Here is a 144,179-nt window from a genome sequence, read left to right as displayed (position 1 = left end):
TCACTTGAAGATAACACTTGGGTTACTTTTGTCTGTGTCATGGTAATAATATGCTAACATTTTGGAACATTTGCATCACTAGTAAGAAATTACGTAATAGAAAAGAGGGAGTTGGAGTGGTTGGGCAGCAAGATAAAGAGATCCAGAAAATGAAGGTGATGAAGTTGAAGGATATGAAGGGGGAACTGGGAGTAAACCTACCATTTGCAATAAGAGTTGGAGGTGTTGGACAGCAAGGCTGAAGATAATACGAATGAAGCTAGGGGCCAAAGGGATGCTACAAAGACCCACTGGTAATGCCATCAGTGCACCACAAGAAGTGCACTGATGGCACTACCCCCCCATCCTGTCGGGGCAAGAAATTAAAAGAAAAAATCTACTAACAAAACTGATGTAATGAAAGTACAGAGAAAGCTGTCAGAAGTTCATCCAACAATCAGTTATGTAAAAAAAAAATTAAGGTTGGTTAAGATATACCAGTGACATATGCTCGACAAATAAGATTTTCCGTAACTAAAACCTGTATCTTGCAGTCCCTGATGAAAAGACATGACCGCTGTAGTATATTGTTAATACAGGATCAAGTGTAAATACCTAGTACCAAAATATCTAATTGTTACATATATAGGTTCTTTCTTTCACTTTTTAAAATTCATGGATCCTTTCTTGAAAAATTAAAAATGAAAACCAATACTATAATTGCCTCCTGTGATGTGATTTTCTTGAATTACCCAAATGTCTTACATTTATAAATTATTAGTTTATCACATACCAATCCAGTATTCGGAGGATGCATTCCCGAAACCATTCTTGTAACCATCCCAAGGCTGACTAAAATTAACTGGGTTGCTGGAGTACCTTCGGTTTAGAATGACTGTCCAGCCTCCACCGTCTGTCTCCATGTCACACCATACCTTGACAGGCTCACTGCATCGGCACCTGCAATTTCACATTCAGGGATAGCAATTACAAAGTCTGTTTCAGTTTCATGAGCTTATATTTTGGCTTTAACCATGGTACTGCAAAAAAAAAAAAAATGGTTTTGTCGTTAAAGGAAGATTTTCAAGAAACATTGCGATCACTAATCATGACAGTAACGATACTCTGAAATGCACTTTGTGATACTGTTTAATGAAAACTAATTTGGTAGAGAGTATCTGCAATTGTGCGGATACCATCAATTCCATAATATTATGAAAATGGATGTCCATCGTCAAAACTTTTCCTAAACAGCCGTAATGGTACTAACTGCAGCCACCCATGAAAGTACCAACACAGATCATCTGCGGGCATTATTATTTCATCCTTAAGATTTATTTCAGAAAGAAAATCATTGACAACCAAAACAAAGATGTTGAATATCAAGATAAGGATTTCCATTTACAGTATTTTCTAAGCTGTCTGCAGTATATTTTATTATTTTCATTTCCAAAACAAAAAACCAATTTTGTCCCGTAGGGAGGTAAAACAAAAAGCTAATTTTGCCCCGTAAGGAGGTAGTGTCATCTGTGCACCTCACGCGGTGCACTGTAGGCATTACTTGAGGTTCTTTGCAGCGTCCCCTCGGTCCCTAGTGACAACGCCTTTCACTCCCTTTACTGTATCTCTGTTCATATTCTTTCCCTTCCATATTACTTTACATCCTCTCCTAACAAATGTTTCATAGTGCAACCGCGAGGTTTTCCTCCTGCTACACCTTAAAAACCTTCTTACTTTCAATTTCCTTTTCAGCATTGAATGACCTCATAGGTTCCCAGCGCTTGGCTGTTAGCCTAAATTCTATATATATTCCAAAAAACAAATTGCACAAATTACAGGTCAGTGTCCATTCTTTTAGTGCTTTAAAGTTGTTGAAAATTTTATCATAAGTCTCATATATAGTTATCTTGAATTTCCATATATTCCTTAAAAGAGTATGCTAGCAAGATACAGTTAGGTACGTGTAATGCCCTTTTGAATCTAATTAGTTATATCAATGAAAAAATTGACAGGGTAACGAAAGCGGACTATGTTATTCCCAACATTTCTAACTTTGGTGTTGGAACCTGTGGACTTTATTTTTTCTTTTTTCATCTTTTAAGTGACCAACCACAGAGCTATAATTGACAATGTTCTTCATGTGCTCTGATTTACATGACTATTGCCATACTGTGTAGTATTTTGGACTATCACTCGTGGCTTAGAAATAAAATAGTACCAAATGCAAATGAAACTTTACAAGCATTTGTTCACCCTCTCCAAATATGAAATAAAAGTGGCTGCTAGTCTTAGTGGAGATCTGGAATTCACTGGGGTATAATAAGTTGTGTAGCCACTGGTAAAATGAAGCTTAATGCAAGAACACAAAGTTTTTTTTAGGCAACCTCATATCATACTTCCCGAGGTTGTTACAAAGCTTAGAATTTTCATGATACGGTCAAAGCATAATCTGAGATTATAATTTTTTGTATAGTTCCCCCTAGCACCAGTTTTTGTAGTAGTGTCATACAGAAGATAAAACTTATAATGAATTTTATTTATGTTCTAGATTATGGTCCCAAGTATGTGTTAGTTTCGTACACAAGTTTAGTTTGAAGAAATGTTCAGCCAGATGTAAGTGAAATGTCACTGCTTTGTTAATGCGTACAAGCACATTAATTTGATTTTATTAGAGGTTTTATGTAATCTCTTTTATTTTCAAGATGTTCTCCAGACTGCCCATGACTTTCTGTTAGTGGTATCACGGAAAGTAGGCTCAAATGTTCGAATGAGTGGTGAGGGTAACAGTGAATATAGTACCTGAGGGACCCATACACATAATGACCATGGACATTGATTTTGATTTAATTCACATAGGACTGAACCTGAAGTCAACCTCACACTATTTCAGTGATTTAGTCCAATCATCTAATGATCTTAGTCACATAAAAAATTTCATTCACTGCACACACAGCATTATCTTTTGAAGAAAGAACAACATTAGCACTGGGAGGGCCTGCTACAGCTCATCTTGTAGACAAACTTTGCAAACCGAAGAGAAAAGGAGGAGGTGCTTTAAAAGATGGTTAACAAAAAGAAATGAGCTACCTCCTGATGCACTGTGCAGTGAACCATGATTACAGTTGGTGACGATGTCAGCTGGTCTGTCACTGAAATATCTTCAATAAACATTTTGTAAAGGCAACAGTGCTGATGATACTGACCGCTGATCAGCTTAATTCCATCTTATTCAAATGTACTCTAATAGACTTTGAATTCCTACCAAAGCACTTGTGTATACATATATATATTATATATGTATACTGTATATATATAATATATAATTTATATATATATATAAGACAAAAAAGATAAAACTAACTTTAATAATAAATAACCCTGTATGAGGGTAGTGCCATCAGTGCACCTTCAACCCCTAGCTGCAACCTCTTTCAATTCTTTTACTGTAACTCCATTCATATTATCTTCATCTTACTTTCCACCCTCTCTTAATATTAATGCAACTGTGAGGTTTTCCTCCTGTTAAACTTTTAAAACCTATTTACTATAAAATTCCCTTTCAACATTGAATGACCTCATGGCCCTCAGCTCTTGGCCTTTGGCCTAAATTTTATATTTTCAATAATAAATGAGCCCTTTTGAGGTACTACAGATATACCAGGGCTATAATGATATAAAAACTAAGTACCAGTAAGAAATACAGGTGACCATATATGAACAACCAGAGAAGAAGGCAGGCCACGGAAAATGATCTAGCTTGACACTCGTATTCACAGCTTCAGCTGAAACTGAACTGCTACTGTTTTTATCCAAGTGGGGCAGTCTGCAATTATCCAATGTAAAATTCATCTTCCCAATGTTCCATCTTACATTATTGTGACAGTAAGGTCTTACCTAGCTCAGAAATTATATTATTAAAATAATCAATTAGAATTTATGGGTTATCTGCAACAGCGGCAGATAACCCATGTGGTCCCAAGTGGCCACATTCTGAGTGGTATCCGGACTTACTATCTGTGTTGTCCGAGGTCCTGAAAGAGATTCCCCCCTGGCACAACCTTCTGTGTCAGCTGCACACACAGGGGTATCACCAAGCCATGGAGTTCCTGGCTTTTCATACCTGGAACTATCCAGCATTTCCTCCAAGCGAGAGGCTTTTCTTTGCACAGTGAGAGATGTCTGGATACTTACAAAAGATCCTCAGTGGCTGTCTAACATGAGAAATGGGCTGTCTTCTGTGGCTGGTGTCACAGACAAGGTACCTCTCCAGCCAGAACCACTATTCAGCAGGTAGTGGATTTTCTTGTCTTCCTTGACCAGAAGCTTCTCTCAGTCTCAGCTGTGAAAGGCTACAGGTCTCCCCTGAGCCAGGTATTGAGACTGAAGGATGTGTATCTCTGCCTCTTGGGAGATCTCCATGCTCTTGAAGAGCTTTGAACAGTCATGGTTTCCCAGGGAACTCATATCCTTGCATGGGACATAACTCATACTCACGAGTCTGACTTGTGGTCCATACGAACCTGAGAGAGTCATAAGACTGGGATCTGACTCTAAAGACTGTCTTTTTGTTATCCCAGGTATCAGCAAAGAAAGAATGCAAGTTACATGGCCTACTTGAGGGGATGGGGATCTATCTCACTGGGTTTTTTCATGGAATTTATAGCAAAGATTCAGATCCCATCAGTCCCTGATACCAGGTTTGAGTTCTTCTGAATACCATCCCTAGAGGCATTAAATAGTACTAATCACACAAGATGTTACTGTGTCCTGCAAAGGTACTGCAGTAGTCTGAAGAGAGCTCGGCATCCCCTGCCTGGGTGCCAACACCTGTGTTAGTACTGGCAGGATCAAGAAAGAAGTGTCCAAAAACACAATTTCTTTCCAGCTCCATGAGATGATTTGACTTGCCTAGCAAGGAGGGCAAGGGTACAGTCTGGGGAAAACTCAAGGTCAGGGGCACTGGTCCATCGTTAGCATTCCAAAAGAACCTGTCAATTCAGCAGGTACTATGTGCGAGGGTGTGGTCTCAACAAAACACGCTCACTTCTGTTTACCTGCAGGATGTTGCCCACAAATCCTTGAACATTTACTCCTTGGATCCTGTACTGGCTGTTCAACAAGGTGTGTAGCTTACCCAGCTCCTCTGTCCTCTTCTAAGGTATTCGATTAGTGAGAGAGAGGTGTGTGTAAGTGACTGGTTCTCCTTTTTCTCTTCCTTTCTCTCTTAGGGTAAGAGAGTTAAGGTGCCAGGCCATGTACAAGTTGGATGGATAGTACAAGCTGAACAGACAAACATGCAGGTAATCTATGAGACTGAGCACCAGGCATCGATTTACATATTCCTGTTTTTACAGTCTTCCATGGCACACAATGTGAGGTTCTTTAAGTCTCATTATGCAATTGCAATAAAGTTCCATTACTTAAAAGTCCAGAAGTCTATCAACTGCAACATCCCATATGTCCAGCACGCTAGAGGTGTGGAGTCATTCTTCCTCTGTTCCTGCACAGATCAGGAAGCTGACATTCCCAGGTTGAGCGAACCTACCGTTCTGTTCAGAGAGTACCTAGGCTACCTCTTATGTAAAGAATATAGGTTTGTAGTTGTGCGGGAACAAATATACAAACCTGAAGTTCTTTACATACTTGACCCAAGGTGAAGTGCAGACTGACAGGTGGGTGGGGATTTTTCCCCAACCTGTTAGTGGTTAAATACCTTGTAAATAAGTCTGGATGGCTGTTCCAGCTTGCACTTGAAGCATCAAATGTAAAGAACTTTAGTTTTGTATGTTAAGAAAAATTCAAATTATAATATTACTTTTAAAATTTTATATATTTTACTTATATGATATATGCACTTACATTTTCCTACACAACTTTTTTCTTCTCTCAAATACTGATTATTTTGTGGATTTTTTACTTGTTCCATAGGAATTTGTTCTTTTTAAAAATAAATATGGAGGAAGTGCAAAGTAATCCAATATTACTGTGCTAACAAAGTCTTAACATGAAAATATGACAGCTGTAAAGAGTTTTGCAATGTTAATGGCTTTTTTGGAGAGTGGAGGGCATGCTTCATAAGTTTCAAATTTGAGGAAAATATAACAGAGAACAGAAATTAGCTCCAGATAATGTCGAAATTGATCATTACTCTTTCACCTGCTAATTTTGCCCTAGAAGTACATGGATACAAAGACTGAATAATTGTAGATTCATGATAAATGTTCTGTCAAATTTCACAAGTAAATACTTACTTGAAAGGGTAGATATCATATATGCCACTCTTATGAGCTCCTACAATTAGATAGTCTGCGCAGTCCACAGGCCTGAAAGAAAGCTGTGCAAATAAAAGTACTGCATTTCAACTATATGGTCTTTATATATGCAGATAATTACCATAATATTATCAGTTACAAAATAGCACACGATAACATCAACACGAAAAATGAGAATCTATAAGAAACTGGAAAAAGCATATTTATAATAATCAGTTAAGGCATTAAGGGATTATGGACAGTGAAGATTGACAACTTCCCAGTTAGTTAGCATAATATTTTCCTGTGTAGAAACTCGCCCTATTTACCTAGTGCTGTGTACAAAATCCGGCCAAGGGTAGTGGATGTTGTTGTTTACGTTTACTTGCACACTAACCTCAACATTGATGCGAAATTGGAATTTAACATGTATTTCCGTGTATAAGATGACTTTTGGATAAGACAAGGTAAAAGACTATGGCAAATTTTCATGAATTTATCTCATATGTATTATAAGACGACTGCCAAATTCCAAAACCATCTGTGTATAGGCTAGCTTTTATAACAACAGGAATTGTATGAAATGTTCATTATGTAAAATAATGTTACTAAAAGTGCTGTTTTACTTACTGGATCCTTAGATCTACCATTCAAAATAAGGAAAATTAAACCGATTCTATTTCAATTTTTTCCTACACGTAGCCTAAAAGAGAAAAATTGTTTTGTTTTACGTCTCATTGCGAATAAAAAACCTTTAACAATATGAAAATGTACGATAATTAACGTACATAATTATCATTCATATGACTGATTGTTCTAAACAGTTATTTACCACCAAGATGATAATGAATTTTTAATGAATAATTACATTATCCTAAATGTTGTTACTACAGTAATTACGCTACCATTAAAATTTTTGAAAGATTACCGGAAGATAAAGGTTGCCATGAGCGCAACCAAAACTCGATGTTTACATTTCGTCAGCTGGCCTCGCATAGAGAAAAGCTGATTTCATTGATATGGAATTATTCCTTGAATAGGCTATTAATTATGAAGATATGCCAATAATACTGTATATAAGGTAAAAATGGGTTAATTACCTTTATACACAGTTTATTTCATAATGTGAATATTTTCAAGTACTGATGTCGGTGGTTATCACTCCTAAGCTGAGGCTAGCCTACGATAAACATCAGTTAAGACATGAAAAAAAACAATGCTTCACTTTAAGGAACAATCGGCTTTAACGGCCAACCGTCGCCCCTCGAGTCCATTAAAGCAAGGTTTCACTGTACATATACTGTATATAGAGTAGCTCACCAAGACAATGGCTAGAAGCATCTGAGCCTACACCGGTATAAATGAGACTCCCATAAATCGTTGTATCTATACGTGAATGCGTGTTTTTGCTATGCAGTATATTTATACAGTGTAACCCTTAAACTAAAATGCTTATAGCCGACTGTTTTAACAGTTCACTGCCTAATTTAATAGTTCAAACAAATATATATCTTAAATTATCATACTAAAACAATTTAATATTCCATACAAAAACACACCAAACCATTATCCCAAAACACCCAAGTTATCTTATATTACTCTCCTACAACTGTTACTCATGTATATACACCCCTTAAATGCTTATAACAACGATTTGCTAATTTTAAAATATTATTATTAATGTAAACACAGCAAAATATCTATAAGTATAATACAAATTAAATATATATCTTACAGAAGTTTGACAACTAATCAAGTTACCCCTGTATACTAAAGCACAATCGTTTTCTCTCATAGTATTGAAGTTGTTCCTTTTTCCTTTTGCTATAAAGGGTATATTTATATAAACAAACAGCTGAAAGCAACGTAAATAATAAAGAAACAGTAACAACACAAGGAATGCTGTTAAGCGAGTGGCGTACCCACTCAGATCGCCTGATTTGAAAAAACAGCTCGGTGCTCGATCTGGAGGTGAAAACCCTCAAATTGATATTTCCATTTCGCATCAATATATCCGTAAGAAACAATATGCCATGGTCCGTTATCTCGGTGCACTACCATGTGCGTGTGTGTGATAATGCTGATGATTCTTCTTTGTCAAAAATGTATTTTTGAATGTTGCTGAATGATGAATTATGTAAGAATGAAAGGGGTTAGTGTGTTTAAGAGAATGCTTGTGAAAGTGACTTTATATATATATATATATATATATATATATATATATATATATATATATATATATATATATATATATATATATATATATATATATATATATATATATATATATATATATATATATATATATATATATATATATATATATATATATATATATATATATATATATATATATATATATATATACATACATACATACATACATACATACATATACACATATACATAAATATACATATATACATTATATATATATATATTATATATGTATATATGTATATGTATATATATGTATGTATGTATGTATGTATGTATGTATGTATGTATGTATGTATATATATATATATATATATATATATATATATATATATATATATATATATATATATATATATATATATATTTAAAATTCATCATTCAGCAACATTCAAAAATATACTTTTGACAAGTGATGGTACTGAGAGGGATAGAGTGATTGCATATGTAAGCAAGACATTTAATAAAGCGCAGCAGCAGTATTCAATGACAGAGAAAGACTTTGCTGCTTCGAGATTTTGCTTGAAAGTGTTGTGGTCATTGTTGTATGGAGTGAAGTTTTGCATGAAGACTGATCACCAGCTGCTTTTGCAATTACTTCTTTTGAAGACTCTTGATTTTGTAATTGAATATGTACTTGGTAGAAGGAATGTGATAGCTGAGATGATGTCAAGGATATCTGTAAAAGAGCAAGATAAAATAAATGAGGAAATTAATCTGGAATATTTACCAAAGGGCTTGGATGTGGTGAAAGAGAGTAAGGGATGGTGATTCAATGTTAGCAAGTGTTTTGAATGGTTTGAGAGATTTGGCAAAGGATGGTTCGAAGATAAAAGTTCCTACACATGTAAATGACTTGAGAACAGAAGTGATGACTGAGGTATGTAAAAAAAAAACAGAAAGAATTGTTATGAGAAAAGTTTAACGATCTATGAAAGCATGGATGGCTAAAGCATGGATGGCTATGTGTGAACCTGATATATTCCCAGCACAGGAGGTATTGCTGATAGTGAGTCATCTGTCTGGGGGTAAGTGTGTATGTTCATTATGGAGTAAAAAACCTGTGGTGTATTGGGCTGAGAGTGTGAAAGGAGACTATGTACATATTGCATCTGCAGCATCTGAGTAGAGCACATTACAATTGGGTTATGGAAACAAAAGGGTATGAACATGTAGATGACTCTGAAGAAGAAAAGCTTGGCGAGTGAAAACACTGATAAGGGATAAGGGAAGAAGCAGGAGAACTAAAGTCCAGGCTGCAATAGCATCCGTGTGTGCATGGAAGGAATTGTGGTATACTGGTATTGGTCAACCTAAATGGAAACAAATATTGTGGATTAATGGATACCAGAGCACAGGTTTTGTTAGTGAGTGCAAACCTGATGAAAGAAATAGAGAAACATGTACATGGAATACTGAATATAGGTGTTTAAGTATGATTCTACATGGATTAGGTAATGGTTGCATTATAGCATGGGAAGAAGTGGCTTTAGCTGTTAGTATAGGTGAGTTGAAAAAGGTTAAACATGTGTTTGTAGTTGTGACTGAAGAATAGATGCCTTTGTTTCCTTATAGTAGATTTTTTGAGAATAAATGATATCTCAGTTGATATAGGAAGCAAGCTGTTACAGAAAGATGGGCAAATAATTTCACATATGCAAAATGAACGAGTGTATATGGTGTGTTTTGCAGTGATAATAGGTATGAGAATTAGTGGGACTGAATGGATGCTGCTTGGAAGACACTGAGGACATGCAACTGGTTTGCCCAGTAGTATGAGAGCTGCATGAGTGTGTGCAATTTAGAATTCCTGTGAGTAGGTGGACTGTAATGTTACACAAATTTCAGAGGTTTGTTCAAAGGTTTGTGTGGTGTCAGGGGATAATTTATTTTGTTAGAATATAAATGGATATGAGCAGTTTTTATAACAACTGGTACAGGTATTTATAAGATTATATACGACAGGTATGGACTATGGAGAAATATAAGTATGGAATGTATGAAAAAGTGCTTATTTACTTAATATTTGCTGCATTTTTGTACTAACGTGACAGCTACACACGACAAGTTTCAGGGAGAGCATTGTTCACAGGTAAGAGAGAGAGAGAATTTCAAAGCTAAATATTTTTTATTTATTTTATATACAGTATACTGTATAGTCTGTTTTTTATTTTGTGTAAAGTATTATAACACATACAGTATATATATATATATATATATATATATATATATATATCTCTGTATATATCATAATATATATATATATATTCTGTATTATCAAAGAGAAAGTGACAAAATAGGGTAAAAGTTATGAAACTGATGTTTTACATCTGTAGAAGATTTTTATTACCACATCTGCAAACTGCCAATAGCTGCAAGGGCCCTTGACTTACTAATGCAAATAACTGAGGTAATATTGTACTTATGAACATGAACAGATTTACAATACAGTATACCTTTCTTTGTGGTTATGTGGATACCATTACCTTGCTCTGATAATCCAGCTGCAGATTTAATTCTTGGCCAGGAATCAGAATTTCTTCATTTGGACCTAGGCTTTGTAGTGACAAGAATATCAGAAATGTAAAGAAGTCAAGAAGCTAAGAAGACAATGTCATTTCGCCAATTACTGTACAAAGATAGTGATGTTTTGATGGTTTTTTTGCACAATGTTTCATCCTTGATTCAGGCATTGAAGAATGCTGCATTTCTTATATTAAATTTGCTTTCAGTTTAACATCACTCAAAATTTAGTGATAGTATAGGTAACTTATTTTTTTTAATAATGAGGACTTCAGATATTAACTAAAACAAATTCTCTTTGCTTCCCTTGCAGACACACACACACACACACACACAGATAATGTGCATGAAAATATATTTTTCATAGACTTGATACAGTATTCCTTAGATGAAACTGCTATGTTTAATGGCTGTTATTTGCTTAGAATCTGAGAGCAATAAAAATGTATGTATATACATATTAATATAACAACATACCTCAAGAGTTTAGCAGTTGGTTGATAGCCATTCCCTTCAGGAGATGTATCTGACTGAACAGTGAGGCTGTAGAACACACACACACACACACATAATAATAATAATAATAATAATAATAATAATAATAATAATAATAATAATAATAATAATAATAATAATAACAACAAAACAATTCCACAGTTGTGTATATGCACATATATCCAAAGATAAAACTGTACAGATAGCTTTAGGAAATCTGTACAATTTTATCTTTAAATATATGTACTGTATATATACATGACTGTGGATTTGTTTCTCAAGACTCATTGCTACTATGAGTGTTTTTTAATAATAATAATAATAATATTAATAATAATGTAATTGATGTTATCTGTGTTTTTATTTCTATTATAGAGATACAAGGAGCACTTCAATAATTAATGAGGAAAATACTATTTAAGAAAAACATATGAGTACAGGTACCTTTTGAAAATTCTTGGATATTTCCTATGAGTGGCAAGCATCTCCATCTCCAGCGCCTGCACTTTGTTCTGAAGTTGTCTGTTATTCCCTTCCAAATAAGCTATCTTGGTTCCTTGGTCCATTTCTCTGAGTCGCAACCCTGAGAAAATGGATGAAAATTGCTATGAATTTCATATTTTTCAGCCTGTAGTGGAATAGATGAATGTGATATTTAGGAAGAATCGTTCAGCTGATGATACAAACATTAAATTTGTTATGAATGCTGTCTCTAGGTCATTTTCAAGAAAAAAATGTGCTAACCATGAGAAAAGGTAATATAGAGGCTATTGTTTCAAGATGGCCACCAGTGCATGGTTAAACAATATTGCTGGTTTTTTTACATCTTAGTGCTGATTTATTGATTTATATTTGTCTTACTTAGCTTATTCTTTAGTGCACTGCTGCTAGGATGAAAATCAGGGTTGTAATGGATTGGTAAGAGTTTTAGGAGATATTTACAAAGGTATAGCCTATACAGTATTCAAATGATGCCTCTGCTGAAGCCAGGGTAGTGAGGAGTATGACTTCTTTTTGCCAATGATACCCTAAGGGTTTACAAACCTCAAAACCTCTGGCAGGGGTGATTGTGCGGATAGCCTACTACTGTAGTGATGAAAAAGGGTCTCAGGTGACTGAAAACCAGAAGCTCTGGGTACTGAAAGCACATTAGCCAAACAAAGGCAATTCATCTCACGGCAAACTCCAATAACAAACCTGGGCAGATTAACTGATGTCAGTCATGGTCCGGAGGCACACAATAAGAGTGCATTTTACTCATTACCAGCCACACTAGTAACAGACTGTTGTGCAACTGGGTATGTATGAGATTTAATATAAGACCTGTGCCAGGTTTAGAATCTCAAAAGATATCTCAAAAGCCACTGAGTTATTAGATAGCCACTCCTGAACTGAAAGGTTGTGCTAGTGCGGGAGAGCTAAACTAAAGATTATAGTAGTTTTCATTGATATTCTGATGAGAGTACTGTAGAGATCTAATGGGATTTAGGACAAGAGTAAGAACATAACTGTATCCTGTACATCATCAATATGAGTATAAAGTGTTAAAGGATATACCTTCAGCCTATGTCGTTCTAAAGTTTCACACCTATGCATGCAGAATAAAGCAGCAAACAAGCTTATTTAAAATGCTGCCTTTGTCAGGAGGATAAAAACCAGTAAAATGCTACTATCATCACATATGATAGCCAGATCCAAGTATTTGCCAAACCTCAGACTTGAATATGAATGGGAAGAAAAACTTCATAGTATCACAAATATACATGATTCATCCAACACAACATGATCAGCCCATCACGCAAACCAGCACAGGACTAAAGATACCAGTATCCCATCTCTGCTGCCTATTCTGTGAAATCAAGCTACCATTAGGCATACCATGAATAAAGTAAGGGAAGGTGTGGCATGCCTAAACCCAGGGCAAACCCTGGTTCCTACTACAGTACTGATCAGTCACTTTATGCACTGGTAAAATAAATCCAGTGGCACTGGACAGATGAATATGGAGAGGGCAAGTTTGTGATCATATCTGGCAAACTACACATCAAGACATCAATACTGAAATGTATTTGGTCAATATTAGAAGACAGCAGACGGATAAGAGCTCTTGATGAAGCTGGTGTAGCCGCTTCTGGTATAAGAGATTCATTTCTGTCAGCTACAAATGCAACTTGAACTTGTCAACACACTAGATCACTCCATGCTGTTTTATCTCAGCTCACCAAAACTTCACCTACTGAACTGATTTGCTGCCCCCCCCCCCCACAACTATTGCTTTACTCTCAAGTCTTGGGCCTAGATGTACTAACAGCAGCAGCAACATCACTGAATGTATTAGAAGTCAATATTCTCACTCTATTAATGATTTCACTCATTGCCATTCCCTGTACAGTATTCCTGGTAGCTGCTGCAATGATGCACTGACTTGACTAAGCATACCAATCACAAATGATAACCTTACTATGTGTTCCACCTCATCCCCCTTAAACCCAGCTAACCCTGCCAACCTTCTTAATTCATTTGCAAAAACATCGGTATTATTTTATAAGTTGCCAATACACCATGTGAAATGTAACCAACAGTTTTGAAAACAGCTCTTCATTCTCGTTATTTTGAACCCCATACACACTAGGCCTTTGTGCAAATGATAAATAAAAAATTAATCAAATTGGACATATAAGGCAAGACGATACCGGGGCCCCCTCCATAGCTAATACGGCAAAACTGTAAAAAGTAAACACCCCTAGGTTATGTTAGATTGGTATTTTTAATTCTTTTTGTGCCCTAGTCCATCATTTCCTAACCATTTTTACATGAAAAACCATTTTGGGTCTTTCATGCAAAAATGGCTGGCTGGAGTCTTACTGGCAACTTATGAAATTCTACCAAAACATCTACCTGCTCCCCCGCCCACCTTGAATTTGCTATCCTAATTTCCTAAATGCTACAAAAGCTCCATCTGAAAAGGATTATTTCGATCATTCTCCAATCTTGTCACTATCACTTTGGTCCTCTTCCATTTCCAAATACAAAGCCAATGCATCACTTTCCAAAAACCAGTAAATAAATGCAACATCATTCACTTTCTGAAGCCTAGTGAACAATTTTACCTTTTATAACCTAGCAATTGCATCTCCGTTGCCCCTGAAGGACTTAATCATATCATTCTAGATTTCAGTCGTCAACTTCTGAACCAAAACTGGCTTGACCTAGTTTGTACTTCAAAATAACAGGAAAAAAAACATAACCAAACACTCACCTTAACTTAATAGACTTCAGTACAGGGCACTAACTCCAATACAAACTTACTATCTAAGAGAACAACCTATGAAACGACAAGCTGGGACGTCCCAAGAAACGCAAAGTATTTCTTCCAAAATCGACATGGACTCTAATCCCGACCACGAACAATTCACCCATACAAACCCCTTCTCATCAATACCTTTAAAAAACCCACCCAATCACCTAAACCACATTAATATTGGTAAATCTAAGTAGTAGCTCCGCGGCGGTGATTTCCTTCTAACTTCACTTTTTCTACAGTTTTTTATTACACTTATGGATTTACATTTCAATTTTTGTCGCATCGAATGTAATTAACCGCTGAAGTCCATCTAACAATGGCTCCATACGCGATCTTCAAGAGAGCATGGGTTACATGTGTTTGAAACGGTTCTATATCCTGTCCGGCAAGTGCAATAACTTTAACGTGGGATACTCTAATTCCCGGCCAGTACTAAACACGTATGAAGGGACATGCCATTTCCAATAATGGATACAAAACTCACCGCCAGTATCAGAAGCCCTAAAAGTGGTAGAAAACCAGTTTCCCAAGGTAAAAACAGGCGCGGAGCTAATACTTAGAATTACCTTTAATATTAATAGTATCATAAGACAGTAACTTATAAAGCACAAATTTTTTCCATAAATAATTTGACAGTTACAAAAATACAGAATTATACTTTGGTTTTCCTCCTCCGTTTCAGCTATATAGTCCTGGACGAGTCTAACAGACGAATTTTGTCTGATGATGTCAACGTTTTCTGCTGTTGACGACTCTGTGAAGAGAGATGAGAAATCACACATTAAATTCTTTTTCAACAAATTGGTGAGTCTAAAAGTTTTCTCATGTACCTGTGAAAGCCCTACAAACGTTGACAAAAAATGGAAATCATTTCTAGGAATGTTTTAAGGGAATATTTTTCGGTTTACGAACAAAATATTCCAGTGAGGGACCTAAGTGATCGCAAAAAATAGTAAGTGGATAAGTATCATTCTTATCCCCACGTCCCCTTTATGTTCAGACTACTGTAGTAGCCAACTCTCAAGCAGCAGGAAGAGGCTAGCAAGGTAAGAGTTTAGCTTTTGAGAATCTCGATAATTTTAAGTGTAATAACACTTTCAGAAAAGCTATTTGGAATGCTTGCATTCGTAATACTTAATAAAATAATTAACTTCTGGCTAATTTGATATTATTTTATAATAGGTTTTTCTGGGTTTGGCTGTAGCTGAGGAATTACGTATAAGTTGTTTATTTAGTAACTATATTTTCAAGGTAAGTGACGGCAAAGGACGTGGTATAAGAGAGTTGTAGTTAGTGTTTTAACAGCGGCAGTAAAAAGAGAAAACGGTTATGCACTCAAATCAGGACACGCGTCCGATTATCGGCTCATGGTTAGCCTCGTCGAAATGATAAATATTCAATACGTAACTTCCTGAATGGGATTCATTCCTCGCTAGTTTGCTGTGTAAGTGTATATAGGTCACCCAGCAAGAATTTTAATTATAATAATGATAAACTTAGAAAGTTATTACATATTTATTCTACATATTGTTTTCCCACTATTTTATTTTTAAGATACTATCCACGTAAAAAAATTATCCCGCTTTCATTGATCACTTTTAAAATTGCAGGGTCAACGAAATATAAATATGCTAAGTTCCTGTGTTCCATTTGATATTTATTTCGCTGTTGTTCTTAGTGTTATATCCGAAATAATAAAAAAAAGTAGCCTTACAGCATTTTTATCTCGTGCTGAAATGGGACTTACTTCTCTGAAGAGTTTCCTTCAGTTCCAAACAGTTTGGTAGGTTAGGTCTTTTATCGCATATCAGAGATGCCAGTAGGGAGACGGCACTGTCCTGTAGAAAAGATTGAAAAAGATGCTCGTGTAGTCTAATTATATATATATATATATATATATATATATATATATATATATATATATATATATATATATATATATATATATATATATATATATATATATATATCACCAAATAGACACACAACTTCACTATGTAGCCTATGTACACTCATATTATTGTATTAGGCTTCAATAAGACAGGATGGTTTAGATTCCTGATTCTTTAATTTATCAAGTACAGACTTTCGAAGATTTGCTGTCTTCTTCTTCAGGTACCGACTGTATGTCTTTTAGAGCTTGTACTTGGTAATTTAAAGAATCCGGAATCTAAACCATCCTGTCTTATTGAACCCCAACACGAGTAATACTCAAATTACTCATGTATGTATATATATATGTATATGTGTATATATATATATATATATATATATATATATATATATATATATATATATATATATATATATATATATATATATAGTTTAGGTGGAAAACAACCAATAACAAAATATTGATGGAGGTGTAAAATTTCTCGATGGAAGCTATTCCAGTCAGATGTTAAGGCAAAGTCCCTGTGGAAGAGGGTAGATAAAAAGTTTCATTTAAAATAAAATAAAGATTATAAAAATTAGAATACAGACCAGTGAAAGTATTTTCCTTAAAACCATGGTATTAAAATGATCAGCGTGTCTAGAAACTAATATATCTATAAACGGCAGTTTCACGTTCATACTGAATCGTAAATTTTGTGTTTAGATGCATTTTACTTATATATATTTAAGAAATTCATTGGTATGATCTTTGTCTCTATTCATTTTATTGCATTTTTTGGGACAGATAGTAACAGACTGTATATAAACGGAACGGTAATTTATCCAAGTTTATCACTGTACAAAAATATGTAATATATCTATATTTTTCCAGTTTGTGATTTTTCTAGTAAAAAAAAACACATACACACACGAATTTTTCGCTATGCCTAACTCTTACCCGTGAAATTAATACTTTACTTTTGTGTTTCTACTTTTTTTTTTTAGCTATTCAACTTTAAACTAACACCAAGCCCATTATCACATTAGGCACTAAGCGATCAAAGAAAAATATCAATACGTATGATGACTTGCAAGAGGCTGAATCCTCATAGGGTTAGATGAATTAATCTTATCAATAAAATTTAATATGGAAATGGAAAATGATGGCAGTCTACCCATTTTTGATTATGTACTACATAGGGGTAATGTGTTTGAATACAGTTTGTACAGAAAGCCTGCCAGTATTTCTGCCAATGTACATATTTTTTCTGGTTAAAGCAATAAGGTAAAGAAATCATGAACACATTGATGGTGAAACAGATATATAGTAATCCTTCAATTATCCAGATTAACAGAGTGAAGGGTCCGTCGAATAATGTCGAGTAAAAAATCTAGGGGTACTCAAGGGCAACTCCATACTCTTCCTCGCCTAACCTTGTCAATACCACATTAGTCAACACTCAGCATGCTTATAAACAAAAAACATCACACTTTAAACTGAAAACTTTATGCAAAAGGCAATTCTCTACCTTTTCCTCGATATTTGTAACAAAATATGGTGCATAAATACACTTTAAAAAAAAATGCAACCCTTTCTTTTTCTCTCTCATAAATTGCAGTTTAGTAGGCAGGTATAGCGTACCTGTGTTTACGCACAGCCTACCATGATTTTAAGACCATTAATGTATTTTTATATATCAACTTTCTTATCAGTTGTTACCATATTGTATTACCATACACAAGACACAAAATATGCATATGTGGACTATTTTTAAAAGTCAAGCCATCATAAGTAGTTTCAGCAGCTCACACAAGTAATTGAGAGAGAAATTTTTTTATCTTTAAGTTTTATATTTTTTTATGTCTGTAGGCAAAACAGAAAAAACCTTTGTTATATGGTTGTATACTGTACATACAATACACCTACCGTACTGTGTGTTGGATAAGAAAGAGAGAGGTAGATGAGGTTTGCTTGTGTATAGTGTATTTTGAAATGTTGTTTATTGTGTTTTGGCAAAATGCAAACAATGAAGCGATACCCATGTTATATAGTAGTGTACTATACATACAGCACATCTACCGTATTGTGTGTTGCGTATGAGAGAAAAAAAGAAGTTTGCTTTTCTATGTACAATGCATTTTGACATGTTACTGTTTACTGTGTTTTGGCAAAATAGAAAAAAGTGATAGCCGTGTTTACAGATCACCTATCGTATTGTGTTGTGTACGAGAGAAAAAGGACTTTGCTTTTTTTGTCATGTGTATTTTCACAATTTATTTTTTGTTACATTTATGGGAAAATAAGGTAGGAAACTGGATTTTGCATCAAGGTTTTAGTTCAAAGTATGATGGTTGTTGTTCATAAGCATATTTAGTGGATACGGTTATTCCGTACTGACAGGGCTAGAAGTTGACGTTTTACATCCGTCGAGTGTTTTTTTTTTTACCACGTCGACAAATTTCCATTGTTCATCATGGCCAGATGCAGGAGTGTGTGTATATATATATATATATATATATATATATATATATATATATATATATATATATATATATATACATATACACACGTATATATACATTTAGGGCATAGTTTTCTCTTATGCGCGCGCGCGCGCGTGTGTAGTCACTTAGACGCAGGAGACCTATATTTACAAATATTAAGCCACAAACATCGGTTAACAACGAATTCATCATGCCTTGGGGATGATTCACACCTAAAGGGAATAACTGATAAGTGATTCTGTCATCTCTAAACCAGGCCACTGCTCGAATCCTGATTCTTGAGACCTTGGTCGCAAGACCATTTACCGGTTGTACTTCCCTTCAAACGTAACTAATTCCCTGCCAGAATTCAATATTAAACGATATTTACGGCTAAATATTTGGTACCAGTTATAATATCCCTTAGTTGTAAGTTATTCCAATGATATAGTGAATTCGATAACACATGACAAATGTGGTCCAGTTCAAGAAGTTAACTTTTAAAAAGAAACCAAATTAATGATACTCTGATGCTTGAAAAGCAAAACAGAGAATGGCAGATATGGAAAAACTTTTCATTAATATCCATACTTTACTGACTGTCACATCAAATCCTGTACCTATTTATATAAGAGATCGTACTATATAGGCTAAGTGAAATCCTTCACCTATTTAGAAGTAATATCATAATATAATTTGTTATATGTATACACTAAAATTAAATATTACTTTAGGAATAAATAAAAAAAAGACATTGTTAGTCAATACATACACGAGAAAATATTTGGTAATAGTCAGTCATGCAAGTCAACAGTAACGATGCACCAGAACAACGCATGAAAATCTAAGCGCAATTTGATAAGGAATAAAAAAAATTTAAGCACGAATTCCCCAGAGTTCTTCAGCTGCACCACATGAATACAAAATCCAGCACTTAAATTTGTTTTAAAAAAATTTCTTGCTGAAATATTTCCGTGAATCAAGGAAAACCTTAGTACAGTACAACCTACTGATACTGGTCTGTTCCGAGCTGGTCATCTGTGAGATCCCTCAAAAATACATTTATTAAGAGCTTTGTTTCTGCTTGCTTAAGAGTAGAGACACTTATGGAAATGAAAATAAAGAGTAATTTGCAGAGAAGTAAAGAAACAGGCAAATTTTTGGAATGACTTACCGATGAAGTTTCATAGGACACCGTTGACGTTAGTGGCTCTGACAAACATCCAGCGATAAAGAATAGGGATTGGAATATTCGGTAGATATTCCCCATTTTATGAGTTACGAAGAAAGTTCCCCACTCTGACCCGACCTGAGAAGCAATGCTCAATATTAGTTCACCAGAAGAACAATAACATTAAATCGTGTGGATATGGATAAAAAACCTTAAACGTGAATTTTTTTATTATAAGCCAGGGTACAGGTCCCTCCTCAATTGTGATGTATATGTATATATATATATATATATATATATATATATATATATATATATATATATATATATATATATATATATATATATATACACACACACACACACACATATATATGTATATATATATATATATATATATATATATATGTATATATATACATATATATATATATATATATATATATATATATATATATATATATATATATAAATGTGTAATGTGTTTTATTACTTTGTAAAACCATACTTTCTTTGTCAAATCAAGTCTCAGCTATTCATGTCTAGTGACTAGGCAGTCTCTGCTAGCAACTTTCACAAGTGTTCACAAGCTAAAATAACATCGTTCCTTGGTCTTCAGGGGTATTTCAATTTCTTGTCGTCCAGCTGATTTGGCCTTCTCGTGTGGTTGAGACTCGCTTCGCCAAAGTATGGAGGCAGTAGCGTCCAACGTGTTTATGTATGACACCCTGTAATACATTCATTTAACGTTTTATGTATTTCAAAATTCCATATACGGTGGTATAATGCACAAATGCAACATGAATCGTTTGGACTAAAATAAATAAATTAATAACCACTTGCCAACGAACAGAAATTTTCCTTGAAAGGTATTCAAAAACTAAAAATACTCGCATATAGCTATAATTTCTTAAGAAATGGTTTAAATAAGATTTTATTTCCTCGAGAAATAAAAGGGACCAATGATTCATGTCTATCACAGAGCGCCGCACTGTGAAAAGTTTAAGAGACGAATGCTTTTTCCAATGGAATACCATATTTAGAGCGACTGGCGTTTTTGTTTCAGATCTGCCTCCAGCTGACAATATTTTGGAATGAGTTTTATCATTCGCTCATATATTTAAGACTGTTTTGATCGGAGTTGCACTGCTGCTCGGTTGGTCTCTGTCATACTATTGACAAAGAAATTGCTTGCTTTGTTATTTGGTTCCCCAAATTGGAAGAGTTCCATGAACGATGCAAATATTTAATCTTTGAAGTGTTTCGGCGAGCTTTGAGTTACATTATTCACATCAGCTTTAATTCGAAAATTCACCGCTTTTATTTTTCTAGACAATTCTTTTTCAGTTCTCTCACTATTCATATTCATTTTTACAGACTGAGAACAGTCTTCCAAATACTTTCAGCTGGTTTTGAAAAATTCTTGTTAAAACCAAGCTGGTTTTGAAAAATTCTTGTTAAAACCAAGTACTTTGATTTGACATCATGGATCATTTCGTTCTTCCTACTTTTACAAGTGCAGTAGGGTCGTCTTAGTTGTTGCAACAGCCTAATGAAACTACACCAGTATAGAGAAATATTTCATTTTCCACCCCTTAATAGGTATTAAACTTGAAAAAGAGACCACTTCCTTTTCATTTAGTAAACCTTGACAATTTTGTAACCATGGAAATACGTTAAGCAAAGGCACTGAACTAACTCTTCAAGAAGCGTTACAAAAAATAAATGACAAAACATCGTTGAATATAAAGTTGGAGTCCTACTCACCAGAAACTTGTCTTCAAACACTCTGTGAAGGAATGAATTTGAGTTCTTTTGTTTGATGAAGCGCGATCTGCAAACAATCGTGGCCTTCCCGCTAGCATAACTGTCAAGTACGCGCCAGAGAGAGAAGGACCTTTTCGGTACAACGGCCCTCAAGCTCCACCCACTGTTTTCTTTTTATCTCCCTACCTAAATCGATCAAAACAGTTTCTTTCTTTTCGTTTTTTTTAGAAGTCACTTATGATAAAAAAAATTGCAGAATGGTGCGTTTCTTCACATTATTTTACACATTTTGTTTTACTGTCTAAATCACAGTCGTCCAATACAACAGCTCCAAGCTGTCGTGCGTTGTCTTTGACCACCAAGCTCATATAATCAGAAGTTAATGCTGATCTATTTGTGGAAGGCTTTCGACTTCGTGTCAGTGTAACAAAGGATATTTAAAAAAAACGAAAATAAAACGAACAAAAGTTTTACGCCAATGTAAAATTATTTTTCCTTGCCTGTTCGTCAGTAACAGAAATTACATTCCATTTGAGGAGAACTCGGGGCACTTATATACATAGAAATCCTTTGCTTTAATGTTTAGGTATTTATCTCATCACTCTCACAAATTTTCTGATTTTTTCTGTCAAAAGTAGGATTTTTTTTAATCTAATCAGCCAGTGCCACATTCCAGATTAGCATATGACAAACGACTTATGGCTATTGATGACTAGGCCTATGTTGTTCAGCTTGGTGGAAAAAAGTAATATTATTAAAATGCATATCAGTCACAAGGGGAAAACGGCATTTTTTATTATTCATTTCTCCCTGAAATTAAATCTTATCGTATTAAAATGAATGACGTCTACAGATCGGAGCCACAAATTTATTGCTTTACCCTCAGTGACATCTTAATGTCTCCAGTTCTATATATATATATATATATATATATATATATATATATATATATATATATATATATATATATATATATATATATTTATATATATATATATATATATATATATATATATATATATATATATATATATTTTATATATATATATATATATATATATATATATATATATATATATATATATATATATATATATATATAATCATGAAGCTACAAATGTCGTTTAATATCAAATTCACGCTACCTCGAGAGTATCTCCGATGGAGAATTATCACCGAGAAGGGAATTTATATAAGTGATAAATGAACAGGTACCACTGGGACGCGAACCCTTGACATGGACCCATTCAACGACTCCAGTGGACGTTACCACCGCACCATCAAGAGAGGTATATAAATCACGGTGTGATAAAAATTTCATATATATATATATATATATATATATATATATATATATATATATATATATATATATATATAACTGCTCAAATTGTTACACGATTTTTTGACGTAAAGTAAAATTTACTTTCTTTTACATGAGCCTCAATAAACTGGTTTTGGACTTTTTTTTTGGCTTCCCTTGTAAGGGTTTATTATATTAGTGTGTATTTTTTTAGTATTTATATTTACTCGCTTGTTTTTCTCCTTTCCATATCGGCCGGGCGGAGCTTTGGTCTCCGGTGTTTTCCTTGTTCGCCTGTTCACCATTTGAGGCCGGTGAAGGGTGCGATAATTATTCATTGGACTCTCCGCCCTTTATTATGGCTACCATTACTCCACAGTTATTATGCGCCATCTCGTCGCCACTTTTACCCAGTGTTGTGTAAATTCGAGGAAAGACAATGTTCCACCTTACTCAAGAAAAAGGCTCCTAATGCGCGTACTGTTCACTGGGCTTTACACAGACACCATCTTGTATAGCCAAGAAACTCAGTGGTGAACTGCATGATGCCTTAAAAGTTTGTATTAGGCCAATCAATAAAATTAAAGCGCATCCTCTCAAATTGCGATTGTTTGCAATGTTACGTAAAAAAATGATGAGACTTTGAACCGATAAGATAAGGTGGTTGTTAAGAGGTAACGGCTTGCAAAGACTTGTTAACTTTTATGACTCAGTTGTAGGCGATACTATGTGATAACTTGAAAATGTGTAAGAACCATCTGTTCTATTTGACAGACCTATAATTCAAAATTCAGTGACATACAGAAATGTCTGCAAGGTAAAGATATTCATTTGTATATAGCTTTTTATGATTAACACAATACCTAAATGACAAAACCACGTTGTTTACTGTTACTGTTTATTCCCTCTTTTTTATTTTTTTTTTCCTTAGAGCTCCACTCCGCCGAAGGTGCTTCGTGAGACCTGCAATCTCAACTCGTCATAAGCATGATACTAATGCAGACATTCTGAGATTTTTGTGTGGCATATGCCATATTTATTGTCAAATCCACACTGTCATAGCACTCAGAAAAAAGGAAAGTGTATTTTCAGTCCTAATCTCAAGTGGGACTGAGTGTACAGTCTGCAGCAGCAAATTTAAAGGTTCTAAATCCCATATTATAATTGCATCTTGTCTCAAATAACTTGAGACCACCAGTAACTAATACTGTGTTGACTTCATCCATTGGCCGCATTATACACAGCAAGTCATCTAAATATTTTGGACAACCAGCCCTGTTAGCTTAACTGGTGAGTCATTACCCATATTTTATACATTATTCTGGTTTTGACAGGGAACCATTGCTACTCAAACAATACAGGTGTAATCCTGTAGCACGGTACAATAAACATTTTTAATCTTGCCTCTCTATTTAGTACATTTATGATAGAGTACCAGTATTCCATTCTGTTTACGACACAATTAGTCACAAGCTTCTTTTTATAGACCACTCATCAAGGTATTTGAAGAATAGTAGCCTATTATTTCTAATATAATGGTCAGTAACCACTACAACATTTTATTTTGAGCACTATGAAACTAATTACAGTCCAATATTCACGTACGCTGTCAGCAGTCGAAACTACGTTACTATTTATATTTAGCAGAAAACTACCAAAGTTTCTTAAATCGTTTTTTCAGCATAAATTCGGTTTTATTTTTATTTAATTTCACCTGATTAGATACCATCCATTCCTTAACAATGACAAGAACGTTTTTTGAGCGTCTCATTTTATCTTTAATGTCGCTTGTGTTCAAGTGAAGTCCGGTGCCATCAGCAGATACGTTGAATTATACTCCACGTTTATTGTAGCATTCTTGACAGTCCAGCCATAGAAATACAAAATAAGATTGGGCTTAACACTTCCTTGTGGTGCTCCTCTTCTAATTTTTCATAAGATGGGTATGAGTTCCCAATCTGTACACAATATTTTCTGTCATATAGGTACGTTTAAATCCTCAAAAACTTCTTCAGTAATACCAGTTGACAGTAAATCATTGAGAAGTAGTTTATGAACAACTGTATCAAAAGCAGCGCTGAGATCAATATGACCAAAATATCACATCATCCGTCATTTCTATCAGATAACTTACAAAAGAGCACATAACAGTTTCTGTACAATATAATTGTCTTTGAGACGAGTGGCTATCTGGTATAGTATTTACCCTTTCCAGATGACCAATTAGTTGTTCAAGAATAAGATATTCAAGTATTTTGGACATAAAAGATAAATTTGAAACAGGTCTGTGTGAACTTAAATTTTGATGATCAAGTGCACCTTTCAAGACTGGTTTAACTAAGCCACTTTCTCAGATGTGGGGAATTTGCACTCAGAGATACTGGCATTCAAAAGGTTCGCTATTATATCGGTAAAGCATGATTATTTTCCACTCCAACATATTCAGAGACTGGCATCGGATCAGTTGCAAAGTTTTTCTTTGACGTTTTAATAACCCTAAAATCATTATTGTTATTTTCACCATTAAATTTCGTTAGTCTTTCATTTGTTGCTGGTGTAGTATTTGGCTGATTCAGCGTTCAACAAAAGCTCCCGAAAACTGGGTGAATTTTCTTCAGAGTAAATATCCGTAAAAGATTAAGGTGGAGTTCGAAGTTTTATCGTTTGTCTTCAACCGCTCTTGTTATCTATGCATTACTTCAAGGGTGTTTGTTTACATTTCCGTCTCTAATGACATAAGCGTTCCTCCACTTTTGATTGTATTAATGTCTTCTTTTGGTTACTGTTCACCCTTAGCCTATAGGCAAAGCTAATCAAGCCAAACATAATACATTGTAGTAATGAAAGTCATTATATGTTTCGATGACAAGAGATCCCGATTGGAATTGATGCTTATTTTTAAAAAGTGCAAACTTAAGTGAAGAAATGTTCAGAAGCAAGGATCTCGGGGAAAACTGAAAGCCTAAAAGTGGTCACGAAGATACGATGAATTAGTTAAGATAGTAGGTTAATCGTGAGAATACAGTGGCGTTAAAATAACAAGAGGGTAATTGAAAAAAAAAACCTTATATCATTTTGTATTTATGGTATCGGGAGGATGTAAGCTACGAAGACACGACGAAAGTAACCTAATATACTGTTTACATGTGTTCGTCTGACGTGGTCCACTATGCAGAAGAAGAAGAAGAGGAGAAAACGAAGTTGACAGTTCTTATCTGGAAGTGCATTGTTTACGTCTAGCGATAGGCGTGTTTGTAAGGTAAATTATTATGCAATTAGAATCGATGTCATGAGTTCGTTAGCGTTTTTTTGCGCTACGCAGATTTCTTCTTGTTTACTGTTTTATCAAGAAAGGGAATGTTAGTATACTTAACGTGTAAAGGTAGGAGTTGGCTTAGACCATGAAGTTTAGAGTACCCTGTGGAGTAACGATTGATCTTTTCTTAGTCTGTCCATTCTGACGCTCAACGTGACAGATGTTCATCTTGCTGCAAGATTTGCTAGCTTGAAATGTACCGTAAATGAGTTATTGATAAAGTAGACTAGTATTTCAAATGATTTTCGTGCCAAGCTCCTCTAGCACATTTTGGGCTATGCAATGCGCTAGGATAGCCTAGGCAAAGGTAGGCCTAGCTGTAGGAGGGTACAGTAGTCTGATATGGTTGGGCCAGAATGGTTAATTAGAATCACGAGTAAAGGTGACATGGGTCACGATAAAAAAACCGAGGGTAGAACTAAGCAAGAGCTCTGCATTGGGTATCACTTTGGAAATCGAGTTTTCCTTTAGTATTTTGGTTGCTTATTAAGAATTGACCATTATTGTGTGTTGTACGCTGGCCATCCTGGGATGCTATCATGCATGCACAGTGTTATAGGGGAGCTCTTGGTATAAAGTGCAGTTTCCTTCATTGGGGGGTTCCCCCTGACTAGATAACACAGCCTGCTAGGTTAAATGAGGTTAGTATAGCTCCTTTTTATAATAGGTTTCCTTAGCCAATCCCTTCTTAAACATATGGATCCCTGATGACTTGCGCATGTGCGGAACCATTCCATAACAACATGGTGGTCCGGTCTTTCTCCCAACGTTTACAAAATCCCTTGTTCCTAAAGGTCCCCAACCATGTTAGGTAGATTTGAGGTTAATAGTCATTGACCAACAATAAACAACACCACCTCCTTGATCAGCATCACTAAAATTATAGGGAAAATCGATTTCCAAGGTTATAGTCTGTGCAGAGCTCTTGTTTAGAAATACCAAACCGAGAGAGCTGATGCTTTTCAGTGGAAGAAATAGGCCTAGGGGTCTGTGCCCAAGACTGGTTCATAGGTTAGGTTAGGTCTGTTTGAGCTTATTTTAGGTACGTTTTCCATCACTTTAGAAGAGAAATTTGTCATGAAAGCTAAGATGTCTCATTTAAAGTAGTCTAGGCCTATGTGGCTTAGTCAAACTTTGAGCTGCCTTGGATAATGCTATGTTCTTGTCTCATGCTGCCTGACCCTTTGCACCATATGTGCATCCTCTTAATGGTGTATAACAAATATACTTTGTTTTATTCCATATGTATTTACATATGTGTTATACAGCATGGCTCTGAAATCTAATGTGTTCCTACAGAAATACAAACTATTGTGTTTTATATTGGAGTATCTTTAGCATGAGCTGGAACAGTCATTGAACTTGGCAACAGGGTCGCCAATGTGGTTATAGGAGTGAATTGGGGAATACCCCTCACTCACCATCCACCGCCAGTTTTTCTTTGGCTGTTGTAAAGAGTAGATGGTAAAACTACAGAACAGCTCCACACAGACTCTTACCTTGGAAATTGATTTTTCCTATAACTGGGAACTGCCTGTAGAGTATACTAAACTAACATACCTTAACCTAACCTAACCTAGTAGGCCTTGTTACTTAGCCAGGGGCTCTGCCCCCCAGACCCCCCCATGGTAAAGAAAACTCCACTATTTACCAAAAGTTCCCCTGTAACACTGTGCATGCACAATAGCATTCCAGGATGCCCAGCATACAATAACATATCAGTTCTGAGGTTAATTACAGATTAATTACCATCAACCCCCCCAAAATAACTGTAAATTCTTGATAAGCAACCAAAATACTATAGAAAAAGTAAGTTTTATATAAGTAACTTACCCAGTAATTATATAGCTATTAGTTTCTTTTAAATGGCAGCTTAAAATTTTTAATTGTTCCGACACGATATACAAACCGTCGGTCCTTTACATTAGGAATAAGTTTTAGCGTAAGCTGGAAACGGCCGTTGAACTTTCGAACAAGGTTAACTACCATCCGGGAGGCGGGAGTACCGCCTACCCAGATGTAAACATTCCAATTTGCTTTCAGCCGTTGTAGACTGTGGACGTTGTTCTCGCGCTCTCTGCCTGACTACTTTGAAGATTCTCCCGGTGGGAACTTCAATTTTTTCTTATTAGGATGAATGCTGATAAGCCCTTTAAGCCCTCCTACCCCCATCATGTGTGTCCTGGGGTGGGAGGCAAGAAGTACAATACATTGAAATCTAGCGTTGACACTGACCCACACTCCCCCTGCCCCACTTGCAGGGGACGTGTGTGTTTGCGCGCTTCGCCTTGTAATGAGTGTTGCTCCTGGTCTCCTGAGCAGTGGAAGAAGTTTGAGGGGAGGAGACGTTACCGTAGGAAGCCCGCCAAGGAATTGTCTGAGGGTAACATGCCCCCGACAACTCCCATGGTGGCTGATCCGTTGGGATCATTTCTCCCTCCCGGCAAGCTTCCCCTTCTTGATGCCTCTCCCTTGGGTGAGGACTCCCCCTCCCCTTCCTCATTCATTTCATTGGCTGTGGAAGGCCGCAGGGGAGCGGTTGCACAGGACATCCTCTCTGGGGCCTCTCCTCACTCCGGGGGTGAATTTTTTCCCCTGGAGCGAGTACTGTAGGGGCTTCCCTTTTTTGACCTGACTCTGTCCTCAAGTTTTGGGGGTGGAAGCGTCCTCTGTTGGCCAGGTACCTGATCTCACCTCTGCCTGGCTGCACCTGGGTTTGCCTGGCTTTCCGTCACTGGAGGGTCTGGTGCCACATTTGTCTGGTGTTCCAGTGACGACCCACACAGCCACTGCTTCCACCACCACTACTGTAACCATGTCGTCATTCGGCAAGCTGCCCGTGACTATGGCCTCACACCTAGACACCCAGGTATCGGCCACTTTTGCCACATACCACTCCGTGCCGCTGCCTCCTGGGTTCCTGGCCCCGCTATCCCTGCCTGGCCCCTCGCACATGGTAACATCATCGGTGCCCTACATGTCTACGCCTGATCCTGTTGCTGACCCACGCTTGTTCTTGACTATGGTTCCGGCTCCCCGCTTCCCTGACACTCGGCCCGGCCTGGCTCCCCATGCGCCACCCATGCCTCCGATCCTGGCTTTGTCTCTGGACTGTCCTGGTTCCCGCTCTGCTGTATCTGCCCCAGTAACTGCTGGCCCGAGCACCATCTCCGCTACCCAGGTTGCGCCTGCTTCCTTGGGCCCCCTGGTTGCTCCTGTGCCTTCTGCTGCTCTTCTATGGTTGGGGGACCTGACTACAATCCTGAGGAAGATGGCGAGGAAGAAGTTGAAGAGGAGATCGAGGAAGGTGTTGTCGTCTTCGTCTTCCTCGTCATTGTTGTTGCCTGCTACCTCCTCTTCCTCTTCTCCTTCCGAGGCTTGCCAACCAAGGAAGAAGAAGCCTGCCTCCCCCCCCCCCAAGAAGTCTCGCATCGAGACCTCTAAGGGACTGCCTCCTTCCACAGGGAAGGCAGTGGCGTCTCTTGTTGGCTCTTCCCGGTCCACGGATCATGGAACCTTTGTGCTGACCCCAGGTCAGTCGTATCGGGAGCCGAGGGCGTGCAGACCGCGGTTTGCACTCCCCCCGCTGTGCCGAAGAAGCCTGCTTCTAAGGCCAGCGGAACCGTGTCGGACACTCACTCGCGAGTTGCTCCGAGTACCTGGGTCTCTAAGGAGACTCGAGTACCCGAGTCTGGTATGGGAGAAACTTCTCTCTGTATGGACTCGGACGCAGGACGAGAGAAAGGGTCCAGGCATGCAGGTGCCCCAACTCTTCCTGCTGGTACTTCTAGTACCAAGCCAGGTTCCCGGGAAGGTGCACCGGTCACTCGGGTCCGGACACCCGGGGAGGCAGAGAAGAGGTCCCCTGCTCAGTCTCCCGAGAGACTTCGGCCTCAAAGAAGCCAGCCAGCCGTGCACTTGACTCCTCCCAGTCCCCGGCCACGTTCACACAGTCAGCCTGGCTCAGGGGAGCTGAGTGCGCGGCTCGGCTCGTGCGAGCTGCTCCGCTGTCCTTGGGAGACCTCTTCACCCAGGCAAAAGTGCTCTCCTCAACCTGGGTTGCCGTCACCACTACGGGTTGGTGACCTCTCCCGGCCTGCTGCTCCTGTTGGTTCTGCCAGCAAGACCAGTGGTAGCGCCTGATCCATCCTGCCTGTCCCCTCTACCTCCTGGGCACCTCCCAGGTACGCGAGTCGGACAGGAAGAACTCTGGCAAGTTGTCTCCCCAGAGTTCTACCTCGGGGGCATACGGTCCTGGCTTGGTCCTCGGTTCGGCCAGGTCATACGCCCTCATGGTGCAGGATGGATCATGGGTGTCTGCCGAGGTTCTCCCTCCTGTAGGGAAAGTAGATCGGGAGGACCGCACCCTGGAAGGACTAGAGGGTCCTTTTCCCCAGGATGCGGACACCCTGAGATACAGAGGATGTTTGCTGAGGTAATTGCACTAATTCGTCACACATTGACCTTGTGGCAGGGACCAGGGCTTCGTCTGTGGATCGTCCATCATGCCTCGAATCTTATTGGGGACCCAAGAAGGAACCCAAGGCTTCGGTGGGGCTGCCGTGGTCCACGCTTGCCGAGGGGGTGCTCAATCAGGTGAATGGTCATGTGTCTGGGAAGGACAATTCTTTCCGATCGAACCGCTCAGACAAGCTACTTCCCCCTCCTCTGTCTTGCCAGAAGCGTTTTTACATGCCATCGGAGAGGTCATTGCCGCCTAAGCAGGTTGACCCGGACCTGGTTCGTCTAGATCTGGGTCTCTTGTTGCAGCAACTTACTGCAGAGAGTATTTCCCTCTCTCAGCAAGAAGCCGCAACCCTGTAAGCCACCGCCATGGCGGCTTTCCAGGTAGTCTCCTGGTTGGATCTGTGGTCCTTCACAGTATCCAGGGTGGCTGCTTCCTCGGGCGCTATCATACCCGGGAAGGACTCCACTTTTGGGAGACTGTGCCAGTCTGGAGGTAGGGCCATCTCTTACCTCGCCCACCAGACGGCAAACCTGTGGGCTAACCTGGTCCTGAAACGAAGGGACGCCATTCTTTCTAACATCTCTAGGTCCGTGGGACCCAAGTCGGCAATGGCCCTGCGGAACAGACCATTGCTGGGGTCTACCTCTCTCTTCCCTCGAGAGTTGGTGGACGCTGTGGTGGACAAGCGTTGGGACAATGACAGCAACTGGCTTGTTCACCAGGCAGTCCCCAAGAACTCCGGGTCTTCGCATTCCACTGCGGCCAGGCCCTCGGGTCAGGCTAGCACTTCCTCGGCCCCTAAGAAGTCCCAGTCTTCGAAGGGATCCCGTGGGAACACCCAGCCTTCTTCCTCTGGAAAGGTTGGATCTTCCCGCCCCTTTCAGCCCGCTTTCCAATCCGGAAAAGGGGACAAGGGGAAGAAGAAGAAGGGGAAACTCTAGGGGCAGCGTTCCCCCCCAATGCTGCCAAAGGTGGGGGGTGGTGCCTTTCGAGCCATTGGGCAACATGGCAGTGACACAGAGCCTAGACCTGGATAGTGGATGTCTTTTGGGAGGGATATCTACTACCCATCGAGTCTTGGCCACCCCTCACCTACTCTCCGGTCTGTCTCCACACCTACAGTATGTCCAAGGAACTGCGAAGGACTCCCCACTACAGCAAGAAGTGCAAGCCATGCTGAGCAAGGGTGCTGTGGCCACAGGGGGATGGAGACCAGTCATAGACCTCTCTCCCCTGAACTGATTCATTCGCCAAACCTGGTTCACGATGGAAACGACACGCTCCGTGCTCGCTTCCATCAGTGGCTGACTTCATGCTTATGGTGGACTTGAGGATCGTATTCAAATACCCATTTTCATCCATCCTCTACTTAAGTACCTCCGCTTTATACTCGGGAGATGGTCTTCCAGTTCAGTACTCTGCTTCCAGGCTCTCGGCCTCCCCAGGTGTTCACGAGTCTTCTCTCGTCCCATTTGCACAGGATACATCTGCAAAAATTGTCTGGAAGCGACTAGCTTGTCCTGGCAAGTTCCCACTCACAGTTGCTGCCGGACAGGGATCGACTCCTTGTTTGCCGCGATCTTGGGATCATGGTGAATCTTGAGAAGTCAGATCTCACCCCCAAGCAGAGGATAAAGTACTGGGCATGCTGATAGACACGGTAGCAGCAAAAGTCTTAGAACAGTTTTGCCCACCTAGGGAACTCAGGCCGCCTGAGTGGGACATGTCTCTAATCTGGAGGTGCCTAACTCGTACCCTGTACGAGCCATTGAGGGAGTCATCAAACGGAGATCTGACTATAGACTACATGATGAGGGCATTCTGTCCTTCTTGTGTATATGGTTTGGATGCATGTCCCCTCCTCTCTAGACAAGGAGAGAGTGGACAGACAATAAAACAAACCTGTTGGTCCTTTTAGCAAGTCTGATTGTCTCTGACACTCTTGGGTTCTTCCAAGTTTTTTTTTTTTTTTTTCAGAGTAATAAAGCAAACTCATTACTAAGCCCAGAAGTCTAGCAGTTGAAACATCCCATATGTCCACAAGCTAGAGGTGTGGGATTCCCTCCTCAGCTCTTTCAGACCAGGAAGGTATTCCCAGGTGGGAAGAACCAACCATTCATTTCAGAATTTTTACAATTTCTATTTTTCCGAACAAACAAACCTGAAGGTCTTTATATTTATGGCCCACCTCAGCTGTCCCTCATTCTGATACTTGAGCCAAAAGGCAAAGTGGAGTGCAGACCGGCAAGTGGGTGGGCTTTCCCCCTACTGCCGGTAGTTAATGACCTTGTTGAAAGTTAAACGGCCGCTCCAGCTCACATCTGCAAACTAAATCCTATGTAAAGACCTGCAGGTTTCTGTGTTAGGGAAAATAGTAATTACTTTAAAAATTTGCTATATTGGAGCATGCCTTCATCTCTGAAGTTAGTAATTTTCTTTGGTTTTGGACTGTCGGTTATGGGCTTTCAACTCTGGCACAGGAGCCACTAGTACGAGGACTTTACACCCTGCTGTGGATCCACTGTTTGGTAACAGTACATACCAGGAAGGATCACACAACAGGCGAGTGTTTAGAAACTTTTTCCCTTTTAAATAGCTTTTAGTTCACCCAGCTTAGTGGTTATTTCTCTGACAGCACCAACTCACCATCCTCATTCGATGTGGTAGTCAGCTAACTTTTACAGTTTGTAAGATTCATCCCAGAATGTAACAATTTTTATAATAAAATCAATTATTTGGACACTCTTGTGTCATTTTTAACCGGACTTCAGCTAGCACCAGAGAATTTATCCTTATGTTAAGACTGAAGGTTTGTTACTTATGAAAAATACAAATTGATTTAAAGTTTGTCATATTATACAGTCCATCTAGGTCAGCCAAGTGTTATTCTTTCATTTATTTTGAATGCCGATTACACTTTGTGGTATGATTAATTAATTTTATCATAAAAATTTGCATTTCATTTTCTCATATAGTTTTATTTTTCAGGAAAGAATGTTGATTTGCTGAAAATCTCACATTAATATGGCCAAGAATAAAAGACATTTCAGCAATATAGTACAGTGTGCCACATTTTTATCTTTATTGTACCCTAGCACTTGTATGGTGTTAGATGAATCATTAGTTAAGGAACTTGAGACGAAATGTCCATCACTTGATGTCCATGTGTATGAAGATAGTGTTTTGCTTGGAGCTAGGACAGCAGGTGAAGTATTTACAAACTTACATATTCTGTATATTTTTGTGTTAGTACAAGAATTGAATTTTTGTATTGTTATCAAATATAACTGGATATAGTGCGAATTAGAAAATCATCTTCCCTTTGTTTTAATCTGCAAATTTCCTGTTAGACTCCTTACTTAGTCTAGATTTCACTGTGTTCATGTAATTTATAAACCTGTCACTATTTATGGATGCTTTTTCATTTGTAGTCAGTGTAAAAGATCAAGTGTAGAATTATTAACATTAAAAAGGTGCCTTTGAGCTGATAGGTGGACCTCCCTCTTTATGGGTATTTTAGTCTCCACTACAGTTTATTGTAATTCATGTTTTTCTGATGCTCTTCTGTGTGGATTTTTTGGGGGGGTACAATTTTTATGGAATCTCTTATTGTTCTTTAAAAATTGTTATTGTTTTGATGAACTCCCAAAGCAAAAGCCATCAAATGATAGGGTCAGAATGGTCTCGGCCCCATGTTTTGAAAGAGGACTTCCCACATTTGTGTCCCCTTCTCATGAATTTTTTCACTGTATCACTCAATATGAATATCATCCCCGTTAACTCTTACTAAAGTAGTTTCCATGATTCAGCCTTGGGATCCTTGTTGACGAGGTAAGACTTGAAAAATTTCAAGGTGACACTCATAGCTTGTAAGTAACCTCAAGAGAAATAACACTTGGACCTCTTGTGAGTATTGATGGTACTCCTGCAGAAAAGTCTAGTTATTCTTATTTTTTTTTTTTTGTTCATGCGCTAATACAAACCTTCATTCTTTCCATAGGGACTTAGCTTACGAACATAAGCTCGAATGGCCTTGTAAGCTTCACTGACAAGGTAGTTTACTATCAACAGGTAGGTGGAAGTGGAAGCCCTGCCCACCGGTTATCTGCACCCCACTGTGTTCCTCGCCACTTTTGTGTCAAGATGTCTAGTTGATGCTTGACTTTTGCCACATGCTCTACTAACAAAGCATCTTGTTGAGTATTTTGTGGTTTGTCTTTGATATAAATATGAGCCAAGGAAACCTCAAGTGTTAGGCGCTGTTCAGGGAAGGACAGACCCTGTAATAGTTCCCCTTCATTGGTGGAGGTGGACCCTCACACTCTTTGCACCTTGTGCAGGAAGCATGTTTGCAGAAAAGATAATCCTTATTTGGTGCCATGTGTGGCCGTCTGAACAGTGGGTGAAGTTCACCACAAAGAGGTCTTCCTGGTTTCATCGGAGTGCAGGACTCCGCCGGTGACACCAAAGGTTGTCTTCAGTACTTTTCTTTCTTCCTCTGGCAAAACTTCCTTCCACTGTCACTACTCCTAAGGGAGGAGTTTCCCCCTTGCTGACTTCCAGTGAATGTTCGCTGGAGAGCCATCGAGGGGGAGTGGATGTTCACTCTGGCATTTCTCTTGAGGCCTCTTTTCATTTTGAGGGAGAGTTTTTCTCTGATAGACACTCTCATTTGGGGCAAAGGGAGGAGTCTCCCCCCCAACCCAACTTTCCTTGCAGGTACAACGGAGGATGAGCAACTCAGAGAATTGTGGCCTTCTCTGGGTCTATAGGGGAAGCCTAGTGTCTCGTCTCTCTTGGACCACCATACTGCTGGTAGGGTGGTTCCTGTGACTACTTCCATGGTGACCATTATGACTTTGATGGTCATAAAATCCACTGGTTCTTGGATCGCTCCCATTTAGACTGTCTCTCTACACATGCTGACAGTGATGTGCCCTGAGTAGTTGTCATCATCTGCCCTGGGGGCGGTACTTTTCCATTCGTTTTCTGAGTTGACCTTGGCTGCTCTTTGGAGGAGAAGTTGAAGAAGAGGAGAAGGGAGTAGTCTTCATCGTCATCTTTGAGTGCTGTCATCTCCTCACCTTCTACTTCCAAAGCTAGTACATGAAGGAATAAGAAGGTTGCTTCATCTCCCTGCAGGAATTCTTGCCAGACTTCCAGCGGTCAGTCCTTTTCCTGTAGAGAGGACTGACAGGACTCTCATTAGCGGTACCACGAGTGCTGCTTCACCCTTTGCAGAGCGCAAGGGTGCAACCTCTACCTGGGGTTCTTCAGATCCCAGTGTGCTGGTACTAGTCCAGATAGCAACTGTACCCAGTCCAACCAGGGTTCTTGGGAAAGCATGGCTCAGTAAGAGCAGGTGAAAAGAGAGCATGCGTGTGCTCTTTCCCCCCCCCCCCCTCCTATTCTGCAAAGAGAGCAGGTCAGAGGTCCTAGGATGGTGACTCTACCTACCTGGTCCGATCACCTAGACCAAGCAAGGGGGAGGCCCCTCATTCATTCTTCCCTGCCTGTAGAAGCTTCAGCTTTCTGGAGGGTTGGGGCACGCTCGAGGGACAGCCCCCACCCATGTTCATGTGAGTGGAACCACTCTACCCTGACCTGTGCGGACTTCATTACCACGGGTTGACGACTGCTCATAGCCTCACTCACCTGGCAAAGTTTTGCTCTTTGCCAAGCTGGTCAAGTGTGCCAGGAATCTCAACTGTTGCCTACACATTCTCTTCTGGAATTACCGGGAGCTGGGAGCTGGACAGGCCTGGGGGCCAGGACTGGGATCATTCTTGATCCTATCTGATCCCATCCCTTCCACAGAAGCATACATTACTGATACTGTCCTAGAGCTGGATGAGTTTTACGCCCGAGTCACTTCCCTTTCAGCCCCCTGTCCATGCTCGGAAGGGAGGCAAGGGCAAGAAGGGAGGAGGATGCTAGGAGCGGCGATCCTCCCTGCATGCTGCTGAAAGTAGTGATGGAGTTGAGACCTAGGTAGTGGATGTTCCGCAAGAAGGATATACCTTTTGAGTCTCCGCCACCCGTCATTTACAAACTGGCTCCAGTTTCACACACATTCCCAGCTTGCAGAAGGACCTTGCCTTTCAGGAGGAGGTGAATGCGATGCTTAGGAAGATTGCAGAAGACATGTACGATTGGTCTCCAGGCTTTTAAAGTCCTCTGTTTTTTGGTGGAGGAGGCGCCAGGTGGTTGGAGGCTGGTCATCACCCTCTCTCCATTGAATTTGTTCGTTCACTAGAGAGGGTGATTTCATGCTTTCGGTGGACCTAAAGGATGCATACTGCCAAATACCCATCTTTCGAACCTCTCAGAACTACCTCCACTTTACCCTCGGGGATGGCCTTTCAATTCAGGCCACTCTGTTTCGGGCTTTTGACACCCCTCCAGTTTTCAAGTGAATGTTCATTCTGGTTTCAGCTTTGCCCCATTCACACAGGATACATCTTTTGAGGTATCTTGGCAAGTGGCAGGTCCTGATGAGCTCATAGCTGCAGTTGTTGCAGGACAGAGATCAGCTCCTTGATTTTTGTCATGCCTGGGTGTGGTGAGAAACTACAAGAAGGCAGATGTCACTCCCAAGCAGAGGGTGAAGTACATGGGCATGCTGATAGACATGGCATTAGTGAGAGTGTTACCTTCAGACTCTTGCAACAGCAAGTTCAGGGAGGTAGCAGAGAAGTTCCTGTCTCATCAGGAACAACCTGTTCTGCAGTGGCAAGTCGCACTAGGTCAACTGTTGTCGTCTAAGAAGCTGTTCCCTCATGGGCGGCTTCACCCCTGCTTTCTGCAGTGGAGGTTGAAGGAGTTCTGGTGAGAGGCCTTCCTTTCCTTCCATTTCCTCTCACAGAGGAAGTAAGGAGGAAGTGTGGTGGTTAGATGACAGGAACCTTACACTAGGGGTTCCCCCTCCAGAGATGCTTATGGTCTTGGATGCATCCAACGAGGAATGGGGCACACACCTGGAGTTGTTGGTGTCAGGTGTGTGGGATCAGAACAACAGGCACCTCCACATCAGCATCCTAGAATTTAAGGCAGCCTTGTTGGCACTTAAGGAGTTTCAGGATCAAGTGATGGGGCACTACGTGGTGGTAATGAGTGACAACACTATGATAATGGCATTTGTCAACAAGGAAGGAGGGTTAATTTGTCTTTTTGATGCAGGTGCATGAGTGGGCAGTGGCTTACTTGGTACAGCTGTCTGCCAGGTACATTCCAGGTTCTCAGAATGTAATAGCAGACAAGCTCAGCCACCTGAGGTAGGTGATAGGGACAGAATGATCTATACACCTCGGTATCGATCTGTTTGTCACTCGGCACAACAGAAAACTTTTGGTGCTTTCCTTGATAGTGTGTGAGACCCTTAGGCAGCTATGGAGGACACTTTCCAATACCTACGGGGCAACCTAGTAGTAGTGTACGCCTTTCTGCCATTCTGCTTGATTCGACAGGTTTTGAACAGAGCATTGATCATCCTGAATCTCAGACTGACTCTGGTGGCACCCAAATGGCCACGTACCAAGTGGTCTCTGGACCTGCTAACTCTGTTATCCACTGTTCCGAGAGAGATTCCCCCATGACACAACATTCTGGGTCAGCTGCATATAGAGGTATCACCAGGCTGTAGAAGTGCTGTCACTTCACACCTGGAGACTATCCATCATCTCTTGAAAATGAGGGGCTTTTTTTTGCTGCACAGTGAAGATGTCTGGATACACGCACAAATCCTCAGTGGCTGTTTATCAGGGTAAATGGTCCGTTTTCTGTGGGACGTGTCATCAACTGGATATCTCTCCAGTCCGAGCCAGTATTAGCAGGTAGCGAGCTTTCTCATCTTCCTTTGCTGGGATAAACTTCTCTCAGTCTCGGCCATTAAGGGTTATAGGTTGGCTCATGGTCCAATTTTGAGACTCAAAGGAGTAGATCTCTCTTTCTTGTGGGAGATCTCCATGCTCGTGAGACTCTTAGAACAGTCTTGTCCCCCACGGAACTCAGGCCCCCTCCCCCCCAAGTGGAGACGTGACTGTTGTCCTTAGGAGTTTCACTCGTTGCCCATTTACAGAGCATATGCGTGCTATTATACCTGAACTCTTGGTTAGTTTTGACATGACATACTCTGAGAAACATGTGCTTCAGGGGAGAAACTGCATACTCTCATTGCCACAAGTTGGGGGATCATGGTAAACTGGGAGATGTCTGATCTCATGACCAAGCAGCAGACAAAGTACTTGGGCATGCTTATAGCCTCAGCAGTCTTTTTGTCATACTCTTCCATGTGCAAGCTCAGGGTTTAGCGCTGTTCTTGTCCTGGCAGGAACAACCAGCTTGGCTCTGGCACATTGTCTTCGACCGCCTGTCGCCCTTGAAGAGGCCTGTGCTGCACAGGTGGGTCATCTGTGCGTGATTCAGTGGCAGTTCAAGTATCATTGGTCAGTTCCATAAGATTTCACCTCTAAACTCATATCCTTGAATAGAGAAATTAGGGAGTATGTGATGTAGTGGCTGGACGTCAGGAACTTTTTAGTTTAATTCGCCTCCTCCTGAGATTATCTGTTCATACGTAGATGCATCAAAGGAAGGCTGTGATGCACACCTGAAAGACTTGTTCCCAACAAGAGATTCAAGTGTGTGTCAATCCCCTCTCTTCAAGATTTTATTGGCAGTGACATGCATGGGGTGCTTTTATCCATGGTGCAAGCCATGGATAAAAGCATCCCGAAAAGGATGCATGCTCTTTGTCAAGAGTTTTGGCACCTTTTCATTGGTACAGGCAAGCATAAGAAGGAGGGATCCTGGAACATGATTTCTTTCTGGCTTTGTGAGGCAACCAGACAAGCTTGTGGATTCTTTGAGGAGGACATCAGTCTTCCTACTTGTACAAGAGACAATGAAGTCAGGTGTGGGTCCTTTTCTACCTGTGAGAGGAAGTTCTCAATTTGCCAGGTAAAGAGGGCAGGTGTCTGTCATAGATAGACAACCTGTACCTCATTCTATATGAAAATGTTGGCCACAATCCCCTGGATACCTTCTCTTGGGACCTGTGGTGGCTGATCGAGAAAATGTGTAGGCATCCAGCTCCGTTTGAAAAGACAAGTATCTTGCACAGTACTTTTGCTTTGTGTAAGCCTGGATGTGTGAATGCAGAGTGACTGGACTTTTTCTTCACCAATGCTTTTCCATAGCAGCATCTAGGTACAGGTAACTACACTTTTGCACCCAGTGCTTGAGATTTGTTGAGATGTTTTCCTCATGGTACCCTGATCCTTTCCTGACTTGAGAGAGGCTCTCTATACCCTCACTCAGGTTTTGGGCCATATCACTTTGTCGGTTTCTGGAGAATTGTCATCATGGAGAACTGCCACCCGGGACAACTGCCACCAGGACAATTTCCACTTCAAACAACTGGGTCACATGTTGAAGCATATATTTACTGTGTGCATAAAAATATGCACATTGTATATCAGAAAAACTAATTGAATTTTTCCTGAGAATTTGAATGAATATTAAAGTCAGAAAACAAAAACCAAATTATAAAATATGTAATAATATTAACTTTTATAAGATATACAATCACCCAGCTAGTAAACAATCATTAGAAGTAATCAACACTGAAACAGAAATATTTGTCAAACTATCAAATGTTGATTCATCAGTGCCAAAACATCATTGAGCATCAGGTAAAAATGAATGTATTAGCAAAATTTTCGGCACATTTAAATTCAGTCCAAATTTAGTTTTACCTTGACATTACTCCCCCTCATGAATTTTATTTAAAGTAGTATGGTCTAGATAAGTTCTCGTCTTGTTGGTTACGCCTGTGTTAAATGTCATCTTGTGTCATTTTACAGTATATGAATGTAAATGCCATCAGCATGAAAACTGCAAATCTAAAGTAATAATGTACAAAGAATAAGTTGGTTAACTTCATCAACTTAACTACACCCCAGATAGTAATTGGCAAAATGTTTTATTACTATGGAACAAAATTAAGGGGAAAGCTGTAAATACTCAAGAAAATGTCCAAAAAACCATCACTCAGGTTGTAGAGATCATACCAGAAGGAATATCTATGAATTTGCTATCCAGCAACCATATTAGGTGTGCAATAGGAAGATTCCTATTCTAAACAACCTAATAGAGATGATCATTCCCTATGACCATAAAATGACCACTTCTGATGAGGATTTTGTGCTCTATGATGGTGTACCAGTTAAATCAACATTTATTGATTTTTTCTACAGTGACAAACATCAAACTCCTGGAAAACTAAGCAGATTGGCTTTGTGGTGGAACACTCAAAGTTGCACCAGCTCACTTTTATGAGCTTTTGCAGTACATGATCAAGTTGCAAGTAGAACTGCTCCATGTGTATACAGTGTATGTCTTGTTATCTTGTTGCAAAACATATACAGTACCTGTATTGCAAGCTACAATCAGATAGATTACAAGTAAAATGTAAAAATGATGTTGAGTTCACTCTCAAAATTTTGCATGCTTCCAGCACTAGCTTTGTTCCATCCAAAAATATTAATGCATTTGAAGAACTGTAAGAAATTATGCCTTAGGAACCAGATCCAGTCATCCAGTATTCTGAGGGTGATTTTATTGGGAGAGAGTGCTGCCATTTTCCAGCAAAAATGGAATATGCACTAGCATGTTATTGATTTTCTCTCATGTACGAATAATTCTGTATAAGGCTGGTATAATTATCTCTGAGCAAGCATTACTTCATGCCATCCCAACAAATGGGTCTTTTTACAAGTGTTGAAAAGGGCCAAACACTCAATTAGTCATAAGCCAGATACTTGCAGGGCATCCACCCCACCCAAGAAGAAAAAATATTAATTGTCCAACAGAATTGGAATTGTTGTGGAAGATTGTAAGAACTTCAAAGGGGTTGATTACTGAAGAGTGGCATGTAATTAGCGATTTTAATTAACATTTTTCGATTTTGAAATATAATCTAACCATTATTTTATGTCTCTATGTACACACCATATATATATATGCTTCTATGAGTATGCATGTATATAGTATACTGTAGTACAGTTGACGAAGTCACTTGGAAGCGCTGAAGGCTTTCATTTTCCATTAGTAATTTTTTGATGTTTTTTTTTATTATTATTCATAGGGTTTATGAGCTTTATTAAACAATTATAGTACAGTAATGCCTCCAGTTACATCATTTCGACATTGGGCATTTTCAGTGTTATATAGCATTTTTTTTAATTAAAGGGAAAAAGAAAAATAGATTTGCATCCATTTATGCATTTTTACATTGTTCAGCAAAAAATGTTAAAATACCATAAAGAAAATCAGTTGCAGTATTCAGTCCCAGCCTAAAGCTACAAAAATCAATAGAAAAATGCTAAATCAATGTGATGTGTACACAGAATAAAACGATTTAAATGCTTCAAAATATAAAAATTATTGTTGTAGCAAATGATGCTTTAGTTCCAGCATTTGGCCGTGTCGTAGTGTTAGTTCATGGTAGTGAATTCAGCTTGTGCTTGTGTGTGTGTTTTACAGTATTTATAATGTCTTATTTTCATTGACTTTGTTGTAAATAATTAGTGCCATGACTTCAAAGACAGTTTTTAGTGCTGGTGCTAATAAGCTAATAAAGAATCTGTGATAAAACCTCATAAAAATTGCCATAACCAGTGGCACGAACACATAAAAGTGAGGATTAAACGTTATTTCTATTGAATGTAATTGTTCTTCTTAGTTTTAGAATGACAGCTTTATTAACAAGGAGCTCCATCAAAATAAGTACCAGTACTGTATTGTATATACTGTATATACTTACCAAAAAGAAAGACAAATATCTTTAAGCTAGAAACCCTATAGCTTGTTAATACTAGTCCTAAGACACAGTTATCAATAGTTTTTATGGAGGTGGTTTTCATACATCAGTACTTGAAAAACATTACAGTCAACCTCATAATTTGTGGATAATTGGCAAGACATGCTAGATTCAAAAAAGTAAATGTACAGGAAAATATTACACAAATAGTATGCATAGGTTTCCATAGTTTTGAATAGCAGATATACAATCGTCGTAACATGTAACAAAAGTAAAGTAGAAGAATATACTCAAACACAAGTAAAGTAGAATGATACAGTATACAAAATACACTTCTTACTCAAAGTAAAAGTGCTCATATTTATACTTTATACACTGAAAAAACTAAGAATATAACCTTATACAGAAAGGATATGAATTAACCATAAAATAACATACAAACTTGAAAGTGATAAGGGTGTGAATACAGTGCCCTCCATTTTTATGCGTTTCACATTTCCACATTTCCACATTTCATTTAGTTGCAGATTTTTGTGGAACGCATTACAGTATTCCTTGTCCATGGAGGAAATTTCACTAATTCGCAAAATTTTTCATAGAGCAATATTCACTAATTACTGTATTTTCATTTTATTTTTGTAACTAAATACATTTTTTATGGTAAAAAAATTATTTACTGATTTTCATTCAAGTAATATTAATGTAAACAGCAAAATATCAATAGTAAAAGGCTAAACTGAAATCCCACAAAATCACAAAAAAGCTTACCAATGTACATAAACACCTCAGTTCTCTCTCTCTCTCTCTCTCTCTCTCTCTCTCTCTCAAAATTGTAAGGGTAATGTAAGATGTATTTTAAATTGATATTACTGTACTGTAGTGTTTTTGGATGATAGAGCATACTGTACAGTATCTGAAATATTTGCTAATTATTTTCATTTTATTTTCCAGTCTGCATTTATTGAAATGCAAGAACTTGTAAATATATAGCATGGAAAATACAAAAATATGAAGGACAAAGTAACATCACGTTTATCTATAAAACTACTGTACAAAACGTATGCATTAAAAATCAATCTTTCTCTTATCTCAGGGAGGGAGAGAGAGAGAGAGAGAGAGAGAGAGAGAGAGAGAGAGAGAGAGAGAGAGAGAGAGAGAGCGAGCGAGCTTGGGGACAACACTTCACAGGCACTTAAACTGGCTGGGATGAGAGTAGAATGTTGAGTGTTACCTACATGAACTTTTGTTTTTTAAATATTTTTACAGTGATTAGAGATGAAACATCAACAGTTATAAAACATTCTCTTGTGTACTGTTATAATATGCATGGTAATCATAGTCGACTAAACTTATAATGAAATACACTACAATAGATCAGATAAAGCAAAAAGTATGGCAACAATACCTCCGTCACCTGTCGTGAAATCTCTAGTTTTACATAATTGACTTACTCAGTAATTACATAGCTGTTAGTTTTCCACGTATGGCAGCCTAAATTCAAATTTTCCAGGTAGTGCATCGATTGCTTAGTTTAGGTGCACAGTACTGTCCCCTAATGGTAATATTAGGAACGCCTTAGCTAACCACCTCATTCTTTTTCTGCCATGCTCGATTAAACATTGAGCGCTTACAGCAGCTTATTCTTATTTTCCAGTTATATCACCGGATTTTGGTAGTATTACACAACCACCGGAACGAGTATTTCATACCCTTTGAGCAGGGGTCTTTCAGGATGAGTCTTGTCTTTTTTTTATTATTACCTTGATTTAGATTCATCAACAAGCTGGTAACAGTTTGGTGTTAAAAGTAATTCTCGAATGTTACACCATTCCTTTAGGCCAAAACTTTTATATTTATGTTTTGTTTACTGGGCTCAGGCTATGGCAAGTCACAGGTAAATAATTGCCTTAAAAGTAATTCTTGAATGTTACGCCATTCCATTAGGCCAAAAACTTTTGCATTCATGATTTGTTTACCAGGCATAGGCTGTGCCCAGCCACTGGTAAGTGATTTATTTAAAAGTAATTCTTGGATGTTATGTCATTCCGTTAGGCCAGACTTTTGCTTTAGGATTTGTTTATTGGCCATTGGCTTTTCGCAAGCCACCAGTAAATAATTACCTTTAAAGTAATTCTTGAATGTTACGCCATTCCTTTAGGCCAAACATTTGCGAATTATTTTTGTTTATCGGGCATAGGCATCTTGCAAGCCTCCGGTAAATTATTTTAAAGTAATTCTAAAATGTTACACCATTCCTTTAGGCCAAAACATTTGTTATTTGTTTTTTTTACTGGGACTTGGCAACTCATCACACTTTCCTTTGCAGGGAACCGAAAAGTTTAGGGGCTGGAACGTAGTAAGGAGAGAAAGGTGGCACTAGCATATTTTCAAGTAATCAAAAATTGTGAATATTATAAGTTTATTTGTATGAAAGGTAGTGTAAAAATGATGAGATTGGAGAGAAATCTGTTTGATGTTTATATAGTGACAGACACACAAACAGTGAGCCAGTTTGTCACTAGAGGGCTGGTGGATCCCAGATGCATGAACTGCCAGTGCCAGGCAGAACTGGAAATTGTTTTCATTTGTTGAATGTCTGAAGCTTGTGTGGATGCCCATTAAGGGTAATGTGAAGTAATGTCTTTCATATCAGATGCCATGCACTTCAAACCATCCACAATTGCCTATTACTGGCATGGTTGGTTTCTTTCTGGAAGTTTATTAATCAGTCTGTTAGATATAGGACTCTGCAGACCCTTGATTCTACTGTCCAAAGACCAGCCACTGTGTGGAGTTATACTTGCTTTGAACTTATTTCCTTTTAGAAATCTTGGATAAGCAAAACTTAACTGACTAGTGAGAAAACAGTGAGTGTTGAGAATGTGTAAAGGGTGATACATAATCCTTGACTGTGGTCTGATGTTAAGTAAGGACTGCTTTGGTGTGTAACGGTCGCTTAACTTAAAAAAAAACACACAATTTTAAAATATTACTTAACATATACTGTATTCTGAATTTTAATATACCTTTTTAGTGTGTATGAGTAAATGTATTTATTGTATGTATGTGTTCTAGTATGAGAGCATGTGCCTATGTGCAGTTTTTAATTTCATTTTAATTCGTTCATCATTGTACTGAATGACCTACTTGGGTCCTAGTGCTTGGCCTTAGGCCTAGACCTGGTATTTTAATCTAATCCTTCGGGCCAGCCCTATGAGAGCTGAAAGTCAGCTCAGTGGTCTGGTTAAACTACTTTAATAATAATAATATGTCATGATAGTTATGTATAAATATTAAGTTCCCTGTGCACTGTATTACAAAAGGTGAGCAAGGTCCTTCAAGCAGAAGGCTGATTTCTAAGAATTTTACAACCTAAATAATTAAGTTTTTATGAATTATTAAGAGTAAGGTGTTTATATATCTTAGAACCTGTTTTTAACTTAATAGTGGGATTAGAATGATTAATTGTACCTAATGTTTTCAGGGAAGTATGAGCACATGGGTAATGCCACTGATATTGAATCTTGTACCCGTTTATGCTGTTTGAGCAGAAGCTGTCATGTAGCTATTTTACATGATAATAGCTGTGCTAATCTAGTCTGTAACAGTGCCAAGGATTGCCAGGTCATCCCAGGGAGTGGAACATACGTGGTAAAGGTTCGAAATGTTGCCAGTGAAGATCAAGAAACTGGAATGGAGACCAGGTGATTATTGTTTGGTTATACTTAAGTACAAAAGTTTTTGTGTGCAATAGATTATTTGAAATGAACTTACCTCGCAAATAGGATAATTGAAGTCGTCAGTGTAGTTGCTAATGCCACACACCTCCCGCCCATGACTGGAGACCACAGTTTAGGGTACATGTATGGGAATGTCAAGACCCATAAAGCCGGGAACACTTTATGCCTTAATATCAGACAAACCCTGCACCTACCTATAGTTTGGCTAAATGCCTCAGTCAGAATCTCATGCCTTATATGCCCAACCATCACAGCCTCCATTCATCAGCAGAGGTCTTAGGAAAGATCAGGTGCATCCCTGGAATTGGAACTACAGTATTGCATCTCTGGACATTGAATCTTGATTTACCAACATTCCTGTATCTACAAGGACCCCTCCACTCCCCAGATAAATATCTCGAAGGGTCCCTACAGGCCCTTCTTGAAATATGCACAAAGAAGGCTCCTTTTCCACTTAAAAGGGCCACATGCATAGGCAAAAGGAGTGCTGCGATGGGCTTACCTTTAGGAGTACTTTTTGCCAATTTTTATATGAGTGTAGTAGAGGAGTGAGTTTTTTCCCACATCCAAAAACTATGCATCTATGCACGTTATATTGACAGTATAGACAGTATATTTGTACAGTCCAAGGACGAGAATGAAGTAGAAATGCTCTGCCATGCATTCCTAGAACACAGCTCTTTAAACTACACAGTTGAGTTCTGTAGCAACAGTCAGCTGCCATTCATGGACATCCTCATTCTGCCAAACTGACAATGGCCTGAAAACCCCCATATACAGAAAGAAGACTAACCTTGGCCGTTGCCTTAACAGAGATAGTGAGTGTCCTTCAAGATACGAGGACACTACCATTAAAGCCTTCAGTAAGGAGGGCTTTAACGTACTGTTCTTCTTAGCAGGGCACACACCAGGAATTGGACTGCGTCCCCCAAATACTTACACAATGGCTATTCCAACTAGCAAGTCAGTAAAGAAATACATTTGGCACTGGATTAGTGGTACAATAACCGTGAGCAGCTGCAACCCGATCCACAAAGAAGTGTATGACTTCACTATAAGGTGAGGATGTACTCTAAATAATCAGAGCACGAACTTTAATATTTAAAAGTCATCTTACAACATTGCAAAATTACCCTTAAAAATATATGGCTTACAGCTATGCGTGAACACTCCTATAACTGTTAGTCTTACCAAGGTGAAAACTAATCCATTACCCCTATATTGAGGTGCATACATTTTCTTTCATGCAATATTCAAGCCTTACAGTTTTTTTTAATGTATACAGTAGATATGGGTAACATTGGTACGTTCTCAAGCACAGGGAACAGTTAAGTACTGTTTCTAAATATTTAAATATGCTTTGAACAAAATGAATAATTTGGAGTCATGTTCCACAGAAAAATCGATGAATAGGTGACTCTGTGCATACTGAACCGTGAATGGGTGGGGTTTGACTGTAATGAACTTGTAAATATACCAAAAAATACTTTAAAAATTTCAAAGCAAAAACAATATACGGTACACTATCTTTGTTGCAGTAAATAAAAAAGTGCTAACTAGGTAACAATGCATTAGCTAATTAGCAGCAAACCTTAACCAGAAAAACCTTCACCAAAACAATAATAAACAACATTGCTGAATGGCTAGTTTCTGTGGATAAACTACTTACAAATAGCTGTGCTTTTTGAAGCTAGAGATCCAGGTGATCTTGGTAACTGGAAAGTGCATGCTGATTGTGCAAATCACTGCTTTAACTTTTACTGTGCACTAATGTTAAAAGAGCTGATTGACAATGAAAGAGTTTAACAAAGGCAAAAGGCAAAAAAATAAAATTTTATTCTATCGACCCTTCGGAGTATGAGAATTACAAAATTACACAAATATATATATTTTACACCAAAACTACAAAAAGAAGAGACCAATAGATTACAACTATATTTTATGTACACATATATTTAGCAAGTACATATTTAAAGCATAAAAGTGTTCTGACAAAGGAAAGTACATACATTAGAAAATAATACCAGAATAATGAAAAAATCCTAGGAAGTATTAAATCTAAACTAAAGACATTATAAGGTTAACAAACTTTGCAAGTCTTTTTCAATTCTCTAGCACTACTTGTATTGGGAGCAGATTAAATTTAAAAGTGGTAGGTCTTCTACAATAGTAGGGCTTAAAGTATCTCTCTCTTATTTCTCTAATCACAGGACAAACTAAAACATAATGATATTCATCCCCAACTTCAGTGCTGTTGCATAGTCTGCAAGTGCTGATTCTCCTGCCAGAATATCTTTCAGTTGCTACAGGAAGTTTGTGGGTACCACACCTATATTTACTGAGGCAATTCTTTCTGGTATATCTAAATTTATAATATACTTTTCTTGGCCAAATTCAGTCTTAAAAGTTTATAATTACTACACAATATATTTCTTTCTACTTCTGCATGTACTGTTGTCTCTCTATATCATTGAGTTTCATTTCTAGGCTATTTATTATCCGTGTGATTGAAATTTTCTGGATGTTCCCATATATTTGACATACCACATGAATCAAGGATAGTTTTAATTTTATGGATCCAACTAGACTTATACTCATTCGACTTCGTACAGAATTCTAAAAAACGATAAAAAACATTTGACAATTTAGACGCCTTTGATTTTACAATTCTCAAACAAAATCCAATCATCCGTTTGCAAATAGATATTTCAATTTTGAATCTGCCAAGATCCCCATATACCATGCAGTTTGCTGTTCGCTTGTTGACACAGAGCTGATTTTCATGAACTTCTTGTGAAATGTTTCCAACATGATCTAGTTTGTGGTAACCCCATATTTCACAACCGTAAGTCAAAATTGGTACAACTAGAGCATCGAATAGATCACAGTTGATATCAATGGGTAATTCAAGTTTTTACATTTAATTAACATACTAAATAATGCTCGTGCTTGAATGACTTGTTTCTTAATAGCTTTATCCATTTTACCATTATAATTAAAAAACGTAGTACCAAGGTAAACATAATCATCTACAATTTCGATGCTCTCCTCACCATATTTAAAATTCGGGACATTTCTAACTTTTCCTCTAGAAAATACAACTACTTTAGTTTTTTGAAACATTAATTTGAAGTTCCAAGTATCACAATATTCTTTTACTTTGTTTAAGGCATTTTATAATTCCTTTGGGATTCAGCCATTAAAATAGTATCATCAGCATAAAGTAAAAACATAAATAATAAAAACATTTCTATATCAGTACTAACAATTTTCATTTATTTCCCTTGAACACATATCCATCCCATTATACCCCTGCCTAAGAAAACTCAAAATCATTTAGGTAGATGGCAAAAAGTAATGAGGAAAGATTCTCACCTTGTCTTACACCTATATTACATTCGAAAAAGTTAGAAATTTTGTGATTCTGCTTCACACAGGATTTTGCATTGTTATACATATTATATATGCCTCTTATGGCATGATCCTACAAAATAAACAAAGGTGAATGAGAGTAGAGCTAGTAACACTACCACAGGTTTACAGAGAATCAGGTTTTGTGGTTGACACATACCTCTGAATCAAGATGAATAGACTACCTTTTCTGTTTTACAAACAAAACACTAGTGAACCTGGGCACACTCAGAACTCAGATATAGGGATATTATGAAGGAGATTAATGGGGATGTGATGATGATAATGGATTGTGTTTCAAAACAGAAGTTTAATATTTTACACCTTTTTTAGATTCACCGTTCTAAAATATACGTGAAAGTATTTGATTGTTATTTGTTGATTTTACTTTCAAGAGTGTAGAGTTGCACGATTTTGTCATATCACTTTTTCTACATTGCTAATTGGTCATTAAGGACTCCAGGTATTAACAGTACAGTGTAAATTAGATATGTATTTGGGATTATTCTTTAGCAAGCAATTGATTCTTTGTTTTATTTTCAGTGGAAATGGAAGTGCTGCCATGAAGAGTATAATTAATTCTGATGATGTGAGTGAAAATGTTTTAGCAGTTTCATCAGACTCTAGTGACAGAAGATGCGAAGTAGGTCTTAAAGAATGTAATGAGAATGAGGTATGTGTTCCTTTAGGAGAAAAACGAAGAGATGGCCTATGCAAATGTGTTCCAGGGTTCCATCAGTCGTTGGTTACTGGAGAGTGCACTATAAAAGATACTACAACTGTGTCCTCCAAGGAACATCCCACCATAGTTAATTCTTCTAATGAATCAGAAAGTACCACCTTGCCTTATGTTACCAGCACTGTGTTTTCCACAATAATATCTACCACCGATACTGTTCCTTCTACTCCAGAGACTGGAAACACCTCACCCAAGCCAGATAAAAAACTTGTCGTCAGTGTTAATAATAAGACGGTGTATCTTACAACTGGGAGCCAGACATATGAAAAAAGAGTAACTTTATCAGCTTATGCTATTGGAGGTATGTATTGTTTTGTTTTGTTTTACCTATTCTTCATCCATTGGCACATTGCTATGTACTGTATTATCAATTGTTGAAAATATACTTAGATAAAATATTTCCTTTTAATTGTTTGCTTTCACTGTGTTAATTTGTATCACTAAATCAACTATAATTAGAGACTTGAGGATTATTCAAAATAATAGCTTCGGTGATATTTCTTAATATATATGAGGTACTGTATACATTTGGTTTTTTTGGTAAGATCTTCTCAGTGGTAACAGTGCTGCTAAGTAGTAGTAGTAGTAGTAGTAGTAGTAGTAGTAGTAGTAGTAGTAGTAGTAGTAGTAGTAATTAATAATAATAATTAATAATGATTAATAATAATAATAATACTAATAATGATAATAATAATACTAATACTAATAATAATAATAATTTACTTATGCTTTATTTAATGGGTTATAATGCCACATTAAAGAACTTTCTTTCATGATGTAACACTGATGCACAAGTACCTATTCCACCAATCAAAATGTTTTCTTTGAGAATTCAGTGTTTATAGAGTCTTATTTCAGACTGTACTATGAATTAAAGCATCATTTTGATAATACTATACAAATATATGGAATTATTGTGTATTTTTATACAGATTCTTCAGAATACAAATATAAGTGGATTCTAGTGAAACACCCAGAAACTGATGACAGTGGATATTTGAGTGATGCCAACAGTCAGACCATTACACTGTCCCATTTAGTACAAGGTGTATATATTTTCAAAGTGAATGTAACGGGTCCTGGTGCTCACGGAGATGCATTTGGGAGTGTGACTGTTTTGCCTCGTATGTTACTCTTTCATTTACAGTATTATGTAATATACTGAGTTATATTATTGATAGATATAATTTCAATGTACTGTATTACTTTTCCGTTTGATATTGAAGTTTTAGTGCATATATATAACATTGTTTTTTATACTATTAGATGGCTTTTAATAGCTTGTATTCCTAACACTTCAGCTAAAAGAATTAATCAACCACCAAAGGCAGTAGTTATTCCTCCATCTCAAGAAATTAAGCTCCCAAACTCTGGAGTAATCATTGATGGCTCAAGTAGTACAGATGATGGGGAGATTACGTCCTATCGTTGGGAAATGGTCACTGCTCCACTTGGATATAAACTGTCAGAGGAAACTGCACCTACACTTCAGCTCACAGATCTTGTGTACAGGCAATTACACCATCATGTATGTTGTATATACAGTGTATATGTATATATATATATATATATATATATATATATATATATATATATATATATATATATATAATATATATATATATATATATATATATATATATATATATATATATATATATAAATATAAAATTTTCTTTATATGAATTAATTTTCCTGCTAGATTTGCATACATAAAGGAGAGTACAGTACATCATTCAGCATCTGCTTTTGGACTAGGTAAGAGAAGATGCATCTTCCCATTTTAGGTTTTGTAACAGTGGGATGTTAAAAGTACAGCAGTAGTGACAAACCCATAATTGGTGAATAGCATACCACTCATTTGTGATGTAATATATGTAGGTATGTCAAGCCATATGTCATAAACATAGTCTGATAGTATTTGAAATAGGCCACATTAAAATTTTGATATTTAGGGACAGAACCCAACCTTCTTCCACGGAGAAGGCTACAGGATCTCTCGCTAGTGGTACTACCAGTACTGCAACTCTTGATTTGTCAATCTGGCATGGAAGCAAATGCTGCCCAGGGTTCCACAGACCCCCACAACAGTACCAGCCTTGGGAATCCTTCCCAGTCTGGTAAGGGTTTCCAGTTTACAGACCCGGACCCTACCAAGCAGAGAGAGTGAGCTCAGAGTGTGCGGCTATCTCTCAACCCCTGTCTGCTCCTGTACGCTTCTGTACATGAATGGTGTAACACTCCCAGATTAGAGACTTTGGCCTACCAGTCCGCTCACCTAGGAAAGGCTAGAGGGAATTCCCCATCCAGTCTTCTTCTCCTGTAGAGAAATCTGATTCTAGGAAGACTGTAGCATGTCTTTGGGATGGGCCCCATCCATGTTTTCATGAACGGGAGTGCTTTCCCAGACCTGTGTGACCTCTGTAAACACGGTTTGACCACTGCCATGGCCTTACTCACCTTTCGGGGCTTCAGCCTCCGTCAGGTATGGCAAGGGTGCTAGGCATCTCTCACCTGTCCCCTCTTTCTCCTTGGAGTTTTCTGGGAACCGGGGATAGGACAGGACCAGTGTTCAGAATCAGGAATGTTTACTATCCCGTCTCTTCCCGACCACGGAAGCCTATGCTCTGGATTTGGTCTGCGACCCAGACCAGGCGTATGCTCAGGGTAGAGGGATTACCAGGGGACTCTGGTAGACGTTTGTAGATGGTCTGTATGATATGGCAGTTTTGTACATGCAACTTACCCGTCAGATATATACTTCTATAGTCTCCACGGCGTTCCCGACCAAATTTAAGCTTCGCGGCTGCGCTTTGGGTAGGATCAGGTGATCAACCATACCGCGCTGGGTGGCGGGGAATAGGAACCATTCCGTTTTCTAATCAGATTTTCTCTGTGCGCTGGTTCCGGCAACATCTGTTGTTAGTTCCTCCTGCTTTGATTTTAGTTTTCTGCTTGCTGAGGATCTGTTTAGCCTGATTTTGGTGACGTATTGGATCTTTGGTTTGTATCACGCTATTGTGGACTGTTTTTGGATTTGCTTTTAGATTGTTCATTAAGATGTCTGACGTTAATGTTTCGCCTGTGTTCCGTGTGTGTGCTAGGCAAGAATGTAAGAGTGAGGTTGCCAAAGCTTACGGTGAACCCTCACACTGTATGTATGAGTGTAGGGGAATGATTGTTCTTGGACAATAGGTGCAAAAGAGTGTGAAAATTGTCTGATCAAGAATGGAAGGTTTGTCTTCTTATCTGAAGAAGCTTGAAAAGGATAGAGTTAGGAGGCTTCCTCCAGAAGCTCGAGTAGTCTCGCTCTGCTGAAACCACGATTTAGAGATTAACCCAGTAGACTCTCTAATCCTTTGGTTTCAGCCCTTCTCCCTTCATCGAACCTGTGGATTCGTCCTCTGAAATAAGCTGCGATGAAAGCGGAACTAGCCGTATGAAATCGCAACTAAATGCGATGAAGAGGAGGTAAGGTGACAGTGATATGTGCAGTGTCCCCAGTGTAGTGGAGGGGCGTCTGATCGGCTCACGCATTGCTCCCTAGGCCTAGACCTCTTCCAAACTCCCAGGACCAGTGGAGGAGGAATGTCGAAAAACGCGGGGAGGAGGATGTAGAGCATCCCCAACGATCAGGGCGTCGCTTGGCAGATCCTGTGAATTTAGTCCCAGGCTGCCTTGGATCGCCATAGAAAAAGGCATCCTGAAGAGAAGTGTTTCTGCGTTCGTCTGTGCGTCTTCTCCGAGGCGTGGTTGGAGTTGACTGAGTCGCGCCCTCTGAAGAGATCTGGAAGGCTCTAGAGTGGGAGCTTTTGGACTCGAGCCCTGGCGCTTCGGAGGATTCTCCTATTGTCAGGAAGAGAGCTCGTGAATCCCCCTCCTCCTCTCCAGCAGGGGTGAAGGATTAAACGAAGAAAGATTTTGTGTCGGCCTCCAGGAGCAGTTATCGGCGCTTGTTGGATCTCTTGCTAGGACACCTCTTCTCGTAGGAAGGATGACTTTCTTCCTGTCAAAGTTCAGGAAACTCTCTTCTTCAACTCGTCGCTCTTCTCCTGCCAAACTTCCTTCTTCTAGCAAGTTTTCTTGCGTCTGTGGGGCGCTCTTCGCAACAGCGCAGTCTCCCAGCAGGCGCACTTCTTCAGCGCTGATCATGGAGAAGCGCCTCTCCTTCCAGCGCACTTCGCCTCACTGTACTTCTCCCTTTGGGCAGGCTGCTCAAATCATCTTCCAAGCTCCCCCCTTCCGGCAGGCGCATCCCTACAAGCGCCCTCGTTTGGGGCCTCCTCTCTGGAAGCTCTCATCAGTGGACAGGACCCCCTCTCCTGTCAGGCGCCCTCCGGTGTCAGCGCCATTCTCCTGGTAGACTCTTCGTTGGACAGGTGTGCTTCTCCTTCCAGGCTCGCCCGCCTGATAGGCGCTCTTCTTCTCTTAAAGCCTTCTCTCCTCGCCTGCTGCTTTGGAGAAGTTTCAGAAGAAGATTCTCCTAAGGGCAGCTGGGTTTGGATTACAAGCGGTTGGCCGGTTCTGATTCAGGAGTTTGGAGATTCTCTTTGTCATGCCCCTCCTTCTCCGGGATCTTTGTGGGACAGCACCAAGTCAACTAGACCCTCTTGGTTGTCAAGATGTGCCCCTACGATTTCGATGAGAGGAGGCCTTTAAAAGTCGAAGTGGATGCAATCTAAGAAGGATGCAACAAGGCGGTTTTCTCTTTCCCTCCTTTGAAACTTTTGGGAAAATCAAGGAATGTGGTATGGACCAAAGGAGCCTATGGGGTTGGGGCTCCCACATCAGCTGGCAGGAATTTCTCTAATCTGGTTGAGCTCCTCAGGAGACTTTCCCTCTTCAGCGAGGCGACTTGGGGAATGAGTGAAATGGACCATCTCCTCAAGGGTCTTTTTAGAGTTGTGGAGTCTTCAACTTTATGGACTGGTCTCTTGGAGCTTTGGCCAACAGGACTGGGATCCCGAATTCCTGTGTATGGATGACTTCGTGAGTGTTTTGTCTTGCTTGGACAAAGCAGTGAGGGGACGGTTCAGCGGAAGTCGCCAGCACTTATTCGAGCTGCTATTCTGAAGAAGAGGTCAGTATTCAGCTCTTTCCTCCACGAAGTCTGTGTCTCCTCTTCAGAGATCCTCTCTTCTGTTGCTCCCTTTTCTCCTCACCTTTTTCCTCAAAATTTGGTGAAGGAGATTTCTCGCTAGTTATCTGAAAAAAGACACAGGACCTTTTGAGTCATCGAAGAGGATCAGACCTGCCGTCCCTTTACGCCAAGAAGGAGAAGGCTCCTTTCAGGAGCCCTTCAAAGTGGTCAGCATCAGATCCTCCTTCAGAGCAAAAGACCAGAGAGAAGAGGAAGGTCTTCCTCTCGTCCTATCAGAAGGACCAAATGAAGAACGAATACTCAGGCGACAGTGGTGCCAGACTGCCACAGTGCGAGTCTGGGCACTGAGAGGCGGACGACTGGTCCCTCTCCATTTTAAGAAGAGCTACCTTATCCCCTTCAGGGAAAGTCCTCCTTTAACATCAACTCCCAGGGAGTTATCAAACCAGCTACAGGGATCCCATCAAGAACCAGGCTCTTTTCAGCAGTGGAACAAATGTTAGAAAAGAAGCAATAGAACTGTTCAAGACCTCCATTCCCCCGATTTACAACCGTCTTTTTCTGGTTCGAAATCCTCGGGGTTGGAGACCGGTTCTGGATGTAGCGCCTGAATTTCTTCAGTAATCAAGACGAAATTCAAAATGGAAACTACCTCTTCGGTTCTTACAGCTCTTCGTCAGGGGATTGGATGGTCTCCCTGGACCTGCAGAACGCCTACTTCCACATTCCCATTCATCCCTAGTCAAGAAAGTTCTTGAGGTTCGTGATTCGGGAAAAGTTTTCAATTCAGGTCCCTGTGCTTCGGTCTTTCGACGGCCCCACAAGTGTTCACGGGCATCTTAAGGAATGTAATCTGGCTTCATAGAGGAGTGAGGGATATCAAATGTATCTCGACGATTGGCTGATTCGAGCTCAATCAAAGGACAGTTGTCTGGAGTACTTGTGCATCACCTAAATATGACACAGTCCCTGGACTATTAGTAAACCTACAGAAATCCCAGGTTGTTCCGCAGCAGAGCATTGTTTACCTGGGGATTCTGATGGATTCTCAGGATTTCTAGCCTTTCCATCCCAAGAGAGAATAGATCGCTGCATAGAAAAAGGTGACAGTTTTTCTAAGGAGAGAAAACATTGTTCGTGAGGAGTGGATGAGTCTGCTGGGGACCATTTCCTCGCTGGAACAGTTCGTCTCCTTGGAAAACTTCATCTGAGACCTCTTCAGTTTTACCTAAAGGAGAGATGGGACCAGAAGTCTCAGGACTTAGCAACTTTGTTCCAAATTTAGGACAAGATAAAAGAGGATCTCAACTGGTGGTTAGACCCTCGAAAATTATGCAAAGGGTCTGTCTCTTCAGTTACCGGCCCTACCCTAGTGTTGTTCTCAGGCGGCCTCTCGAGTCGGGATGGGGGCAACACTAGGGTCGAGAAAGTAATCAGGCACCTGGGAGGGAGACCAGGTGAACTGGCACATCAACAAGAAAGAGCTATCAGCAGTACATTTGGCTCTCATCAGAGTTCGAGTTCCTTGTCTCTCAGGACAAGTAGTCCAAGTGAACTCCAGACAACACTACTGCCCTGGCTTATATAAGAAAACAGGAGGAACACTCTCCTTCTCCCTTTACTAAACGGCAAAAACGTTGCTGTTATGGGGCTCAGGAGAGGAGGATCAGACTCCTCACCAGATTTGTACAGGGAGAGGAATGTGAGGGCCGACCTTCTCAGCAGGAAGGATCAGGTCCTTCCCACAGAGTGGACTCTCCCATTCAGAAGTCTCGCGAAGACTGTGGAACCTGTGGGAAGGGCCGAGATATGACCTATTTGCAACCCACTGGAATGCAAGGCTGAAAACTACTGCTCTCCGATATCGGACCGAGAGCTGGTTGCAATAGACAGTCTTCTCTAGATTGGACAGGATTAGACGGGTATGCTTTTCCCCATTCAAGATCCTGGGAAAAGTGGTAAGAAGTTTATGTCGTCGGGAAGGCGAGACTGACCCCTGGTAGCTCCCACGTTTGGCCAGCTCAAGATTGGTTCACAGAGGTACTGGAATGGATAGTAGATTTTCCAAGATCGCTTCCACACAGGAACGATCTTCTCAAACAGCCCTACTTCAACAGATTCCACAAGAATCTCCTGCTCTCAGTCTAACTGCCTTCAGACTATCGAAGGTCTGGTCAGAGCGAAGGGTTTTTACAAAGCTCATGAAGGCTATTGCAAGAGCCAGGAGATCCTCAACCCTTCGCGCGTCTACCAGTCGAGAGTGGGAGGTCTTTAGAAGATGGTGCAGGACCAATAAGATATCCTCTTCCAGTACCTCTGTGACAAACATTGCTGATTTCCTTATCTTCCTGAGGGAATATTGCAACCTAAACAACCCATCCACAATTAAAGGATACAGGAGTATGTTATCTTCAGTTTTCAGACACAGAGATCTGAATATCTCAGAAAACAGAGACCTTCATGACCTTATAAGGTCTTTTGAAACGTCAAAATTCATGACTTGAAACCTCCCAGTTGGAATCTAGACATAGTCTTGAAATTCTTAATGTCTAAAAATTCAACCTCCTCATCAAAGCTTCTTCAGGGATCTCACCAGGAAGTCACTTTTCCTCTTTTGCCCTTGCCTCAGCTAAGAGAATAAGTGAAATACAAGCCTTAGACAGCAAAGTTGGTTTTAAGGAAGGTTCGGCTATATGCTCAGCAAACCATTCTTCCTAGCTAAGAATGAGAATCCTAAAACCGTGGCCAAGAACCTTTGAATTAAGGTCTTTTTTCTGTGACGGGACATGAGTTGGAGAGGACTCTATGCCCTGTCAGGAGCCTTAAATTCTACTTAGAAAAGAAGAAATTACTGGGAGGATCGGTTGAAAGTCTTTGGTGCTCTGTCAGGAATCCTTCACGGCGATCTCAAAGAATGCGCTGTCCTTTTTATTAAGGACGTCATCAAGGAAGCGCATATCTCGTGTGAAGATGAGCACTTTTTAAGCTCCTTAGAGTGAAAGCACATGAAGTGAGAGCCATGCTACATCCTTGGCTTTCACAAGACGTTGTCTCTCCAGTCTATTATAGAGGCAACCTATTGGAGGTGTAATTCAACGTTCGCATCTCATTACTTTGAGATATTAGAGTAACGTATGATAAGTGCTTCTCTCTAGGAGCTTCACGATCTCGGATTCGTGCTGGGACAGGAGCTGAATCCAATCCTATTTAGTTTAGTTAATTCAGTTGTTTTTAAGGCTTGGTGGTGTGTGTTTTTTATGGGTTATTGAAAGAGGGTGATGGAATTATGGCTTCCTTTCAATTCTTATCACTAACAAGGTTAGGGATTGGTCAGGTGGTCGGGATTGGTTGTCATGTTCCTTGTATTTTGTGGCATGGACACCCTAGCTCTGTCATTATAAGAGGATAGCCCCCATTGATACGATTCAGGTGTAGGCTCGGTCATGTAAGTGGGTCAGCCCCCTTTGACACGATCCGCTATAGGCTCGGCCATGTTAGTGGGTCATCCCCATTGGCCATCCAGAAGGGCTGTCAGTCACAGGTCACATCCTCGCTGAAGCTCCTGAGGCAAGCAGACTCATAGACAGTATCCATGAAGTCTTCTGCCCAATCAGGTAAGAACCATGGTTTTTTGTTTATCCTACAACATATGTTGTTTCCCGTTTTAGTTATTTTTCTGTCTTTGCCCTCCTCCAAGGGTGCCATTCAGCTAAGTATATATCTGACGGGTAAGATTGCATGTACAAAAATGATATTTTTATGATAAAATAAAGTTTTGTACATGCCCACCCGGCAGATATATACGATTGATGGCCCGCCCAGCCTCCCCTCAGGAGACAGGTGGAAGAGAAAATCTGATTAGAAAACGAATGGTTCCTATTCCGCCACCCAGCGGCGGGTATGGTTGATCACCTGACCTACCTGTGCGTGTGCCGCGAGTTTTGAAATTCTGTCGGGAACGCCGGAGACTATAGCTAAGTATATATCTGCCGGGTAAGTATGTACAAAACTTTATTTTATCATAAAAATATCATTTTACGATCTCCAGGAAGAGACTATGGCTTTTCCTGTGGGCCATTCGTCAGCCATTGGAACTTTGTGAACATGGGAAGGAACTCAAGTCTCGATGACTGTGCCTTGGTCAAGACTTGCTGAGGGGATTGTGAACCATACCTCTCCAAATGCTCCTGCCTTGGGTTATCCTGTAACCCTCCCATCTGCTGCTCCTTCCTGTAAGGGGGATCAGCTACTCTCTGTTATCGTGGAAAGATGTCACCTTCTGCTTTGGATGCTTGCCAGCAGAAGAAGATGAAGAAGGTTGCCTCTCCCCCCACGAGAGCAACAGAGGTACGGGTCTCCTTGGATATCCAAGCCTCCAACACCGGTCCCTGGAAGTCACCTTCCCTGGCCAGTGAAGAACCTTCCACCACCGCACAGGGCTTCTCAGTCCCCAGTGTATCAGCAGCAACTGTTGTACAGGGTTCCACAGGATTTACAGGCAGAAGGATTTACAGGCGCATGGATTTACAGGCACACAGAGGTACACGGTTCTCCTGGGCACCTTTGTTGCCAGAGGTGCACAGGGCTCTGATAAGACCCCGGTGACACCAGTGCGGCCTCAGGAATCTTTTCCCCAGGCAGGTTAAGGTTCCGCCGCTGCACAGAGTCCTAAGGACTCCCGTGACACAGGTAAGGTCCCCCAGTCTACAGACCCAGGCCCAACTTATCGAGAGAGAGTGAAGGGCCAACGGTTAAGCCCGGCCTCACCCCTAGCACGTTCTTGTATGGGAACGGTGCCAGGGTCCCAGACAGGTGATGCAGACCCACAGGTAAGCTCACTTGAAGAAGGAGGTCTCCTGCCTAGCCTTCTTGTCTATAGAGGCATAGGCCTCCAGGCAGACTACAGCACTCGAGGTGAGGTCATGTCACGCTCAAGTTTGTCCCGAAACTCGTAGCAAGACTTTCGAGTCACATTCAGTCCCACCTCGAACTGGTTAGTAGTGATCATACAAGATACTGCTGTGTCCAGTTAGAGAGCTTCAAGAAGAGTTGACACCTCAGTCCTGAGTATCGACGACTCATTAGTATTATTTTCGACTAAGAAAGAAGTGCTCAAGAACACGTTTTCTTTCTAACCTCATGAGGCTATCAAATGAGCGTACTCGATGTTCAACATGTGAACAGGAGTTTGTTCCAAGTACCTTATGAGGATAGGGACATTGGTCTGTCCCTCACACTCTGGAAGAACCTGTCAGTTTTACAAGTATTAAGACAGAAAGTGGCGTAGGCTGCCCAGGCTGTCCGCTCTTATGTCGTTTTACCACGCCCTGTGGAGACTCCTTTTCCCTGGGTGCTGTGTGGCTGCTCAACAAGTGAGAGAGAGAGAGAGAGAGAGAGAGAGAGAGAGAGAGAGAGAGAGAGAGAGAGAGAGAGAGAGAGAGAGAGAGAGAGAGAGAGAGAGAGAGAGAGAGAGAGAGAGAGAGAGAGAGAGAGAGAGAGAGAGAGAGAGAGAGAGAGAGAGAGAGAGACCCGTCACATGCTGGTCAGGCAGGTCATGCAGGTGAGCCTACATAACTGAGCACCCTGTCTGTAATCTTCGATAGCTAATAGATGCAAGTCCTCCCCTCTCTTGGTTATCTCTAGTTTTATTGTCTCCAAGGTTCTAGGTTCACCCAAGCCTTTTTCAAAGCAATGGTGCCACACACGCACACACTCGCAGTCAGTTCAGAAACTTACTCAGAATCCTCCCCCCAAGAAGCACCTTGTGTAAAGAACTGTGTTTGTATATTGCGTAGGAACAAATGACAAATTTTTAAAGTAATTTGTATTTTTCCTAACTGTACGAACCTGAGGTCCTTTACAGTTGTATACCCACTTCAGCCACCCCTCGTTTTTCTTCCTGGGCCACAAGACAAAGTGGGTGTATACTGACTGGGTGGACAGGACTCCCACCTGTAGTCAGTAGTTAACTACGTACTCTACCACCTTGTTTGAAGTTAAATAGCCATTTCCAGCTGCGCTGAAAGTAATTCCTTATGTAAAGGACCTCAGGTTTGTATAGTTAGGTGTACAGTAATGAACCGTACTCGGTCCTGCAGGATCTTAACTACCAAAATAGAATGAAACTGGAATGACTGGCAGCAGGGCAGACAAGCAAAGTAGGAAGGAGCTTAACAAAATGACTTAAGTCACCTTAAAACTAATTTATTATCCTAAATTTTTATACATATTTACAAACGAGTCAAGGTTTTGGAAAATAGAAACTTAAAGCAAACGACCAACACTATAACCAACAATGGTTCCATACACGTTATTTTAAATTCAACAATTCTCAACAAATAAATCACAAAATAAATAATATCCAGCAACAGCACCACACAAATACAAAAATGAAATATTAATCATTATATAAACACTTTCAGAGCCAAACTTGCTCATTAACCACAATTACATGAGCCACTCACTCAATAAAATGCAACAATGGCTTGAGAGCCTTTTGCTCTACTCAGTAAAATAATTGCATGAGAGCCTTTTGCTCCACCAGCAGTAATAGTGACTTAAAATATGATCTGGTCACAACCTCCTCCTTGAGTACTTGAAGTCCATCAACCCAGTGACACCTCAAATCTGCCAATGTGGCCATCACCCTCCGACCAGGAAACTGCTGTCGCTGCCATCACCCACAAGGTGATCCTCAGAAAACTGCAGCTGCTGCCATCACCCGTAACAAGGTGATCCTCCGAAAAATGCTACTGCTCTGTTCTTGACAGACCACTGTCGAGAACCTGCCGTTCTGGTTTCCAAAACCTGACTCATTCTGTCACCGTGAATGCGACAGACAAAAACTCTCAGAGAGAAAAGCATTCCCGGGTAGGGAGGCAACTATACAACAACAAATGGTGGTTTTCCTCAAACAACCACTCACTCCTCACATTAGGAAAAATACAAATTACTTAAAAAATTTGTCATTTTAGGCAAAGAGACAATGGCATTTCTATGTTGTCTGTAAGTTGTATCAGCTCAGTAATTTTATGAATATATACTATAAATGGATATTGTGTATGTCAGTAGAGTAATATCACTTATTTTTTTTAAAGATAAGGTTTATTTTTAGTGATGGTACAGAATTTTTCAGGTTGTTAGTGAAAGATGAAGAAGGTTTAGAAGGTAACACAACCACTTTCCTTAGTGTAGTGAAGGAGACAGACTATCGGCCTACTGCAAATGCTGGGGGTGATCAAATTGTATACCTTCCACAGGTAAGGAATTGAGTCATTTTTCTTTGTTCACCATTTCTAGTTGGGAGGAGACATAGTTTTCAAGACCCTGTTATAGGTAGTGCACTCTTTGCAAAATACTCATTTGTCACAAAAAACTCACTGTTGTCATTCTACTTGCTACTTCATAAGATAAAGAGAGACCTTTATTGTTTACAATTGTTCGAAAATACAATGCTGGAAACAGTTACTTACATTAGCACTATGGTTCACAATCAACCCATTACTGTACTTACAATAGCCCAGATTGACGGTCAGCTAATTCCGATGGACGATTGGTTCCTGTAAAGAAAATGGCAGTAGGCAGGTAGATGCATAATTTGGAATGTATACTCACACACACTTAGGATCCCTGTATACCTAACAGACAGGTAGCCACTTACCATGTGACTGAGATTTAGTTGACAGCTAAAGTTTTCCACAGCTTTCTATGCTGTTTTTGAAAGTTTTGATTGATTTAGTGAAGTAATCTTGATAGCTGGGGTGGGGAAGATCGTGATGGTTTCTTCCCTTTGTTTTTTTTAAAAAAGGTTCTAGTGTGTTGTCTCCCAAGATTAGTAGATTCTATAGATTTTTAAGTTGACTTAGTATCTTTGTGGATGAGTGCAAGCTTAGTAATACAGTGCCTGTTCCAAAAAGTGGCATATTTGCAGACTACTAACTACTGGCCAATCTATTCTCCCTCTGCTCTCCAAAGTTGCAGAAAAACTTGTTTTCAAACCACTATATAGGTACATATGTGGAATCTAAAGGAATGTTAGCTGATAGTCAATATGCATATAGGAAACAGGTACCTGCGATGCTCTTTTAGACTTGATATGCCATTTGCAAGAAAACCTTGAGAAGGGTTTTTGAGTGTAGAGTAATTCAAATACTGTAGAGTTTAGTCCTGCTTTCTATTTAGTAAATCACAGGGCACTTATTTATAAACTTCAGAATCTTGGAATGGGTAGATATGTTCTAGGATTACTTAAAGATTTACCTACAGGTAGGCAGCAGCAAGTTGCTAGTGAACCAAGACCTATTGTGTGTGGAGTTCCACAGGATGGTGTTCTTGGTTCACTGTTATTTTTATTGTATACAAGTGATATGGTTGTTGGCCTGGAAAACAATATTTTTCAGTATGCCGATGATGTAATGCTTGTGGGTGTAGTAAAGTCTCCACTTATGATAAATGAAACTGCCCAGTGACAGAATGTTATGAGTCCTATCCCCAAAACCAGACCACCCCTTGAACCCATGGCCAGCTCAGCAGAATAGTTCTGCCCTTGAGATATTAATGTGATATCTCTCAGGTCCAAACATTATCGGGTAGTTGATAATTCTACCACAGTTCCCAGTATTAGCTTCAGATATAAGCCCAGTCCCAGCTATGATACCTTTTCTTATTTATCAGGTCCAATAAATTTTACCAAAAGTGGAAAATTCCACAAAAATTAACCCATAAATGTGAAACTAACCCATAAATGTGAAACAATCCGACATGGAAAAGTTCCATGAGGGCTAAGCCACTTCTACCAGAAATTTTTTCAATATAAACCCTAGCAGCATTTCATTGTAAATTTAAGTAAGTAGAGGCAGACACAAATTTTTTATAATTTCTTATTTTTTGAATTGTTTGAATGTTCAAAATCTACTGTTAAAAATTAAGTTAAAGTTACCATCATTGTAATATACTTTTTCAGACTGAAATTACTTTGTATGGTAATGCCAGCACAGATGACCATGGAATTGAAGAGTGGGAATGGACAAAAGGGCCAAAAGACTCGGGAAAGGCTGTTGATATGAAGGTATGGTTATGCTAGTTATTAACTCACTGCTGACGACTTGTGTGCTTGTGGTTGTCCCATTTTCATACTATTAAACAGATTTAAGACTTTTTTTTCCATTTGGAATTGAAAGATAGTTTGTTTTATGAAGAAAGTTTTACAACTTTTGCTTGGGTGTATATTTTTTCTTATTTGCAGTAACATTTAAAGGATGGAGGTTTAGTCATAGAATGAAAGAAAAAGGAACTGGAGGAAATCAAAATCAGAAAAAAATTATGCAAAAATTCAGCAGTTCCGCATATACAGAAAATTTCAAATTTTTCACCGTTTCAATTTTAGTTCTATATGGGCCCAAATTAAAGATTAGCCTTCTTTATGTACTCTGTTGATAGAGATTTAGTCATAGAATGAATTAAAAAAGAGTTGGAAGAAATCAAATGTAGCAAAAAATAATGCAAAAATTCATCAGGTCCACTTATGCAAAAAATGTCAAATTTTTCTGTTTCAATCTTAGTTCTCTATGGCCCCATATGAAAGATTAGTCTTCTTTTTGTACTCTGATGATAGACATATAGTCACAGAATGAAATAAAAAGGAAGTGGAAGACATCAAATGTAGCAAAAAATGATGCAAAAATTCAGCAGGTCCACAAAGATGTCAGATTTTTCAGCGTTTCAATTTTAGTTCTATTTGGCCCCAAATTCAAGATTAGTCTACTTTGTGTACTCTGATGAAGGAGATTTTGTCATAGAATGAAATAAAAAGTAATTGGAGGAAATCAAAATTAGCAAAAAAACAGGTTTTGACATAGGAAAAACCTATTTTTGGTAGTCGCTGTGGAGTCCTCAAGGAATTACCCCCCATGGTGTGCCAGCACTCCATGGTGACTAGACTAGTATCCTCTTAGCCTGGTCTTGTAGCGGGGTATTGTTTCATAGTGAAAACACCATGACACATGATATAGTATAATGGACTCAAAGATAAGAGGGCATTTTCCCTTCTCTTTAGCAAAGCTGAACCTAGTTTTTCCTACATCAAAAACTGTAAGAAGTGACAATTGCGCATGCACGTCTGCCATCTTGTTTACAACCTGGGCAGGCAAAAGGTCAACCCCATTACTCTCTGCTGGTCAGTGTAGGATGATCCCTTGCCCAAATCCCATGCCTTTTCGTCAGGGAAGTGGGAGGGTTTTGAGAACACAACAGCAACTACCAAAATTAAGTTTTTATATAAGTAACTTACCAAGTAATTACATAGCTATTAGTTTAATTTATTCGCAGTAGCTTAAATACAAATGTCGCGGTAGCGACACCGATGTTCTGTGTAGGTGACTAGTCTCACCCCCTAACGAAATAGTTAGGAACAACTTAGCAGAGAATCCTCAGTCTGTTTCTGCGACATCTGGTGTTAACATCAGGTGTCAGCATCAGCTTTTCTTTTTCGCCAGTTATTTAACCGGACTTTGGTGTTCAAGCCGAAAGTCGTGTAGCTTTCAGGATGAGTTTTTTCCTTGTTTTGTTTTTTCTAAGTGGAGTCTAGTATATCAATTTTTTGCTTTTACAGTGAAACTTGCAGTTAATTTTTTAACTAATTTGCCGAGTGGCATACTATAATATAAACATTGGTTTGTTGTCGAACCGATATTTACGTTCACTACTGCACTGATTTTTGCGATGCTACAGTAGTGAATTTACAATCTTTGGTTTTACTCACCTGTACGATGAGTAATGTAATAATGTAAAGTGTTGCCAAGTAATGTGATTGAGTAAACTTTGCATTGGCTACAATGAGTAATGCAATAATGTAAAGTGTTGCCAAGTAATGTGATAAAGTAAACTTTGCGTCCTCTTCCATCTTTATCGAGTAGCATGATAAAACGTAAACATTGCATTTGCTACAGGACCAATAATATACAGGCAGTCCCCGGTTAACGTCAGGCTCGGCTAATGGCGATCCGGTTTTACGGCACTTGACAAGCGCTGATAATTGGGTATTGGCGCCAGTACATACCTAACAGAGGCGTCAATAACTGAAAATTGGCGCTTTTCGGTCCTGATAAGCCCTGAAAATCGCTGAAAAAAGCGCCGAGTACCAATTTTAGGTTAGTGGTGATTTTACGGTTATCATCACCCAAACGGAACCCCGTCGATAACGAGGACTGCCTGTACTATATCTCCGCAAGTCTCAAATAATGTTTGTTAGGAGTTGAGATTTGTCTGTATGATGGTACTTAGTGTACTTCAAGAATTAATTAAAATCATTGTATTACGCTTTCCTTTGCAGAGAACTGAAAAGTGTAACGGCAGAACATAGTAGGAGAGAATTATGCAAGGAAGGAGACATGGTTTGCTCGTTTCTCCTTGGATTTTAGTCAAGGACAGGGACTCATCCCATCCAAGATCTGGATCTTTTTTTCTTTTTCCCTTAGGAATTTTACGGACATCCATGTCGTCCAGGAGTGCCAGTCAACACCCGAGCTCATAGCTCGTCTGGGGCCCTGCTCTCTTGGCGCTAACAATAGCCTGGCACCGCTTTGTGTAGCGTCAGCCCGTTTTAGTACCCAGTACTGCTCACTGGCTCTGTGAGGAAGACTAAGTTTTCCTATCCATTTTTGAATATTCAGGTTCAGTCTCCAGAACCTATGGTGCAATGGAAGAGAACTGCACCTGCTTCCTCTTACTGAACTCTGGCAGCAGCTGCCTGGCACCAGCTCGTTCTCTGAGGCCAGGCTCTCACTGGCTCTGAGGAGAATTTAGAGAGAGCTCTACCCAGCTGGATGGTATGGTATTGCCTAAAAAACTGGTAGTCCCCAGGCCATACATACCCACAGCAAAGAATTAGGACAAGCTCGTCTGGATTCTCTGATTAGAACATCTTGCCCTTTATCCTAATGGACTTTATCTTCTGAGACACGTTCAGATTTAGGAGAAGCATTTTCCTCCTCCTAGTGAAAGCTAAAGATGACTAAATCTCCTTCAGAGTACATAAAGAAGACCGATCTTTAATTACGGGCCATATAGAACTAAAATTGAAACGCTGAAAAGTTTGACATTTTTTGCATATGCGGACGTGCTGAATTTTTGCTAAATTTTTTGATAAATTTTATTTCCTCCAATTCATTTTTATTTAATCTATGACTAAATCTCCATCATCAGAGTACATAAAGAAGAATAATCTTTAATTTGGGGCCATAGAGAACTAAAATTGAAACATTAAAAAATTTGACATTTTTTGAATTTGCAGACATGCTGAATTTAAGTAGAAGTTTTGGCTAATTTTGATTCCCTCCAATTCTTTTTCATCTTATTCTATGACTAAATATCCATCATCAGAGTACATAAAGAACACATCATTAAATTGGGGCCATAGAGAACTTAAATTGAATCTCGAAAAAATTTGGCATTTTTTGCATACATGGACCTGCGGAATTTCTTCAGAATTTTTGGCTAATTTTGATTTTCTCCAGTTCCTTTTTATTTCATTCTGTGACTAATTCTTCATCATAAGAGAATCTGAAGAAGACTAATCTTTAATTTGGGTCCATAGAGAACTAAAATTGAAACGTACAATTTGACATTTTTTTGCATGTGTGTTTACTCACACTCACACCTAGACTTTTCCTCACTGTTGAGTAGTTATTATGAAATTTTAAGAGACTTGACAAAACATGTATAAATTAGGTTTATCCTGGAACAAGAAATAAAACATTGCTCTCATTGTAAAAAATGGAAAGAACAGACATTTTCTCTACTAAACTGCTGCTGTTCAAAAAATTTTTTGTAATCTTGATAATGGTTCCATTCATATACAATATACTGTACTAGGATTATTTTATTTTGACATGGGTTTGTACTCTCAGTTAGTTTTTTACTATTTATATTACATTTTAGGACACAAGAACACCATTTCTTCATTTGAGTAACCTTGAGGAAGGTCATTACCAATTCATTCTTCGTGTAACAGATGGAAATGGACAGTCATCTGAGGCTCCTGTCTATGTATATGTCCAAAAACCCAACATGAATATTCCTAAAGGTAAGATTTTTTTCTGCAATGATTTTAATAGTCTTAAAAGGTAAACTAATGCACTGGGGTATCTTGCACTTTTAGGATGTTTGCATCTTAAGAAATATATGAGGCACTCAGAAGTAAAACAAAGCATAGTGTCATGCTCGGCAGTTTCTGTTTTTTTCGTAGATCACTATTTTAAAACTCTGTGATAGATTCAGACATTCACTTGAACATATCTACTGCAATTAATTAATTATAAAAACTCAACAAGAAATATTTGGATAAAACCAATTGCTGTGCAGATGGCTCAGTTTGAAGTTCTCTTACTTTCCAAGCTACCTCACTCATTACTGCACTAAATTGAATAGCTTAATGCAAATATCATATGCACATTGGGTTGTTGATTTTGAGAGGTTTAGGTGAAGGGAAAAGGGTGTATTAGTATGATGTGCTTTAAAACTAGTTACAGTTGAATAAGTAATTACAATACGTAAAGGCATAAAACAGGTTTGACTTAGGAAAAGCCTATTTTCGGTAAGGAAAAACCTATTTTGGTAGCTGCTGTGGGTTCTCAAAGGAGTTACACTCTCATGGTTCCCCCAAGACTCCATAAGACAGACCAACCAATTACAAAGAATTCTCTTGTAGTTGGTCCCAGTTGTGAAATATGCTTATTGGCACAAAGGGTAGAATATAAAGGACTCTCCAGGATAGAGGTGCCTATCTACAACAACTACTCATAATCTCTCGTCTTATTCGCACAGATGGCAACAGCATAAGTTAACTGTCTTCATTACACATCAGGTCTGCTAGATAAATGTTAACCGCAGTCCCATGCCTTTCATCCGGGAAAGTGTGTGGGTTTGAGAACTCACAGCAGCTACCAAAAATAGGTTTTTCCTACATCAAAACCTTTTGATAGATCAATCGCTGTTTGACCCCAAAAGATTCAAAAGAAATTGACAGGTGACAAAATGGCTTACCTCCTAATAAGTAAATCCCAACAACCCAGATTAATTTTTGGTGAGGTATAGCCACAAGTTATTAACCTTTGTCTTTATTCCAGACACCCGTAGGGTTTGGCAATAAAGAACAGGAAACAACACACTAACCAATATACTCTGTGTATTATTTTTCATGGTTCAAGGGTGGCTTCGTAATCATGTTGGGTCTGGCTGCAGGTTGTCAATCGTTTTCTTTATTCTGGCTACCCATTCGGACTGGCAATAAAGAACTGGAGACACATGGAACTATAAATGTATTATCCATTGTGTTTCTACAGTGACTTTACCTAATTATGTCAGGGCTGGCTGCAGGATTATTGTGCCGCCTTCATCAATATTTCAGCATGGCCACCACTCTCTTGGCAATAGTGTTTCAGGGACTTTTGATTCAAGGTAAAGTTACAGGTTGTCAACCATGTTCTATATTCCGGATACCCATTAGGTTCTGGCAGTAAAGAACAGGAGACGTGAAACTATACTGTAAATGTATTATCCATTGTGTTTCTACAGTGACTTAGCTAATTATGTCAGGTCTGACTGCAGGATTATTACGCCTTCACCAGTTCAGGAATACTGTCTCTAATAACCACTCCTTATGCTCAAAGACTTCTTCGAAGCAAGCATTTCCGAAGAAAGTTAACAATGTACTCACTTTCTGGATGTCATGCGACTTAATAAAGTAGTGAGGGGTCTGCCTTTTTCATGAGGGCCACTAAAATAATTCTCTGCCCATATAGAGAGAGTGATTTGTTAGTGCTAAGGTGTAGGAAAAATAGGGCCACCTGGGAGGTTTGCTGTGACATCTGTGGAAACCTTAAGTGTTTGAACTGGGCATAATATTTTTTATATGACATTCTGAGTTCCTTTATCATTCTTGGCCAGGAATGATAGGCCAGGAGACAACAGCAAATGAAAACTAAGTGTATGAGTGGTGAATTGTTGCCCTAGTCTAAGAGGGCCCAGTATGCTAGTCTGAGCTCCTGATGCCAAAGTAGTCAAGAAGACCACTTTTTGCAGCATACGAGTTGTATTTGTGTTGGCCTGTGAACTGAGGGGATAGCGGGAGTCTAAGAACCTTATTCAGGGACCAGGTATTGGGAAACCTTGCAGGAGCTGAACTTTGCAGTGTAAAAGACTGGAGAATGGAATTAACAGTTTCTATATTAGAATCAATGCAAAACCATAGGGGAAGGGTTCCTGCCAGTGCTGCCATGTATGCTGTGATTGTTGAAATAGCAAGGCACTTGACCTCAAAATATAATAAAATGTAAAACTGTTTGAACAGATTTCAACTGGGCTCAGTGTGGAGGTAATCTAACCATATTTTCCATACAGACTGGTATATTGGATAGATAAGTCTGTAGTTGTTGCAGTAGGTTCTTAGCAATGTTAGGCAAATAATCTTCAGTGTAGACTAAATTTAAAATTCAGCGTGAAGGTCATGGCTCAGAAGGTAGGATGCGTAGATGACTTCTCCTCCTCCTGTATGAATAGAACGACGGATGACATTGGAATCTATTCTTTCGCATGTTGTTGAAGAAATAAGGAACCAATAACTGTTTGGCTAATTCAGGGCTACTAAGCAAGCAGTTTTGTTGAAAACTAGTAGATTGTTCAAAGCTTTTGAAATCTGGGATAATGAAGGAAAAAGATATATTGTCCTCTATTTTGTTCCAGTCTTGTAAGAATGTATCTCTTGCTGTGGCCTGAATGTCCAGGTTCAGAGACACGTACACTGGATGTTGATGGTTCTTGCATGTGGCAAACCAGTCCACTTCCGGATTGTGGAAGCATGTTAGCAATTACTGATTGAGAGGAGCTCAGCATGAGCCTAAATTTTTGATATAGGACAAACAAAATGTGGATCCCTTTTGGAGGTTTCAATTTTCTGAGATGGAAAGACAGCCAATAGCCCTAGGAAGCTGGTATGACACTCCCTCAGAACAGATGACCATCTTCCTCCTAACTGACAGTCCTCCCAGTGGCCTCCCCAACCTGTCAAGGAGGCATCCGTATGTAGTATCTTCCCAAACTCAGACGAAGGCGATCACAAAGCCTTTTCTTGGCATGTGAGAGCCAGACTTTGTTAAATCCTACAATCACAATCTTAGGATTAGATCTACCACAGACCCAAACTGTAACAGGCCCAGATTTCATTCCAATTGTTGTTTACTTATTCTGGCTTAAGTGCTTTGGGAAGAGACAGCTGGCTGCAAAGAGTAGCCCAACAAGGTCCCAGCCTGAGAAGAGGTCTGCTGGATGTAAGGTAGGGCTTGTTCCTATTAAGAAACTTTTTGACTGGAGTCTGTTGACTACCACTCGCAGGTTTGTCAGCACTCTTCTCTGGTGGCTCCCCAGATTAGCCAATCATCTAGGTAGGCCACCAGTTAAATCCTTCATTCTAGAGCTCCCATAAAAGTTACAAGAGCTCCCATAAAAGTTACAATATTTATAAAAATTTATGCAAACAATATGTTTGTCCAAATTTGACTGGTCCAGGACCACGCTTCGTTCGGAGGAATGCTTCTTAGGGACTCTGAAGAGTAGTTGCAAAGAAAGCCATCTTTCTTTTTGGCACCCTTTTAAAGGGGAATCTGGGTTTTGGAACAAACTACTTTAGAGGAGGGGGATGTGAAACCATCTCTACCCTAGCTTGTGGGTTTTAGGTTTCACAGTAGCTACCAAAAATAGGTTTTTCATATGTCAGAATTCATTTGTTGATACTGTAGCTGTTACTCATCCTCGGAGCATATAAAAGAAATTGACAGTTGATGAAATACTCTTGAGAAAACTTCACACAAAAAAACTGTCCATGATCAAGTCACGTGAGGGATCACCTTTCCTCTTTTGTTCAGTATTCCTGTGAGGGATTAACAGTGAATAAGGAGGGGTAAAGAACCTGTATGTCTTTTAACTTCATGATAATGAGTTGGCTTACCTACACATGTTTGGATGGGATGCAGGATAGCTGCTCTGCCCTGGCAATGTCTCAGAAGTACCATGACATCATGAGGTCCCTTTGCTTTCTTCTAGGGGGCCTATAGGGCCAGGACTTTCTGTACCACTTAGTGGCACACACTGCAATTGCACCTCTTCAATTTCATGCCAGTAATATTTGAGGAACACTGTCTCTGATAACAATCCTAAACTTGGAAACTTCTTCAAAAGAAATATTTCTGAGAAAAGCCAGCAAGATGCCCACCTTCTAGACATCATGGACTCACAGAAGGAATGGGGGTCTGTCTTTTTCATAAAGCAGTAAGAGTGACTTGTTAGTAGTAGGATTTAAGAAAAGAGAACCTTCCGAGATGTCGACCACTAATGTGGGCAAACCTGGAGTGACTGAACAAGGCGTAATGCCTCATCCTCGAGAAGAATAAGGATTTCCTGCTCAGTGGGTCTCTTTAGGGTAGGAATGATGGGCCAAGGGGTAACAGCAAGTACCAGCAAGGCACACAGGTGATGAAGCATTCTCCTTGTAAGACAGCCAAGTTTATTGATCCAGGCTCCTAACACCATGGCAGTCAAGAACACTTTTGGAGCATATGGGCAATTTTTTTTTTATAGGGACCACATAGGAGACAACAGGAGTTGAAGAACCTTATTCAGGGACTAGGTAATAGGAGTTACTGGAGGAACAGATCTCTGCAGTGCAAATTACCAGGGGGAGGAAGCTAAAGACTTCAGTATTGAAGTCTATGCCAAACCCAAACAGAATGGGCTCTAATAGCACAGCCTTGTGTATGGTAATTGTGGTATGGGTAAGGTTTTTGTCCTCAGATGCATGAATCAAATATTTAAAGGTTTCAGTTGTAATTTCAACTTGGCTTTCTGTGTGCAGCTACACTTTCCAAATGGATTTCTAATTTAGAAAATCCACATGTTCAGTAGTTGCTGTTCAGAAAGGAGGACGCTTAGACAACTTTATCTCTTGTTGTTTGAGATATAACATGGCAGTGGGATTGATTTCCTTGTATGTTGTAGCAGAACAAAATAAAGACTGTGGAGCTAATTTGAAGCCATTGGGTAGGTGGTTCCATTGAAGGTTAACAATTTTGAAGTTGATGGTTCTCCAGTGTAGCAAATAGGCTACACAGGTTGGCAGTTACTTAGAAAGAGAATCTGTCAAACATCCACTTTACTGAAGCTGCCATCTGCCTCAGCGGGGGTCTTTTGTCACACTGTAAGGTGGATTGTTGACAAGTGCCACTTCCTTGCCTGAGGCATCTGAAGGATATACAGCATGACTGCATGGAGAGGAGCTGAGCAGGAACTAAGATGCAGGTCCTCTTTAAAGGCTTCAATTTTCTGAGAAGACAAAGTCTGCCATTAGTTCCAGGAAATTGATGTGACACCTTAAAGTGGGTGACCATCTCCCAGTTACCTGACAGTCTTCCTGATGTCCTCCCCAACCCATCAAGGAGACATCCATGTATATAACTACCTGTACAGCTAAGGAGTCAGATTGACTGGTAAGAGCATCCTTCCAGGTCCACAGATGAAGTATCTTCCTAATCACATGTATTAACTAGTGAAGATGATTGTGAAGCCTTATCCATGCATGCTAGTGCCAGATTGTTTACTTCCTTGAGTCATAGTTTCAGGATTAGATCCATCACAGATACAAACTGTATAAGGCCCAGGATCTGTTTTTACAACTGATAGAAACCCTGGACTGGGTAAGGAATCCTTGTAGATCTTTCCTTATTCTGGCCTGAGTCTGGCTGGGGAGAGACAACCAGCTGCAAAGCATAGCCAAACAAAGTCCAAGCCACACAAAATGCCTGTTGGGTGTGGGGCAGGACTTGCCCAGGTTTGTCAGGAAGCCTTTTGACTGGAATCTGCTGAATACCACTCGCAGGTTTCATAAGCACTCTTCTCTGGTGGTGCCCCAGCTAGCTAATCATTTAGGTAGCTACCAGGTAAACTCCCCCTTGTCTGAGCTCTGAGACAACTATCACTGCCAATTTCGTGAAGATCCTTTGGGCAATGTTTAAGCCAAAGGACATGACCCAGAATCTGTGTGTGTCTTTCCCTATCCTGATCCCTTTGAAGGGACAAAGGAAACATGCACCTTTCAGATCAGCAGAGACAGTTGAGACCCCGCGTTTAATGATCAAATGTACATGGGCAACAGTAGTCATCCGTTGTTTCCCTCAGTAGAGGGTGTAAAAACTAGATTTGAATGAAGTTATTTATTAAACCTAGGAAGGTATACAGTGGAATTTTAATTGATTTGACGCAAGGATTGAAATGAAGAAAGCACTTAGGGTTTAAATAAGATAAAGTGTGTGTGTGTGTGTGTGTGTGTTTGTGTATGTGTTTGTGTGTGAGTATCCGGTCTTTATAAAACAGTTATGTGAGAAGTTTAAGAGTAAAGGAAAAAAGCTGTGTGGTCTCATACAAAGATTCTAAGATATGATGTGGAGGATACTGAGAATTTGTGGTAGGCTATAGAAGGTAACTTGTTGAAAGTAATTTAGAATTTTATATGAAAGTGAAGTTTGTTAGAATTTATGTATATGATTGACTAGTTTACTGTAGAAGTGGGTCTGAGACAAGGTGTGGTATGTCTCATTTTTTGTGAATGGATATACATGAAAGTACTGCACTGTAAATGGTATTTAATTCACATTTATTTGATTTTGACATTCAGAAGATTTATTTGATCTATGATGTTACTTTAAGTTTAATACTGCTACTGTACTGTACTGTAAATGGTATTTAATTCAAATATTGCTACTCCATTTTGAAGGTTTACAGTACGCATATTACTAAAGATTTCCATTTTCAGCAAATGCTGGAGAAGATTTACGAATCGTTTTACCAAATACCACTGTCATACTGGATGGTAGCCAGACTACAGATGTGTCTGCTAACACTCACTGGTTTTGGAAGCAACTCAGGTAAAAATTTCACAGATCATATGTTGATTTCATTTAGAAATAATTTAAGAGTTGTAATGGTATAAATTTAAGGCTAATGACTTACAGTAACAAACAGTAAAGGTTAATCTTATGGATGGCTCCTGCAACCACAAATGTGTGAACTGATGAGGTGGTACTGAACATGCAAAACCAGAGGGAAGAAAAACTAGATGAGAAAAGAACAATGGAACTCGTGGTATTTTTCCAACCATGCATTCACTTTGTTTCATCACAAACCCATTAGTTTACCTCAGCATCACTGAATGCTTGCACAAACTTTGTGTCTAATCAAATGAAGAAATCTTCGAGTTCCACCTGGCAGCCCATGCATCGGGGCACCACGACCCTCTGGTGACAAATTAACTCACTGTGCAAAGATAGGGGAGAAAGGGGTAGTAGGTGTGTGTACTGTTTTTTTGTATGTGTGTGTTTGTTTATATATTACAGGCTGTATGTATAGTTACCTCAGTGCTGCTCTCTCTCTCTCTCTCTCTCTCTCTCTCTCTCTCTTGTCTCTTGTTCTTGATTATTTTATTACAAGTTATAGTACAGTAATATCCTTTTATAAATGTGAAAAAAATATAAACATGTTATTGGCTTTACTCATGTACAGTAGTGAGTTTCTTAGCGCAGTATTTTGTTTTTGTTTCGTGCATGATTATTTTATTACAAGCTACAGTATAATAATATCCTTGGATAAAATGTAAAAAAACATAAACATGTTATAGGCTGATATCTGTATAGCAGGGTGTTGCTTGGGGTGATATATAGGTTGTTCTTCTCTCTCTCTCTCTCTCTCTCTCTCTCTCTCTCTCTCTCTCTCTCTGCATTGTGCATGATTATTTCAATACAAGTTACACTACAAGTACACTACAGTAATATCCTTTGATATAATGTGGAAAAAGCATTAATGTAAAAAATATAGAAAAAGCTCTAATGAAGCCAAATGTCTGCATACCCTTCTCCAACCTTTCCACACAACGTTCCCACCCCGTTCTCAGCCTAGGAAACTCCTTTCCCAGACACCCACCTTCCCCAACAACCCACATTTAAGACAATTATAAAAATAATTTATGAAAATAAAAATATAAAAAAAATAATTTACAAAACATCATGTAGCAGGCAGCGCTTATGAGTGGCAGTCCCAAGGATGCATGTACAGTAGGCCACACACTATCAAACATGTATATCCAGCATCGCATATAGTCATACACTTAAACAATTTAAGAACGTTGGAAGGATTGACTGAGTTTGACATTCGTACATTTAAAATGTTTACGCCAAAGGTGTCTGATGCATATTGACATTTAATTTTATACCAGTTGCAGTCTGTACCAGTGTACGATCAAACATGTTTGATAGTTTGTGGCTGAACCAGCATTCATGTGCACACACACACACACACACACATCTGTTTTCATTTCTCTCTCTCAACACTCAGTCTCAAGAACAATAGCTGTCAGTTGTGCTTCATTTACTAATTCAAAAGTTTTTAGTAATCAGTAGTGCTTCATTTACTAATTAAAAAGTTTTAGTAAGCTGCAGTATGTTGACAGAAGGGGCACTTTCATTGTCAACAATTTGGCCAGCCAAAAAGACAAGAAGGGATATCAACTTGGAATTAAAACAGAATGTGATAAATCAGTATGAAGGAGGAAAAAGAGTAAACACAAGAGCACGTGACCTACAACTTCCAGATTCAACATTGTCAACAAGTCTTAAGGATCAAGAACGCATACGCGAAGCTGTGAAAAGGTTTTGCTTCAGTGAACTCTGTTGTAGTTACAAAGCAAAGGCAAGGGCCATTCCATGAAATGGAATTATGAATGGTGTGGATAGAATACTAAATTAAAAAACAAACACCATTAAGACTTATTACCACACAGGCAAAGGCTAGAAGTCTGTCTCAGACCCTTAAGTAACATGCAGGTGATGACTGTTTACAAGAATTCATCACAAGTACTGGATGGTTCAAAAAGTTCAAAAGGCAGCGAGAAAGTTCATAGATAGTTTTAATGAATTCATAAAAGAAAAAGGATAAAATACTACAATATTTCCCATGTAAAAACTATGAGTTAATACCTGTTCTCAGAGTAAACTTTAAAAAAACTCCTCCAGAGTACAGTAAATGCGAAAATGCAAACATCAAACGCATGTGCTCCACATGTGATTTTCAAATGTAAAAATGCTCTGTAACATTATGATGAAATGGAAATTGGTTGAGATCAAACTAGAGATTAGTAATAGTAAAGTACAGTACTTTCAAATACTGTACTACAGGATTACTGTGATGCAATATTCATCTGGGTCAATTGAAATAAGGTTAAACAGGTTTTATTTTTGGTGCAGTTACCACTGGCTTACCATCAAAGCGTATGAAACGTAGAGGTGAACATGGGCCAGGCAAATCACAAAACATTGAGATGAACTGGAAAATTAATTAATGAAGTGAAATATAATATTAACAGTGATAAAATATTCTCCTGTGTACTGTAAATATATAAGCATGTTACCCAGTTAAAACTAAAAAGAAAAGCTAAATGGTGTGTCTTTATGTAGGATGAAACGCCACATGTAGGCTAGATGCAAAAATGGGGTATGTTACACACACGAAAGGTGAGTTACACACATAAGGTTTCGGTGATATTACAAGGTGAAATGGGAAATCTGTGATTACAGTAAACAGAAGATTAATAATACTGTTTAATGCATTTTGTAAAAACAACAAACTAAAAGTCTAGTCTACAGCACGATATTAGTGGTGAGGGAACACGACAATGTAAAAACGCAAATTTACTGAATTCTTAGTAAAACAAATGAATACAGTATAATTATTATTGTAGAGAATGATAAGAAAATTACTGTACATTATAAAAATATACTCATTGTGATAAAACCATGGTAGGCTGTAGGTAAAAGGAGTTAGGCTATGGGGTAGCCTATATATACCTGTAGACTTCTGAAATGCATGCAAGAACTAAACCCTGTTGTAACTCGACGCCTACCTTTAGTGGAATTTAGTACTTGTTGCATTTTGAGGAGAAAAAACTGTCTTGGTACTCTACATGCAATCTAATGCATGTTTGTCTCAAGATGCCAAACAAAGTGCGCTAGTCACAGAGTAGCTCTCAGTTGGTGCAGAATCCATCTCAGTCCATTCTAACCTTTATTTGTGCGTTGTTTGTATTTTTATGAATTTTTTCTGCATACTGTATTTCATGCTTTGGGGTGAGTTTCATTTTTGGTAGAATATACTCACATTTTCAGTCAGTTCCTTTGACTAGTTAATAGGCCTAAATCCAAATGTTTGGCAGAATAAATGCAAATCACCTTACTTAACAAAGTTTACCAAAGGTATGGCCTGTCTAATACAGGCAGTCCCTGGTTATTGGCGGGGGTTCCATTCTGAGGGTGTGATGATAACTGAAAATCGCCGCTAACCAAAAATCGGCAATTTCGGCGCTTTTTCTGCGATTTTCGGGCTTATTGGCATCGAAAAGTGCCAGTTTTTGGTTATTGGCGCCTCTGTTAGCTATATATCAGCGCCAATACCTAATTATCGGTGATGTTAAGTGGAAATCGGCGATTTTTTGCGCCGAAAATTGCCGATTTTCGTTGCTAGGCATGTTCCGTAAAACTGGATTGCCGTTAACCAAGCCCACTGTTAACCGGGGACTGCCTGTAATTACTGTTCCTTATACAATAATTGAAAACCAATTACTATGCCATGGAAAACACTGGCATAAATAGCAGCAAGCACTGACAAACCCAACTGGATTGAGAAACAGCAGTTTGCCAATGTTAGTTACCATAACTGTTGTACTTAATAAGAGTTGCGTTACATTAACGTATTAAAAATTTGCCAGTTGTCAGTAGTTACCCAGTGGATAAGAAGGACTCAAGTATAGCTCTGAATTTAAGTTACGGCTGAAAAAAATGATGTGCAAAATAGGCGAAAGCAACGTCTGAAACTGAGGAAGTCCCTGCTTTACTTGATTGAACATTGATTGCATTTATAAATAAAGGTGAGATGCATTTTTAACCCGACTTTGATCATTCATTCAACACTAATGACGATAGTGTAGGTAAAATGCAGTTATCCAATGTTTTTGAGAATTTAAACATTACCAGGATGCAAATGTCACTTGATCACATGCCATTTGCAAGGTAACCTTGGTAAGGGTTTTAAGTGCAGAGTAATTCAGATAGATTTTAGTGCTTCTTTTGATTTGGTAAATCACGAGGCACTTATTTATAAACTTTAGAATCTCAGAATGGGTGGATATGTTTTAGGATTACTTAAAGATTTCCTTACAGGAAGGCAGCAGCGAGTTGCTGTGGACGGGATCTTTAGTGAACCAAGACCTATTACATCTGGAGTTCCACAGGGCAGTGTTCTTGGTTCAGTTATTTTTAGTGTATACAGGTGACATGGTTGTTGGCCTGGAAAACAAGATTGTTCAGTATGCCAATGATGCAGCACTTGTGGGTGTAGTGAAGTCTCCGCTTTTGAGAATTGAAGCTGCCCTCAGCCTCAATCTGGAGATGGACCGCATCAGTGAATGGTGTAGTTGGCAGGGTGTGAGGCTGAACTTCAGTGAAACGAAAACATTATTGATTAGCAGATCTCGCACAGATTCCCACTCCATCCTCCCCTTCAGGTGGCTGGAACTTTGCTGAATGAGTCTGAAGTTTGAACTGTTCTAGGTATAACCTTTGACTTACATCTGACTTTTGAGAAACATCTAATGAAAGTTTCAGCAAATGCCACACAAAAGTTAGGTATTGCTTGTAAGGCCTCATATATGTATAACAGTGATAAAATCAGTGCAACCTGTTATAGGTCATTTGTACTTCCTTTACTAGAATACTGTTCTCCGGTGTGGATGTCTGCTTCTGCCAGAGATTTATCTCTTTTAGGTAGAATGGCTTGTGGCGGTAGTTATGACTTGGACCATCGACGTTTGGTCTCTTGTTTGTCACTTTTTCATAAGTTGTATTTCAACAGATATCTTAAACATTCACAATTGATCCCTGATCCCCTTTATCTGCCGAGAGCAACCAGATTCACTGAACAGCAGCACCAACATGCAGTAAATGTGCCTAGCTGTTAAACTTTCAGGTCCAGAGGTCCTTTATTCCTCACACCATTGGACTGTGGAACAGCCTCCCAGAGAAAGACATGCAATTGGAACTTCAGAAGTTCAAGCGAAGGTGCAATAAATTACTACCCTAATACTATTCTCCTTGCAATTTAGTACATTTTTATCTATTTGTTTATTTATTTATTTATTTTTTTTTATAAGCAGGGTTTTAATAAGTGTGGTCTCCTGTATTTCCCTTTACCTTGTCTTACTTCTTCCTGGTGAACAGCATATTCTTTGGGAGCTTGAATTTCAAGTCAGTGGCCCCTGTGGGCTTGTTCCATATGAATTGGGATCAATTGTGAATAAAAAAGATCTCTTTTATTATTCAACTCAAGAAAAAGTGACAAGCAAGAGACCATCCAGTGATGGTCCAAGTCATAACTGCTATTATTAGGAAACAGAAACCTACCACCACGAACCATCGGAGAATAATATTCTAGTAAAGGAAGCACAAATGACCTAAAACAGGTTGCATTGACTTTATCACTGTTACAAATATATGAGGCCTTACAAACAATACCTAACTTTTGTGTGGCATTGCTGAGACTTTCATTAGATGTTTCTCAAAAGTTAGAAGTGAGTTAAAAGTTACACCTAAAATAGTTAAAGCTCCAGACTCATTCAGCACAGTTCCATCCACCTGAAGGGGAGTATGGGGTGGGAAATCCGTACGAGATCTGCTAATCAATAGTGTTTTCGTTTTACTGGAGTTCAGCCTCATACCCCGCCAACCACACCATTCACTGATCCGGTCCATCTTCTGATTGAGGCTGAGAGTAGTTTCGTTTCTCATAGTGGAGACTTTACTGCACCCACAAGTGTTGCATCATCGGCACACTGAACAATCTTGTTTTCTAGGCAAACAACCATATCACTTGTATACACTAAAAATAACAGTAAATCAAGAACACTACCCTGTGGAACTCCAGACAAAATAGGCCTTGGATCACTGAAGACCCTGGCCACAGCAACTCACTGCTACCTACCTGTAAGGAAATCTTGAAGTAATCCTAAAATATATCCACCCACTCTGAGATTCTCAAGTTTATAAGGAAGTGCTTTGTGATTTACTAAATCGAATGCAGCACCAAAATCGATTTGAATTACTCTGCGCTCAAAACCCTTATCAAGGTTCCCTTGCATATGGCATGTCAAATCTAAAAGAGGATCGCAGGTACATAACTGCTTCCTGTATGCATATTCACTATCAACTAACAATCCTTTAGATTTTGCATATTTATATAGTGGGTTAAAAATAAGTTTTTCAGCAACTTTGGAGAGCAAAGGGAGAATAGAGATTGCCCTGTAGTTTTTGCAGTCTGGCAGATATGCCACTCTTTGGAACAGGCACTGTATTACTAAGCTTGTGCTCATCTGCAAAGATACTACACCAGCATAAAAATCTATAGAATTTACTAATCTTTGGAGACAACACACTAGAACTAGAAACTTTTTTTAAAACAAAGGGAAGAAACCTTCAGGATCTTCTCCACCGCAGCTATCAAGATTATCCAGAATTTTCTTAACATCCATAGAGCGGTATGCAGTTTTGTAAGAATAGGTTCAGTGGACAGAAATATTTAGTTGATTATAACCAAATCAGCTGTAAAAGAGGTACTGGGTATCTCAGAAATTCTGTAGACATCTTATTTGAAACCAAAGCCTTCAGTGGTTGGAGGCTTGTCGTGGGACTCATTCCCTTGAACAAATTATTGCAGTGAACACCCTTTTGGATGGCAGCAGTGTATTGCGTTGTACAGAAGAAAAACTTCCCAGCATCTGTAGACTTCAGGGAGACATATTTTCAAATTCTTAGCCATCCATCCTCCTAGGTATTTCTTTGGCTCACTGGCAGGGCAAAATCAACCAATTCAAGATCATGCTTTGGGCTAGTAACAGCCTTTTATGTGTTTAACATAATACTTCGGCCACAGTTGCCATTTGGGCCCACAGGAAGGGGATCATACTGTTGAGGTAGTTGAGTGATTAGCCAATGATGGCCTTGTCTCCATAAGAACTTCACAAATGCCTGAAGGTTGATCCTTGCTTCTGATTTTCAGTTAGGTGATATCAGGCTGGGAGCTGATGAAGACCAGCAGAGTGCCTAGGGATAGATGTGGATATGGCTTCCTTTATGGTTTTACCCCTTCTAGGCAGGATACAGAGATTCGTGGCATTATTTCATTTCTTACTGTCACAAGCACCTCGAGGAAAGTTATGGGCAAGGGTTTTATGCCACTTAATCTCTAGAAAAGTTGGACCTCCTAGTAGGTGCAGGTCATGTTCCCAGAAGTAGCAGCTGGACAAGAAGTGGTTTCCACAATTAGACCCAAAGACTTTACAGTTTCCATTCATCACCAAATGGTAGCAGGACCTTTGAACCCTCCTAGCATGGGTACATTTAACTCTTCTGGCTCCAGCCCTTTTTTTTATTCTCAGATGTTTCAAGAGAGGTCTGGGATGCTCATCCCTCAGACCTGTCATTATTGGACTATCGGTCAAGAGTAAAGAACTCTATAGCAATCTCTTAAAATAAAAACTTATCTTCCTTGCCCTTGAGAAATTCTCAAGCAGTTTGTTTTACAATACAGTGGGATTCATGTCAGACAAATCCACAGCATTGGTTTACTTGAAAAACAATGGGGGAAGATCTCAGGGTGGAAGAGAAGAATATAACTTTAATACCTGAGTACATTCCAGGGAAGTGCTATGTAGTGGCCAACTCTCAGCAGATGGAACCATGCATTACCTGTGGAATGGCCTCTTCATCCTGAATTGTACAGGATGATCTAGAGATTGTGGTATACTCCACTGGTCAAGTAATAGACGAACAAAGAGCCTCACAAGGCACAAGTCTGATATGCACTCCATATAGACTCTCCACTAACCTTTCCTCCCTCCAACCTTAAGATAAGTTTTTGTGTTAACCTCATTTCAAACAATTTTGCCAGAATCTGCACCAGCCCAGCAAGCTTGCTTGGAAGCTGACAAGAAGTCTCATTAACAGAGGATTTTTTAACAGAGCAGCCGAGGTCATTGCCTGCTCACTAGGCCCTCTACCAGTAAGCTTTACTATCCCCATAGGGGTTAGTGTCATCTATGCACTTGTAACTGCAGTAGCGCATTATTTAAGGGTTTGCATTCCTTTGGCACCTAGCTGCACCCAGTTTTTAACCTTTTACTCTACATCCATCCTTTCTTTCTTTCTTCCATCTTGTTGTCCAACCTCTCCTCCTATTATTTCTTAGTGCAACTGTGGGGTGTTCTCTTAGTTCCACCTTTAGATCCTTGTACTTTATAGCCAAAATTTTATGATTTCATTCTACCCAAATGGAAATTTCCTCTTGCTGATATCAGCAAAGGCTTCAGTCATATCAGAGGTAATGTTTAGCAAATAGCAGACTTCTTGCTTTATTTGGGTGAATTGATGTGCTAAGACTTAGGGTTTGTTTCATATATGAAAAATACAAATTATTTTAATAAAATTTTCATATTTTGCCCATTGCCAAGTCATGCTAGAGAACAAAATCTTTTAGGTAACAAGGTTTGCAGTGGCTTATAGTGTTAGGCATCTGAGTTCCGAGTTAGGGGTGAGGGAATTTGGGTATTTTAACAATCTTAGCCTTTGAGGGAACCATGGAAGTGGAATCCATTTTACATTTGATTCTTGGAGTTCCCCTATCTCTAAAAATATTTGATGAATTTTTACTCCATTGACCCTTTGGTGCTTGCCGGCCAAGTAGTATCACCTCCTTAAAAGAGCACAGCTTCCTTTCCTTCTTTTTCTTTGTAACTTTATTGCTTTTTATGAGCATAGTTCTCTGAGTTACTTCAGGCAATGCTTTATGAATCAGTAAGTGTATAACATTGTTTGCCAAGTTTTAAAGGAAAGTGTACAAACCATGGCCCAGCTATCAAGGAACCAATCCAACCACAAGAATGTCTGTCTCTGGATCACATTCAGTCAGCATTTTCTTTCATATACCCCAGTTGCAGATATTTACTATTCACAAGAGTTCTGTTGAGAGTTATGTAAACTGACTGGATGTGTTAAAAGAAATTAATTGTTTTTTGTTAGTACAACAATTTTTTTTTTAAATACCAGTGCTTCAGTTTTAATTGAGGTCCACCTCATTGGTGGCGCTGGGGTTCTCTTATGTGTGGCTGATGGTGGGAGGTGTTCATCTTCATTTAACAAGGTCTCTCTTGGTACTGGCTGCACAGATAGGCTATTGTACACCTATGGGTGTGTATTGAAAAATTTGATTTTGCTATTTTAACCTAAAAATTTCCTATGTAATTCTATGATACAGCCCATCAAGGTGGTTTGCTTGGAAGTGCAGTATGGGATACAGAACTAGAAGTTTTCTTTCTGGAGTGTGATGCAATGTCAGATATGAATGTCTTAACATATTGTGGTATTAGGGTGTTTTATGATTTCTGATTAATAATCTTGAATGAAAATTTGCTAGTATTGCACTTTAATAAGATTTGTTGTCTTTTCAGTGGACCAAGTACTGTACATTTTTCTAAAAATGATGAAGTGAAGGTCAATGTTTCTGGTCTAACCAAAGGTGATTATACGTTTATGCTTACGACATGGAATGGAGATGACCCTTCCAAGAATTCCACTGATGATACAACTGTATCTGTTATTCAGGGTACGTCAGTATTATGAAAAACTTTTTTTATTTGAGATGTCTTACCTGCTGTTCAAGATAGCTGTATCTTTGCACCATGAGGCAGATGGGCATTCAAAATAAAGTAGAAATTGCTTGCCTGACCCAGATGATTGTCCAGTTCACCTGTCCTCCACAAGGTGTGTCTTGAATGTTTTAGCCCTTGTCTGAATTCTTCTTGTCACTTTAGTAGGTGGTCACCGGTACACTCACTGGTTCGGCTTTAGCTTTATCACAATGTTGTGACTTATGGCTTTTGTTCAGTTGGATGTCTTCCATGGAAGCAAAGCCAAAAATATTAGGTTTTGTAGAAGTTATGTCTGTGTAAGCAGGATGTTTTCCTCTGAGGTATATAGGCACACTGTATGTGCCAGCTGTAGTGGTCAAGAGTGTAATCTCAAACATAGATGTGAAGTGGTTAGGGACTGGTTGAAGAATGTTACTCTTGATTCCATAAGTGTAAGAAAAGGAATAAATCAGGCAGATTAGGGAAACAGTTAGATCAGGACCTAGGTCTGTCACTACTCCTTCACAAGTGCCTTCATCTTCGAATGCCACTCTTCTTTCTCCAGCCCTTCCCTCTGCTGTTCGTCTACATAGACCAGAGCCTTCTTTCTTAGCTTTGCCTTCTGTGTATAGAGAAGCTAGGGCAGGACGTGAATTCATTTTAAGGAACTGTTTTGTGCCGCTTGTAGTGTGCAATCATTTTCACAGTCCCCCTTCAGAGGTAAGGTGTTGGTGCCCTTGCCCGTCAGTAGCCCAAGCTTAGGACTAGAGTGGACCCCCCCTATTCGCAAATCCGGATTTGCAGCTTCACCTATTCGTGGATTTTTCTGTGGATATATACACACATTATTTGCAGAAAATTCTGATGCACTAAAACATTAAAGGCATACTTGGTAGAAAGCAGGTGAACTAGACAGTCATCCAGGTCAACCAAGCAATCTTTTAGTTTAAATCCTGACCCATGTGCTGGAACAAAAATATAGCTATCTTGAACGTAGGTAAGTATCCAAATAATGAATTATATGAAAATTTACATTTTTTGTTGCATGGTTGTTTAATGAAAATTATGATGGAATTTATTTTAAAAGTATATACCAGTGCCTAGTTTTTATAATTTAAAAAGTAGTTTTGTCATTCAGCATTTGATCCATAGGATACATATTACTAAGACAAAGTAATTAATATATTTTCTGGTATAGTTAGGAGTAGGAAACTTTCATAGTTTGAATTGTGTGTGTAGTCTGGTAAGTATTATTATTATTGTTATTTTTATGTCCTGGTCTCATACATTTGGATGTTGTGAACAAAAAAGCATTTTGATGGTGTACGGTGGGATGATTCTTTGTGCTCATTGATGATTGGCTGACACTTCTCCCATTTACAGGTAACTGATTATGTTAGTCTGACAGAATGAGAATATGGGTCTTGAATGGAGTGTGGAATGGTTGATGTTTGCCAACAGTTATGATTGGGGATTGTAAAGAGATATAGCAGAAACTAGTGAAAGAATTTGAAATTGTTTGCAAAAGACAAAATGATATAAGCGTAACAAAAAAGAAGTGGGCTAAGCTTAGGAAAGTTCAGTGACATTCTCTAAATCAAAACCTTAATGAGCCAGCAAGCTATCCATGATTATTCTAATGTAAATACCAAGCCAAAATTTATATAAACAGGAACAGTCCTTAATTAATGATTACTAGACAAATAGAATGGTTATTCAAAATAAAAGGATACTTATAACGAGCAGTAAAGGCAGCATTCAGCAGGGAATGCAAAGAAGTGGCACAAATACATTTATTAAAGCCAAAGGCACACTAATTAAAATTATTAAGGCTAAACCATCATCAAGATGAGGAAATGAAAGATAATATAGGTTGAAACAGTAAAAATCAAATAGGAGCAAAGTAAGCAGTTTTTTTGCAGACTGGTAGACATCATAGCCCAGATGTGTGGATGGTGAGCTGGATTCTCTTTTTTTTTTTTTTTTTTTTGGAACATCTTGAAAGGGAGCTGACACTTGGGGGCTGTCATAAAATGATGGATTTGTTGTCCCAAAACACTGTATTTAATCGTTAAAAGAACAATAATGTGCTCATTTCCCCGAAGATGTATAGTTAACAGAATTGCATGATTATGAACATGTAAAGAATCATTTTGGGTTATCATATTATTGCAGATAGTTTAATGAAACTAAGTTATAATTTCCCAGTAGAGAAAAATTGAAATTTAAAAGACATTTCCAATAATTCCCCCTCTTGGAAAATGTAAACAAACATACCTTGTGTAATAAAATCAGTTGTGATTTCAAGTTAACAATGTTTTCATTGTTTTATAACAGTCCCAGTTTTTATCATTACTGTAATTTATCTTTCAGTGGAATTTTAAAGTTAGGCCTTCACAAACATAGCATCTCAAAAATGAATATTTAAATTAAAGTGGGCACAAGAGAGTACAGATACTGTATATAGAAAAAGTGACACCTGTTGCCCATGGACTTCCCTGTAACAAAATGAAATGCTCTAGAAATAAGATGTAGCTAGTTGAGCATGTGGATATAATTTTTCTGGCCATGGTTGTCAGGTTCTCAAGCATATGGCATTCACTGCATGTTTTGCATTACCTCTATTTAGCTTGAGAAAGTCCCAGAAGTTGTTGGACTATGTATTAAAGTACAGCACTTACCAAACCAGTAGACAAAACAGGTTTTATATTGTATAAGGTTTGCAGTACATGGATTATTTTTTTGTAACCATCATAGCTTAAATCTCGCAAGTTTGTTGGGATGATATGATTGTTTCATAGTACTCAGTGCTTAGACTAGGTAACCAGTGTTAGTTAAAGGTGTAAAGGAAATTAGTTTTTTGTTTGTGCATGGCACCATCTAGTGGTTGCTCAAAGAAGTATTTCAGATTTGTAGTTTCCCTACTTATAAAGAACCTTTGTCTGTTGTGTGATTGATAACTTTGAACAGTTCTTTGTCACTTCATATGTTGTCTGAATAAGTGTCTTGGAAGCAACCTGTGGCTATCACTCATCTGTCCTGCAAAATCAGAAATTTAACATTAAGAACAGTAAAAGATCATTAATCAAACAAAGACATTTTCAGTTCTTAGGCTACTGTAATATTCTTTGTTGTCTTCCAGTTATGTAAAGTAGTTTTTAATGGATTAACTTTGTTTTTTAACAGATAAGAACGTTCCACCTAAAGCTAACGCAGGTGGTGACTTCAGTGTAACACTCCCAGTATCAGTCATTGCAGTGGATGGATCTAAATCATCAGATGATGTTTTAGTAACAAAATGGAAGTGGGAAAGAGATTCAACTTCACTGGCAGCTGGAATGGTTATTAATGCATCTGATAGCTCACCTGTACTTATGGTATGTGTATAGTATTGTCAGTCACCAATTCCACCTCGCTATCCTAGATCATTTGTCTTAGGTGGAAGTCATCAAAGAACAATTTTTTGTTAAATATGACTCTGGTAACTCAACCTTTTTAAGTTGCTCTAAACTAAATGTACTAGGAGTTTTTCATCTTTTTTGGTGCTCTATTTTTCTGTCCTTGTTCAAATTGTAACTGACCTTTTGTTGCTGAACCATACATTGCATTGAATATGCTTTTGATTACTACTCTTAGAACAAGGAGGATAAGATTGTACATCATGCCTCCTCACCCACAGAGTTTGAGTAGGTAAAATCAAGTGAGGTAAAAATCATGCCAAGCTCCACCCATAGTTCTGGGTCTGATCTCAGTGAACGGGTATTTTTTTAAAAGACTTAAGATGCATTGTACATATTTTGGTATAAGTTCTTTTGTGGCCCTTGAGAAAGATGCTCACCTATCTTTGAACTTTAATGTTGTGGTAGATACAAGAAATAACCTTCAGAAAGTTTATTAACCTACATTTTGTGGCAGCTAGTCCTTTAACAATACATGAACATAGATTCTTTTAAGTTCACTTGCTATGGACTAAGTGAAAACCAGTTTTCTCATAGAGTACCAGAGCCATGTAAAACAAATGAAAATTTGGACTGAATGCAACCCTGATTCACACTGTATCCCAAATTGGTCAATGTTCCTGTTTATGTAATGGAAACAAGTTCAAAATATGTCAGTGTGAATTGCAAAGGATGTGTCCTTTGTGCAGTTTTAAAAGGGAAAGGATTATTAAAGACAAAAATTGAATGATTGATTTGTGGCTATTAAGCTGGAGTCACCACATCTAGGTTATTGGCGCCATAATAAAATTAAATAGGACACTAAAAAGATAAGTTTAAAAGGAGTTTCATATAAGAAATATCTAATATATATATATTAGTGTAGGCTAGGCTACATTTGAGATATGTCTTTTCCAACAAACAATGGGTTTTTTGGAACCTAACCCCATTTTGTAAGTAGGTTAATATGTGGTATAAGCATTTTTTGAGTTTTTTTTTTTTTGTGTTTGAACTATCAAAGTAGGCATTTCTAATTGTTTTTTTTTAAGGGTTCTAAGTATTAGCGGATTTTAGCTATTCACAGGGGGTGTAGTACGCATCACCTGCGAATATGGGGGGTTTACTCTCTCTCTCTCTCTCTCTCTCTCTCTCTCTCTCTCTCTCTATATATATATATGTGTGTGTATATATATATTATATATATGTATATATACAGACACCACCCTACTTACGAACGAGTTATGTTCTGGATGGCCGTTCTTATGCTGAATTGTTTGTAATTTGGTTACTGTACTCTTCATGCCTATTATGCCAAGTACAATATAATATAAAGTCAATACAGTACTGTACATTTTTCCTTCAAAAACTCAATACATTGTACATACAGTATGTATTTTATAGATTAGGCATACAGAACAAAATTTGAACTTATAGGTGGCAAAGGGGAGCACTCTGAACGTAATTTTAATTTGCAAACCAGTTTGTTTGTATATCTCTATGTTTGTAGGTTGAATGTTCATAAGTATGGTGGTGTCTGTATATATATATATATATATATATATATATATATATATATATATATATATATATATATATATATATATATATATATATATATATATATATATATATATATATATATATATATATATATATATATATATATATATATATATATATATATATATATATATATATATATATATATATATATATATATATATATATATATATATATATATATATATACACACTAACCTAAGGAGTTGTTCATTTCTAAAATAAATAAACGTAACAAAATGAGTTCATTATACAACTGTATTGATAGGGATTTATTTTTATGTCACTTAAAGTAACCTAGTAGGGTCTTTCACTTATTTGAAAAGTAATCATTTATCACAAAAATGTCTTGCATAATGAAGAGCTTTGCTGCTGAGTGAAACTGTATGGACATCCATAAATGCTTCATAATATAAATGAAAATACGAGTTATGAGACAGATATTTCTTATGGTTTCAACAATTATAGTTTATTTGATATAAGTAGTAGGATAATACTTTTTCACAGACTACAGTGAACCCCCCGTATTCGCGGGGGATGCGTACCGCACTCCCCGACGAATAGCTAAAATCCGCAAATACTGAAAACCCCTCTCAAAACACTTAGAATTGCCCATTTTGATAGTTTAAACACAAGAAAACCCCTGTAAAAATGCTTATTCAGTACCCAAGTATTTTAATAGTTTTATCACAAAAAGTGCAAGTATTCATGAAAATTATATGAAAATATAGTTATTAGTGAATATTTCTCAGTGAAAAATACTGCGAATGGGCGAATTTTCCGCAAATAATGGGTAGATGTGTTCCACAGTGAAATTGCCTTTTTGTTTTTATAAAATAAGTGGGGTTTGAATGAAATAATAAGAAACTTGGGCCTTCACTTTTGCTTTTGTATGTATATTATGTTTTTTTGTTTACATTTGTAGATATGTTCTTGCTTATAGATTGACTGGTAAAAGAGCAAAATATGGTTTTGAGAAATATATACAGGCAGTCCCCGGTTTACGACGGTTCCGCTTACTTGGCGTTCGAGGTTCTGACGCTTTTCAAATATATTCATCAGAAATTATTTCCTGGCTTACGACGCATGTTCGGGGTTACGACGCAGTCGTGCATCCGATCGAAGAAATACTGCCCCAAAATGGCAGAATAATCATAATTTGAAGGTTTTTGATGTAAAACTCAATAATAATGCAGTTTACATCGTTTTCAATGCACCCAGAGCATTAAAAGTAAGGTTTTCTTATGATTTTTGACGATTTTCGACGATGTTCCGGCCACGACGATTTTCGGTTACGACGCGCGCGAAGAACGGAACCCCGTCAGTAAACCGGGACCGCCTGTATTATCTTGTAAAACTTTCCAGAACACACCCTACTTTCATACTTTATCAACACTTATTAAGTTACTACTGCCTTAATAATTGTTGGCTTGTATATGTGTGGTATATTAATTTACATGTATTTATCATTCTGCCACATTAATTTACTTGTGTATTTAGCATATTTTTCTAAAATTACCTTTACATTTAGTTCACAGATGTTGTAGCTGGTGTATATGTGTGGAAACTCACTGTTTGGGATGACCAGGGTGCTTCAAGTTCTGACACAGTCTCTATAATTGTCAAAGAAAGTAAGTTTTTGGCATTTTTATATATATATATATATATATTATATATATATATATATATATATATATATATATATATATATATATATATATATATATATATATATATATATATATATATATATATATATATATATATATATATATATATATATATATATATATATACTGTATATATATATTTCTATTTTCATGCTACTGGTTAATGGTAAGACTGATATTCTATTTTTGAATTTAGAAAATCAGGGTAGAGATCTTCCAGAGATAAGACTACCACATCAAGTAGTACATAATGATTCTCTTAAAAGTTCCTTTTCAAATATAGAAATAAGGAATAATCAAGAAAGCAGCTCAAAATGAATGAAAGCTTCCTACCATTTTATTTGCTATACATTCAGTCTTTACTCGTCCTCTAATGGCTTAGATTTTTTCATAATTGTATTCAGCTGTATGGACTGATAGTTAAAAGGGGAGAGACACTTGACAATGATATTTTAAATCTCCTCCATTTGAACTGCACTGTAGGTGATTGTGGTGTGTAACTCTTTTAACATCTCATGCCCAAAAGGATAATTGTTACACCACCAGATAATAGTATGCTTCAAATGATGGTGGTTTGGTACTATATGTCTGCTGAGACCTTGATGTATACTCAGTTCACTCTTCAGTCATTGTTGTGAGTAATGACCACACAAGACTGCCTCAAAAAAAGTTACACAGTATATTCTCATATTAGCAGGGGTGGATTGTTTTCCTTCAGTGAAGTTTAAATCTTCAGCCCCTGAGCTTTCTTCATCCATTCTCCTCCGGGAATATGAGTGTGCTTAGCTGCCTTTGGGACGACTTCATAAGTAAGCAATAAGAAAGTATGTGTGTGTTGCTGAAAATTAAATAACTCATGGTTAGAAATTTTGTAAATTTTAGCAATTTACTGAATTCTCTGGCTAAAGTGCCAGGGCATAGATGTTGTTATATGTTGGTAACATGCAGGCATTTCATCAAACAGCATGTAAAGAAAGCTTTCTTTACCATTTACTGACATATTCTTAAATATTAAAGCAAAAATAATGAAGTCAGAAAATCACATCAGGGTGATTTGTGGTACCCAGAAAATGCTGGAAGGTGGGAATTGACCTTTATAAATGCCAGAGAGTTAGCCATACACATGTAATACCTGTGCAGCTTGGGTTCATATGGTGTAGTCAACCCAAACATTTTGTGGCATGGTGTCTTAAAAACAAGTGTCTGCTACAGCTTAATGGCTTAATCTAAAACTGTAACAACCACTATTTTTGAATGGAGCGTGAGAATGTTTCTTTTCTCAGTACCTGTCTTGTGAGGAAAATTGGATTATAACAAGTTCTTTCCAAAGTTTTTACTTTTAATTCAGATTTTTTACTTTTTACAGTATATACATTTTTAAGGCTTATTAGTATTTATAATGCTCAAATGAATATTTATTAAAAGGTTTACAGTTGTTTTAATTTTGTGTACAAATAATCAGCATTGATGATAATAGTTGTTGTGGTTTGTGATGTCAAGTTGCAAAAATCAAACTGTCAGTCATTTATTCAGTTAAGATTGTAAATATATAATGAAGACAAGTGAGTCTGGTAACAAAATACAGTATTGAAAATAGCAGAAAAGGAGGATGAATATTAGGTATGAGTTACAGACCATGAGGGACAGTAAGCAAAATTCTTGAATAGGGTACCTGACATTATAGGTATATGGAAAGTGGGTTTGGTTAAGGAATAGAAAACAAATGATTATCAGGTGTTGCAGTAAATTTGGATGACTTGTGTAGTCAAAGACACACTTATTGAAAATTTGGCAAAATATAGTGAACATTTATGAGTACATCAGGCCCTGTACTCTAGTGAGAAAGCAAGCTTTAATTAAGGGAAATTTCTGAAAAAAAAAGGTTGTCAAGTAAATATATTAAAAAATATGCAAATATAGGGTTCTTGACCATAGAGAATGTAACTTTGTGTTTGTGTTTTGAGGAGTTCTTGAATTTACAGTATACTGTAGTGATGTAGATCTGAATAATGCAAGAGTAGAAGAGATTATTGTAAATCTGAGAATGCTTGTAGAAGAGACTATTGTAGAATGGCAGATGAAAGACAAAGTTTGCATTTAAAGGGATGCAGCTTTTGGTGAAGGTATGATTAAATTGGTTACCTGGGTAAGCGATGTCTTGATAATAGAAAGGTTGCAAAGGAATAGATAATAGGAATGGTGGTTTCTGTGTAAAGTGAAAGAGGTAACAACATCACGTACTAAGTACAATTGGAAATGTATATAGCAAGATTTTTATGAAGTAAGACATAAATTGATGGGAAAACTAGTGTAAGTTTAAGCAGGAAGAGGATGTGTGGACCAAATGTTTATTTGAAAGCAGTTGCTTGAGAAGTTTCAGAGTAATAGGGAAAAGCTGAATGTAGCTTGCATGGACCTAGTAAAAGTCTGTGGAAGCACTGACAGAGATGCAAATTGAAATGTAAAATAAAATTTCAAGAAGAATAAAGCTTTTATCATGAAAATTGGGTACAGGTTAATGTATGTAAGGCATGAAGTTCACTGACATGCCACAGAGGTGTAACTACTAAGGGCAAGACCATCTGGAATGTAAAGTCAAGAAAAGAGGCCTTTTCTAATATTCATGTGGTGCTCTTGTTAATTTTTTCAGGTCAAGAGGATTAAGTTATTCACCAGGGTAAGTGATGTCTTGATAACAGAAAGGTTGCAAAGGAGTAGATGACAAGAATAATGGTTTCTTTGTGAACTGAAAGAGGTAACAACAATACTAAATACAGTTGGAAAGTAAGACATAAATTGATGGGAAAAATAGTGTAAGTTTAAGCGGGAAGAGGATGTGTGGACCAAATGTTTATTTGAAAGCAGTTGCTTGAGAAGTTTCAGGGAAAGGCTGAATGTGGTGTGCATGGACCTAGTAAAAGTCTGTGGAAGAGTTGACAGAGATACCAAGTGAAGTGTAAGTGAAAATTTCAAGAAGCGTAAACGAAAATTTCAAGAAAAATAAACCATGTATCATGAAGCTCACTGACACGCCTCAAAGGTGTAACTGCTGAGGGCAAGACCGTCTTGAGCGTACAGTCAAGAAAAGGACTTTTCTAATGTTGATGAAGTGCTCTTGTTAAACTTTTCAAGACAAGAGGAAGGTCCCATCTCAGGTGCATGATCAATCTTTTGAGTACGTGTTGCAGGAAATATTAGCTCAAATTGTTATCTCAGAAAAGGTAGAAAATTTCTCCTTCACATCTCAAAAATCTGGAAGAGGATCCTGTGACCTTTAAATGACTTTTTCCTGTGAAATACAAACCATCATCTTTGATATAGGATTATTCTTTAGCACCAGCCAGAATCAGTTGTTAAACTTGATAACAAGGTGGTTAAATAGGGTGGTGGGGGTTAATACTCACCAGACAACATTAGTGAATTTTTCTCTTCTCCAGACTGCTAAGTTGAACTTGTGTGTTTGCTTTTTTTTCTGAGTTTTTCTGTTTTTTTTTTTTAATACAATGGTTTGAAGGATTAGTCCCTTCATCCTCTCCATTTTTTTTATTTTTCGTGATTCGCCATGATTTTCTTGATTAATCTTCCCTGCAATTAAATTAACACTACATTTACATTAAATTTATATATATATATATATATATATATATATATATATATATATATATATATATATATATATATATATATATATATATATATATATATATATATATATATATATATATATATATATAATGTATATATATATATCTATATCTATATATATATCTATATATACAGTATATATCTGTATATATATATTATATATATCTGTATATGATATATATATATATATATATATATATATATATATATATATATATATATATATATATATATATATATATATATATATATATATATATATTATATCTATATCTATATCTGTATCTATATATCTACAGTATATCTATATATATATATATATATATATATATATATATATATATATATATATATATATATATATATAATATATATATATATATATATATATATATATATATATATATATATATATATATATATATATATATATATATATTTAATGTAAATGTAGTGGTAATTTAATTTCAAAAAAGTGCAGTTGAAATATGTGTATATGGCAGTCAATCTTGTTTTTTCAGGCATTCATCATCTGGATGAAGTTGAGCTCTTGGTTCGTGGTGACATAGGAAAATTAAGTTATACACAGTTATCAACTTTACTGCAGAAACTTCAGCTGTTTCTGCACACTTCTGATAGTGCTGTGGATATTCACCTGATTTCTCTGACAGGCTTACCTTATTCAGGTGCGTGTTTATAAGTTTTTTTTTTTTACTGTTTGTGCTTCAGAAATAATTTAAGTATTTAGAAATAAAATTATCATATATTATTTTACACACACTAAAACTTGAAGTTGTTTGAAGTTTTTTCATCCATGTGTTCAGCTGTTAAACAATTATAAAAGCTTTAAAGTTTCATGTTCAGTCTTTGGAAGTGCTTAAAGACATTTAGTCGTAGAAATGCCAGAAGTGGATTAGAATTTTGAAGTAGTCCTTGGAGTTTTTTACTTGCCTTGTTAAAAACTTGTTAAAGCCATCTTTTATGCTTCTGGAGAGATGTCACATGCATTTAACCATGCTAAGATCAAGAGGAGAGAGCAATTGTGATCTTATCTCGCTTTGAAAATACTGCTCTCTCAAGCTAGCTGCAGTTTTCAACTCATGGTTTGAGTGCTTCCTTAATCCATCCTTCTTTAAGGTGGCTAGGTAGGTAGGATGTTTCTGCTTAAGAGAACCATGAACTACTGAAGCAGTTGTGGAAGTTAGCCATGAAGAGGCTTGTGCCTATGCCTACTCGTGGTCCAAGTTCCAAGATTCATCCAATTTTCTCTCAGGTCTCTTCCTCCTCATTCAAGCCCACTCATGGGCCTTTTCAGGGTTCAGTAAGAGCAAGGCCTCTTGCATCCTTAACCACCAAAAGTAGAAGAGCCAGTTTTCTGGTTTTCTAGCTCCCGACACTGAGCCACCTTAGTCGACTGATTGAAACCCCATGCACCAATACTTTCAAAGACAGGTTTTCTGTGGCAGTAGCTTACTCTCTGATGACATATCAGTACTTCAGTGTAATTGGCTAAATGATATTACATCACAATGACATCATCATAATCCCTTTACTTAACCCTTTAACGCCGAAGCCCTATTTTCAAAAACGTCTCCCGTATGCCGGCGGCCTCCGAGAGGTAGCGCCGAAGCGGAAAAAAAGTTTTTTCAAAAAATCACAGCGTGCTTAGTTTTCAAGATTAAGAGTTCATTTTTGGCTCCTTTTTTTCTCATTGCCTGAAGTTTAGTATGCAACCATCAGAAATAAAAAAAAATATCATTATCATATATAAATATTGGAATATATGACAGCGAAAAAAAAAAACTCGTATATAATTGTATACAAATCGCGCTGTAAGGAAAACGGTTGAAGCTAATGAGTTAATTTTTTTTAATTGTATTGTACACTAAATTGCGATGATTTTGGTATATAACAGATTGTAAAACGATTAAAGCAACACAGAGAAAATATTATCACAAAATGATGCATGAATTCGTAACGCGCGGACGTAAAAAAGTTTTTTTCAAAAATTCACCAAAAATCAAAATATTGTGCTAGAGACTTTCCAATTGTGCCAAAATGAAGGAAATTGATTGAATATTACTAGGCTGTAAGTTTTTTAGCTTACAATTGCATTTTCGAACCATTTCAATTGAGTTAAAGTTGACCAAAGGTTGATTTTTTCTATTTATCGTTATTTCGATGTAAATATAAAAAAACTGTGAAGAGCTAAAGGAATGATATATTTTTTGTTGTATTCTACATGAAATTGCGCACATTTTGATGTATAACACTTTATGTAACGAATAATATGAAACGGCGAAAAAATTACGGCAAGCTGACGCAAGAAATGACAGGATTTTCAGCGGAGTCATGAGCGCCGGAGCTTAAGGAAAATTTTTTTTTTAAATTCACCAGAAATCTTCATATTGTGCTAGAGACTTTCCGTTTGTTGCAAAATGAAGGTAAATGATTGATTGTTACTCGAATGTAATAATTATGGCTTACGGATGCGTTTTTCGATCATTTCGGTCGAGTCAAAATTGACAATGTTAAAATTTTGTCGGTTATCGTGATTTCGCCGAAAATATTAAAAAACTGTGAAGAGCTAAAGGAATGACATATTTTTTGTTGTATTCTACATGAAATTTCGCACATTTTGATGTATAACACTTTATGTAACGAATAATATGAAACGGCGAAAAAATTACGGCAAGCTGACGCAAGAAATGACAGGATTTTCAGCGGAGTACGGCGTCGGTTTAAGGAAAATTTTTTTCAAAAATTCGCCAAAAATCTAAATAATGTGCTAGAGACTTTCCGTTTGATGCAAAATGAAGGTAAATGATTGATTGTTACTCGAATGTAATAATTATGGCTTACGGATGCGTTTTTCGATCATTTCGGTCGAGTCAAAATTGACCGAATGTTAAAATTTTGTCAGTTATTGTGATTTCGGCGAAAATATTAAAAAACTGTGAAGAGCTAAAGGAATGACATATTTTTTGTTGTATTCTACATGAAATTTCACACATTTTGATGTATAACACTTTATGTAACAAATAATATGAAACGGCGAAAAAATTACGGCAAGCTGACGCAAGAAATGACAGGATTTTCAGCGGAGTACGCGCGTGCCGAGCGAAGGAAAATTTTTTTTTCAAAAATTCACCAAAAATCTAAATAATGTGCTAGAGACTTTCCGTTTGATGCAAAATGAAGGTAAATGATTGATTGTTACTCGAATGTAATAATTATGGCTTACGGATGCGTTTTTCGATCATTTCGGTCGAATCAAAGTTGACCGAATGTTAAAATTTTGTCAGTTATCGTGATTTCGGTGAAAATATTAAAAAACTGTGAAGAGCTAAAGGAATGACATATTTTTTGTTGTATTCTACATGAAATTGCGCACATTTTGATGTATAACACTTTATGTAACGAATAATATGAAATGGCGAAAAAATTACAGCAAGCTGACGCAAGAAATGACAGGATTTTCAGCGGAGTACGCGCGCGCGGAGCAAAGGAAAATTTTTTTTTTTTCAAAAATTCACCAAAAATCTAAATAATGTGCTAGAGACTTTCCGTTTGATGCAAAATGAAGGTAAATGATTGATTGTTACTCAATGTAATAATTATGGCTTACGGATGCGTTTTTTCGATCATTTGGTCGAATCAAAGTTGACGAATGTTAAAATTTTGTCAGTTATCGTGATTTCGATGTAAATATTAAAAAACTGTGAAGAGCTAAAGGAATGATATATTTTTTGTTGTATTCTACATGAAATTGCGCACATTTTGATGTATAACACTTTGTGTAACGAATAATATGAAACAATGAAAAAATTATGGCAAGCTGATGCAAGAAATGACAGGATTTTCAGCGGAGTTCACGCGCGCGGAGCAAAGGAAATTTTTTTTTTTCAAAAATTCACCAAAATTCTAAATATTGTGCTAGAGACTTTCCAATTGTGCCAAAATGAAGGTAAATGATTGATTGTTACTCGAATGTAATAATTATGGCTTACGGATGCGTTTTTCGATCATTTCGGTCGAGTCAAAGTTGACCGAATGTTAAAATTCACTTTGGTTGCTGGGTCCTTCTCCAGCATCCCAGTCTAAAACTCGCCTCACACGCTCACTTCCGACAGGCAGTATGCACCTTTCACGGTCCTGACGCCTTTGTGACATATCTACAAACGTCCTGTTGCAGCACGAATACGCAAACACTCGCCAAAGTTCTGCAAAACATGTCTGCGTCAAAATATCGCTCCCGCAAGGTCCGACACTGATGCTATCTGGCGTGAGTAGGAGGGAATTCGTGCATGTGCGTCTGGGTGATGCTCAAAAACAACACAACACCTGGATCTGTGAACTCCCAGCATCTGCCAAGGCGCGTGATTTGAAATCTTCCACAAACTAGGCCTATAATTATTTTTCCACGAATATTTAAAAAAAGCATTTTCAGTCGACGTTTGCAACGTCCACTCGGCATTCAACAGACAATTTTTGACGACGTTTAAAACGTCCAATAGGCGTTTAAGGGTTAATTGGTTGATAAGTTTATGAGGTGGAAAAAAGCAGGAATTCCCGGGAAAACTTTAGTCTTGGTGTTGGTTTTGAGTGTTGCGTGACCGGCTCCCGATAATTATTATCTGTATCTTTATTTTGTAATTATTAGAGATTGACATGGGATAAAGACATGACAGAATAATAATATAAGGTTTAAGGGATAATAAGAATTACCAGCAATGGAAAACTATATCGTGTAATTGAATTCATAGCAAAATTTAGATTTTTTTTTAGAATGAAAGTTGAGGTATCATGGTTGGCATCTTGGTTTTGAGAGATAATCTTTATCATAATTCTTATTTTTCATGATTATTACATGTTGATGTTGGATAAAGACGTAATAGAGAGAAAATGCAGATAATAGGAGTTGTAAGTTGTGTGTAAATGCATATTGTATCAGTGAATTACCTGTAGCTGCAAAATGTTGAATTACCTTATTTATTTTAGGTTGAAAGTTATGGCGTCTCCTACAGTTTCAAACGAAAACTTTAGTGAATTTACTGACATTTCATTTATGAAACAAGTGATGAGGAAGTTTCAGATTGTGAGGATACCGCTAGTGAAACAGAAAGCGACAGTGACGAGGATGATGGATCATCTTCCGAAAGTGAAACTGATACATGTGCATCAGGTGGTGTGTGGGTGTGCCTCTTTGGTGAGGATGCTGGCCCTATTCCAGTGCCATTTAGTGCCACCCCAGGACCTATACATTTTCCACATGTCGATGCCCCCCCAGTTGCTTATTTCAGCTTATTTTTTCCTGATTCTTTCCTGCAGACACAAGTGAATGAAATCATTAGGTACAGTGAAGCATTTGTATCAAATAAGAGATAGTATTTGCAGTGCTATCCATGAGCAGACGTTCATAACTGGATTAAAGGTGGACACACTAACATTAGAGAAATAAAAGCTTTTATTGCCATAGCTCTGAATATGGCATTGTAAGATTGCTGGAGATGAATGATTACTTGGACACTTGCCATAAACCAATCTCTCAAACTTCGTTTTGGGAACATTGTGCCCAAGACACGTTCAAACTTGTCTTGAAATTTTGCACTTTGCAAACAATGATGGAATGCCAGCCATGAATCCAGATTATGATCCTCTTTATAAGATGAAGCCAGCGATTGATCATTTTTTACGTCTTCAAAAGACATTTTCATCCCTCACAAAATATTGCAGTAGATGAGAGTATTGTGGGCTTTAGAGGTTGCACACCTGATCTTCGACAGTACATGCCGCAAAAAAGGCATGCAGGGTTTGGTGTCAAGCTATGGTGCCTTTGTGATACCAACACTGGTTATACTTATGCCTTTGAGGTGTATAAGGGGTCAGGCAGGAAAATAGGAGTGGTGAGGGTTTAACTCATAATTTAGTGATGCGCTTGATGAAATGGACTGACCAAAAATTTTTATATCAGGGTCACTGTGTAGACCTTGATAATTATTTTACCTCTTCCCAGCTATTCCAGGACCTTTACAAAATGAAGACTACTGCCACTGGTACAGTAAGAAAAAGTAGGAAGGGGCTTCCAAAGAATTGTGTAAATGCCTCGTTGACAAATCAGAAAATTTGTAAGAGGAGAAAGGGACCATTCCTTGGGAGGGATCCACCTTATGATGGCAGTACTATTCCCAGATTAAGTAAGACTGTTTTAGGTTTCATGTAAGAAAGTGCTAGTTCACTTGGCTGAATGGATCGTGTCTAGTTACACTAACCCAACATCCTCCTCTCAGTGTGAGAATCAGCTATTTTTAGCAATAAATAAGATTCGTCCCAAATAATATACATTTTCTTGATAAAATTTATTATTTGAATGCTTACCTACTCTTAAAGTACAACCCTACCAGTCTCCCCACAACTTAGTGGATTATCAAAAAAATCCTGATGAGAACTAAAATGTTCAAAACACACCTGGTCAAGATCAGGGGTACTAGACAGTCATTTGGGTCTACCAAGTAGTCTTCTTCATTCTAAATGCCAACCACACCTGCTGGTGCAAAGCTATAGTTTTCTTTTCAGTAGGTAAGTGTCCAAATAATAACTCTTATTGTAAAAATTTACATTTTGAAATTTAGTTAAATATATTGCATTTCTCATATATTTTCATTTCCAGGTCATGTGCGTTTGACTTTCTTGGCTTATGCTGGGAAAAATGTTGTGAGAGGACCAGAGGTTGTGACATTACTGCGGCACCAAATAAATTCAGCATCATCAGAATTATTGGACTTGCCCCTTATCAGCGTTGATACTGTTGTCTGTCAAAATAATTGTTCAGGTGTGTTGTATTAACATTACTATATAAGAATCTGCAATACTTTAGACTTGCATGTAAAGAGTAAAGCCTTGCATAATGCATGATTAAGTGGTCATTATTTCTCATCTTTCATCTGGCTTTCCAGTAAGTAACAAAGTGTGTTGAGCAACAAAGACCATATATTATAGCCTGCATTTGAATATTTTTGTAGAAATCATACTGCTAACAGCAGTTCCACTTAACATTCAGTTTAAGAGATCAGTTTTAATATGTGGCACATCTAAAAGGGTAGCATATCCAAAAATAATGATAGTAATGTACTGGAAAGTACAGAAATCCATTAAGTTGAGATCCCTTAAGTCGAGGTGTTACTTTCATTCTCAGATATTAAGCCATGGCTACCATGTGACATCAAATGCACTTTACTTTTGGAATATACATATATAATATTAATATATATATATATATATATATATATATATATATATATATATATATATATATATATATATATATATATATATATATATATATATACAGGCAGTCCCCAGTTAACAGTAGGCTCAGTTAATGGCGATCCGGTTTTACGGTGCTTGTCTAGCGACGAAAATCGGCAATTTTCGGCACCGAAAATCACCGATTTCCACTTATCGGCGCCGATAATTGGGTATTGGCACCAATACATACCTAACAGAAGCGTTGATAACCGAAAATCAGCGCTTTTCGGCACTGATAAGCCCAAAAAAGTGCCAGAAATCGCCGATTTTCGGCTAGTGGCCATTTTCGGTTATCACACCCCAGAACGGAACCCCTGCCAATAACCGAGGACTGTTTATATATATATATATATATATATATATATATATATATATATATATATATATGTATATATATATATATATATATATATATATATATATATATATATATATATATATATATATATATATATATATATATATATATATATATATATATATATATATATATATATACTATATTTATATACATTTATATATATATATATATATATATATATACATATATATATATATATATATATATATATATATATATATATATATATATATATATATATATATATATACATACAGGCAGTCCTCAGTTAATGGCAGGCCGGTTAATGGCGATCGGTTTTTATGGCGCTTGTCTAGTGACGAAAATCGGCAATTTTCGGTGGCGAAAATTGCCGATTTCCACTTATTGGCGCCGATAATTGGGTATTGGCACCGATACATACCTAACAGAGGCACTGATAACCGAAAATCGGCGCTTTTGGTGCAGATAAGCCGAAAATTGCCAAAAGTGCCGGAAATCGCGATTTTTGGTTAGTGGCGATTTTCGTAATCATCACACCCCAGAATGGAACCCCGCTGATAACCGAGGACTGCCTGTATATATATATATATATATATATATATATATATATATATATATATATATATATATATATATATATATATATATATATATATATATATATATATATATATATATATATATATATATATATATATATATATATATATGAATATAAGAAGGCCCATAAAACACTATTTAAACGTTGAAACCATATATTTTGGGCACTAGCTTCTGTGCCCTGTTCACTGGTAGAATATGGACAGGTGGAAAGTTACAATGGTATATATACAAAAACATAAAGGTGTGGCCCTAGGCCTCCGATGTTATGGAGGTGGCGTTTCTTAAGGAGGAGAATGGCCAAATTCCCTAGTGGTTTTTGGCCTCATTAGCTCCCCATTTGGCGATGGGTCTGGCGGTCGCGTTTCCTGGTCATCTTCTTCATGAGGGGTTTGAGGATTAAGGTGTCGATGTCATCCGATTTCCAATGTCCTCCTGACAGGTTCATATTGTTGGTTTGATTGATGATAGCAGATTCCAGCATCCTTCTTTGTACGGACAGCTACTTTTGAAAACCAACTCCGCCCCAGTCCAGTTAATGACATGCCCTGTATTTCTGATATGTAGGAAAATTCCGAACTCTCCGAGCGTAACGTACTGATCTTTTGTGCTCTGTTATTCTTTGCAGAGCGATCTACCTGTCTCGCCACGTAGATGTCCTGACAATTACTACACGGTATCTTGTAAACTCCGGCTTCTTCCCTTTTGTTATTTAAGTATACGTTAACGAGTTTAACTCGATGGATTTGGGATAATGGAAAATGAAAGGATTGTTAGACCTGAGTTGCTCGGAGGCCTTTTGATGTTTTCATCCTACGGAAGCTTTATTTTGTTGTTGAAATCTATTTGTCTGGTGTGAGTGGGACCTTTTATTATATTTTATTCGCTTTATGTTTTTGTATATATACCATTGTAACTTTCCACCTGTCCATATTCTACCAGTGAACAGGGCACAGAAGCTAGTGCCGAAATATATGGTTTCAACGTTTAAATAGTTTTTATGGGCCTTCTTATATTCATATTACACTGTAGTATTACAGGAAAAGACATTCATATATATATATATATATATATATATATATATATATATATATATATATATATATATATATGCTTAAAAATCACAGTAGATTGGTGAAGCTTTGAATCCTGAACCATGAATAGGTGGGGGTCGACTGTAAATACAGTATATAATAATATGTATATATATATATATATATATATATATATATATATATATATATATATATATGTATATATATATGTATATATTTATATGTATACATATATATACCTATATACATATATATATATATAGATACATAATATACACACACACACACACACATATATATATATATATATATATATATGTAATTTTTCAGAACATACACCTTAAGGGAATGATATGCAAGTGCATCTACCTAAGATTCAAAATTTTGCATTTTTGGGTTGATATGACTTGCATTTCAAGAAATGCTCATGAAGGTCAAAAGCTAATTTTGTTAAAAGTGGGTTGGTATGGCTAACATTTCAAGAAATGCACATGAAGGTCAAAAGCTGTTTTTGTTAAAATTTCTGTCAGTAAGAGTAGGAGGCTTCCATGAGAAGGAATTGTATAAACTTTGTTGATCTGGACATGGCGATTTTTTCGTTCCCATTAACTTTTGGCTGCATAATTTTGATGCAGGTTTATAAGGTATTAAGAAAGTACCTACTTTAGCTTCTTTAATTCAAACTGTCCATCAGGTCTTCATGAGGTTTATGGTACCCATAGAGATACAGACTTATTTATTCAAGTGGTAGCTATGCATTTACCTTTATAAGTAGCTGGTAATGGTATCAGTCCAGAAATAGTTGGTCCAAAACCTGGAGTTGCACTGTCTCAGTCCAGGCTTTTTTGTATGTTTACCAGAAAAGTTTGGAGAGTGCTCCTTTACATATAATGCTTGACAGGGAGTATTGATGCATACTTTTGCAACATTATTCAATATTGGTTAGAATAAAAATAATGCTTTTGAGCTGCCCACTCTCCATTTCTTAAAGTAGATATTGCAGGAGATTCCTCAGGTTCCAGCTGTTTTTGATGTTATCCACAGTAGATAAAGATGAACAGAAAGAAACACCACTGGCATAGATGAGTGAAGAGGATCTTAGCTGGTGAGATCCCAGTCACCTTTCAGCATGAGCTTCAAATCACCTCACATCTCAAAGTATTATTGTTCATCAGTGCATTGAAATTGCACGGGTGAAATATAATTTCAGTAGACAAACAACAGAGGGTGTAGGTCAGAGCAAGTATGGTATCATATTGCTGATATTGAATAGTTTATTGGTCATTGGGTTCTTGAAGTTAATGAAGAGCATATTATGCAACAAGATCTAGAAAGGTTTGAAGAGGGCATCACTAATCAGATAATGCAGTTATTGAAGAACAACTTCTAAATATTAGAAATTTTTATTTTTCTTAACATACAAGCCCCATTTTACAGGAATTATTAATTTTCTGAGTCACTTCACACCCTCACTGTGGTAAGTGTGAGTATATCAATAGGAAGGTTTGTTTATTAAGCTCTAATAGAAAACTAAACTGAAAACTTTGAATTCCACTTCACATGGCCATGAGAACCTTTGTTTTGTAGTTTTATGTAGAAATTAGCAGACTTAGTAATTGCAAGGAATCCCTTATTTTAGGACATGGTGAATGCATACAGTCTTCAAGAGAATGCAGATGTCAGACATGGTGGATGGAGTCATTCATGCGTCGTCACATGGGAGATGGTGTTCAAAACTGTGGTATGTAAAAAAAAAAAGAATTATTGTTTGCTAAAAAATTACTTAAATTTAGTCTCAGATATTGCTATTGGTAGTAACTAATTTACATTGAAGATTTCAGAGTCAAAAACAAGAGAAAAAAATGGGTACAAAAATGTATTTAATCATACAGTACATAAATTACAGTACAAGAATGGAAGAATCTTATTGTCAAGAATTAGAATTTTTCTGCTTAAATTGGCTCAGAATTCAGAGCTAGAAGGACATTAAATTTAGCACCTTAGTATGTGCTATGTATTGTTGTGGCTTCAGTTGTGTTATAGCACACTTAGATGTTTAAGAGGCTGATATACCAACAGTTTCTGTGTATTTTTTTTTTTACTGGTTTTGGGGAGGGTCATTCATCCAAGTATCAGCCAGAAACGTTGTGCAACTCTGCTGACCTAAAAATAATGGTATAAGAAACATGTAATTGCCATCAGGCAACACCTGGTGCTGTCCCCTTACGAAAAAAGTGAAGAGTAAAAATATATGCCTTTATATTTTTCTATAATTAGGATTGCAGATCATGTTGAAGAAATGCCATGAAATATAGGTATTCCAAGTTATTTTGGTGGTACCATCACTAGGGCAAGAAGGGGTTGCTTTCTTTTTCCACTAACTCCAGTGTTCAACTTGTGTGAAGGGCTGTGCTCCCTGAATTACAGTCTGTTAAGCAATAAATTTGAAATTTTGTAATAATCAGTAAACATACAGTGGAATTGTTTTCTTAATAATCTGATGTGAGGCAAGTATTCCCATTGAAACAACTTTATAATAATTCACCAGCCTGCAGACTCTGTAGACAGATTTTCAGTCAGGTTTCAATAATGCAAGTCTTCTGTCCTCAGCATATTCTTAAATTACTGGCTCTTTTCCTGGGCCACTTTACATGCATGCTTTAGATAATGAATATTCCAAATGACCAAATTTTCTTCTAGTTGTGGATTTCCATGATTGCAAGGCAGCATTATAGGAACCCTTGCTTTGGTTTTGGAATTTATTCTAATATAGAAATTATTAATTCCTCTCCCCAGTCTTTTGCACTGCAAAGGTCAGCTTCTGCAAGGCTTCCCATTATTTGGTCCCTGAATAAGATTCTTAGTCTCCTTTCATTCTCTCAATGCAGTGGCCCAGTACAACTACAATTCACATGCTCCAAAAGCTAGTCTTCTTGACTGCTCTGGCATCAGGAGCTCAGGTTCTCATACTGGGCTGTGCTAGATAGGGACGTTTCATCACTTATACACCTAGTTATCATTTACTGTTGTCTCCTGGCCTATCATTCCTGGCCAAGAATGAGGACATTTTAAAGGGAAAACCCCTGTTTCTGATAAGGGAACTGAGTATTTTGGATACGATGTTATGCCCGGTTCAAGCACTCAAGCTGTCACAACAAACATCCCAGATGGTCCTATTTTTCGTAAACCCTAGCACAAATAAACCACACTCTCTACATGAGCTGATAATTATTGTAGTGTCCCTCATTAAAATGGCAGATCCCCACTCCTTTCACAAGTGCATGACATCCAAAAGGTGAGTACATCATTAACTTTCTTCGGAAATGTTTCCTTCGAAGGAGTCTCCGAGTATACAGGGTGGTTATTAGAGGCAGTATTCCTGAACCAGGGAAGGCGCAATAATCCTGCAGCCGGACCCGACATGATTAGGTACATCACCACAGAACCACAAGGGATAATACATACATAGGTTCGTGTCTTTTGTATTCTTTATTGCCAAACCCTCATGTGTTTCTGGAATAAAGAAGACTGTTGATAACCTCTGACTTTGCTTTGGATCAAAAGCTCCTGAAACACCATTGCTATGCGAGTGGTGGTAATGCTGAGACACTGCCAGGGAAGGTGCAATAATCCCACTGCCGTACTTGATATAATTAGGTAAGTTACCTTAGAATCACAAAGAATAATACATTACAGGTTTGTGTGTTATTTCCTGTTCTTTACAGTATCCAAAATAAAGAAAATGGTTAATAACCAGTGACTGTACTTTGGACCAAAAATTTATCAGGTTTATTGGGATTTATTTATTAGGAGCTAAGCCATTTTGTTACCTGTCAATTTCTTTTGTAAACTCCTTTGAGGATGAATAGTGGTTAGGCTATCAAAAAACAGGTTTTGACATAGGAAAAACTTTTTTCGGTAGCCGCTGTGAATGCTTAGTCCCACCCAATTCCCTGACAAAAAGGCATGGTTTTTTCCTACATTAGAACCTGGTTTTTATGTTAGTATATGAGGTGACTACCCATGGTGTATGAAGATGGAATTGTTTCATCACAGTGCCAAGGTTTAATTGATATAAAAATACAATTATATACAGTAAACCCCCGTATTCGCGGGGGATGCATACCGCCCCCCCCCCCCGGCGAATAGCTAAAATCCGCGAATACTTAAAACCCCTCAAAAAACACCTAGAACTGCCTATTTTGATAGTTTAAACGCAAGAAAAACAATCTAAAAATGCTTATACCTTAGTATTTTAATAGTTTTATCACAAAAAGTGCATTTAGTCATGAAAATGTGAAAGTACAGTAATTAGTGAATATTTCTCAGTGAAAAATACCGCGAATGGGTGAATTTCTTGCGAATAATGGATAGATACATTCCACAGAGAAATCCGCGAATACATGAGTCCGCAAATCGTGAGAACGTGAATACGGGGGGTTTACTGTATAAACAGTTGACTGTACTTTTTAAGCAATGCATCACTTGATATCAAAGATTCCCTACTTGTTGTTGATGTGAACATCACTGTGCAGTGATGCAAGTATATCCCATACTCTTTAGCTGTTGGATAAGAGTGTAACATATTGTTTTGTTTTTGCTGTATATTAACTGGTTACATTAGTAAAATTCAAAGGGTTGAGATGATGTAATTCAGTACTGCCAATATTTCACAATGATTTGGCAGGAGATGGGGCTATTCCTGTAATGCCTTAACATTTTTTCCTTTGGGAGGAGGGGGGAGGGGATTTTGCTGACCAGACTTGTGATCTTTCTGGGAAAGGGGGATCCATTACTGTCCTAAGGAGGTCTCGGACAACTGCTCTACAGCCAGAAAATTTCCCAGTTTTTGTCACAGACAAGTGAGAGTATGGTAGTCATGTAACACCAACAATTCAAGGAACCTAGCACTGATCCCACCTGCCTGAGATGCCCAACTCTTTGGAAGTGACTTCACAAAGGGCTGGGGAGCCTATCTATTAGATTTCATATAAGAGTTATCAGGTCTTATGGTTGGAAGGGTTCTACATGAAGTATTTGGAATTTAACACAGTTTTTTTTGTCTGGAAAGTCTGCAAGCAGGTTGTTAAGGAATCACCAAGTCAAAAACTTTTTGTCATATGCCAATAGGCATTTTCACATGTACCAAGGATCATCTGAAGTGAATATTGTCCAAAGGTCTGTACAGAGGAAACCCTGTCCTCTTAACAGACAGCCTCAGATAAGGAGATCAGGTTATACCCTCAGAATGTTCAATCCATCCAAGCACATGTTAGATGCTGTGGCAATTATGAGGATTCTCGGTGGTGAATTTTTTTGCCACCAGCAGCAACAGCATACCTTCAAAGTATTTCTCAGTCCTACCAGACCCAATAGTTGGGATTGGGGATGCATTCATGGGACAGTACTGAACTTTATGCAATAATAAAGAAAGTTATAGACACAGCAGTTTATATATACTGTAGTCCCTTTTTTTCAGAGCCTGCCCTTCATTTTCAATATTACAAATTCTATATTCATTTGTACACAAACTGCTTTCGTGTACTCTGCTCTTGTCTTTATTTTTGAAAAAACCTCAAAGTAACTTGATAGCCATTGTTGACTGAATTAGATGTGGCTTTCAGGTTTTCTTGTCCTGAAGTCACGACGGTTGATAACTTAAAATCATTCATTCATTCATTCAGGAAACCTCCCAGCTGGAGAGCCCTTCTGAGATAGCCATATTTTTCATAGGTTTTGTTAGAGCTTATGCAGGATCGTTACACCTGGCAGAACTCAACAACAGGTCTGAATGGAAAGGAATTTCAAAGATCACAGCTAAGACAGTTGCTACACCATATAAGAACACCACAATGCAGTTGTACAAGTCAGAGGGGAAATTATATTTAGTGGGTGTAGTGGAAGGGACATAATCTAGTTCATGTGTTGTACAGGGTCGCAAGAATTAAAATTTACATATTATTTTCAGACTATGCACAACATGCAGATTTCATGTTGTCTTTAGGACACAACTATGTCTCATCAGTATCAGCCATTAAAGGCTACAAGGCTCTCCTTTCCTAGAGTTTACAGATGTGGTTTTCCAGAAACACATACTCAAAAGAACTGCCGAGCCTTCAAGATAGGATCTGTCTTTTTCCTGAGAAGTTTAGCAGGGGTATCATATGAACCCCTTGAAAAGTACTCTTCACAAGTTTTATGTTGAAGACAGTTTTGCTCTTGGTATGTGCATCTTTGTGGCATAAAGTGAGCTTGCTGTCATGTACAGAAGCCTAGAATAAAGTCATCCATCTTTGCTAGGGGTTTGTGGAAAAACTCAAACACAAAAATTGGTGATTGTGCCACATCTCCTTTCTCAATTTTGTCACAGTATTTTTCCTTGTTTAATTATGGCCTTACAGAAGCACTTTCAAGAAGCCAGGCGCTTTCAGAAAGGCACTACTGGGTTTTTCCATCCACACATAAACCAAAAGATTTGTCTGAAGATATGCAATGTCCTATTGAAAGAGTGCAAAGTGTCTGACCTTATGTCAGAGCTCATGAAATGAAGGCTTTGGGAACTTCATTCAGTTTTAAGCACAATTTTATTTTACTTGTAAATTCCATTTCATTGGTGGAATCTTGAAGATATCTGGAGACATTATCTAATTTTTATTGTAAGAGGTGTCTTATGAATGATTGGAGACATATGCATATGGGCTAATCATTGCAACAAAGCAAAGGGTCTTTTTTGGTTGAGGAGGACTTCTGGCAAGTGACACAACCATCTACTACCTCTCACCTCTCCCTTATTCTCCCTTATGCCATCTTGAGAACATGATCTTCCATTTTATTTGATCTTGTGTCATGCACAAGGGACTAGTTATTTAACAATGAAAGGTGAAATCTTTAAAGATATATGGTGGAGCTAAAGATGCATGCAAGACATTTATCCTCTCTGTAGATGCTTTGAACTCTGTGCAAACATTCTATAGGGATGTACACATGATTTGTAGCCCTAATATCTTTTGCCATTCATGTCCAAGTATCTCATCCCATTAGTCTGGAGATTTGACAACTCAAATAATCTCCTTGTAAGTTGAGACCCACCCCAAAAAAAGTGGAATTCAGAATAAACTAAGAAATGCAACAAAACAAACATATCAAGATGGAAAGAAGTGATAAGTATTCATATTGCCTCAAAGGGGGAGATATAAAAAATTGGCACCCAACACTACCTAATTACAAAAGTAAGCAATGTTTTTAACAAAATCAAAATAACAAGCAAACACCAAGGCATGAAAATGCTTAAAGACAAAATGATGAATGAAAGTTGAATTAAAAGAATGTAGAATGTTGAAACAGCATTCCTGGAAAGATCAATAAGTTAACTAAACATTGGTCACACAACTTGAGAGGAAGCTTACTTTGCACAATGTGGTGGAGTGAGTGCACACTGTAGAAGTTTTTCGGGGATAACATGACTTGGATTTCCACAGCAAACATAGGCAGCATAGTGGCCTTGTGTAGAATATCTTATTTTGTGTAAACAAAACATAGTTTTGACACCATAAGTTATAGTTTGCTATTGAACAAATATAGTATTTTTTTTTCTGAAAGGGAAGGTAAGACATGTTCTTTAATACAAGCCCATAACTTGAAAAACTCCTCCCTCCTTTACGTTCCAATTGCGAAATCCATGCAACATGAAGAATGAGCTGGATTATCAGCTGAGAACTATCAGGGCTTATGTGTAAGAGACAGGATCTCTCTTACTTCCTTTAGAGAAAATTTGTCTGGGAAACATTTTGTGACAAAAGAGTAAATGGTACAATAGATTGTGAGTTTACATTTAAATAAGGTTTTCTATTTTTGCTTTATAGAAGAGGTAAATTTTTAAGTTATCTTGATTTCAGTTCCCTGGCATCATTTACATATTGTTGTACATCTTTTTCAGATTGGAGTGTAGTCTATGTATTTGTGACTATATGCTTCATGGCAATTGCTCTTGGACTTGCAGTGTGGGGAGTCATTACCCTAATTGTACGAAATTTTGGAGGCAGTGCAAAGCCACGTCGTAAACCTCCCCGTTACTCTCTTTTAGATAATTATGAAGAAAATACTAAACGTAAGTACCAAAAGGAAGATTGATGGATCCTTCTGAGTTATTCATGATTGCTTTTCATATTCTTTATTTGCATGCCATGTTCAAAAACACCTTAACCCAATTTTACTTTTTTTAATTTGCCGTCTGAGGTCATCCTAGGTATCTTTCTTTTATTTAAAATTTTTATTTCTTTTACTAGTTATTTTCTTACACACTTAACTCAAGGTACATGCATGTATATTTGATTTCCATTTACAGATCTGAAGGTGCATACAAATGCGAGACATCAGAAAACTTTATGTAAGTATTAGGATTCCATATGATATACTATTAGTGTTCAGTCAATATTTACTGGAATATGGAATGTGTTTATAAAAAAACTGCTGTTCACTGGGAAAGGTCTTTGAAGGGTATGTGCTATGGAAAGTGTTTTGCATTTGTGACAATTATGACCAAAAACTTTCTAATGAAGTTTAGTTGGTATTAGAAGCCACAGTAGGACATTTACCCTTATCTTGAAGGAGCTTGATGTACTTGATTTTAGCCTGATTTTTTCGTAAATGCAATTAAGCAACAAAAGCCAAGTTTATGAAATTTAAAAAAATGAGAGTATGAGAAAATATGTCCCTTTAGGAACATCCATGATAACAGAACTCTGCATCAGGCTAAGGTTAAAGGAATATGAACATTTGTTATGTTGAGAGGGAAGAATGAGTACAAGTGCATCAAAGCAAATGGACAGTAAGGAAGAAATAAAGAAATGGTGACATTGAAGTTATTGATAGAGGAACCATTTGCCATTACCAGTGGCTGAAATTAGTGGTAGCTTTGTACACTATAGACAGCTTGGAAGTGACATCTAGTTAGGAAATGAGTGTGGACAAACCAGCCTAAAGAAAACCAGTAAAGTTGACACATAAGAGTTCTTATTAGTCCATGTTGAAGCTAGATTTCCTTGAGAATTTATATCCTTTGTGATTCACTTCCAGTGAGTCATAGTGTAGATACAATGAGAGGGGTTCTGAATTGCCCATCTTCCTAGTGACCGAAGTATCGGGAACAGTCTTCCTCTAAAACATGTAAGCAAGATAAAAGCACTAAGAATAACAATTCTCTTATATGGTCCATATGGGAAGACTTGCAGCTTTAAGCCATTAACCTGTTGTGAATTGCTTGGTAGTACTGTAATTCATGTTATTTCTCTCCTCTTATATCATATTTTTGTGTTAGGTGTAATAATGCAGCTTGATAGCTGCTGCTATGTCAACGGTCACTGAGACGCATAACTAAAATGTTGTAAAGTAGTGAGGTAAGGCTACCTGAATAAAAAAAGTTCACTGCTATACAGTTGACCCCCGATTATTTGCGGTTCAGGATTTGATGATTCACCTATTTGTGAATTTTTCTGTGGAACATACCACATATACTCGTGTAACACGTGATCTCGCGTATCGTGCAACCCCCAATTTTTCACCCATAAAAAATTATTTTATCATGTATCTTGTGCATCATGCGTGGTCCTTTTTTGAGAGACCAATTTACAATAGACTAACCTCTTTTCCTCCATCTCTTTATCCTATCTTCTAGTTAAATAAGTTAAGAAAGTAAAAGAGAATGGTAAAAGTATCATTAGTAATGCTATACTCATTGAATAAACAACCGAATCAGATAACAACAGCTGTTTTGGTTGCATTTCAACCATCATACGATAGTAAATAATTACCATGTTTATGTTACAAACGACATTAAGTAGAATAGGACTGATACATTTCTACATTACAGTACTGTATACCCTTATTCACTATGGAAAAAAGATCGGCAAGAAAATATACTGCTAAATTTAAGCTGCAAGTTGAGCTGAAGCTGAGAAAACAAACAATGTTCAAGCTGTTAATGACTATAAATTATCATGCATCAGCAACATGGATGAAACTCCCCTAAACTTCGATATGCCATCATATTTGACCATAAATAAAATTGGAGAGAAAATTATTTTAATCAAAACTACTGGGCATGAAAGAACACATTTTACTGTTGTTTTAACGTGTATGGCAGGTGGGACAAAACTTTCCCCCATGGTTATCTTTAAACGGAAATTGATGCCTAAATGATAATTCCCAAATGGTATCGTTGTGTCACGAAAACGTAAGCAATGCAAATGGCGTAGCTGGGGTGAAGATCATGATGGGTTCTTACCTGTGCTGTTTAAAAAACATTCTTGTGTGTTGTCTCCCAAGATTAGTAGATTCTATAGATTTTTATGTCGATGTTGTATCTTGGCAGATAAGCGGGAGCTTAGTAGTACAGTGTCTCTTCCAAAGGGTGACATATCTGCAGACTGCAGCACCTACAGCCCAACTTCTGTTCTTTGTGTGCTCTCCAAAGTTGCTGATAAACTAATTTTTAAGCAATTATATAAGTATGTGGAATCAAAAGGATTGTTGGCTGATAGTCAATATGCATATAGAAAGCAGTTGGATATCTGCAATGCTCTTTTAGACTTGACATGCCATTTGTAAGATAACCTTGGTAAGGTTTCGAGTAAGAGTAATTCACATAGATTTTAGTGCTGCTTTCGATTCAGTAAATCACAAGGCACTTATTTATAAACTTCAGAATCTCAGAGTTGGTGGTCATGTTTTAGGTTTACTTCAAAGTATCCTTATAGGTAGGCAGCAGAGAGTTGCTGTTGATGGGATCTTTGGTGAACCAAGACCTGTTGTGTCTGGAGCTCTATAGGGTAGTGTTCTTGGTCCATTGTTATTTTTAGTGTATACAGGCGAAGTTTTTGTTTGCCTGGGAAACAGGATTGTTCAGAATGCCGGTGATGTACCCCATGTGGGTGCACTGTAGTAAAGTTTCCATTTATAAGAAATGAAGCTGCCCTCAGCCTCAGTCATGACATGGACCAGATCAGTGAATGGTGTACAGTCGGTGGGGTATGAAGCTGAACTCCAGTAAACCTAAAACACTTGATTAGCAGATCTTGTACAGATTTTCCACCACATCTTCCCCTTCAGGTGGATGGGACTTTGCTGAAAGAGTCTGAAGCTTTAATTATTCTAGGTGTAACTTTTGACTCACATCTTATTTTTGAGAAACATCTAATGAAAGTTTCAGCTGTAGCAGCTAGTCACATGTAAAACTAAAATGCCTCTTGATTTTCATTATCTTCTTTTTATCTTACAGTGAAAACACACATGCTCAGCAGTCTTTTAGACTCAGGATCGGAGAGTGATAGTGATGCTGAAGTCCTCTTTGACTCACGGAAGGCGAAGCATAAATCTGACAAACAACGGAATGGCTACCAGAAATTTACAAGAGTCCGTACTTAAATCAAATGTTTTTTTTTTCACTATGTTCAGGTTTAAATATGTTTTATTTTTAAATAGTGAACTAGGAAAATAGGTGTATAGTTCAGATATTTTTTATTCTTAATACTTTAGACAGCTTATTATTTATGTTTCCTTTTATCTATTGTCAGGTATTAAAGATTTTTAGGTTTTGTAGTTATTTACAATTGTAATACTAGTCATGAGAATTATTATTATTTTACATATCATGAGTTGTGATTGCATTGCTTCATGCGTATCCATAAGGAGAAAAGCCCGAGTGAATGGTAAGCAATGATTAGCAGTATCGAATTAAAAGAAATGGCAAAGTGAAGAGAATTTTTAAAGATGTTTATTTTCATGATGTATTGTAATAAACAAATTTTCATTTGCCATTCTTGACCTTTTTGAGTGTGGTTTCCAAGCATTCACTATGAATTTTTACCTTCTTGCCTGTTACCAAGAGTATACTCTGAGTATGTGCACCATAATGCTAAATACAGTAGTCACCTTTCTTTGTATAGCAAGAGGGAGTCATTTTAAATTTATATAAACATTAGTTCATATAAATTGGGTATTTATCACTGTAATAGCTTTCCTTTTTCTGAATTTATATAAACATTAGTTTATTTAAAATGGGTATTTATCACTAGTAGCTTTCCTTTCTCTTTAACATTACAAAATCACAGAATCTATAGCTTATTATCTGACTGGAATGCTACACATGCTCAAATTTCTCAGTTACTTGCTTCTCAGTGAGTACAGTGCCCCTGATTCCCTGACAACTTGGCCTTTCTTTGATTCTGTGCTCATTCCTACATACTCTTGACATAGATGGAAACAGTTAGAAGGGCTTTTTTGTTAAATTGTTTCCATCAAATAGCTGTCAAGTGCAGTTATTGTGTCAAGGAGTGTTTTCAATAATGATTATTTAATTATTTATTAGAATGTCTTAATATTTTTGTCATCTGTAAAGACTATGCCCTGAAATGAATGTTGGAAGTGGTGGAAAGTGAGTTGCAGGGTCCATTTCTAATGTTTCAGATAAAGAAGTACAGTAATAGTGCATTATTTTGGTGAAATAAGTGCCCTTCACATTCAACATACTTCTGGAAATGCTGAAAATAATTTCTCTGGGATTATGTCTTTTGTGTATTTTTCCAGAATGAAGGCATTAATTTTTACCTATCCATCTTGGAACTATCACTGTTTCAACCAGTTTTGTAGAATTGTAATTAGGATAACAAAAAGAATTTACTGTATTGTCAGATGTAATGAAATTTGACTTGTATCTTCTGTCAACATTTTTTCTTGCTAGGTATTAAAAAAACTGTTCTTTTACCCATTTTTTGTGTGGTCTGATTATTCAGACATAGTAAGGAGAGGCTCGTAGTGTATAGTGTTAAACCTCTTTTTGAAAATGAGATTTCATTGTTTTGGTGTTGAGATTTTTTCATTTCAGTTACTCAAAATTTCTGATAGATTACAACTTTTTGCTCCTACTTAGTGGTTGTTAATGATGATGAGAGTTCTTCAATTAGTTCGAGTTCTGTTTTTCTCCAGCCAGGTGCTTCTATCCCTTAGTTTGGTTTGCTTTTAAGCATACATGTTTTATGAACACTCTTCCAACTACAGTATTCTTCATTCTTCACTTCATTAGAGTGGTGCAATTTATTTGTTTATTGGTTGGAGGATCTTTTCATATCTTTTGTCAGCAAGAAAGTATGTTTAAATACTGTTTCTGTAAGTTGTTTGATGAACTTCATGCTTTTGCATGTGTTAGTTCTTTTCATGAGTTGTGTTTATGTATCTGATTAAATCTCATTCATCAGAAGTGCCGTTATCTAACTATATTATTGGCCACTTTTTTTGTTTATACTGTTGTATGCCTCATAAGAAGTATACTAGGCATGACTGTGGTTAAACATAAGTATATGATAATTATAGGCAATAGGTGGGGTTTTCAAAATGAACACATACCTTGTGTCCTTGCATTTTCGTATTTCAAAGGGTTGGCCTGACAAGACCAAAGGTCAGTATGAACAAATTCCTAGAGCAAAAGATTATTAAAGCTTAAAAGTCGGGGAACTTCATAGTATTGCTTTTTTTAAAATGTTATCAAAAGCTTTAGAATATCAAGGTACATAGTATGCTATGGTTTTTCTGGCACGGTGAAGTAGGCTGTCTGTTCAGGAGTGCCTCTGTCAAGAGGCAAGAGCATTACAATACAAATGTGTTGTCATGGGACTAAGGAGCCCACTACGAAGATATAATGCTTGACAGAGGGATGACTTTCATATGAACAGGCTGATACAAGACAACACAGCATTTAAAAACCTAATTAATTAGAGGTCACCAGTTAGCAAGTCAAGAGTTGGTTTTGAGAACCTCTACTAGTGGAACGGAGAAAGACATCGAACAAATTGCAAGGTTTATAGTGGAAAAGTGGGATGTAGTTTCTGATGTCAACAGGAACAGGCTAACCTTTCTTTCAGAGGTTTCTTCATTCAAAAATATGTTGACAGCGGAGGACAACATGGGACCTCCCATAGATTAATTTGGTAACATGCAGAACATCTGTTCATTGGTAACCAGGATACAGCTGCTTAGAAAACAAATACCCTTATGAACCAGTAGGATACTGTTGAGGTGTATGCCTTCACTTCATTTTCTTTATTGAGAAGAGTGATCAAGAAAGCTTCTGTGGTTATGCTCCAACAAAAGCTGTTCACTGATGAATTATCACTCCTGTTGGACCATCTTTGAGGATTCCTTACGGAACCTTAGCTTTGGCATCAGTCTCACTTAATTTTTCTCACAATATCTTGCGCTTAACCTGCATGCTTGGAGGGTATCTAGCAATCCTTATGATAGAGAAGTATTTAAATGAAAGCTGCAGGCAAGATTTCCAAATCCTATGGGTAAGGCATAGTGAACTTATGGCAGATAAAGTGAACCCTCTTGTATGAAAGTGTTGTTGGAGTAGTTATTCTGCTACTGTTTCCATTTTATGGTATTTTTAGGTTTAATTAGGAAGATGTGCTTGTATCACTGTATTGAAGGTTATTTACACTTAACCATTTTAGTGGACTTCCTTCTAATGATAGAAAGGAAGCCTCTTTATTTCCACTGTTAATGGGTACAGATTACTGCTGTTGAGATATTGCACCTCGTGAATTCTCTCAGAATTGAAAACTTTCCCTATGTATTTTTGCTTACTAGACATCCAACATGGGCTTAAAAGCAAGCCTGTCCTTCACCTTCAAGTCCATTTTCTTGTTGATTGATTCAAAACTGGATTAGCCGATGCTGGATGTTTCCTTTGTTGTTTGTGGAGTTCTTTTGCCTCTCATACCACTTCCTCTACACAGTGAATTTATCAAATGCACATTGAGATCATGAGATCACACAGGCCCAACTGCTTGAGTCTTCACTTCCATTATTGCTCCTCATGTGGGAATGATTTTGGTTGAGGGAGGTGGTCTCAGAGTCTACACAACATGATGACGATCATGCTTTCATGAAAGTTAGTGTATATAAAGGGCAAGATTTATCTGAATCACAGATTTTAAGCTCAAAATTTATGCTACTCAAGTTGTTGATACAGGTTTCTGAAGACACTAGTCAGTATTTCACGTTTTATTTGAGAGCAGTTTATCATAGACATGTGGACATTTAATTAGAGCCAGAAGTTCTGAGCAGAGACTTGTAGACATTATTTAATTAGAGCCAGTGGTTGTGATCTGGAAAGCAGTCAGCTATTTACAGTACACCATTACCACCTTTTACCACAATTCTTTAACTTGGTTGTCTTGAGCATTATTGTACAAAATTTCTTCTTGGTACCATACATTCAGTGTGAATGGGCTACGTTTATGCAATTTTATAGAAAAATAATATCAGAGAACAAGAACTCCTGGGTCCCATTTAAGATAAATTTGCAGACTGTGGAAATAAACAATTCTTTAAGTGCCCAATAGTTAGCTCAGTGTTTATTAAAACACATGACTAAATTCACCCACCTTTTAGGATGTTTATTTGCATGTGTAAGAGTGGGAAATTCATAATTCATATGGGCACTTACAAAATTCAGTAGATACAAATGCTCTAATCAGGAATGGTCTACAGAACATTTGAAAGAAAATAGGTTGAAGTGTCACATCATTTGCCATTGGTTTTCGATTTCAAGTAGCTTTGCATAACTTATCCACTCGTAACTTGGATGAAAGGCTTTGTTTCTATGAAACATAAAATTCATTCCAAAAAAAAACATGATATATCAGCCTTATCAGTCCATTGGTGAGCACAAATATCTCTTTTCAATAAGTACTACTAGTTAGTTCACTTCTGTAGTTTTTGCTTCTGGTTTCTCTTGATTCTTTGAAGAGGCCCATCTATATTTTATAAAGGAGTTAGGACCCTGATGCTCTTCTTTGATCCTCTGTGTTAGAATTCTAAGACTTTTCCCATTTTACTACTTTTCTAAAGTGTCTGAGTTTTGTTTAATTCCTTGCTGTTGATTTTTAAGTCATTCTCATGCACAGAGAATGTTTTCCCAATCACTGGAGAATGGATTTTCAGGTAAATAAAAAATTCTGATTTTCAAGAAAAGTTATGGTTTGTTAGGAAACAGCATTACTATGCCTGTTTGCATTATTCCCAGTAGAAACAAAGTGATTAATTTCTTTTTGCTTGCCAAACCTCTTGAAAGATTTTTGTTCAGTTTTAACAGATTTATTAATAATTAATTCATATAATTGATGACGAGTAATTCAGAAAAATCAACAATGTGTAAATATATATATCTGTGATTGACCATATTGATATACTTACTATTTATCTTCTAAAATTCAGGCTGACTGAAAGCAGTTACCTAATGTATGCAGGAGACCCATTTAGAAGAGGTGAGATGCACAAAATATTTATATAAAGAAGATAGCCTTCATCATCATTTACACCTGAACACTGATTAATGAAGTGTTTTAATGGAGTTATTTTTTCTGATAAGTCCTTCAAGCTCTGCACAAAATGTGTTGGAAGACATTCCTCATTTTTATGTGATTTGAAGTGAAATTTAATTTATTTCATGATAACCCAATCAAACTTGTGTAGGTACTAAAAACCCATTACTTAAAGACTGCCTTCAGGTGTGTCAGTTCCCTTTCCGGACATTCTCAAATAAACTAAATATTTCAAAACATTGTGTGCATATCCTGGCTCTGAAGTACCTGTGTTGGCATAAAACTGTTGTATCAAGTGTCTGCCTGTCTGAGGAGACCTATTGAATTTGCTTCCCAGGACCTGCCCTTGATTGAATTTTGCTGTTACACCCTATGTTAAACTTCATGTCCTTATCTTGGCTATGGTTTTCCGTAAATTATAATTTGTGATCCTTTGGCTTGGCAAGTGTATTAAGCTCTAATTATGTGAAATTCCCAGTGAGAGTTTTTCTGTTGCTGCTGCTGCTGCACACTTTTAAGTATCCATCCTATTTTGAACAGCTGTTCTGTTTGCCAGATATTCATTAGTCAGGGACTGGTGCTATTTAAACCAATATTGGGTTGGTATTTGAATTAAATTGTTGATGGATAGAATATTGATTTTGGTATTTTGTTTTGAGATCTAGTTAGTGATTTGAACCCACTTAAAGCAGTCAGTTATCTTTTATATATGATTATAATAATTTTGCATAGATACGTCGGTACCTTTCATACTATGTGGAGTGATTTGATGTCTAGCTCAGAGAGAGAACCTCATTTATTATGCAGTACCAAAGGGGTCAAGTTTTAGCCCAGATGTGACATGTAGTGTATGTTAGGACTAGTCCCAGTGCCAGTGGCAACTATTTAAACAATGATAACAAGCATCATAGTCACCATAAGAGCTCGGTGAAGAGTTTATTATCCCCTTCTGTTTTATCTTCATCTAACTTCAGGGACTTCTGATTTAGATCCTAAGTCCTCCAGAATGGAGGTTACAAAAAAGAAAACCTACCTCTGCTTCGTTAGGCAAATGGAACTGAGCCTACTTAAGCTCATTTGGAGTCTGTCCAATGATTTTTGTACCCCTTCAGTAGAGGGATCACCCTTCACGCCTGATTGTCATGCTAGTGTACTGTCTTCAAGAGGCTTATCATTGGTATCTCTTAGTGCTGAGACACATGATGAACTTTGTTCATCTTGTCATCCTTCCCAGGGGCCTCGAGATTGCTATTTTGTAGGTTGCTTCCTTAGCACCTAATGCTATCAGACAAAGTAGCATACCTAGTTCCCCTAGCGTTGTTGCTTTCCAGGCATTTTTTGTGATAGCACCCTGACTTTTCTTTCATCTCAATCAAGCTTTAAGCAAGTGTGGAGTTGCCAAAGGCAGATTTGTGGGGTATGTTGCTCTCTCATCACGCCCTCAGCAAAGAGTTTTGTAAGGATAATAGGGCTTCAGAAATAGCAAGCACTACTGTTCTGCTGGCTCCGTCACTACATCTCTCTTTAATATCAAGCAAAGCCTTGCTAATAAGACTACCTGTGGGTGTTGCACTGGGAGCTTGAATTAAGAGATTTCCCTTGTTGACCATTTTCTGTATCCTTCACCTGTGCAGCGGCGGTTATTAACCAATAGTGCTATTTCAACAATGAGAGAAATTGAGTCTTCAACCTATACCAATGGAAAAGTTGTATTTTTTGGGATTTGAACACTATTTATTCAGGCACACAATGAGCAATGGGAGGCGTGCTTTGTCATCACTCCCTCGCACACTTGCTGAGACCAGTAGATATTGTGTTTGCAGCATGCTGCGCATGATGAGTGTTATTCTCCTATTACTTATACACAAGCATCCTCAGCTGTCGAAAGTACTTGCCTTGATTGATGCACTCTTCGCCTTGCTGTTAACCTACTACTACTTCTGTTTGACTTGGGAGTACTGGGCGCCTTTTGTTGCGGGATTGCCCAGCACCGAGTACAAAATGTTTTTTTAATGCTTTGTACTGATGCTGCTGGCATACCCTCTGCTGTCATTTCTACTACCCCTAGTGCTATCCAACCATGGGGAAAATTAGTGCAAAAGCCTCCTCTTATATAGCAGAATCCACTGAAGCTCATCATGACATGAAGAGCAGGTTCCTTTGGAATCACCTTCGGATAAACACTCAGTTTGCTCCGAAAAAGTCACACATTTTAGTATCTAGTAGTCTCACCCTTGCTTCCCAGGAGGTGAGACCTTGTTTCCTCAGTGCTTAAAATCAGGGAATGTTATGTCAGCCCCTAAGAGGCAACATTCTGAAGAGAATCTTGCGAAGATTTGTGATATTCCAGATGGAGTTGGTATCATCAATCCATCGCTCAATTTGCAAGGACAACTTTTTTGGCATCCCTGGACTGGAAAAATAGGTACTTGCACGTCTAAATCCACAATTCTTCGAGGGAATTTCTCCATTTCATTTAGCAAGATGTCCTGCAGTTCAGGGTCCATTATTTGAGCTGTCTTCAGCCCCACAGCCCTTCATTTTGTCATTGTCCCAGTTGTTGTCTGGGGTCACAGGAAAGACATCCTGCTTTTGAGGTAGCTCAGCAATTGGCTGATCATGACATCTTCCTCTGTAGAACTTAGGAAATATCTCAGTAACCTCATCAGCTTGGTACTTTGGTTTAACTGTCAGATAACACAAGTAAAATCTGACATCAACAAAGGAAATTTACCTCGCAATGGAGCTGGATAAATCAATATTCTGGCAAAATCCATGATCAGGAGAAGTTGAAGGGTTCATGCTTTTGTAAAGGAGTTTTTAAAAACCTTATCCCTGCCTGCAGAGTTGTGACAGAGGCCGTTCCTCACAGCCAGTCCAGAGTAGGAGTGTTGTAGTTTAGAATGAACCAGTAGTAGTCTCCCACCGATCATCTGGACATTCTTCCTGTCTTATCCTCATAGGATCCTTGCAGACATAGCATGGTGGCTAGACAAGTGAAACCTGTGAATTGTGATTAATCTTTCTTGGTATGCCACAGATTTGTTGCTCTTTACAGATACCTCAGAGGAAGCTTGGGGCCTGTCTGCAAGAACTGGTGACTTTAGGACTGTGGTTGCAAGAGGGAAAGAGCCTGCAGATTTTTAAGATTTTTAAGAGTCACCTGTTCAACAGAGTGGTCTGTGATGTTGCACCAGTCTATCATGGTGGCTTATTTTATGAAGGTATGTGGTATTAGAATCTGATGCAAAGCACCCGTTGATGGATAATCTGTCCCAAAAAAATTCAGTATGGTATCTGACACCTTGAGTGGACAGGACCAGGTATTTCGGCCAAGTGGTCCCAGCATCCCTAGATCCTCAGAATGCTTTGGAAGCATGGAGGACACCCTTACTAGGCTTGTTTACCACTGGTTTCAGTCACAAACTTCCAGACAGGGTGGTATTTGCAAGTAACTTTTATGATTTCTTGAGATGATCTGTAGGTGTATGCATAGTCCATTTCAGGCTTCCGTTTTACAAACTGGCCATTCAGCAATGTCCATAGGACTCTCATAGCCCTACTTTGGGTTCAGCCAGCCTGGTTCCTTAACCACCTCCTGCTTCTGTTGGACCTCCCAAGAGCCAATCCCACTAGAAGAAGCTCCTCCACCAGGCTCACTTTCAAAGAGATACCACCAGAATCTTAGCTTCCTTAATCTTCTTGTATGGAGACTCTCTGGCAGTGGCTTATCAGGAGAGTTTCTTATGCTACCATCAAGGATTATCACTTTGACCTGTTGTGGCATTCAAGAACTTGGTCATCAACCTGGGCTCATCCAGTGAGTTTTGTCACATGCACCAATAATTTGAAAGGGTGAACCCCGCAGGACTGTACAGTCCCCACCCTGGGATTTGCCACTGTTATTAAAAAGCTTTTCCAGTTCAGTGTATAAACACCTTGGGGATGCTGCTGTGAGAGATCTTACCTTAAAGACAGCATTCTTAATAACCAAGCTTCAGTTACGTGAATGGGTTACATGCTCCCTCTTGTGAGGTTTCTCACACAAGGAACTGGAGAAGTATTGACTAGTTTTGTGACAAAAACACAACCAATTTCCTAAAAGCATGTAGGATATAATTATCATTGCAAGGCCAAAATTTTATGAAAGAGGAACCAACTACTTGTTTTCCACCAGCATAACCACAGCAAAAGTGTCTACAAACATTATTACATTTTGGAATCATCAGATCATCTTGAAAACTGATGATAATCCTCACAACTCATAGTATCCTGCTCAAAGTACAAAGGTCATGAAATTAGGTCTATGTACACCAGGCTATATTTATCACCTGTTTTGCCTCATGGAGGTCCCCTAATACCTCTTTGCACATTAATGTGCCAGCAAAATAATTAGGTCTCCAGGGCACAGTTTCATTGTAGTTAAGGTAAGTAATCATTTTTACCAGTGCTGTGTGTAAGAAAACAAAGCTGGAATAGTAAGAATGACAGTCCATGAAACAAGAGCCCTCTTTGTTTTCTTGGATTTTAAATTAAATGTTATTTCAACTATTTTGAATTCAGTTACCTGGCAGTGTATCAATTCACAAATTTTTGCATAAGGAATGTTATGCATGAATGGATAGGTCTGTACTCATTAGGGTCATTAGGTGTGGTGGATCAAGTGTTACCTACAGCAGGAGACACAGTGTTTCTTTATATCTCTTCTTAATCTTTCCTTTTTTCATTTCATTCAGCTGAAAGAAATGAAGTCAGCATGGGTTGTGAGCTCCTACGTGTTACTTGAATAGTTACGTGATGTACAGATATGCTCTCTAGAAGCTTACCAGTATAAACCTCTTGTTTTACTCACAGGGCCCTCTTGAACCATCAGACAATCACAAACATGCTGGGATTTTAAAGTTTTTTTACATCACTCCTAAATTGCAATTTGGGCATGTTATGATGGGACTATGAAACAAACTGACTTTTTAGGACAGGACACTTTTCTTTCCCTAAAAACCCCATCCAATATATACAAAGTTCCCACTCCCATCTATTCATTTCTCACAGTTTTGCATCCAGCCCGCACAATATATGAAGAATGCTGCTGAGACTTAACACTTAATTCAGAGGGCACATACTTGAAACATGGCTCTCTTTCTGTATGGAAAACAAAGTACTATGTTGTTTTGGGGGAAATTGATACCCAGAAATTGGGCATAACATTAGTGATGGGTTAAAAAAATGTTTTATGTGTTGAAAACCCACTATTATTTAGGATGGAGAAGTTTGTTGTATTTTTGTATACTTATTATGTATTAATATGATTGAACCACCATTTAAAGACACTGATGGGCTTTTTAATCACTGGCTTTATTACCTAAAGGAATGTATATGGTATGCTCATTAAAACTATATATCAAATATGTACCATTATACTGTACAGCAGTGTCATTGTATACAATGTGTATATATGCAGGGTAGTTTAGAGAAAAGCAAAAACTCTTATGTAAATTTTGTATATCGTACCATAAAGCATTGGTACGCTGTCATATCTTGATTATGCCACTGTTAGCACATCAAACCCATATGTTTGTTAATTTGTACAAAACTCAAAATATCATTGGAAGATAGTTACTATATGCCACCTATTTACATCATTTGTAAAACCACCCCTGTCTCATAGGAGTTTCTGTTTATTTCTCTCATTTCTTCTTGGCATACTAAAGTCATATTTCCTTCATAGGTGATTTTTTTATTTGTATCTATAATTTAGTAATTTTGTGATTCTATTTGACATCATCAATATAACATCTGTTATTGATGGATTTTTTTTTCCTCTCCTTGATGGTACAGTAGCTTCATTTAGGTGAAATTAAAATCATATACAACTTAAAGACACGACTAAAAAGATTTTCAAGTTTTTGCTCACATGCATTGCAGGAAGTTCAATTTTTATTTGCGTAGTGACTAAAGGAAATTAAAATTTACTCCTTGTATATGTGAACAGAATAGTGTGTTAAAAAATGACTGGATTACAGTGGAAATCTAACTACAGTACGGTACTTGGAAATTTTGTGCCCAATTCAGAGCATAACTTCATTTGGCCATTTCTGTATCATATCTGATTCTGAACTTATCAAAATGGCTATTTTTCCTTCTTAATTTTTTGTGATTTTTATTATTTTACAGTTCTCATAAAGGAACTAGTATTGCATATCCTATTTCAGCAATTGATGGCTTTTTGAAGGGTAATACCTAATGAGGCAGGAAACTTAATATCCTTTTCTGGCCCAGACCCTCCCCCACAAAAAAACACACAAACATAGAAAATAAAAGGGGAGGAAGCAATATGGATTGACCACTGAGGAATTGATTAACCTGCCTCTGAAAGGAAGGAAAATTATAAGAGTTGGAAAAACAAATGCATAGAATTCCAGAGCTTGGCAGCACAAGGAATCAGTCGCTGAACCATGTAAGCTGAGGATTCCCGATTTGCAAAGTTAATATTAAAACAGTTTGTCCAACAAGTGTTTTGAGACCACTTGAGAGAATTTTTCCCCTAAGGTCAATGGAGTGCTAACCAAAATAGTACTGGAGGAAAAGAAAGAAGGAAAGATAGCCGCCTTGCATTGAAGAGGAAGAGGATCAAGTGATGAGGTAAGAGTGGGATTATTACTCAAATTACTTACCTTAAATCCAATCTGTTAAGGAGAAAGACAAAAAAAAAGGAGCCATACCAATATAAGAGAAATAGTACAAACATGGGCAAATAATTCAACAAAAACATTAATAGCCAAGATGAAGAAAAGAATGTATGGCATAAATGGAGGAAAACAGAAGATTATCTGTATATGGAATTAATGTAGGTTTGCAATGGATAAAACTTCAAGATGAGAATCTCAGTAATTAATGGACAGTCCTATAAAATAGGGCATTCATAAGTATACTGTATTATCAGGAATGTGTATGACTGATATGCACCGTAGGGGGTTAGTGCCAACAGTGCACCTCACATGTGTTGCACTATAGGCATTATTTAAAGCTCTTTGCAGCGTCCCTTCAGCCCTTAGCTGCAACCCCTTTCATTCCTTTTACAGTGCCCCAATTCATATTCTTTCTTCCATCTTACTTTCCACCCTCTTTCGACAGTCGCTTCATAGTGCAACTGCAAAGTTTTCCTCCTGTTACACCTTTGTAACCTTATACTGTACTCTCAATTTTCCTTTCAGTGCTTAATGACCTCGTAGGTCCCAGTCTTGGCCTTTGGCCTAAATTGTATATTCTATTCTAAGAGATGTGGGACCTCAACAATATATTCAAACACTGTCATCATATGAATCAGCATACCTTGAGCCAGCGTGCCCTGCATTATGTAGCGTCCTTATCATTTGTGTATCACCCTCCCTGTCAACATCTCAAGCTGTGTGCTTGGTTTCTTGCCTGATCCTTTTTCTCATGACCATGTATTAGTTTCTTTGTCTTGTGACCACACTGCATTATCTAAAATTTTAAAAGTACTGCAGACCCTTCATGGTCAATTGTTATGTTATACTTTTAGTGACATGCTATGATTGCTTGAAGCCAGGTGTTAAGCATGTCAAGTGAGTCATCTAATGATGATACTTAAAGAAATGGTCAGCAGCTTGAAGATGGTTGGCTGAATGCAACACGTACGAATTACGTTGTGTGTTATATAGTTCCTTAGTGATTAAAATGAAAACTTATTTAATAACCTAGTTTTCCGTCAGACATGTGTTATGTTTGTTAATAAAGCTACCGAGTTGATAAACTTTGAAAAACTGTGTCTAAGTACAAAAGTAAATTGCATGGCTGGCAAAGTCAACATGTTGAAAGTTTTTATGTATTTTCCATGTATTTTGGCACAAATTGGAGCAAATCATACTAAATATCAGAATAAACATGTAATTATCAACATTTTTCTAAAGATTAGATTCTGCTTCAAATCTGGAATTGATAAAAATGACTCTATGCAAAACTTTAGGGGGAGGTAAAATGACCAGCCATCAATATCTTATCATGGGAAATCACCTCCAGTCGACTTTCTAGGCAGTTGTTCCTGGTTTTGAGTTTTTGCAAAATAAAAGCTTCATTGATATTAATAACCAAGGCTTTCACAATCATCACGAGAATACTGATAAGAAAAATGTTCTCATTCTGTTTTCTGTTAAATCAGGACAAAAGTTACACATAAAAATCTGCAAATATAAGCTAGAAATCACAATGTCCATACTCATCATAACAATTCATCTTGATATTTGGTAGGCTATAGCAGAAACGTCTAAAATGTAGGCCTAATATGTAGCTTACTTGGTATAACTAAAGTATCAGTTTTTATCCTTTTTTGTGCCTCAGTAAAATATATATAATTTAATACAGCTTCACACTTCCATTATTGTTTGTTACTCACATTAGTCGTGAATCAGTGTTGTAAATTCTCAGGAATATATCAAAATTTAACTTGCTATTCCTTTGAAATACAGAATTTTGGTACAAATATAAACATTGAAATCATCTCTATTTATGTATACCACACAATATCTATCCCAAATTATGCAAAATAGTTATCTGTTTCATTACATTTACATACTTATAGACTGAATAAACAATTATGTAGAGTAACTTCTTGTATCACAGTCCAACAAAATATGAATTTTTGAACGAAACTGTGTTAGTGCTTACTGGTATGTAATACTGTGCTGTACATGCATTCATCAGACTGATATAGTCTTGTTCATTCTTGTTCATGCCATACATGTCAGCTGTTTTGAATTACCAGTAAATTGTACATATTACCCTCCTTATATTCATAAGATACATCCATTAAATACATATATTTATACTGTATGGATTACTGCATTATTCGTTTATCTAAATTGAACAAGTTTTATGATTACTGACATGCATTAAGTCCCTGGGTTATTGGCGGCTCCGACTTACGACATTCTGATCTTATGGGACTTTTCAAATATTTTCATAAAAAAATTGGTTCTGGGTTATGGCGGATGTTCTGAAGTTACAGCTTTTAGTCGCCATAAAACTGGAACGTTCCGTAAGGGATGAGAGACTAAAACTATCGTGTACCTTAGTTGACTAAAGAACATCCTGCCTGGGTTCATCACACAGGCGTGCATAACAATACCAGACTAACCATCACTCATGTTTGCCTCCGTCGTATCTTGCTACGTCATTGTCGCTTTAGTGTGTCCTATGTAGCTTTACTATGGCTCCAAAACAGCAGAATGGTGCGTCTGATGGCAGTACATCAAAGAAGAGGAAGGTCATCTCAATGGACACGAAATTAGATATCGTGAAACACTCGGAAAAGTGAGAGTTGAACACTGAAATAGGTTGTACCCTTGGCCTTAATAGAACAACTGTCAGACCCTAGTAAAGGATAAGCAGTGCATTCTAGAACATGTGAAAGGCACTGCTCCCATGAAGGCAAAGAGTTTGTAGCTAGTAGAGGTTGGTTTGACCACTTTAAGGCCTGTGCTAATTTGCACAGCCTTAAGTTGCAAGGTGAAGATGTTAGTGCAGATCAAGAAGCAGCGGACAGATTCCCTTGTGGTTTGGCTGAGATAATTAGGGAGGGAGGTTACCTGCTGAGCAAGTGCTTAATGTTGATGAGACAGGCTTATTTTGGAAACGTATGCCTAGTTGTACGTACATTGCCAAGGAAGAGAAGTCAGCACCAGGCCATAAAGTGAGTAAGGAGAGACTGACTTTACTTCTTGGGAGTAACACAGTACACTAGTGGTGACGTCAAGCTTAAGCCCTTGTTAGTCTATTTGGCTGAAAATCCAAGGGCTTTAAAAGGCATCTTCAAGGGTCAACTCCCTATCATTTGGAAGTCTAACAAGAAGGCTTGAATAACACTTGTTATCTTCAAGTCACCTTGGAAAGTACTCCCCTTTTACAAGGTCTGTTTCTGTGCCCAGTTTTTTCCTTACAGGCTTTTTTAGACAGGACCTCGCAATTTTGTCAGATCCTCTCTTTTAAAAAGGGGGGGCGGGTACTGTCATTGGGTCTGGAAGTATTTTCTTAATACAAGCCTATTCAGGTTCTATTCTAAGCTCATGATCTTAGACGGTGACCACTTACATTATTTTCATTACATGAATTTAGAGGACCTTACTAATGTTCAGGGTAGAATTCTCCTACTTTTCAACGTCTCTAAGTCTTTAATAGCATAAGAATGATGTTTATTTCTCTGTCATTATTTCACCGGCTGACACGGGACCCCGATCCAGAAAAAGGATTTTGACAAAGGAAAATCTATTTCTGAGAGGGGCCTGTCACCCGGTGACCCACCCTGTTTTTCATTCTCTCCCTCCCATGGTAAACAACATTCTAGTGGGGTGGGTGCTAACATGGAATGCGACTAGTGTTGCCTTGTATACAGTCCGCGAGTAGTGCATGGGCTTGTATCGGCACCTCTCGTTGGGACTTTTGACATTGGGAATCTCTATAGGATAAGGTTCCGTGTTTTTGTAGTTCACCCTTTTCCATACACGACTCCATCTAGTGGAGCTCGCTCTGGGGTAGTAACTCAGCATTTCATTTAGCTTTCTCTGGTATCTAGCAACGGAATTACCTAGAAATAAGTGCTGAATGGACTTTTTCACCGGGTGACACGGGCCCCTCTCCAGAAATAGATTTTTCCTTTGTCAAAATCCTTTTATTAATCACTTTGTGCCTGCAGTGGAACGGTATTGTACTTCTAAGGGTCTGCCTCTGCCCTTTAAGGTCTTGCTTGTGTTAGATAGTGCCCCTGGTCACCCTCCAAACTTGAATGATATGGATTCTAATGTGGAGGTAGTGTACCTTCCTCCAAATACTATACCGATTTTACAACCGTTGGACCAGGGGGTCATTGCTAACTTCAAGGCCTTCTACCTCAGGAGAACAATTCACAGTGCCTTGAGGGATGTTGAAGGTAACAATGAATTGACTCTGAAGGAATTTTGGAAGTCCTACAGTATTACAGATAGAAGTGCTTGGGACGAGATAAAGCAGACGAATTTGAATGGGCCCCGGAAGGAACTGTGTTCACAGATTTTTCATTCCTTTATGGGATTTGAGAAGGTAGAGGATCTTGAAACTGTGACCAAGAAAATTGTTGGGTATAGCAAGAAGCTAAATTTGGAAATAGAAGCTGAGGATGTCACCTAGCTGCTGGCATTCCATAGAGAGGAATTAACATCAGAGGACCTCATTGAGCTGGAGAAGCAGATGATCGAGGAGGAGGAAGAGGCACCAGCAAAGCTCAGGCAATTAAATGCTAAGGGTTTGACAAAAGCCTTTTCCTACATAGAGACAGTGACGGCGTTGTTTGAGGATGAGGACTCTAACGTGGAAAATTTCACCAAGGTTCAAAGAGGAATCATGGATTTGCTAACTTTTTACAAGGAGACTTTGAAGAAGCAGATGAAGAAAAGTGTCCAGTCTAGGCTTGACAGTTATTTCAAGATGAGGTCTCCAACACCATCTGCAATTCCTAACGTAGATAAGGAATTCTTCACTTTTTTTTGTTGACTACTGTATATAAAATGTTTTATAAATTGTAATAAATTTTATAAAACTGTTACTGTAATTTATATTTACATAGTACTGTACAGTATATTGCATACAACCCAATAATTTTTATCATTGCAGAAGAGATGCTCAATCGTGACTCCCCTGAACCTGTAGCCTCTCCAGCTCTATCAGGTAAGGAATTTGTCACTCTTTTTCATTTTTATAATTTGTGTTACTGTAAATTGTTTTATACTGTAATATATAAGATATTTACTGTTGCATAACCTAATAACTTTCATTATCATTCCAGATTTTATCCTCTTTTCAAGTGATGAAACCTGGACTCCCCTGAACCAGTACCCTCTTCAGCTTCATCAGGTAAGGAATTCTTCACTTTTTTTTTCTTTTAAATCATTTTATAAAATTGTAATATTTACACTTTATTGCATACTGTACAGGTACTCTGTACAGTACAGTCATTTTTATCTTTATCATTCCAGAAATGACAGTGATCCCCTCCTCAAACCCCAACTCACCTGCACCTGTACCTTTTTCATGTTCCATCAGGTAAGGAATTCTTAACTTTTTTTACTTTTATAGATTTTTTACTGTATCATTTTTATAATTTTTTTATTGTATCATTTTTAACTTTATCATTCCAGACTCCCAAGGACTTGCAGTTTCCACATCATAACCTGTTCTACAGTACATCTAGATACCAAATGCCCATCCCAGTAAGCAAGCCAACCACTAAAATTAGGTAAGGAATCCTTAATTTTTTTATTTTATAAATTGTTATACATTTGATAAAATACTGTACTGTAATATTTATACTGTACTTTATTCTAATTTTTATCATTACATTATCATTCTAGACTGCCAAGCACCTTCACTGACCTGTACTACTGGGCTCCTGCATCCTAGCCTACATCTTTCAAAATCACTGAAATGTAAGGAATTTTTCACTTTTTTTTCATTTTTATGAATTTTTATACATTGGTTTATGAAATACTGTAATATGTACTGTACTACTGTATTTATTGCATACCCCAGTAAATTTATCCTTATCATTCCAGGCTCCCTAACACATGCACACCTCCATCCCCCTCAACCTAGCCTATATCTTTCAAAATCACTGGAATTAGGTAAGGAATTCTTCTCTCTTTAAAATTTTTATACATTTTTTGTATTGTTTTATAAAATACTGTAGTACCATATGTATACTTTATTGCATACAGGACTGTGCAGTATAAACTACTAATAGTAAATCTTTACATTCCAGAATCCCTGAATCATGGCCACACCAACATTTCTCCAGGGGTAATACTGTGCAATAATTTCAAATCAAAGGTAAGGAATTGGTTTTTTTAATTTTTATAAATCTTTGGCAAAAATTATTTTATTGTACTGTATAACAAAATGTATTTTACTGTAGTATATACTAATACATACAGTACCGTATACTGTACAGTACTAATTTTAATATTTTTTTCCAGATAAAAGTTTCATCTCCCACATATGTACATACAGTACTACAGTATCAAGTCATTATTTCTACATTTTTGGAGGCTTTTGGATGCACACGTCCTCAGAATGAAGGTAAATAACACCTACGTAGTTTTCAAGACACCCAGAGGATTAAAGGGGGCATTGATAGATTTCATTCAAAAAAGAACAATAGGTCAAGAAAACTTAATTCGCTTCGGAAAGAATTTCAATTTATATTTCATCCATTACAAAACTTGTTGTGCTGGAATATACAAACGTGTGTGGTTACAAACAAAGTGTCGGAAATATCGAAAATATTGGACAGCTGACATAAAGCAGTATAATCTCTGTTTCACTATCCTGCTCAGTCTATGTTTCACTTCCTTATGACAAAAGTGAAACAGAAATGTGCTTCTTAACCTTTAATCCAAAGCTAAAATAAAAAAATACTGAGGTACATAGGAAGGCAGGTCACTAAGAAAATAAAAGGTTACGGTTACTTTTTAAAGCCAATGATAAAAGGGCTTCTCAAGAAGAGTAGAAATGGTATCGATATTTCAAGATTTAATATTTCAGTAGTACTCAAATTCTTTGTCAAACAACTTCTGTTTTCAGGATATTAAAAGTACTTTAGTAAATAACGAACCACATATGAGAAATGTGCTACAGAAAATTACGATACAAAATAAAGACTGTTATTTCTTTCAAGAAACCGTAACACTGGCGCTGTTTGTGAACATCACTTGCTCCATAAATTGTCATAATCAGAGATCTTATGTGACTCACTTCCCTGTTTGCAAAGCTACTGATGGCACCCCGGAATTTTCGCTCTGAAACTGTGACAATGCTGCAGCTTGAGCCACATTTCTGACAGCAGCTCTTGAAATACTTTGGAAAACTTGTGCAATTGAATGAATAGGCACTGGATTGCTTTGTAATGTTACTTGTTGCTCTCTATTCTCAAGGCCTAAATTTTTCTGCTCTGTTGAAAAAGCTGAAACGTGCTCTGCCGTTGCATGCATAGTCACTGCGGGTATAGAAGTAGCAGGAGTTGTTGTAGGTGGTGTATTTGAAACCTTAGAACGAGCAATATTTGCGAGACGGCGAGCAGTTACCTCTTCTGCATTTGGCATGATCCTTTCCCTTATTTCATTGGTACTTTCATTGCTTAACCTTAATGCATTATTATCTGTGAGAAAGCCAGTTACTTGCTCATTGTTAGCATGTTCCATTTGCTTATTGCTTATATGTGCTTTAAGGTCTGTCTCTAGAGCTCTGTTCCTGTCAACTTCAGGCTCTGTAACTTGGCCATTGCTTTTATGACTTTCCGAAGTTGTGGTTTGCCCATTGCTTGATTTTGTTTTTGAATCAGTCTCTTGTACATTGCTTACTGGCGTGACATGAACTATTTCTTGTTCATTGTTTGCCTGTGACTCGATAATTGAAAAATCACGCACATGTCCAGTTCGAGCACTGAACTGAGTCTGAGGAAAAAGCTCTCCTTCATCACTAAAACCTTCAACAGTAGAGACATTGTCTTCTCGAGCGATGGCCACAGAATCGCTAGTAGTTAAAGCAAAGTCTGAATCAGTGTTTAGGAATTCTGTGGTAGCTGGGTCTGCATTAGTATTCAAGGTAGGAGCAGAAGTGTTATCTTCATTAACAAGTTTAGAAACTTCAGAATGGACTGCAACTATGTTTGGTATTGTTATAGCTGGTGTCACAGGTGTTACCGTTTCTGTCGTGGTTGTTTCCCTGGTCGGTGATATAATGAGAGGTGCCATGGCTATGGTGGTGTCAGTAACAACATTTGATGATTGAGAAGTGGGCACAAGTGGCTGCAAAATAGGTGGTAAAAAGGCTTCTTTTCCACCAAATGAAGAAATCATCATCTGCTCCATGTGTGCAGAAGACAATGGTATTAAAACACTAGGATTTGGAGGAAGTGATGATGTGGAAGGGAGACTTGATGACACTGGGGATGAAGACTGAGCTTCACTTATAACCTGATTTGGTTTCTGTTGAAGATGTAAAGTACTTGAACCTGTCGCTCCAGCAACTCCAGGAATAAGTGAAAACGAAGACTGCGGATCTGATGAATTTTCCACTTGTAAAGTACCTGTGGTTTGCAAAAAAGGGCTAGATAACCCAGAGTTCTCAATATGATTTATCTGACTACTTACTGGATGTGGCACTGGGGAGCTATTAGGAAATGTATGAGAAAGTAGCTGAGGTGTAGCAAGATCCTTGGAAAAATTTTGTGGTAAGGCAGATAGCATCTGCTGCAGTGGCACTGGTAAGTTAGGTGTCAAAACTGCCATGCTTAAAGGTTGACGAGCATCAATAACAACAAACTGGAAAAAAAGAAATATGTTACTGAAAGAAAATTACTTAATTAGGGGACAAAGTCAATTAGAAATATTAGATTTTGCCTTTCTCCAGACATAAAAATTTGTCATAGAAGGACATCATCATCTTTCAGTAATATGACAAGAACAGAAACTTGACTTGCATCAAATGTGTCTTTAGGCATCCTGTGTGAGGTTCAAGAAGACGGGTCTGATTTATTTCTCAGAAACCAGGTATACATTGAGGAATGCGGACGGAAAGGAAGTGACCGACCTACGGATTCCCATGTCATGCATTTGGACAAGAATTTGAGTTTGTTAGATGACATATAAAAGGGATTTTGACAAAGGAAAAATCTATTTCTGAGGAAGGTCCCGTGTCACCCGGTGAAATTCCATTACAGCATGAATTTCTAGGTATAACCTTGCTAGATATACCAGAGAAAAAGAGCTTTCAGGAAAGCTGGGGTTACTACCCCCAGTCGAGCGTCTTCTAGGAAGACGTCGGTATAAGGAGGGGTGAGTGAATTACCACTACCACGGAAACCTACTCGAAAGATCTCTCCTTATCAAATCCCCGGAACAGAGCGGTGAGCCGTTACAGCCCCACACCAAACACCCGCCAGGACGGGCGACACCAGCGCCACCTACACTCATTCCATGCTAGCACTAACCCCAGACTTGGCATGTGCAAAAGGGAGAGTACTAGGTGATTCAGGAGGGTCACGGGTGACACGGGACCTTCCTCAGAAATAGATTTTTTCCTTTGTCAAAATCCCTTTCTGAGTCCAGTCCCGTGTCAGCCGGTGAAATCGTGATAGAGAATCATGCCAAGGCTGCAACTACCAGGAAAAAGAAATGGGGGGTAATCTGAAGAAAAGGCAAAAGTTTTACCAAAATAATTTTAATTAAGCAATCTCTTCCGTGTAGCAAGAATATTAAGACTAAGGCATACTAAATCTAAGGCACATCAAAAAACTTAATACTATGAAACGTGGGGAGGTCCCCGGCACGACGGAGAAGAAGCCCCAAAAACCTTAAAATTACTTAAAGCAAGGTGAAACATGAAAAGCGCACAAAATAACTGCAAATATAACCTTAATACTATACACGTAAACTTAGGCTAAACACGTAAGAGACAAAATCAATGAGCATTAACATATACATATATCTGGGGTGCGTGGAGCCAAATAAAAACTGTCCAGTACCCATAAGAAAACAATCATGGCATGTCAGATTACACTTTTTCCATCAACAGGTACAAGAAACGTCAATATGAGGAGCCAGGCAGTGAGGTATAAAACAACCAGGAGAATAAGCAGAAAAGTAAATGAGGCAGGCGGGCAGGGGGGAAAGGAAAGGACAAGGATATGATTAATTAAGGTGGGGAGATGACACTTCCCACAGCTATGGTAGAAAAATTTCAGGGCTGAGCGATTTTAAATAGTGGCGTTTAAACACTAGGGTGATTTCAACCCAGAAATTTAGATAACTCCGAAAAGTCCATATTATGAAAGTAATTAATGGAAGTAGCAACTGCTCGAATATCATGAACCTTGGGAACTGAATCTGGGTTGGCCTGTTTAATGAAATATAGAATTTGTTGTCTTATAGCATTTAGTGAAAGAGTACCACCTTTCTCCCTGATAAAAAGAGGACCCTGGGACTTACTCTGTGGAGTTCTTAAAAGGTAAGATTTAAGTGTATAAACTGGACATAAAGACTGGTCTTGAGGAAGGGGCACCACCTTCCAAGGAGACCACCTGTCCTGTGGGTCTTCGTTCTAGCTAAAAATCTAGGGTCAGGGGAAAGGAGGACCTCCAGACGGGAGGAAGTTCACATAATTATCACCTCTAGTGAGAGCCGACAGCTCTGAGATTCTAGCACCTGAGCCAAGCTAATCAAAAATAAAGTCTTCCTTAACAGATCCTGATAAGAGCAATGAAAGTTATCCATCTCTGATGCTAACTTGAGGACGCCATTGAGAAACCACGTAACAGACTGTGGGGCGTGATACTGGTCTCAGACGGCGCATGCTCTGGGGATAGATGAAAGTGTAGGAATCTGTAAGGTCGATTTTAAAGCCGTAAAAAATACTTTCTTTAATGCTGATTTGATTGTGGCAATAGTGGCCGAGCAAGGCCTTTCTCAACAATGATCTAAAGAAGGAAACTCTAAATTAGCTGTCATGATTTTGGCTTCAGATGCTTAGGAAGGAGGCTAATTTTTTGACTGCTGAGTCATACTGTCTAATAGTAGAATCTCTTTATCTGATTCTAAAACAGAGTGTTGACAGGGTCAATGTTAGCTCCTTTTTGGGCTGCGAATTTTATAAAGTCCATAAAACTAGGGCATTCTGAATTCTTGAGGAAGGACACAGTCTTGGTTTGTACTGTCTGAGTCAGAATGGGCTTAGGAATCCGAAGACTCCGTAATCCCAGTTCCTGAAGAAGAGGGAACCAATTGCTCTTAGGCCAATAGGGGCTACTAGGGCTAATTGACCTTTAGAATGTCCTGAGTTTGTGTAAAACTTTCAGCAGTAAATTTTATTGGGGAAAAGATAAATCTTCTCCCAATTGTTCCAATCTACTGTCATTGCGTCTATGGCGTGCGCCTGAGGTCCAGGTTGGGGGCCACATAACAGGGAGCTTGAGTTGCTCTCCGTTGCGAACAGATCCACTTGGAGGCCCGGAACCGGCGGCAAATCCATTTGAAAGATTCCCGTCAGGGGACCACTCCGTCTCCAACGGAGTAGTCCTGGACAGGGAATCGCCACCACGTTCCGTGCCCCGCTAGGTGGGTGGCTGACAGGTGCCAGCCGTGCTTGTTCGCCAGGAGAAGATAGCAACCATTACTTGGTTTACTCGGCCTGATTTGGAGCCACCCCTGTTGATGCAATGAACTACCACTGCGCTGTCCAATACCAACCTGATATGAATCCGGTTGGGGGGCGGATTTTCTTCAGAGTTAGAAAGACCGCCATAGCTTCCAGGGTATTTATATGGAACCGCTGAAACATTGTGGACCACGTTCCTTGTACTTTTTGTTTTGGTGAATATCCCCAGCCAGCTTAGGGAAGCGTCTGTGTGAACAACTAGTGCCGGAGGGGGAAATGAAGCGAACTGTATTGGACAGGCCTCTGACCGAGGTCAAGGTCGCAATCTTGTCTTTAAGATTTGAGGAATGGAGGAGACCTTGTCTCTGAGCTTGACATTGGCTCGACTCCGCCACACTCTGTTTATGTCTTTTTAATTTCGCTTTTAATAGCAGGTCTGTCACTGAGGCAAACTGAAGAGATCCAAGGACCCTTTCTTGGGACCGGCGGGATGCTGATGGATATTTGAGGAATCTCCTGGTGAGAGATGCTATCTCTTTCCTCTTGGGAGAAGCGGAAGGGACAGCGTGTGAGATGACAGATCCCACTGGAGACCCAACCACTGAAACCGGGACTCGGAGTCAGACGGGACTTCTCTGTTCAGTTGAAACCTAGCGACTCCAGGAAATTGATGACTATGGACGTAGCTTGACACTCGGAACTGTTGGTGCCCAAATTATCCAATCGTCCAAATATGCTGCTAGGGATATCCGCCCCGAGACCGGAGTTGTTGTACTACCGTGTCCGCCAGCTTTGTGAATATCCTGGGCGCAATGTTCAGACCGAAGGGCATGACCCTGAAGGAGTAGGCTTGATTCCCGAGTCTGAAACCGAGGAACTGAGAGAAGTTCCGCGCAACCGGACGTGATAATAAAGCGCCTGAAAGATCGATAGAGGTGGTGACGCTCCACGCGGAAGTAGAGTCCGTGATTTCTGAGCTACCGTAAGCATGCGAAATTTGTCGCATTTTATGTAGAGATTTAGACGCGACAGATCCAGGATCACTCTTTGCTGATCGGTCTTTTTGGGAACAGTGAATAACCTGCCTTGAAACTTTAGGTGCCTTACTTTCTTTATTGCTCGTTTGTTGAGCAATTCTGTCCACGTAATCCTTTAGGATTGATGTGGTGGCTGGTAAAACCTGGTTAGAGGAGGAGGGTTTTTGATCCAGCTCCATCCTAGTCCTTGGACACAATGCTGTGTGCCCAAGGGCTGAAGGTCCATTGGTCCCTGAACCAAAACAGGCGACCGCCTACCTGTGTTCTCTCAGTGGGAGGGAGCGGGTTTATTCCCCTACCACGTCAGGTCTTCCCCTTGGGGTGGTGTTGGGCTTCCCCTCTATGAGGGGCTTTGCCTCTTCCTCCCCAGCAACCCTATTAGGCCGTGAAAATAACCACGGCCCTCATGTGGGGTTGTGCGCCGGTGAGCCACATAGGAGGGTGCAGCTGGTTGGACCAGCACATACTGTTGAGGTGAGCCTTGGAAGTAGAAGGCTGCGCTACTGCCGAGACCGACGGCTTGACTACCGCCTGATGGTGGGGCCTCTTATGCCTCCTGAAGCGTTTACCTCCTCTCGATTGGGGGGTCGGCCGATTCTGGGGTCTTACGCCATAGGCGAAATGCCCCAGAGCAGAACGAACTCTGGTTGGCCGTGTAGCCTCGGCCATAACATTCGTGACCTCCTCTTCAGGGAAGAGGTTAGGTCCCCAGATCGAGCTTTTCACGCAGCTTATTAGGCTCGTGGCGGATGGCTCGCATCGGCAAAGATGAACTTCCTACATTCCAGTCTGGCCAGTAAATTCAAATAAGTCAGACTGGAAGCCTGCCAGCAAAGGATTTAGCCAAAACTTGGAAGAAAAGGCTCGTCCGAGCAGGAGACGGACAGTAACTTCAGTAAGGCATACGGAGTTCAAGGACCGAACTAACTTAACCGAGCATCAAACTCCGCTTTCAAAAGAGCTTCCGCAGCTTGGGAGCTGCTCACTGAATTGCGTGGAAGCGCAGAAGGGGTCCACTTCCCCGACCGTGTGAAAGTGGACGGGCGATCTAACCAGAACTCATTACTTCCTGGGAATACCAGGGAAGTAGGGTCTGTCTCCCTTAGCTGTGGTAACGGATTACCATCGGGGCACGCTCGGGCCGTGAGCCAGGCGATTTTTGTCCAAGCAGGGGTGGGAAGGTTGTCTCCCAGGGCGAACATAGTAAAGTTGCCCTTGAAAGGTCAACCGTGTTGTCTGCCTGCCACTCCGTCCAGGAGTGCGCAGAAGAGCCGACTGAGCTTGGTCCCTAGGGATCGATGACAGTCTCCCTAGGAACCTTGTCTGACCGAATCAAGCTTCCTCCGTAAAGCCTCCACGAAGCCTGGGTAAGGGGCGGGAGATCGGGGAAGAACTCAATTCCTCAACCGTCTCGTGCCAAGACCATCAAGTGTCAGTTTGCCATCATGTTGGATGGCCCGGAGTGCAAATCGCCAAGGGTTACCGACATCGAACGGCGGAGGTCCGTGAGTGTCGGGGATAACATACTGTGGTTGGCTGGGGATGGGTGAGCCATTCCCGCCAGTATGTTATCATGACTGGCCAACTTCTCGGAGATTTTGTTAAATCTCGAATCTAGGTCCTCCGTAAATCGCTTATAGAGCTGATTGGCAAGGCCTCTGCGTCGAAGCAGGTTGGCGAGAGGGCTTGGTTTTGCAGCCCTCTTACCGGCGCCTTTGCTGGAGGAACCAGACTTGCTCGGAGGCTACAGGTCCTGAAACCTTGGCCTTGACGGCGGGAAGGGCGATGCCTTCTTGGAAGTCGAGGACTTGTAGCCCTTCGCCTTCCATGAAGTCTTCAACTTCAACTTGGGATAGCAGACAGAGCTCTATCACCCAAGGAGGAAGACTTCACAAAACCTGCGAAAGATATGGATGAAACAGGGAGTCAAATAAAGGGGGCCCGCCCAACAACCTCACTTACCTCACCACTTACCACCTGGTCCTGCTCTGTGTTCATTGGTTCCAGGTTAAGATCCATGGCGGCCTCTACGTCCTCCGAGACCTCAGGCGTAGAGGATATCCACTGGGGTGGCTGGGTCTCATCCAGTTTGCTGGATGATAGGGGTGGCAAGGTCTTCAGGCACTGGGCGAAGCCGCCACCCTGCGGCGAAGAGGTAGAGCAAGTCCCTCAACCTGGCGCGAGGACGGGGCTAGGACGAACGTTCCTGCCAAACCAGCCACCCAGGCCGGAGGGATTTCAAGGCAGACTTCTTGGAGGAAACTTCGTCCGCCTGTAAGAAAACCAACAATTAGCTAAGAACGAAAACCATTCCGGGAACCTCATAAACAATATACAATATACAATATGAGGAGCATAAAGCAGAGACAACGTAAAGACTGTCTTACCGACTCATCCTGGACAGTTGTGCAGAGCGAAGCAAACCTCACAACCATCAGGGGTGCCAGACAACCAGGTCATCCAGTCGGACCGCACAACCAGCGTGGGTCCGGCAAACTACGTGACCGTAAGGTTGTTGGAGGAGGCCAGTGCACCCGCTCCTCACAGCGAACAGTCTGTAAGTAGAAAAGATGAACCTCCCACCTAAGCAAACTAAAGCTGGCGAGGCCGGGAAACTCAACTGCAACCGAAATACTCGTGGGAGGAAGAACTCCTTATCATAAACTGGGCCAATAAGCTCTAAATTACATAGAGTGGAAGGTAAGGTTTTCAGACCCGAGTACTCCGGGAATGAAGAAGAGACCAGGAACTAACCATAAGGGCTGCCAGTAAAACCTAACGGCCAGAGCCAGGTATAGGACCTGACTCACGTATATAATATATATAATGAATTAAGGAGAGTACTCCTGTAGATAAACAGACTTATCTAAAAACAAAAACAAAAATAATAACAGTAACAAGTGATGGTAAGAACTCAAGAGGACGGAAGGATCCGCTCTCTATAAAAATGAAAAAACCTTCCGCTTATACTTCCCGCCGAGAAACAAGACGGTAAAATGCGCAGTATGTTCATAACATAGGCTGAAGCAATATTTTACATTATCAACGTAACCCGACGGGAGACGAAAGTAATGGATAGTGACTGAACACGTTCGAGTAAACAAACCACCAACCCCAATACAGCGATGCTAGGGACGATATGGGAGGGAGGCGAATCCTCATCC

At 38.3% G+C, this 144,179-nt stretch overlaps 4 protein-coding genes across 4 annotated transcripts in view; 2 read left to right on the top strand and 2 right to left on the bottom strand.

The window, feature by feature from the left end:
• The window catches only part of LOC136835275 (ficolin-2-like), a 46,064-nt gene extending 23,628 nt beyond the window's left edge, over positions 1-22,436 (bottom strand). Inside the window, exons 1-8 of the mRNA XM_067098558.1 lie at positions 22,067-22,436; positions 20,303-20,437; positions 16,517-16,607; positions 15,428-15,523; positions 11,910-12,048; positions 11,448-11,513; positions 6,231-6,302; positions 773-939 (exon numbers count right to left, since the gene is read on the bottom strand). Of these exons, the coding sequence (XP_066954659.1) occupies positions 773-939; positions 6,231-6,302; positions 11,448-11,513; positions 11,910-12,048; positions 15,428-15,523; positions 16,517-16,607; positions 20,303-20,398 (727 nt within the window). The 5' untranslated portion in view covers positions 20,399-20,437; positions 22,067-22,436. The remainder of the gene's footprint in view (positions 1-772; positions 940-6,230; positions 6,303-11,447; positions 11,514-11,909; positions 12,049-15,427; positions 15,524-16,516; positions 16,608-20,302; positions 20,438-22,066) is intronic.
• A 3,925-nt stretch (positions 22,437-26,361) lies between these two features.
• On the top strand, positions 26,362-119,735 carry LOC136835268 (dyslexia-associated protein KIAA0319-like protein). The gene is given in 19 exon segments (XM_067098548.1): positions 26,362-26,628; positions 34,142-34,358; positions 46,459-46,678; positions 50,669-51,165; positions 51,797-51,988; positions 52,166-52,371; positions 52,373-52,392; positions 63,101-63,224; positions 64,928-65,032; positions 68,902-69,046; positions 75,821-75,932; positions 85,607-85,761; positions 88,973-89,163; positions 92,315-92,414; positions 96,620-96,784; positions 102,769-102,930; positions 107,044-107,145; positions 113,341-113,511; positions 116,680-119,735. Coding segments are annotated over 18 exon segments (2,994 nt in total). The 5' UTR covers positions 26,362-26,628; positions 34,142-34,177; the 3' UTR covers positions 116,826-119,735.
• Positions 119,736-133,370: 13,635 nt separating this feature from the next.
• LOC136835265 (epidermal retinol dehydrogenase 2-like) overlaps positions 133,371-144,179 on the top strand; it is a 60,961-nt gene continuing 50,152 nt past the window's right edge. Inside the window, exons 1-8 of the mRNA XM_067098547.1 lie at positions 133,371-133,498; positions 133,617-133,684; positions 133,807-133,873; positions 133,969-134,066; positions 134,182-134,256; positions 134,383-134,451; positions 134,589-134,656; positions 134,803-134,905. The gene's annotated coding sequence lies outside the window, so the exon portion shown is untranslated. The remainder of the gene's footprint in view (positions 133,499-133,616; positions 133,685-133,806; positions 133,874-133,968; positions 134,067-134,181; positions 134,257-134,382; positions 134,452-134,588; positions 134,657-134,802; positions 134,906-144,179) is intronic.
• LOC136835264 (uncharacterized) overlaps positions 134,929-144,179 on the bottom strand; it is a 25,570-nt gene continuing 16,319 nt past the window's right edge. The window contains exon 3 of the mRNA XM_067098544.1: positions 134,929-137,148. Within this exon, the coding sequence (XP_066954645.1) occupies positions 135,577-137,148 (1,572 nt within the window). The 3' untranslated portion in view covers positions 134,929-135,576. The remainder of the gene's footprint in view (positions 137,149-144,179) is intronic.

The sequence above is a fragment of the Macrobrachium rosenbergii genome, chromosome 55, assembly GCF_040412425.1.
Source record: "Macrobrachium rosenbergii isolate ZJJX-2024 chromosome 55, ASM4041242v1, whole genome shotgun sequence".
NCBI classification, from domain to species: domain Eukaryota; kingdom Metazoa; phylum Arthropoda; class Malacostraca; order Decapoda; family Palaemonidae; genus Macrobrachium; species Macrobrachium rosenbergii.
Note: the sequence above shows the minus strand (reverse complement) of the source record. Positions and strands in the feature narration are given on the sequence as shown.